Raw genomic sequence first — 121,896 nt, 5'->3', positions numbered from 1 at the left:
TTTGAAATGTATACTAGGGAAATAAGAGCTGTCACAGGAATAGATATATACACCCCCATGTTCATTGCAGCACTGTCCACAATAGCAAAAAGATAGAAACAGCCTCGGTGCCCATCAACAGATGAACGGATAAACAAATTATGGTATATTCACACAATGGAATACTATGCAACAATAAAGAACAAGGATGAATCTGCAAAACATCTCATAACATGGATGAATCTGGAAAGCATTATGCTGAGTGAAAGTAGTCAATCACAAAAGGACAAATACTGTATAAGACCACTATTGTAAGAACTCAAGAAAAGGTTTAAACACAGAAGAAAACATTCTTTGATGGTTATGAGGGTAGGGAGGGAGGGATAGGGGAATTTGCTAACTAGATAAAAAAAAAAAAAGATAGTGGACAAGAATTATCTTAGGTGAAAGGAAAGACAACAGACAATACAGGGGAAGTCAGCACCACTGGACTAAACCAAAAGCTAAGAAGTTTCCATAACACAACGAAACAATTCAAGGGACAGTGTAGCAGAGCCAGGGGTCTAAGCACCAGGGTTTCAGGGGACATCCAGGTCAATTAGCATAACAAAGTTTTTTAAGAAAATGTTCTGCATCCTACTTTGGCGAGTGGCGCCTAGGGTGTTAAAAGATAGTGAGCAGCCATCTAAGATGCATCAATTGGTCCCAACCCACCTGGAGCAAAGAAGAATGAAGAACACCAAAGGCACAAGGAAAATAAGAGCCCAAGAGACAAAAGGGCCACATAATCCGGAGATTCCGTCAGCCTGAGACCAGAAGAACTAGATGGTGCCCACCTACCACCAATGACCTCCCTGACAAGGAACACAACAGAGAGTCCCTGATGGAGCAGAAGAAAAGTGGGGTGCAGAACTCAAATTCTAGTGAAAAGACCAGACTTAATAGTCTGACTGAGACTAGAGAAATCCCAGAAGACATGGTCCCTGGACTGTCTGTTAACCCAGAACTAAAACCATTCCTGAAGCCAACTCTTCAGACAAAGAATAGACTGGACTATAAGACATAAAATGATACTTGTGATGAGAGTGCTTGTTAGTTCAAGTAGATTAAAAAAAAAAAAATTTTTTTTTTTTCAAGTAGATATACAAGCCTAAATGAGCAGCTCCTGTCCGGAGGCGAGATGTGAAGGCAGAAAGGGATAGTAGCTAGTTGAATGGACACAGGAAACTTGGGGTGGAGAGGAGGAATATACAGCTACATTATAGGGATAGGAACTAGAGTCATGTAAGAGTGTGTGCGTAAATTTTTGAATGAGAAACTAACTTGAGTTGTAAACTTTCACCTAAAGCACAATTAAAAAACAAAAAAAGAGAGAAATGGATGGCCAATTGTTTTATCACTAATGACTAACTCACTCATTTGACGTAAATAAAATATATCTGCTTTTGAATCTATTGATTTGTCTATTTTATACCATTCTCGTACTTTTAAAATTACTATAACTTATAGAACATTTTCATATCTGATAGAGAAAATCTCTCCTCATTGTTCTTCTTTCAACATTTTCTTAGCTATTTTGATGTTTTTTATTCTAGGTGAACTTGAGAATTAGCTTGCCAAGTTTCATAAAAATTCTTCTGGGATTTTTATTTGGATTCCTTTTGAGTATCTGGATTAATTTAGGGAAAATTGGAAGAGTTATAATATGTGGTCTGTTCAATCAGATATGTAGTGTTTTTCTTCATTTATTTAGGTTTTCTTTAATTATTTTTAGGCATTTACACACATACACATCTTTTTGTGATAAGTCTTGAAAATTTTTTGTTAAATTTATTTCCAGTTAATTTACAAGTTTATTATTATGCACTAGACTGTTCCACCACTCATCTGTCAGTTTGTCCTACTGTGGCGGCTTACATATTGCTATGCCACTGTTATTTTGAATACCAGCAGGGTCACCCATGGTGGGCAGGTTTCAGGAGAGCTGCCAGTCTAAGACAGACTAGGAAGAAGGACTTGGTGGTCTACTTCTGAATAAACTGGTCAGTGAAAATCTTATGGATAGCAGTGGAACACAGTCTGATATAGTGCTGGAAGATGAGCCCCTCAGGTTGGAAGGCATTCAAAATATGACTGAGGAAGAGCTGCCTCCTCAAAGTAGAGTCGATCTTAATGATATGGATGGACTCGAGCTTTCGGGACCTTCATCTGCTGATGTGGCATGATTCTAAATGAGAAGAAACAGCTGCAAACATCCATTAATATTCAGAACATGGAATGTATGAAGTATGAATCTAGGAAAATTGGAAGTCATCAAAAAAGAAATGGGATGCATAAGTATCGATATTTTAGGCATTAGTGAGCTGAAATGAACTGGCATTGACCATTGTGAATCAGACGATCACATAGTCTAAAAAAAAAAAAAGTCTACTATGCCAGAAATGACAAATTGAAGAGGAATGGCATCACATTCATCATGAAAAAGAACACAAGACTGTCAATTTTAGGATAATATCCATATGCCTACACGGAAGACCAGTTAATATGATTATTATGCAAATTTATACACCAACCACTAATGCCAAAGATTAGGAAACTGAAGATTTTTACCAACTTCTGCAGTCTGAAATCGATCAAACATGCAATCAAGGTGCATTGATAATTACTAGTGATTGGAATGTGAAAGTTGGAAACAAAGAAGGAGGATCTGTGGTTGAAAAATATGGTCTTGGTGATAGAAAGGACGCTGGAGATCGTGTGATAGAATTTTGCAAGACCAATAACTTATTCATTGCAAATACTTTTTTCCAACAACATAAATGGAAACTATAGGGTTGGTATGAGTCTGAATTGACTTGACAGCAACAGGTATACATGTGGACCTCACCAGATGGAAAAACACAGTAATTAAATCAATGATATCAGTAGAAAGAGGTGATGGAAAAGCTTACTGTCATCAGTCAGAACAAGTCCAGGGGCTGACTGTGAAACAGACCATCAATTGCTCACACACAAGATTAAGCTGAAGCTGAAGAAAACTAAAACATGTCCTCCAGAACCAAAATAAGACCTTAAGCATATCTCACCTGAGTTTGGAGACCATATGAAGAATAGATTTCATGCATTGAACATTAATGACAACAGATCAGACAAGTTGTAGAATGACATCAAGGACATTATACATGAAGAAAGCAAAAGGTCATTAAAAAGACAGGAAAGGAAAAAAAGATCAAAATGGAAGTCAGAAGAGACTTTGAAACTTGCTCTTGAATGCAGAGTAGCTAAAGCAAAAGGAAGAAATGATGAAGTAAAGGAGCTGAACAGAAGATTTCAAAGGGGGACTTGAGAAGACAAAATAAATATTATGACATGTGCAAAGACCTGGAGTTAGAAAACCATAAGGGAAGAACACAGTCAGCATTTCTCAAGCTGAAAGAACTGAGTAGAAAATTCAAGCCTCAAGTTGCAAGTCTGAAGCATTCTATGGACAAAATATTGAACAATGCAGGACGCATAGCATCAAAAAGAGAAGGAAGGAATACACAGAGTCACTATACCAAAAAGAACTGGTTGATATTCAACCATTTCAGGAGAGAGTATATGATCAGGAACCAGTAGTATTGAAGGAAGAAGTCCAAGCTGCACTGAAGGCATTGGTGAGAAACAAGGTTTCAGGAATTGACGGAATGCCAATTGAGATGTTTCATCAAAAGGATGTAGTGTTGGAGGTACTCACTCATGCACTGTTTCCTTCTGCTGTACATAGGGTTGATATGAGTTGGAAGGGACTCAACGAGACCATTTTCCCCTGACATTTCCTAATTGGTTATTGTGGTATAAGGAAAGCTAATCACTTTTTGTAAGTTGACTTTATATCTCAAATAAGCTCTCATTCATTCTAATATTTTTCCACTTGATTTTCTTGGATTCTCCAAGCAGATGTTTCTATCACCTTTAAGAGCCCAATCTGTTAGCTCCTGTTCTATACTGCCTCTGCTATGCCAAGGGATTTGAAAGACGGCTACCTGGCCAACCGCCTGGAAGAGATCCGTATTTGTGCCCATTCCAAAGACAGGTGATCAAACGGAATGGGGAGATTATCTAACAGTATCATTGATATCACTCTTTCAGTTGCCTAGTGCTGCTATAACAGAAATACCATACGTGGATGGCTTCAACAAACAGAAATTTATTCTCTCACAGTCTAGTAGGCTAGAAGTCCAAATTCAGGGTGCCAGTTCCTAAGACTTTCTCTCTGTGTCAGCTCTGGGGGAAGGTCCTTGTCATCAATCCTCCCCTGGTCTATGAGCTTCTCAAGAGCAGGGATACCCCCCTCCCCCGGGTCCAAAGGATGCATTCTGCTCCCGGCACTGCTTTCTTGGTGGTATGAGGTCCCCCTGTCTCTGTTAGCTTCTCTCTTTTATATCTCAAAAGAGATTGACTTAAGACAAAACATAATCTCATAGGGTGTGTCTTGCCTCATTAGCATAATTGCCACTAATCCTGCCTCATTAACATCATAGAGGTAGGATTTACCACACATATGAAAATCACATCAGATAACAAAATGGTGGATAATCATACAACACTAGGAATTATGGCCTAGACAAGTTGACACACATTTTTGGGAGACACAATTCAATCCATAAAATCATACACAAGTAAAATTTTGCTGTAGATTATTCAAAAACAGTTGCAGCAGTACATTGACGAGGAACTGCCAGAAATTCAAGTCAGATTCAGAAGAGGACATGGAATGAGGAATATTATTGCTGATGTCAGATGAATCATGGCTGAAAGCAGAGAATAAAAGAGAGAGGTTTACCTGTGTTTTAATGGCTATGCAAGGGCATTCGACCATGTGGATCATACAAATTATGGATAAAGTTGTAAAGAATGAGAATTCTAGAACACTTAATCATCGTCATGTGGAACCTGTACACAGACCAAGAGGCAGTTGTTTGAACAGAACAGGGGGATACTGCATGGTTTAAAATCAGGAAAGGTGTGTTTCAGGGTCGTATCCTTTCGCTAGACTTATTCAATCTGTAGGCTGAGCAAATAATCCCAGAACTGAACTTTATGAAGAAGATTGTGGCATCTGGATTGGTGGAAGACTCATTAACAACATGCATTGTGCGTGACATAACCTTGCTTGCTGAAAAGTGAAGAGGACTTGAAGCACTTATTGACGAAGAACGAAGACTACATCTTCAGTATGGGTTATACCTCAACATAAAGAAAACAAAAATCCTCACAACTGGACCAGTAAGCAACATATAAACAGATGAAAGATTGAGGTTTTCAATGATTTCATCTTACTTGGATTCGCAATCAATGCCCATGGAAGCAGCAGCCAAGAAACCAAATGACATCTTGCATTGGGCTGCGAAAGACCTCTTTAAAGTGTTGAAAAGCAAAGACGTCACTTTGAAGACAAAGGTGTGCCTACCTAATCCATGATAATTTCATTCACCTCATAGGCATTTAAAAGCTGGACAAGGAATAAGGAAGATTGAAGAAGAATTGATGCCTTTGAATTATGGCGTTGGCGAAGAATATCGAATATACCATGGACTGCCAGAAAAACGAACAACCTGGACTTGGATGAAGTATAGCCAGAGTGCCCCTTGGAAGCGGGGATGGTGAGGCTTCCTTTCACTTACTTTGGACGTGTTATCAGGAGGCATCATTTCCTGGAGAAGGACATCATGCTTGGTAAAGTAGAGGGTCAGTAAAAAAGAGGAAGACCCTCAATAAGATGGATTGACACAGTGGCAGCAACAGTGTGCTGAAGCATAACAACGATCGTGGGGATGGCGCAGGACCGGGCAGTGTCTCGTTCTGTTATATGTAGGGTTGCTATAAGTCAGAACCAACTCTGTGGCACCTAACAACAACAACAACGAGACCATTTTCCCCTGACATTTCCTAATTGGTTATTGTGGTATAAGGAAAGCTGATCATTTTTTGTAAGTTGACTTTATATCTCAAATAAGCTCTCATTCATTCTAACATATTTCCACTTGATTTTCTTGGATCTTCCAAGCAGATGTTTCTATCATCTGTAAGAGCCCAATCTGTTAGCTCCTATTCTATACTGCCTCTGCTGAGTGTTAAATTTGGGGATTAAAGTATTAACATGGAAATTTAAGGGGGCTAAGGAAAAGTTGTAATTTGAAGTATAATATAAATTGCAATAAATAAACTGAGAGATTTCAAGGCATATTTTTTCCATTACATGTATTTTTTATTTTACCCTAGTATTAGAATAGTATTTACTTAAAATTCTTTTTAAAATAAGCCATTGTTAAATGGAATTGTGCACTAAGCTTAACATTCACTAGAAAATATTAGATTTTGTTCTTAGCTAAAATTAAAAAGGACATTAATAATTCCTCCAATGCTTCTTTAACACGTTACCTAGAGTTGTCTAGGAATGATCCATCAAAGGCTACAACTTCAGCTCCTGAGAAGGTTAGATATTTAAACAGGGGATTAACCAGCTTTTTTAATGTGATTTCATTTTTCAGATGGAAAATACAGACCAAATCAAAGTTACATACGATTTTTTGAGCCCAATGCTTGAACTTCGATCACTTCCAGGGACTGCTTGTGTTACATGGAGAGAACCTGTAAGACTCTACTTGCAAATGAACAATGAACAGTCTGAGAGAGAGATAACGAGAATTAAAAAAAAAGTGTATATATAATGCTAAAATACTGTATGTTGTACAGTAAAACCTGTGAAAGCTGGGACCTGTATAAGGCAGAAACCTATCAGAGAAGGAAAACTCAAATATTTTCCACTAAAACTTGTAATAGAAAAGTGTTAAGCTGCACCGTCAAAGGCAGAAAACTTGCATGACCTCGAAAACAAGGCAGTCCCGTTGTGTTCTGCCTATCACTGTACATATTTATATAAAAACAAGTTTTAAAGTATTTTATGTTTTTTCCTCCAAAGGAAAAAAATGGGTTACTGTCAATCATGTTCAACAAATCTTTATTTTTAAAAATGACTTTTACCTTATTTCATGTCTTCTGATCTTTCTCAATAATATTTTGAAACAAAAGCGATGAAGAAGATCAGACAAAGTAAGCAAATCCGTGGTCTCTCCTGTTTTCCTAGCACAGAAAGCCAATGCCAGGAGGCACTCATCCAGCTTTGAAAGCTGTGTTGGTTCGCCCTTCCTGCATCCAGGGCTTAACAGCTGGAGACTTACAAAGTATCTATTGAATCTCCCAGTATGAAGTTTTGGCTTTGTGGGAACATACCATAGTGATCTTGTAGCAAAGAGAAAGGAGGAAACCATGTTCTCCTGCCACCTCCTTTTTTTCCATTACAATTACCATTGGAACCAGAGCTTTGGAAAGTAGAAAGAAGAGAGGAGTAATTCCCATGATGAGGGAGTGGATACAATCCTGCTGTCTGTTCAACTATGAAGCCTGACAGGGAAGACATTGGGGAACAAAAATAGAATATTCCTTACAGGAAAAAAAAAAAAAAATACATATATATATATATATATATATAGGCATGAGAATGAATGTAAGAAAAGGGATTGGGAAGAATTTATTATTATTATTATATTAAATATATCAACCCAAGTTTCATGGACTGAATTGTGTCCCCCCAAAATATGTGATAATGTGGCTAGGCCATGATTCCCAGTATTGTGTGATTGTCCATTGTTTTGTTATCTGGTGTGATTTTCCTATGCGTTGTAAATCCTACCTGTATGATATTAATGAGGCAGGATTAGAGGCAGTTATGTTCATGAGGCAGGACTCATTCTATAAGATCAGGTTCTGTCTTAAGCCGGTCTCTCTTCAGATGTAAAAGAGAGAAGTGAGCAGAGAGGCATGAGGACTTCATACCTCTAAGAAAGCAGCTCAGGGAGTAGAGTGCATCCTTTGGACCTGGGGTCCCTGTGCTGACAAGCTCCTGGTCCAGGGGAAGGTTGATGACAAGAACCGTCCCCCAGAGTCAACAGAGAGAGGAAGCCTTCCCCTGGAGCTGATGCCCTGAATTTGGACTTCTAGCCTACTAGACTGTGAGAGAATAAATTTCTGTTTAGCCATCCACATGTGGTATTTCTGTTATCGCAGCGCTAGGTAACTAAGATACCAAGTTAAGCATTTTTTTTTTTCATACCATATTAAAAGGATAACTACTGACAAACGACGAGGGGTCACATCCCCTCCTCCCCCAAGTTAAGGGTCCTGGAATTTAGTTGGTGAAATCATTAAAATACTCCCTACATTTATCCTTTCCCCCATTTTTTATTACTATTATTCTTTGCTTTCCCATTTCAATACTATAAGTCATACCTACACAGATAATTGAAATAGTTCAGAAAATCAAGCAGCTTTTTAACTTTTCCTTCCAAGTGAAATCATATTCTTTTTTTTTTAATTTATATTGTGCTTTAAGTGAGAGTTTACAAATCAAATCAGTCTCTCACACAAAAACTTACACACACCTTGCTACATACTCCCAATTGCTCTCCCCCTAATGAGACAACACGCTCCCTCCCTCCATTCTCTCTTTTCATGTCCCTTTCACCACCTTCTAACCCCCTCTACCCTCCCATCTCCCCTCCGTGGGGGAGATGCCAACGTAGTCTCAAGTGTCCACCTAATCCAAGAAGCTCACTCCTCACCAGCATCCCTCTCCAGCCCATTGTCCAGTCCAATCCCTGTCTCAAGAGTTGGCTTCAGGAATGGTTCCTGTCCTGGGACAACAGAAGGTCTGGGGGCTATGACCACCGGGGTCCTTCTAGTCTCAACAGACCATTAAGTCTGGTCTTTTTACGAGAATTTGGGGTCTGCATCCCACTGCTCTTCTGCTCCCTCAGGGGTTCTCTGTCGTGTTGATGACTCAGGGCAGTCATCGGTTGTAGCCGGGCACCATCTAGCTCTTCTGGTCTCAGGCCAATGTAGCCTCTAGTTTATGTGGCCCTTTCAGTCTCTTGGGCTCGTAATTACCTTGTGTCCTTGGTGTTCTTCATTCTCCTTTGATCCAGGTGGGTTGAGACGAATTGATGCATTTTAGATGACCGCTTGCTAGTGTTTAAGACCCCAGACGCCTCTCTCCAAGGTGGGATGCACGATGTTTTCTTAATAGATTTTATTATGCCAATTGGCTTAGATGTCCCCAGAAACCATGGTCCCCACCCCTGCTATGCTGGCCTTCGAAGCATTCAGTTTATTCCCGAAACTTCTTTGCTTTTCATTTAGTCCAATTGTGCTGACCTTGCCGGTATTGTGTGTTGTCTTTCTTGTCACCTAAAGTAGTTCTTATTTGCTATCTAATTAGTGAATGCCTCTCTCCCACCCTCCCCTCCCCCTTCTTGTAACCATCAACGAATATTTTCTTCTCTGTTTAAACTATTTCTTGAGTTCGTATAATAGTGGTCTTATACAATATTTGTCCTTTTGCAACTGACTAATTTTACTCTGAAATCATATTCTTCAGTGGTTACATTTTATAACCTGACTTGGGGGAAAATCTGGCAAAATTGTTCTATTGAGTTTATTATGTACAAGCAGCAGGAAAATCCATGACTATTCTATCACTCTTAAAAGCTAAATAATCCGAGAAACTACAAGAATTAGGAAAAATTACATCTACTTTTAATAATCCAATTTTGATATATTTTTCCTGCCATTGTCAAGAATTCCTCTTAGAAATAAACTTATTGATTATCAGGACAGAACCAAGTGAAATGATATTTGTATGTCCAGAAAGCATTGCATTTTGTGTTGAGGCCTGGAACTACAATGGGCCAAGGGCAATATCTGGACAAGTAGGTGGGATTCAACAATTTTGACTTCTCTTTTTTCCCTTTACCCAGACTTCCCTATTTTTCTTCATTTTTAGCTTAACAGGGTCTGGGCAGGCAGGGCCTATGTGATGTCCCAAAAACACAGTTTCCCATACAAACAATTGTTTTTGGCAATTCAGGGGTTTTGTGGCAGGACTGCATCTTTTTTTTTATTTTTTATTTTCCTGAAAGTCAAATGTTTAGTCCAAAGTTAGAAGTGCATGAGAATTTTTATGAGCCGGCATAGTCAAGCATTACCATTATATGCTTCAAAAGGGAATTCGATCTTCTTTGCTGTTTATTCTTTGTGCCTACACCTTTTTCCACTTCCACTGTTTTCCCTTTTACAGTCCATTTTCATATCTTGCTGTATCTCTTCAGCATCTGTTTTCCCTCAATCATAATTTTCATGCAAGAATAACAGTTCCTTGGTCCCTTTGGTCATGTTTGTATTTTGCCCCCACTGATGAACTTCACGAGGGTGTATTGAAGGTTAACAGATCCATTTCTGGAATTCTCTTGGATCCTTTTTTGAGAAAAGTGCCAAAGAATATAAGCAAGGCTCAAATGTATCTGAATTCTGCCAAGTCCTTGGAAGAGGGCTCCCACGTAGCTGCACCTTCTGCCAGCTCCTTTCTCTTCTCGTTGTGCCCTACTTCTCCAGGATTCCACAGAGCAGCTCCCGTGGTGCAAGGAGCTATTGCATTCATAGACACGCCAGAATATTTGTTTACCTAACAAGACTCTACCTGGTCCATTAACAGCTGGAAAAATTGCTTCTTACCTCAGAGTTCTCTATCCCCTCCCCTTTCCCACCTCACTTCCCACAGGGTCATAAATGTTTTCATTGCTTTTTTTTTTTTTAAATCAATTCTATTGTGGTAAAATATATGTAATAAAAAGTTCACCATTTTAATCATTTTCAAGTGTACCTTTCAGTGTCATTCATTACTTTCACCATGCAGTGCTACCATCACCACTCTGCAGTTCTCAGGTTTTCTATCACTCCAGACAGAAACACAGTAACTCCTATTTCCCACGCACCAGCCCTGGGAACCTTAATAAACTTTGTCCTTAACGCATTTGCCTATTCTTGATGTTTCATATCGGTGGTGTCATATAGTATTCATCTTTTTGAGTCTGACTTATTTCACTCAGTATCATGTTGTCAAGGTTCATCCATGTGGTTCTGATGCCGCATTTTATCCGCTCGTCTGCTGGTGGACCCTTGATTTGTTTCCACCTTGTACCTATTGTGAATAGGGCTACAATGAACATCATGTACGCGTATCTGTTCCAGTCCCTGCTTTCAAGTCCCCTGTGTATATACCTAGGAGTGAAATGGTTGGCTCACATAGTAATTCTACTTTTAATTTTGAGGAATCACCAAACAGTTTTCCACAGCAGTTGTGCCATTTTACTACCCTACCAGCCGCGCAGGAGGGTTCTAATTTCTCCACATCCTTGCCAACACTTGTTAGTTTTCATTTTTCTCATAATAGCCATCTGAGTTGGTGTGAGGACTTTGCCCTTTAAAAAAATTGATACAATTTATTTTTTAGAGAAGTTTTAGGTTTACAGAGAAACTGTACAAAAATCGCAGAGAGTTGCCAGGTTCCCTGCCTCCTGCCTGCCCAGTTTCTCCTGTGATTAACATCCTGTGTTTCTGCAGCACATTCGTTACCACTGATGACCCAATACTGATTCTTCACTATTAACTTAAATTCTTAGGTTGCATTAGGATTCGCTCTTCTTGTTGTACATTGTCCATATTTTAATGCTGTCATCAGTTGTCAGGAATGACTGGAGTCATGGGGAGAGCTTTCCCCACCAGTTTTTGAAATGGTAGAAAGGTTTGGTAAATTGCAAAAAAGCGTTTCTGGAAATAGGTGGTTGGAAGGAACTTTCAGCAATGTTTTTCTAAGGGCAACTGGGTCACAGGGTCACTCCATAACATCGTATCATTCCTATAATATATGCCACACTGATCGCTTCAGCTGTTATGCCTTCTGTGGCAAGAGGCAGTGAATTCAACTCAAAGTGGCTCAAGCGGAAGAGAATTTACTAGCTTGTGTAACTGAAAAGCCACCACCTGTCTGTCAGTTTGTCATAGTGTGCTGGTCTTCATGCTTCTATGATGCTAGAAGCTAGGCCACTGGGATTTCAAATACCAGCAGGGTCACCCGTGTTGGGTAGGTTTCAGCAGAGCTTCCAGGCTAGACAGGCTAGGAAGAAAGGTCTGGCAATATACATAAAAAATTAGCCAGTGAAATCCTATGAATCACAACAGAACATTGTCCAATGTAGTGCTGGAAGGTGAGCCTCTTAAGTTGAAAGGCATTAAATATGCCACTCAATAGCTGCAAAAGTGGGATCGCCACGAGAGGATGTCGACTTGATGGCAGCTGGCAACAACAGCAAAACTGAGAAGTTCAGAGACGGGGCTGTTCTGGTGCAGCTAAATATGGGGCACACATGGTGCTACAAGGCAATTCGTTTCTCTCCATGGAGCTCTTGGCTTTTCTCTCTTCAGCGTTGGCTCAGTCCTACGCAGGGTCTGCCCCTCAAGCCCACAAGATAACTGCAAAGGCTCCAGAACTTATATCTTCTCGTGCACTGCATGCGCTGCAGTCGGCCTTCTGGTAGCGGAAAGGATTTCTGGTGTATCTGAAGGAGGAGCACCCCTGAAGATCTGACACGCTCTTCACCCAGAAGCACCAGCAGAAACTTCCAGGTGCGCTCTCGCCATCGCTGTGGCTTGCTAACAAAACCTTGATTTGCCTCAAGTATCTTCCATCCTCTGTGCAGTCATATGCTTCAGGGGAGGCTAAGCCCGGCCTTAGCCCCTGGATTGAATTCTGGTTGGTCCAAGACTCTCACGGTGGCTCTATTCCTCTTGACCATGACTGATTGGAGCAAGGGCGTGTGAACAATTCTGGACCAAGAAGTGTGAGAGGAAGTCATCAGGGGGCTTCTGGGAAATGTCACCTTGCCCTTGAGAAGGGACATACAAGAAGAGATGGTCTGTTCTAGAGGGCGTTTTCTGTAAAGGAGGCTACTGCAGTTGTCTAGTACCTGCAGGGGAACTAAGCCAGGACAAAGCTGACATGCTGGGGATAACATGGCGGAAAGATAGAAGGAATCAAGGACTTCAATGACTCTGTTGAGCTGATGTTAAGCAAACTTGGAGCCACCTTACTTTGGACTTCTTGTGATATGAGTCAACAAATTATTCTTATTGATTAAAATATTTTAAGCTGAGTTTTCTTATAAATGGGACTTTGATCTTTTTTTCTGTTTCTTCCTTGGGCCTACATCTTCTCCTAGTTCCACTGTTTTCTCATTTACGGTTCATTTTCACCCAAAAGGATTCTAAATGATTATCTCATTGGCTCTAATTGGGCTGTATGTCCATTCCTGATCATTCACTGTGCAAATGTGATGTGTGACCGGCCTCAGGCTAGATGACCAGTTACCTCTGGGGTAGTATGTGTTCATCCCACCTGACCCAACTTGAACGCAGGGTGGAGAAGGAGAAATATCCAGTGGGAAATCAGGGTATGGTTTCTGAAAAATGGTGAGATAGATGCTATGAAGCAAAAAATATCAGCTGTTCATTGCATTGTCCTTTTGAAGGTGACTTTTATTACACAGTGGCCTCAAAGTATGAATACGGTGCATTGGGATTGCATGATTCATTGCCTGGTCTGGTAGCCCAGTATCCATAACTTGGAAGGTGTTTTAAACTAAAAGTAGATCAGCCATGCTATTGATTCACCTCAATAGCGTGTGAATACTTGTCTGTTAGCACGTCATATCTCTAGTTTTGAAACATAAGCAATTTCAAGTTCATTGCAAAGGCACGGGAGTACCTGAGTGATAAAAAAAAAAAAAAAAGTGATGCCAAGTGTTAAAGTTCTCAACTACTAGCCCAAAGGCTTGTGGTTATAGCCCACCCAGAGGCACCTTGGAAGACAGACCTAGTGATCTGCTTCCTACACGTCACAGCCTTGAAAACCCTAGGGAGCACAATGCTACTCTGTGCACATGGGATCTAACAAAAACTGCAAAAGACAGCGTGACCCCTGGCCAAGACAGACAAAGCAGAGTTGCTGGATGACTCAGTGCTCCCTATAGGATATCGAAAACACCAGGCAGCTATTCAGGCAGCATGCACCACCCCACCACCCCATGGGTTTCTGGAGCCTTTCTCTCAGATCCCCTAAGGCTCACTAAGGCTCAGTTGGTCTCAGGGCTCTCAGAGTCAGCTGGCATGTAGAACAGTAGGGCCTTGGGTCAGGCTGCGTCTAGTGATTTCAGTTCTGCTGTTGGCTGGAATTCCATCTGTCAAGAAGGTTTTGCAGTCAGCCATTTGATAGTGGAAAGGTTAGCCATGAAACTGGATTTCCTGCGTATCTGGAAAGAGGAGCACCCCTGGAGATCTGACATGCTCTGTGAAAATTAGGGGTTAGTTTTTGCTATTCTCAGTTAGTCTCTGCTGAACCTAACGCACTTCAACATTTGAGGATTGAAAAAAAAAATAGAGAAGAATTTCTCTTTCTATTTTTTTTATTATGAATTTAAGTAATTTTATGGCAAGACAATCTAATCAACATTAAACTATTTACTTCCCTCCAAAGTAACTTCTGCTCCATCAAAGCAGAGACATGAATTTTTGTTTAGTTATAATTAGTGTGAACATACTCATTTTTGTTTAAGAAAGGTTTTCTTTACTTTGGCATCCAGATTTGTTTTTATAGGTGAAGAAAACTGAGAACAAGAAGGAGCCTTCGATTGCGAGCTGTGATGACTATTTGGGGTCATACTATCCCAGAGCTAAAGAAACCTTGTTGTTGTTGTTAGGTACCGTCGAGTCAGTTCCGACTCATAGTGACCCTATGCACAACAGAACGAAACCCGGCCTGGTCCTGAGCCATCCTTACAATCGTTGTTATGCTTGAGCCCATTGTTGCAGCCACTGTGTCCATCTACCTCATTGAGGGTCTTCCTCTTTTCCGCTGACCCTGTACTCTGCCAAGCATGATGTCCTTCTCCAGGGACTGATCCCTCCTGACAACATGTCCAAAGTATGTAATACGCAGTCTCACCATCCTTGCTTCTAAGGAGCATTTGGGTTGTACTTCTTCCAAGGCAGACTTGTTTGTTCTTTTGGCCAACACCACAATTCAAAGGCCTCAATTCTTCTTCAGTCTTCCTTATTCGTTGTCCAGCTTTCACATGCATATGATGTGATTGAAAATACCATGGCTTGGGTCAGGCACACCTTAGTCTTCAAGGTGACATGTTTGCTTTTCAACACTTTAAAGAGATCCTTTCTAGCAGATTTGCCAACTGCAATATGTCTTTTGATTTCTTGACTGCTGCTTCCATGGCTGTTGATTGTGGATTCAAGTAAAATGAAATCCTTGACAACTTCAACTTTTTTCTCCATTTATCATGATGTTGCTTATTGGTCCAATTGTGAGGATTTTTGTTTTCTTTATGTTGAGGTGCAATCCATACTGAAGACTGAGGTCTTTGATCTTCATCAGTAAGTGCTTCAAGTTTTCTTCACTTTCAGCAAGCAAGGTTGTGTCATCTGAATAACACAGGTTGTTAATGAGTCTTCCTCCAAACCTGATGCCCCGTTCTCCTTCACATAGTCCAGCTTCTCGGATTATTTGCTCAGCATACAGATTGAATAGGTACAGTGAGAGGATACAACCCTGATGCACACCTTTCCTGACTACTCAGTATCCCCTTGTTCTATCTGAACAACTGCCTCTTGATCTATGTAAAGGTTCCTCATGAGCACAATTAAGTGTTCTGGAATTCCCATATCCCTCCCATATCTAGATTAATAGACTCATAGGACAGCTTTGTCACTCAAGCTCCGCTCTAGATCTTACCCCCAGCACCAAGAGTGGACTCTTCCTTCTAAAACGAACAAAAAAATCAGCAGCCAACAAGTGGATTCCAACTCATGGCGACCCCATGTGTGTCAGAGTAGAACTGTGCTTCATAGGGTTTTTAGTGGCTGATTTTATGGAAGTAGACCATCAGGTCTTTCTTCCCAGGTTCCTCTGGGTGGATTCAAACCTCCAACCTTTCTATTAGCAGCCAAGGCATTAGCTGTTTGCACCAGCCAGTGACTCCTCTCGCTTCTAAAGGAGGAACAAAATCCCATCCTCCAGGTCTTCCAGGGTCCACCTGTCTGTTGTGGACCTATACTTTCGCCCCTGCTTTCCAGTGCTTTGGGGCTGTCTAAGGTGGTGCGAACAGTCAATGCCCTTGGCTGCTAACGAGCTCCACTGTTATCCTGCTAACTGAAAAGCTGGAGGTTCAAGTCTACCCAGGGGTGCTTCGGGAAGAAGGCCTGGCAACCTACTTTTGAAAAACCAGCCATTGAAAACACTGTGGAGCACAGTTCTACTCTGACACATATGGGGCAGCCATGAGTCAGTAGAGACTGGAAGGCAAGTGGCAATTGATGAAGAAGTTATCTCAATGGTTTCCCTGACAGGAAGAAAGCAGACATGATGCTGTTGTGGGACCAGGGCTGAATTAAGGCCTGTGAGGACCCTAAACATGGATAATCTGTGGTGCTCCCTTCTCTGTCTACTCACGCATTCCAATGGGGTATGTGAGTTATATATATACATGTAAAAAAGAAAACCAAACTTGTTGCCGTCAAGTTGATTCCGACTCATACATATAGTAAAAAAACAAAAAACAAGCCCATTGCCGTGGAGCCAATTCAGACTCATAGTGACCCCATTGAACAGAGTAGAACTGCCCTATAGAGTTTCCAAGGTTTTGAACTCCTGACCTTTTGGCTAGCAGCCATAGCTCTTAACTACTGCATCACCAGGGCTCCAATATGTGTGTGTGTCTTAGCAGTCCAAATTGTTTTCAGATGTGGCTATAATGATGAATGAATGCAAAACTGGCGTGTGTCATTTTAGTAAACCAGATGAACGGCATTGTAACATGTTTAGTGGATGCAGGGTACTAAAATTTTTACTTAGGACATAACTCTGTGCATAAACGCTATACAGCTAAAAAGTAACTTGACTGAATTCATTGCAACGATCCACTCGTTCGAGTTCCCTCGCTATTGTGTATCATCTGGGACTGGAGTTCCCACTGGTTGTTGACCAGGACGTGCACGAGAGCATACCTTTGTGTTTGTATCATGGCAAAAAGCATTGCTGGCCCTCCTGGCTGGAGTGGCTGGATCTGCAGACATGGCTGTACAAGCTGGTTCTCTCAAAATGGATCGGTAATCCATGTTTGCCAAGAAACCACTCATGTTGGATCCAGTTGCATGTTGGGTGAACATAGCAAGAGTTAGTTAGACTTCACAGCCCACCCCCACCTCTTGTTTATTAGAAAGAATTATTACACTCCAAGTGAGCTGCTGAGATAAGGAGTTTTAATTACATGGGAGGGGACTGTAGGAGACAGGTGTCAATGAAAGTGTTAAAGTGGTAGGGCCTCATTGCTTAAACAACATTGCTGTGAGCACCCTCATGACCCTGGGTGAACTTTATTTCTGGCCAGCACATTCTCAGCACTGGAGCTGGTGTCGATTGCATTTAGTGCCCTGCCAGTTCCCTTGCACTGCGGTGCTGGCTTTTCCTTGTGTCCTGTCTGCTTGGCATCTATGGGTCTTTGCTTTGGACACCCGGTGCCCCTGTTTTGTCGATGCCCTAAGCATGTGCTTATCTTGCTCATTGGGTAATCTGTCCCTATCTGGGAGAGTCTTCCATAGTATTCCCCTCAAATGCCTTTTTTTGTTTGGTTTTTAAAGTGTAATTACACACCAACGGTTTTCCAACCATAGAAGCATAAAATTGCCAGTCTTTATTCCTAACCTAAGTCAAGGAAGTAGCAATGTTAGGTTTAATTAAGAGCAGCAAATATTTGTACAGCTGTCCCTGTTCACGGCTCATAAAAGGATTTAGCTTCAAACCTTGCTGTCTTAAATCCTTTGGGAGCTTCACACAGAGCTATGAAAGTTCCCAAGGGGGCAGTGCCGGAGAGTCAGTTCCGGAGCAGACTGCACCCCTTGCACCCTGATGCCACCTCAGCTGCCAGGCTCTTCGTTGCAAATGTGCCATGGACAAGCAGAACTTGGAGACACACAAACCCACCCTCTTCTGTGCAATGTGAGGCCTTAAAGGAGAGTCCAAGAAGTTCCCGAAAATTCCCCTCAGCTGGGGGTTGGGGGGAAGAGCAGGCACAATCTAATTTTGTGTTTGTCTGTGTGTGTCTTCACACTTTCCCTCTCAGGGGTACCCCACCCGTAGCGTAAGTGGTTTCTGAAAGCACCCTTCAGAGGCAATGGGGGCGGGGTGTCCACATTGAAGCAGGCATTCTCACAAAGCGGCTCCTTCCCCATCAAAGCCCTAGAGAGGAGAAAGAAGCAGCGCTCAGCATCTGGCTGATTTTCGAGTGCACACGAGCAGCGCTTCAGGCAGTCTTGGGTCCCCACAAGCCAATTCGGACTGGAAGCCAAAGCAGGGGCCAGCACGGGTCACCGACCGCCGGCCGGGGGCGGGGCCGGCCACCCACAAGTAAAGACGCGATGGCCAAGGAGCCGCGGGTCGGGAAATGTGACCCCGGCGACCCCAGCGCCCCCGCCTCCCCCGCCCACAGCTCCACCTGCACGCTGAGCCGCTGGCTAGGGTCATGGCCAGCCCCGCGCCCTTGGTGGCCTCCATTAGCCCCCAAATGGTGGCTCTGCAGACCCTGCAGCTGTTGCAGCAGGAGTGGGGTTGGGGGGACGGTCCGGGCGCCTCTGGGAGCCCGCGCGACCCGGACCACGCGTCCGCCGCCCCGGCCCGTCGCTCAGGCCAGAGCCGGCCTGGGCGGGGTCCGGGCGCCGGGAGGGGGCGGCGGGGGCCGGGATTGGGGGCGCCGCGGCGCCGGCCAGCTCCCCAGAGATGGAGGCGGTGCGAGGCGCCGAGGGAGGCGCGGAGCTGCTGCCCTTCCCCCGGGCCCGCGGGCCCTGCGCCCCGGCCCGGATGGCGATGCGCAGCGCGCTGGCCAGCGTGGTGGACTCGACCTCGGAGCTGGTCAGCGTGGAGCAGACGCTGCTGGGCCCCCTGCTGCAGGAGCGCGCCTTTCCCATTTACCTGAAGGTAAGTCCACCCGGTTAGGCACCCTGGGGCACAGGGTCCCCCTCAGGGCGGGGCTGGATCCGGGATGGAGGCTGGGTGGGGCTGTGGGGCCGACGCGGGCTGCCCACCTGGATTCAGCCCCGGAAAGGGGAGAGGTGGGAGGTCACAGTCAGGCGACTTGGCATTTAGGCGGGGAACTAGGGGCTTAACTGGGGCTCACCTGGGGCCCACCAGACTGCGGAACAGAGAGGTGGGGAGGCCTTGCCAAAACCTTCTTCTGCAACTCCTCCTTTCTGCACAGAAATCCTGCTTCAGCTAAAGGCCCCTCCCACGTGTGCAGCTCTAGGGAGGAGGACAGTCCCCCCCTCCCCGCCCCAGCCAGCCTCCTTCCAAATTAATAACTCCCCGGAGCCTTAAATGCACTTATTAAGTCCCCTCTGCCTTTTGTTTAGGAAACTAGCTACATTTATTTAAAGTTCCCTTACAGTCATGAATCACAATTATTTTTGCATAAATCCAATTCCCCACAGAGCTCAGGGGCCTTATAGAGTCAACCTAAATTCTTACAAAATGGGGTGAGAGTGGGCTTGGGCCCGGGTGTTGAAGCGCGAATACACATACTAAACTACTGCTAAGTCACACAGCTCATATTTGCAGGGCACACTTTCCTCTTAAGGCACCAAATTGTTTTACCCAATTTAACTAGCCGTTAGAGCAGCTCCCTCCCAGGCGGAGTGGGATGTGAACAACATGGGGGTCTGGCTTCTAGTCCTGATTTTGCCACTAGCTAGCCTTTTTTTTAGCCTAACGGGTTTAAGATCACAAATATCTTTGAAATCTTCTAGCTTCCAAAGCTTGACCTGGAGTATTGCTTCATTCTTACCTTCTAGGAGTATTTTTTTTTTTTTTTTAGGAGTCTAGCACATACCAGCTGCCGTGGAGTTGATTCCAACTCATGGTGCCGTGTGTGTGTGTGTGTGTGTGTGTGTGGGTGGGTGTGTGTGGGTGGGTGTGGGTGTGGGTGTGGGTGTGGGTGTGGGTGTGGGTGTGGGTGTATAAAACTGTGCTCCACAGGGTTTTCAGTGGCAGATTTTTTTGTAAGTAGATTGCCGGGCTATGCTTCCAAGGTACCCCTGTGTGGATTCTAACTTCTAGCCTTTCCGTTAACAGGTGAACTGAGTAACTGCACTAGAGTGCATAGACTTGTGAAAACCTCTTGTGAAGGATGTGGAGTAGCGGGTGGTGAGGAAAGCTTAGAATGCTTCTCAAAAATTGCTCTTCTTGCTCTAGAAGCCAAGGTTTGGGAAAAGTGGCTTAGTGTTAGGTTGCACAATACACTGTGAAAGATTTATTTAAAATCCAACACAATAAAGCATATTTACACCCAAATAAATTTTGTTACCCCACTCCAAGGTCTCTTTTACACCAAGGTTCTCTCAGCCTTCGCACTGCTGACAGTTTGAGGCGGATGATTCTTCGTTCTGAGTCTGTCCTGTGCATCACAGGAGGTTTAGTCACATCCCTGGCCTCTACCTGCTAAATGCCAGTAGCACCTCGCCCCAACTGAGACAACCGAAAGTGTTTCTAGGCCTTGCTAAATGTCCACCATGGGGGAGGGTGGGGAAGGAAGACCACCTTCAGTTGGGAACCGCTTCTGCACTCACCTTGGGAGGTCAAAGACACAAATGTAACATGTGCCTTTTTATTTGTAATAGGAAGAAATAAGAAATCCTGTCAATTAAAGTATGACACTCTGTTGATTATAAAATACATCCTAATTTCAGAGATCTTAAAATGTGAAAAAATATGCATCTTAGAAATGATGAATATCAAGTGCTATCGGAATCGACTTGACGGTACTGGGTTTGGTTTGATTTGGATATATATGAAATATATATGGGTTGGCATGAGAGAATGAGAGATCAGTTTTACCTAAGGTGATCATGGAAAGCTTCTTGGAGGAGGTAACCTTAAAAAATGAATGTTTGCTCTCCAGGCATTAGAGAGAAAAGAATTTCAGGGAAACCTTGTGAGTTCCTGGGTGGTGTTAACGCACTCAGCTGCTAATTGAAAGGTTGGCAGTTCAGGTTCACCTGGAGGTGCTTTGGAAGAAAGACCTGGCAATCTACTTCTGAAAAATCAGCCATTGAAAACCCTATGGAGCACAGTTCTACTCTGACACACTTGGGGTCACCATAAGTCAGAACTGACTCAAAGGCAACTGGTTGGTTTTGGTGTGAACCAATGCCCAGAAGCATTGAAAGGGCCTAGGGCTTTGGGAGGACTGCAATTAGCTCATGAGGGCAAAAGGCAACAAATGATGCTGGAGAAATGAAACCCATAGCGACCCTATTGGACAGAGTAGAACTGTCCCATAGAGTTTCCAAGGAGCGCCTGGTGGATTTGAACTGCCGACCCTTTGGTTAGCAGCCATAGCACTTAACCACTACACCACCAGGGGAGAAATAAGTGGAGGCCAAATGGTGAAAGGCCTGTGTGTCAGGCTGAGGATCTTGGGTTATCTTGCAGGCAAATGGTGGTCGTTCACATGACTGGAGCCTAGATAAATCATGGGAAGCTAAGGTGCAGTTTGGGAATCAAATCAGAAGACGGTTGTCTGAATTTCTGACACAGGCCAGTGGCAATGGGGTAAATCCCACCCTCTGCTCAGGGACAGTCCCCTGCCAAAAAAAAAAAAAACAACCCATTGCCATCAAGTCGTTTCTGACTCAAAGCCACTCTGGGGGCAGAGTAGAGCTGCCCCACAGGGTTTCCAAGGTTATAATCATTCTGGAAGCAGACTGCCACATCCTTCTCCTGTGAAACGGCTGGTGGGTTACAACTGCCGACCTTTCAGTTAGCAGCTGAGCGCGTAACCACTGTGCCACTGGGGCTCCTTCTGTTCGCTACAAATAATGCCATTTCAGTTCAGTGCAGCCCCACTTCTACATGGTAATCCTTTTAAGACCTTTCAAATTGACTTTCCCCCATGTTGCATTCAAAATTTGTCCTGAAATTTTCTACCCTCCTCAAGCCTTCTTCAGGAGCCCTGCTGGCACCGTGGTTAAATTCTGGGCTGCTAACCAGAAGGTCGGTGGCTTGAACCTACCAGCTGTTCCATGGGTAAAAGATGTGGCAGTCAGCTTCCGTAAGGTTTACAGCCGTGGAAATCCTATGGGGCGGTTTTACTCTGATGGCAACGGGTTTGGTTTTCTGGTTTTCAAGCCTTCTTCAGTAAACTCCAGCCCCCTCACTCCATCTCTGAGAAAGTTGAGGCCTTCCTCTCGACCTAAAAGATCTCATTTCACTGATCATCTCCTTTCTTGTCTTTAATAAAGAAATGTTGTTGTTGGGTGCCGTCGAGTCAGTTCCGACTCATAGCAACCCTGTGTACAACCGAACAAGACACTGCCTGGTCCTGCGCCATCCTCACAATCATTGCCATGTTTGAGTCCATTGTTGCAGCCACTGTGTTAATCCATCTCATTGATTGGTTATTTTCCCCAATGTAAATTCTTATTCTTGGGCATTGGAACCCTTTCACCTGCCCCTAGATCTGTTCTTATTAATTCCATTCTCTCTCCTGATCTTTTCTACTGAATTCTTTCTGCCACTTCCTCTCAGTCTCTAAACACGCTCAAAGCTTCCTTCACCCTTCCTTCCCCTTGAGTCATGAGTCCTTCCTTGTCATGAGCAAACCTCGCAGATATAGGGATGTGTTGTTCCCACTTTTGGAAATATCCGGAGTGCTCCTTAGAAACAGGGATCTTAAATTTTCTTACTGCTTTCCAGGTGCCCTTGAGTCTACTCTGACTAAAGGCAACTCTGTGTGTTGCAGAGTAGAACTGTGCTCCATAGGGTTCTCAAAGCTGTGACCTTTCAGAAGCAGATCTCCAGGCCTTTTTTCTGAGGCACCTCTGGATGGGTTTGAACTGCCAACCTCTCGGTTAGTAGTCCAGCACGTCACTGTTTGCAGCACCCAGGGACTCCTTTCTTACTGCTGGAGTCTGCTCTTCACCTGCCTGGGCATGATGAGTCTCTAGGGCCCCTGAGCAGCCGGTACTTACAGAAGTGAGTGAGGTAGGAGCAGTTTCTCCAGAAGCTGTGCCTCCTGGCCAGGGTCCTGGAATTTCGCTTGGTTAGCTGTTTGGAGAAAAGGTTAAGATCTCCTTTAGCTTGTAGAGTAATGATTACAAAGCACTTAGACTTGAGACAGCATTCTGTCTTTCCAGGGGTCTGGTTATGCATACTTGGCTTCGTTCATACTAGTGTTAATGCAAACAACTTGGAAGAGTGTTTTTCATATTTTTTTAATTAAAAACGTGCAGATTGGTTTTATACACCAGAATGGTTTTAGGAAGATTTTTGCTAATGGAAAAAACACTTGTGTTACTTGAAGTATGTGTACACCTCCCTGACATCAGGGATCCTGAGGGGTGTTACTTGCCACTGCTGGTGGGAGGGGGTATCACGTGAACTAGACCCAGCCGCCCAGGTGACAGGCATTAAAGACCTTGAAGTGGACAGCACAGACCAGAAGTCTAGCGCTCTGCCACCTCCTGCTGTGTGGCCTGAGCAGCTTGGTTAGCCTTCCTGTGCCTCTGTTTCCTGACCTGTGAAGTGGGCAAGTAGGACCTGACCCTGTAGAGTTGTTGTGAGGGTTCAGAGGATGCACATCAAGCCTTAGTCAGAGGCTGCCCATAGTAAGTCTCAGTACATTTTAGCTGTCATTATTATTACTATTCACAGGTTGGTGCCTCATGAATTATTAATGACTGCTATTATTGTGAATACCATTTCTTGAAATTAATGGATCCGATCCATGAACTCTGTGCTTATCTTCCTGGACCTTTGACAAAAGCAGGGTTAGGATGCCCCAAAGAGATGTCTAGGAATGACTCAGCTCTTCAGAGGTCAGCTGTAGCACCACCCAATGAGCGACTTAGAGGTGTCGCCATTGAGTGGCTCACCCGTCAAACTATTAGGGTTATTGTTGGCTGCTCCTCAGAGACCCATGTGCAACGGATCAGTTTTTTTGAAAGTATATCATCAGGCATTTCTTCCTACTCCATCTTAGCCTGGAAGCTCTGCTAAAATCTGTTCATCATCATAGCAACATGCAAGCCACTGGTGACCTACAAGTGGTGGCCACACATGAGATGCACTGGCCGAGAATTGAGCCTGGGTCTCCCTCACGGAAGGTGAGAACTCTACTGATGAACCAGCAATGTGCCCTAAGGGTTAAGAAAGTGAAGTTTTCAGACTGAAGGCAGAGTAACACTCATCGTAATCATAACAACATTTGGTGGTATTTTACCCTTTCCTCAAAGAAACCAATACTTAATATTCCCTTTGAACATTTAGAGATTATGGAACAAAACACATGGGAAAAAAGTGAACTTTTTCATAGTGGATGCAAAAGGTTTAAGAGCACTAAATCTTGTTAAATTAGATCGATAGAGAGAATGGAGCTACTTGGCCTGACAAACATTTATCACAGGAGGAAAATGAGGCTCAGAGGAATTAATGATGCTGATCAATATCTCACAGCAAGTAAGTGCTGGACCCATGATTGAAACACGGTTTTATCTGACTCTTTTTTCTGCATCACAGTGCCAGCTCCTAGGGATGTTACGAGCATCACACTGGCATAATGTCTGTGAGAGTGCGCTATAGATGGGCCGCTGTGCACATGGTCGCACTACACACTGCTAGCTCACTGGAAGTTGTGCACCTCCTTGTGTGGTGGCCGCCTTACATGGTGACTTTAAAGCATCAAGTACACTTAAGAAATCATTACCAAAAATTGGAACCCTTATCCGTTGCTGATAGGAATGCAAAATGGTACAGTTGGTATGGAAAACATTTTGGCAGTTCCTCAAAAAGTTAAACATAGAACTACTGTATGACCCAGCAATTCCGCTCATAGGTGGATACCCAGAAGCTTGAAAGCAGAGAGTTGTACACCTCTGTTCATTGCAGCACTAATCATAATAGCCAAAAGATGGAAGCAATCTACATGTCCGTCAACAGATGAGTGGACAAACAAAATGTGGTACATACATACAATGCGATACCACTCAGCCATGAAGAGAAATAAAGTCTTGATACATGCTACGACATGGATGAACCTTGAAAACATCATGCTAAGTGAAATAAGTCAGAGACAAAAGGACAAATCTTCTATGATCTCACTTAGAGGAAATGACAAGAATCGACAGATGTCAAGAGACCAAAACTTATTAGTGGTTCCCAGTGGCAGGAGGGAGGGCAAGGGGGAGTGCCATTGTTTAGGAGGCAGGGAGATTTTGTTCATGGTGATAGGTAATTTGACAGCAATTATGGGTAATGGTTGTAAAACACAATTAATGGCATTGATGTCACCAAATCGTACACCTGAAAAATGTTGAATTGGCAAATGTTACGTATATTTTTACAGCAATAAAAAGAAATAAATTGTTACCAAACTAATAATACCAGCAAGAATTCATTAGACATTTGCCACCCAAAGGGAACATAGAAATGTGTAGGGCCCCAGAAGAAAGTCAGCCTAGTATTTTAAAAACTGCTGAAAATGACCGATTGACAATGGGACCTTTACCGAAGCCAATTATGAAGTCACTCTGATTGAGTTTTGTCTGTCTGTCTTTGAGAGTTCAGAAAATTTATAGTTTCCAAGAGTTGTGTTCTGAAGCGAGTTGCATGGAAACTGTCTGGCTGATGGCAGCTTCGGGAGGCAGGCGAGCTCTCCTGGCTTTGCAGATTAAGCTGCTCTGTGAGCTTACTCATTTCACTTAGCTAATTCTGTTACCAATTATTCCGTCCCGTTCCGTGGCTTCGCTGCTTTTCTCGTTCCACTCCACAAGAGCAGCAGTCAGAAACTGCCAGCTTTGGCTTCCCTGTCGTTCTTAATGCTCTTTGCAAACTGCATGTGTGAATATTGGGCGGCTCGGAGGCAGACGTCAATGCTGAGCGCTTTTTCCCCTTTTGCGATTGGTATGGAAGCCAGTTTCTGCAAACTTGGGAACTGTGTCTTCAAAAATTATTAATGCACTATTGGAGAAAAAGAGCGTTTATGTTATCAATAGCTATCAATTGGGCATTGCTCTGTATTTAGGACACAATTGTGCTTTTAGAAAAAGGCACAGTGATAGCCACGGCATTTCTGTTCCTTTTGGTTTTCCCATGGATGAGGCTCATTTGTAGCTTCTGTAATTCCTTCTAACATGAATGTTAGGTGAAGAGCAGGACATTTAAGCTTTCTAAAATGAGAAATCTGAGAAAGATACTCCAGGGAGTCCCTAAAATAAAACTATTTATGTTTGACATCTCCATGGAAATGCTGCCATGTTTTATTTTCTCACTTTTTGGTTTGCCTTGTGAGCACCCCGGAATCAAGGACTGCTACCCATCACAAAGTGCTTTTCACTGGACTTTTCAAATAAAAATGGTATCATCCTCAAGGCAAATACCTGAGGAACCTGGAACCTTAGTTACTTGTGGGCGTTTTCACTGGGTACACTGCAAATAAAAATGGTTAATTTCCTGTGGATGGTAGGCTTTTCATGATGACTGGCAGATATTTTGGTTCTTCATTGGGTGTTTTATTAATAAACAATTGCATATCTATTTGAGACTGACCTTGGGTTCCAGCAACTGGTGAATTTGTAGTTCATAGCCAGATTTTAAAGCACCAAATGAAGTTGGGGCAATTTGTAGTATACTATGGTTTTCACTCCATCCCTCTAAAACTGAGAGACATCATTCTCATTTTATGTACACAGCCTCTGTGGAGGATCGTGATGGGTCTGGGGAAGGGGTTTATATTCATTTGCAGGACCCAGCATTGGGCTGCTCTAAGGGAGAGTGGTCTGCTGGGCAGCCTGGGCGCAAAAAACTGGGGGAAAGATCTTTCTTTCTTTAGTGCTCTCCGTAGAGGATGTCCCTGCATGGTGCAAACGGTGAACCTGCTTGGCTGCTAACCACAAGGTTGACAGTTCAAGTCCACCCAGAGGCACCTCAGAAGAAAAGCCTGGTGATGTACTTCAGAAAAATCAGCCGCTAAAAGCCCTACAGAGCACAGTTCTACTCTGACACACTTGAGGCCTCCATGAGTCAGGGTCAGCTGGACGTCAGCTGTGGTAGAGGATGTCAGGTATTTGGACAGCGAGAGGGGAAAGCGTGAGGAGAAAGAAGCTTGTGGAGGCCACCGTAAGAGAAAGTAGCTCAAGATGTGACTGTTTTGAAAAGAGCCAGCTTATTTTAAAGTCAGATATTGAGAGGATGAACTAATTTATCGTTATAAAACAAAAGCCTTGTGAATTGTTTAGAAGTTATCTACGTTTGTAAAGCCTACAAGGCCATATTGTACTTTTGACTTTATTACCCTTTGGTGTTGGTTTCAGAAAACAAGCTTTGAAACTGACTTCTGCTGCCACGTTCCTTTTGCCTTCAAACCTTCAGTTTTGACGGGACTGTTCATTTTTAGAAAGTCGCTAAAAAAAAGGGCTTATCTTTTCTTTCTTTTTTTGGACCTTGCAGGAGCATTTTCGATTGTCCAGGCTTCCAGACATGCAGATTCCTAGTAAACACAATGTACGGTGCAGAAAAGTGTGAGCACAGCGGTATTTCTAAGAAGGCCACCTTCTGGGTAGAAGAGAACAGAGCTGAGGAAGGGAGAATTCTAACTGGGAGGTCTCTGATAAGCTAGCGGCTGGTTTCATATGGAGGCTTCATAGAAGGTTCCATGTCTTGAGTATCTTCAAAATAGCAAAGCCCTTTCAATTATGCTGCAAGGAAAAGTGTTGGGCCAATAGGCCAGTCTTCAATTTGGATATGATCGTTGCCAATCTGAGCTTCATAATACAACAGTAAGTTAACCTTATAATACCTTGAATATGGCCAAGGAAGAAATAGGAAACAGTTCACTTGCAGATATTTTTGCTCCTTCCCAGAGAGCCAGTTTAGTTCTTCTCCTGCGTGCTTTGTCGTTCCTGGTCACTGGTCTCTCCCACACCAGATGGTGAGCTCTGTGAATCTCTACCATTCCTGCAGCTGAGCTGCTGGCCCAGTTTCTGATTTTGGGTGGATGTTTGAGGAACCTTTGAGTTCTGACAGTGAGAAGTTAATTCCAGCTCTGACTCTCACTTGCTCTGTGACTTAGTAAGTCAGTTAATCTCTCCAAACCTTGTTTCTTGTCACCTGTCATGAGTTGTGAGCATTGAGTGAGGATGTGTATAAGGAGCCCAGGTTGGAGCCTACTAGGTGCTCAGGGTCATAGGCCAGACCAGTATTCTTAAAAAACCCATGCTTGGAAGTTTCCTGTGACCTTGATGTGACGTCCAAGGCCTTCTGCACAAACTTACATCCTGGTGTACAACACAAACCTCTGTTCATTTCAGGCTGGTCCCTCAAGGTGCCAGTCCCTTCTTGACTCCAGGCTTTTGCTTATGCACCTGGGGGGTGCAAATAGTAAACATGCTTGCTGTTAACCAAAAGGTTGAAGGTTTGAGTCCACTCAGAGGTGCCTCAGAAGAAAGGCCTGGCAATCTGATGAAAAATCTGCCACTGAATTGTATGGAGTACAGTTCTATTCTGACACACATGGCATTGCCATGAGTTAGAGCTGTCTTGGTAGCAACCAGTTTGGTTTTTGGTTTATTCATCCTGTACTGCAGGGGCCATTTCCTTTCCTGATGACAAGCCAAATACTGCCTTCCCCAAATCTTAAAAAGTCTAGTTCAGTCCTTTCTAGCTACCGCTACTCTGATGCTTTTTCCAAGCCTCAATCCCTTGCAAAGGTCAGCCGTATTCTGATGGCCTGGGCCACTTTCTCGGAGCCTTAATCTTACTCTGTGTGACATCTCTGCTGAATACTTTCCAGTACCTTTCATCTCACCAATTATATTCTGAGCTTCTACAGAGCACATTTCTCTTGTCTTTTTTCCCTCCCTCTCAGTTCTTACCTCCCAGCATCTAGCAAATTTCTGTATTCATAACCTTAGATTGATCGAATGCTTTACAAATACAAAGAACTTTCATATCCGTGAGCTAATGTGATCTTCGCGGCCTCTCCATGTGGTTGCTGTTGTTTCCATTTTGCAGATGAGAAAACTGAGTATTCCATGGGTAAAATAGCCTGTCCAAGGATGATCTATCAAAGGGGCAGAACCAGGGCTCTGCTGGCAAGTCCGATGTTTTTGAAAGAATGAACTCTGTGTACCTGCCCGGAAGGCTGCCTGTCTCTAAATTGGGCTTATCAGTGACTCGGGTCTTAACTAAATCATGCTGTCATAGGCCTTGCCCTTGTCAACAGTTTAGCCTTTTAAACATTGGCTTGCAGATTATTAAATAACATAAAGGGAAGGGAACATTTTATTAGTTACCTGCTGTATGCTCCTGAGAAACCTGTATATAGTACAAGAGGCAGTTGTTTGAACAGAACAACGGGATGCTGCATGGTTTAAAGTTCGGAAAGGTGTGCGTCAGGGTTGTATCCTTTCACCATACTTAATCTGTGTGCTGAGCAAATCTGAGAAATTGGACTATATAAAGAAGAACGGGGCATCAGGATTGGAGGAAGACTCATTAACAACCTGCATTATGCAGATGACACAACCTTGATTGCTGAAAGTGAAGAGGACTTGAAGCTCTTGTTGATGGAGATCAAAGACTACAGCCTTCAGTATGGATTACACCTCAACATAAAGAAAACAAAAATCTGTCACAACTGAACCGGTAAGCAACATCATGATAAATGGAGAAAAGATTAAAAGTTGTCAACAATTTCATTGTACCTGGATCCATGATCAACGCCCATTGAAGCAACAGTCAAGAAATCAAACAACACATTGCATTGGGGGAATCTGCTGCAAAAGACCCCTTTAAAGTGTTAAAAAGCAAATATGTCACTTTAAGGACTAAGGTACCTCTGACCCAAGCCATTGTGTTTTCAGTCACCTCATATGCATACAAAAGCTGGACAATGAATAATGAAGACCAAAGAAGAATTAACGCCTTTGAATTATGGTACTGGTGAAGAATATTGAATATACTATGGACCACCAGAAGAACAAAACAAGTTTGTCTTGGAAAAAGTACAGCCAGAATGCTCCTTAGAAGTAGGGATGGTGAGTCTTTGTCTCACATACTTTGTACATGTTATCAGGAGGGACCAGTCCCTGGAGAAGGACGTCATCTGTGGTAAAGTAGAGGGTCAGCAAAAAAGAGGAAGACCCTCAATGAGATGGGTTGACACGGTGGCTGCGACAATGAACTCAAGCATAACAGCAATTGTGAGGATGGCACAGGACTGGGCAGTGTTCCGTTCTGGGGTACATAGGGTCGCTATGAGTCAGAACCGACTTGACAGCACCTAACAACAACAACTGTATGCCAGCTACTGTCATACTGTGTGTACCTTTCTCATTTGATTCTCACCATTATTGTCGTTAGGTGCCATGGAGTTGGTTACAACTCACGGTGACCCCATGTATAACAGAACAAAATGTTACCTGGTTCTGCACCACCTTCATGATCATTGCTATGTCTGAGTCCGTTGTTGCGGCAAGTGTATCAGTCCATCTCACTGAGGGCTTCCCTTACTTTCACTGACTCTGTACTTGTCCTTTTTTTTAACCATTGGCCTTTCCTGATGATGTGTCCAAAGTAAGCATAATTCTCACCCATAGCCTTATAAAATAGGTGCTGTGATTCCCATTTTTTACATGTACAGACCAAGTGCAATTAAATTATTTTTTCCAAGGTGATGCATAATGAGATTCAAATCAGGCATATATATACCCTCCCCCAATACTAAATACAGGCAGCTCCGGGGTTATGAACATCTGACTTACGCACAACCCATAGTTATGAACCAATGCCCATAAAGGCTGTTACATTAAAAGTCTGAGGCACATACAATAGTTTATGATAACAAATAGGCAGTACTTTGCAATGCATGTCAAGACATTATTATCATTACTGTATTATTAAAAATGTTTTAGTGTATTTGAAAGTGTTTCTTTAATGCTTTTTATGCATAGAAAGGTACACTATATACTAAGACAGATAACTTGACTAACTGGTGTATACGAACTATACTTAACTTTTCAGACTTACGTACAAATTCGACTTAAAGACAGACTTAGAAATGGAGCTCATTTGTGATCCAGGGACTGCCTGTAGTAGCATCAGGACTCCTGAAAACCATGACATTCTGCAATGATATGCTTAATCAAATAAAATGCAACTTCCTAGAGGTGAATTCACAGAGAGATGCTGGAGGGTATTATGTCTTAAGAGTACACATGTAGAAGAGTTGGAGGTTTTAGATGATAACAGCCTCAAGGAGACCTGACTTAACTCGGAATGAAGGAATTCCTGAAAAAGTTATGCTTTGAGCCTCAGGGATCAAGGACCATTTTGTTCTTGTTCACAGGCTTATTTACCGAATGTTGAAAAAGCTAATGTTATCTCAGGAATGTGCCTCTAGGACTTCAATGTCCAGAACAAAGTCAGGTCGGAATCCCACCCTTCTCTCTACTGGTCAGGGTTGACCTGAAATTTTGAATTTAGTTCCCAACACCATGAGATTTATAGTCATGGGGGTTTGTGGTGAGACAATTCCAGATCATACATGGAAGTAAATGATAATCTTTAGCCTAGAAAAGAGAAGATCTGAAAGTATGAGCTTGGATTTCTGGTTCTGAAGCTGTGCTTCTCAGCTTGCTTGGGCACGATGGGATGCCTCGAATGGTTAGATATTGGTTCCTTAGCCCCCTCGGTGGGCTGGCCCTCGAGCAGCTGGAATCTCTGGTTTTTCCTTTTACTTCTGAGTGTCAAAGAAATATAAGCATTTTCTATGTGTGCCATGTCACAGAAGAGACTAGAAGGGAATACTGTAGAGGGTAGAAGGAGAAACAATAGGGACTATATTAGTTTTCTATCACTGCCATAACGAATTGCCACCAACTTAGTGGCTTGAACAATACAAATTTATTATCTTACAGTTCTGGAGGGCAGAAGTCTCAAATAAATCTCACTGGGCTAAAGTCAAAGTATCGGCAAGGCTGTGTTCTGTGTTCTGTGTTCTGGAGACTCCAGGGGAGAATTCATTTCCTTGCCTTTTCCAGTTTCTAGAAGCCATCCACATATATCTCTTGACTTGTGCCCCTTTCATCTTCAAAGTCAGTGACACTGCATCCCTCTGGCCATTTTTGCAAAGTCACATCCCCTTCTGATAGCCAGGGAAGTGCCCTGATTCTCAGCACCCATGTGACTAGTTTGGGTCCTTTCTGATAATCCAGGACAATCACTCCAACCTCGAGGTCCTTAATTTAATCGCATGTGCAAGAATCCTTTAGCCATGTGGGTAACATATTCACAACTTCTGGGAACTAGGACACAAACATCTTTGGAGGGCCTATTCTGCCTACTTCCGGGCAGAGTTCAGCTAAAAACTAGGAAGAATGTTGTGAGGAGTAAAGGAGTAGAGCTCTTTCTTCTAATGGATTGCCTCCTAAACACAATATCTCTTGAGTTTCTCTAGCATATCCAAGTAAGTTTTGGAAAGCCACACATCACGTATGCTGTAGAAAGGATCTGCACATCAAAAAAAGCTTTGTACAAACCCTGTGCAATGCTTACACTAGGAGTCTGTAAACGTCTTCCACAGGAGTGGGTTTTTACCATAGCCCTCATCACATTTCATTGGATATTTGGATATTGTCTTAGTCATCTAGTGCTGCTATAACAGAAATACCACAAGTGGATGGCTTTAACAAAGCAGAATTTATTTCCTCACAGTAAAGTAGGTTTAAAGTCCAAACTCAGGGCATCAGCTCTAGGGAGGTCTTTCTCTCTCTGTTGGCTCTGGAGGAAGGTCCTTGTCCTCAATCTTTCCCTAGTTGAGGAGCTTCTCTGCTCAGGGACCCCGGGTCCAAAGGAAACGCTGTGCTTTCTTGGTGGTGTGAGGTCCCCAACTCTCTGCTTGCTTCCCTTTCCTTTTATTTCTTGAGAGATAAAAGGTGGTGCAGGAAACACCCCATGGGAACTCCCTTTACATTGGTCAGGGATGTGACCTGGTAAGGGTGTTACACTCCCACCCTAATCCTCTCTAACATAAAATTGCAGTTGCAAAATGGAGGACAACCACAGAATACTGGGAATTATGCCCTAGTCCCGTTAATACACACATTTTTGGAGGAACATAATTCAATCCATGACAGATATATACACTATGTAGCTCATTCGCCCTAATAAGTTGTAAGATCTTTAGAGATTAAGTACATGTTTTATTGCCTTTTAACCAGTGCAGTCAATCATGTAGTGGGGGCTTGATACACGTTTAAAATGAATTTAACTGATTCATTCACTGAGTCAAACAGGCTGATGTCATTGTCCCAGTATATTAGTTGAGTCGCAAAAGAGTATCTCAACTCACTTTAAAATGTAAATGCAGGCCATCAGTTTGGACCACTGTAGCAATACATTTCATATTCAGAGTCTAAAATTACACAAGCCTTTGAAAGTTCCAAAACCTGCTTTTGAAGTGCTCAGCCATACCATTCATAGAGTTCTTATTCTGGCAAAGTGCTCAAAGTTACATCATTCCTGGGAGCATCTGGGACTGGCTAAATAAACGTGCTGGGAGGATATGCTCTGTCATTAAATGGAAAACATCACAAGTGAAATCATTGCCAATATCGATCACACGAGTTTCCACTAAAAACCCCTGAGCCATTTAATATACTGCTCCCTTCATGCTGTGACTGGTGGTTTGATTGGAGGTCATGACTCTTGGATCCACGGCTGGCCTTCAGACCTTCCAGAAAGAAAGAGAAACGATCATCTGTTTTATTTTTCCCTTCCCTGGCTTAAGAGTTCCATGAAAGCCTATTTCTATTACTTTGTTTTCTTTGACTGTTATTATATTTGAGAAAGGATTAAAAGGAAATTAAGTACTAAAATAGTAAAATAAAGAAACTTTGCTAAGCTCGCCAGAGATCTAAAGTTTAGCCAGGTCCTCAGGGACCAGTACAACCCAGCAGTTGGATTTTATTGCATGTATCATTTCCCCAAACGATGCCTTCTTTGATTCTTTACAGTAAACTGGAATTGACTTTAGAGTTAAGGCCCACAGAAATATTTTTAAAGGCATTTTCGTTTTCTTTGGGTGATGAATGCCTTTGCAGACCGGCTAATAGGCACATGTCAGCACAAATTTCAGTGATTCCTCCTATTTTGAATTTCCCTTTGCACGTTGTCTTTGCTCCTTCCACTTTGTACTGAGAATTGGGTTACTTCTATAATGCAAGCAGACAATTTCCCTTGATGTGGGTCTTGGGGAAGTAGTCCAGAGTGATTTAACCCCCTGCTTTCCAATTTCCAAGCAATACAGATTATCCTATAAACTATGGAACAGATGATCCAAAAAGCCTGTGATACCTTCTGAGCATAAATGAGGAACACTAGAAGAATGCTTTAGAGCAAAAAAAAAAAGCCAAGAAACATGGTAGTCTGGGAGTACCTGAGTCCAGGGACTATAGCATGTTCATCTTTTCCGTCCCAGCACCTAGCTCACACAGCAGTCCTGATGTCCTTGTTTGTTAAGTTGAAATAAATGGGTGTTTTTTTGTTTTCTGGGGGTGGGTTCTGGTTTTGTGAGAAGCCCAGTTCCTTCTCATCCAGGTGGAAGGGCTTTGCCTCAGAGAACAATAGCTTCTCCTTCTATATAGAATATGAGCTGGGCTGCTAACTGAAAGGTTGGAGGTTCGCATCCACCCAGAGAGGCATTGGAAGAAAGGCCTGGTGATCTACTTCTGAAAAATCAGCCACTGAAAATGCTATGGAGCACAGTTCTACTCTGACACACTCGGAGTCTCCATGAGTCGAAATTCACTCATCAGTAACTTTTTTTTCTCCCTATGCAGAGCTAGTTAGGAAAAAAACTCTAGTCCTTGATCAGACTTTGATTCAACTTTTAGTTCTTCCTTCAATTTTCTTTTGCGTTATCTATTTTTATTTTCCCAATTTATTTAGGTGAATTCTTAGCTCATGGATTTTTAATGATTATTCTTTCCTAATATAAGCATTTTAAGTATACACATTTCTCACTTAACTACACCACACAATTTGTTGTATAGTGTTTCTGTAATTGTTCAGTATATTTTAAAATTTTAATTACTTTTTCACCGAACCATGAATTGTTTAAAAGTGGATTTTTTTTGGGGGGGGGGGCAGGTTATCTTGCATTAATTTCTCATTTATTTGCATCATGGTGTATGTGATACTGACTTTTTGATATTTGTTGAGTTTTCCTTTTTGGCATTGTAAATAGTCAGCTTTCCATATGTGTTTGAGAAGGCTGTGTATTCACATATTCCCGGTAAGCCAAGCTTATGATCACTGGTTTTCAATCTTCTCTTCTTTATCTACTGCTTTGCTGCGTGAGATGTCAGTTCCTGAGAAAGCCAGCTGAAAATCACCTTTAGGGTGGTGGATTAATTGTGTTTTGAGGTTACAATGTTAGGCACACACAAGTACCAAATTGTTATCTCTTCTTGAGGAATAGGTGTTTTCATTAATTGCAGTTGATTTTATCCTGAAGAAAAATTTCGTCAGCTTTATTTTGGCTTTTCTTTGCCTAGCATATCATTTAGTATTTGTTTATCTCCAGTATGTACGTGCTTTTGGTTTTAAATGTGTTGCTTGTAAATAGCACATAACTAGAGTTTTAAAAATCTAGTCTGGTAACCACTGTCTTTTAAAAGTTTATCTGATTGCATTTATTGTGCCCTCTGAAAATACCTAGATTTATTTCTACCACCTTATTTGGTGCTTTCTGTTTACCATGCTTTATGTTTGTATCTTTTTTTCTCCATCCCTGCCTTCTATAGACAGGATCAGTAAAGCTTTAACACCCCTTTTCCCTCTGCTGGTTTTCATGCATTATATCTCTACTTTAACAATAACCCTTACATTTCCCAATAGTATAGTTAACAAGTCTAAAGCTTATCAGTTTTGCAACCCTTCTCTTAAGTAATACGGTACCTTAGAGTACCGCTTTACCTTAACTGTTACTGCTAGTATTTTAGAATCACCTTGCTTTTGTAAATCCCAACTTAGTTGTTATAACTTTTGTCTTAAACAATCAGTTATTTATAACCACGTAAACTTTGTTGACTGTGCCTTCTTGCATCTCCTTTTTTCCTTCTGAGATGAATTTCCTCTTTCTGAATTATGCCTTTAGAAAGTTCTAACAGTGAAGCTGTCTTAGTGGTGAACACCTGTCCTTTTAAATGAAATTGTCTTTATTTTGCCTTCAGATTTGAGTAACAGTTTAGTTGGGTAAAACAAAAGTCTAGGCTGATAATTACCAGAGGAGATTATTCCATTCTCTTCTATCTTCACATGTTGTGGTTGGGAAGTTTTCTGTCTGTCTTGCCATTCTATGAATGCCATCTTTCTTCTTCTCTCTGGTTGCTTATAAGAGTTTTGCTTCAGTGAGTTTAGATTTGGATCTTGTTTAATTTAGTCATGTCAAGACTTGTTTCAGGAGCCCTGGTGGTGTAGTGGTTAAGAGCTTGGCTGCTAACCAGAAGGCCGGCAGTTCGAATCCACCAGGTGCTCCTTGGAAACCCTATGGGGCAGTTCTACTCTGTCCTGTAGGGTAGCTGTGAGTTGGAACCAACTTGATGGCACCTAACAACGAGACTGGTTTCACTTCTGAATCAATCCAGCGATTCATACCTTTGATCAATCCTGGATGATTCTCATACATTATTCTCTTTGAATATTGTTTCTCTTCCATTATCTCTTTCTTTCCTGAAAATGTGTTTGTTTGACTTTGCTGTTCTGCTGCCCATGTTGCTTAGCCTCTCATTTGTATTTCCCATGTCTTTGTCTTTTTATCTTGTATTCTGAGTAATTTCCACATATTTACCATTCGGTTTATTATTCCTGGTTTCGGATACATTAAGCTACCCACTACATTTTTAATTTGTCACAATAGTTGTCATTTCTAGAAGTTGTATATGGTTTTTTTTCAAACCTGTCTGTTTTTTCTTAAAGATTTTTTCTTTTATATCTTCAATAGCTTTAAACATAACTACTTTGTAGTCTTTATCCTAAATTCTGGATCCCTGATAGCACAGTGGTTAAGAGCTCGGCTTCTAAGCAAAAGGTCAGCAGTTCAAATCCACCATCTGCTCCTTGGAAACCCACAGGGCAGTTCTACTCTGTCCTATAGAATTTCTATGAGTCAGAATTGACTCAATGGCAGAAGGCAGGTGAAAATGTTTTTTTTTTTATCATAAATTCTTGGAGGTTAATTCTGCCCTGCATTGCATCTACTGTATCATGGTAGATTGTATTTTATATTTAGTATTTTGAGTTCATCTTTGATGGATCTTTGTGAGATTACTGCAGGCTTGGGTTGAGGACATATTCTCCTAGAATAAATCTTATTTGCTTTTCCCATGCACCCATGGGTATCTCCAGCTCATTTCCAGTTTTTAAGTTAATATCTAGTATAGGTGTTTCCAGAGCATGTATATGGCGTAGAGGGAAACTCCTGTGGGTGCAGTTCCACAGCTGCACATTTTCAGGGGCAGCTTTATTCACCTCAAACCTAGCTCAAGAGAGACCAACTTTCCTTTCTTGCTTCTGATGGCAGCTAAAGTAATCCTTCTCTTTCCTTTCTGTCCCTTGAGGCCTTCTCTTACTTTCTTGCAAGCTCAGAAAGAATGTTTGTTCTATTTTGTTAGTGTTTCTATGAATTTAATAGCAAGACGTTTTCAGATCACTGAGTGTGCCAAGTTGCTAGAACCAGATGTTTGAGAGAAGTGATTTTGTTGTCAGGTGGGACCCCCAGGTTCTGGTTGGCATGACTCATATTGGCCAATAAAGAAGAGACCAAGGTGGGGGAGCAGAAAAGACAACTTTATTTCATTGTGCAAGAAGAAGGAGTCAGTCAGAGCTGTTGCCACCAAGACTGCTCCACAAGGGTGAGGGGAAAGGTTACTTTTTTTTTTTTTAAATAATTTTTATTGTGCTTTAAGTGAAAGTTTACCAATCAAGTCAGTCTCTCATACAAAAATTTATATACACCTTGCTATATACTCCTAGTTGCTCTCCCCCTAATGAGACAGCACACTCATTCTCTCCACCCACTATTTTTGTGTCCATTCGGCCAGCTTCTGACCCCTTCTGCCCTTTACCATCCAGACAGGAGCTGCCCACATAGTCTCATGTGTCTGCTTGATCCAAGAAGCTCACTCTTCACCAGCATCATTTTCTATCCCATACCCACCAAACCCACTGCCGGCCATAGTCCGCTCCAATCCCTGTCTGAACAGTTGGCTTTGGGAATGGTTTCTGTCTTGGGCTAACTGAAGGTCTGGGGACCGTGACCTCTGGGGTCCTTCTAGTCTCAGGCAGACCATTAAGTCTGGTCTTTTTAAGAGAATTTGAGGTCTGCATCCCACTGCTCTCCTGCTGAAAGCTTACTTTTAAGGGGTTTATAAGTAGGGAGTTCATACAAGTTATGTCAGTAACATTCTTAATCATACTACACAAGAACAGTGGGATTTACATATAACTTCATGCATCACTAGGATTTTAATGTAAAATTACGGGGTATGCCAAGCAAAGAAAGCAGAATTCTAATGCAAAGCTGTGGGGAAGGAAGCCAAGAAAAGGAAACAGAATTTTAATGCAAAGCTTTGGGGCATGCAAAATGAAAGAAGGATTCTGATGCAAAGCTGCTTGAGGTAATGGAATTTTCCACAGCCTGGGGCTTTCTATCTTATTCCCTTATTTTCTTTTTCGGCATTGGTCATTCAGGACCAGTGTCCATTTTGAACTATAGCCCAGCTCGGAATTGCCTGGCATGTTCTTGGGGAGTGGGCAAATATTGGACCTTGGGATTGTACCACTTCTTCTTTTACCTAGTAAGTTGAAGAGGTACAGTGATTATGAGTAATTCCTGCTTATGCAGTATGGTTTACAACTATTCACTAAATGCTAAAGAAAAAGATAAGAATGGCTTTTATGCCCTGTTTATGTGAATGTTTCCCTAAGAGATGTTTCCCAAGATGGTCCTAGCTATATTGTCTTTATATCTCAGGCCCAGTTGATGTGTCTTTATGAGTCCTTGTGAGTCCAGCTCCAGCTAGGTCACATTCTTTATGCTAAAGTACAGGGAATAATGGCTCCAATATTATCTCCTAAATCATTCTTTTCACCTGATCAGAGATTAAAGATAACACACTGATGACTAATACCTAGACTTAGTCGTGCCCCTAGATGGTGGCCACAGCAGGCTGTTTAAACCCACGGTACTGTTTTTCCACCAGATGCTATCTAGCTCTGTCTTAGGCTGGGTTCTCTAGAGAAGCAAAACCAGTACAGTGTATAAATATATAATAGATTTGTAGCAAGGAAACAGTTCATGTGATTGTAGAGGCTGAAACGTCCCAAGTCTGTGTATCAGGATAGAGGCTTCTTTCAATTCATGTAGCTGCAGGGGCTGGCAAACCCAAGATTGGCAGGTCGGTGAGCAGGGCTCCCGCCCTCAGGCTGTAAAAATCGATGAATTCCAAGATCTGCAGATTAGCTGATAGCTGAAGTCCCAAGAGCCAGAGGTCAGATGAACGGGAGGTAGCCGCAGGATCCAGAGTAAGCAAAAAACCCAGAACGTTTGATTATATTTGGATGCAGGCCATACCCCCAAGGAAACTCTTTTCAACTGATTGGCTATTCACAGCAGATTCAGTCATGGGAGTGATCACATATACTCAGTGAGAATCATGGCCCAGCCAAGCTGACACATAATCTTAACCATCACTGGTTCTTCACCAGGATCTTAAGTAAGAGCAGCGTTCCCATCAATTGCATTGTCGAAGTGAGCAGACTCAATGTATATCAACATTTTAGCCTGAGGTTTTCTTAAGTGTGTAAGATAATAGAAGATAAGTTTTGTTATGCTGAATATGATCAGGATGCAGACTAAGAATATTACAATTTCTTGCAATAGTGATTTAGCTCATGTACTTATTCTTGATGGTGATTAACCAAATAAATTTGGTGTTTGTAAGTGTATTACGGAAACCCTGGTGGTGTAGTGGTTAAGTGGTGGGGCTGCTAACCAAAGGGTCAACAGTTCAAATCCTCCAGGCGCTCCTTGGAAACTCTATGGGGCAGTTCTACTCTGTGCTATAGGGCCACTATGAGTCAGAATCGACTCGATGGCACTGGGTTTTTTTTTTTTTTAAGTGTTTTACAGTATGTAACCAAGTCGCTTGCTGTCTAATTCTGTGTATATCCTGTTTTACTTCTCCTGTGTTATTTATCTGAATACAACAAGCGGTATTTGCTACAGTGCAGATTACAGTTTCTTGCACTAATAAAAAAAAATCTAATGCTATTTTGTTATCTCATGTCACCTTGGCTAATGAGGTCAGAGACTGCTGTTGTGCTTCTGTACCATTAGCAACTCCATCTGCTATTTGTCCCATAATGATTGATAAATTTCTTAAATATTTCTCCAATTCAACTCTACCATAATAGGGATAAAAGCTACCAATCCCACCCTGAGTATTGGACCAGTGGGTTTCCTTTTGACTCTCATGTTACAATGTGTAACAATTTAACATTACCTGTTCAGTATTTACTAGCATTATTACTATTTTTTTTTTTATATTTAATGGTAATCCTAAAACCCCCAAAGTGCATTGCCCAAGAATCTAAACAAGAGATTGTTCACATAAACTCACTGTTAGTTGGAAAGGGATAAGCTAAACTAGTATAGTTGGATCTTCTACACAAAAACATATGTCCATAAGGAGCACACAAAGTTTGTCTAGAGGGAACAGAAGGTATAGAAAAATGTACATGTGAAAACCGAGTTTCCATTAGAGAATACATGATTAGCAAGATAATACAGGATGGACCTCGTCTGTTGGAGGTCTTCAGTTAATCTATTTAAAACATACTAATGTTCTTTCCAAGGGCAAGCTGCCCCTCTGTGGTTTATCTATTAACAGTCATAAGTCACTTTCTCAGAAGCAGAAGTGGAGTCTAAGACAAAACAGAATCTGAGCCATGAGGTCCACCTCCTCTCAGAACCTGGTTTCTTTGAGGTATATAATTTTCTGCATGGTAAGGGGGTGAAAGTTTGATTACAAACATCAGACAGGTATTTCATACAACACTGTGTTGAAGATGGATTAAACTAATTACTGATTTTCCCTAAACATAGCTCTCAGTCTAATCTTTGGAGTCCATTTCCCAAAACAGACTGAATTCTTCAAAAAAAAGCACAATGCCCAGAGCAAAATGGCCTTATTATTTTATCTGGACCATTGTTTGATTTAAAAGTGGCTTCAGGAACCAGTTTTTTCCCTCAAAACTCGAGGTTCCAAAGGACACCCAAAGATGATGGGCTGTGTGAGTTACCGCAGCCTCCAGGAAAGCCAGAAATCTAGATACCAGGAGAATTACAACTCTTCCATGGTTCCCTCCTTTCAATTATGATCTTGCTATAGAATCTTTGACCAAAAATATCCAATAATAGTAGCTGGGTACAATCTGGTTTTTAAGATCCTAGGCACCCTATAGCAAACTAGGAAGTAGAGCAGAAACACTTGCAATAGTATTAGACCAATTGTCAGGAATAACCACTGAAACCATGACCCTAAGGTCTTTGAACCGAGGAAACAAATCGCATGAGGTATTTGTAACTACTTTTCAGTTACAACAGTTAGTAGCTGCTTTTCACTTCAATAGCTTTTTGCCTCAACGGCAACTACATTCTGCAAACCCACAGATTGCATATTAATATAAACACAGCAACATTTATCTGTTAAGGCACAAAACTAATAGGAAATCTAGTGCTATTGGCTGGGTAGTGCTATTCTATTTTGTAAAATCATAGTTAGAACAAATTTCAGACACTTCTCTGTTTATGATATTTACAGCTTTGCCAAGTTTACCAATAAGAACTTCTAATTCAGAGCTATAATATCTAACCCTATTAGTTAGATAATTTAGGAGAAAAGAAAATGTTTTCTTATATCCAGAAAGTAGGACCTTAAAACATCAGCAATATTCCCACATAAAACCCATAATATTCCTTTACTCAGTCTTATGTAGTTAATTTCTGTTCCATGTGATTCTGAATCAGCCACAGTCTGTGAACTGATCAGCTTCTATGTAAGAGTTCTGGAAATCTTGATTCAGTCTAGTCGCAGTCCTTTTCATAAGTCCAATATAGCACATCTTTTTGTTGAGATATTTTGGTCAAACGTTTTCAGCAAATCAGCAGGGTAAAAACTTATCTGCAGATGACAAATCTTAATATGGCTTAATCAAAGCAGAATACAGTAAGTTTAAAAAAAAAACTTTAGACAAAAAATTTTTAAATATAATGATTAAACTTAATTTCAAAGAGCTTCAGATATAATATATTGCATAATAATTTCGAGACATAATACCATATAGTCAGGATATACCAAGATTATCAAGTCTCTAAATACTTGAATAGTAATAAAAAAAAGACTTCATAGGTAAATGATGTGAATTCCCCAGTCAAATCATTGGCTTTGATGCTAGATTCAAAAAAATAAAGTTGCAACCAAGTTAACAATAAAGAAATAATAATAAAATTATGGCATGATATTATGTGTTTGCTGTCTAATATTAGGTCAAAACCTAAGAGGAAATACTAACAAAGAAATTTTGACCCAAAGAGAATCAGGGGTTTCTCTTGATCTTGACAACACATTCCATGTAACTTATATTAAATAAACCTTTCCTTTATATATATATAAAATTTGTGGCTTTCCGTAAAGTTTCAAAGTTGTCAGAAGTATATTATAGGTCACCATAAAACAATATCTAAGTTATTTAACCAAAGATCTTAAAGGTAAAAACTTTAGGTTTTTTTTTCCTTAAAGCCATGCAACTTGGTTTTCAACTCAGAAATCTTATTCTAATGAAAACATCAAACCTTTGTCTTCGAAGCAGCTTACACAAACAATAAATTAACTCTTTAACTGAGAAATCAGAGAAAATTTTGCTATTTTAACAGCAAAAAACCCAGTTCTTTGTTTTATATGCTTGTCTTAGGCTGGATTCTTTAGACAAGCAAAACCAGTAAAGTGTGTGTGTGTGTGTGTGTGTGTGTGTGTGTGTGTGTATACATATATAGAGAGAGAACGAGAAGGAGAGATTTATATCAAGGAAATGGTTCATATGGTTTTTAGAGGCTGTATGTTCCAAGTCTATAGGGAAGGAAAGAGGATTCTCTTGATTCACATAGCCGCAGGGGCCGGCAAACCCAAGATCGGCATGTCAGAGAGCAGCGCTGTTGCAGGCTGTGAAGATCGATGAATCTCAAGATTGGCAGGCAAGACTGCAGGTAAGCTGTTAGCCCAAGTCCCAAGTATTGGAGGTCAGATGAATAGGAGCCAACTGCAGGATCTGGAACAAGCAAAACCCTGGCAAGGTGAGCAGGAAGGATGTAGGTGGAGCAGGGAAGAGAGATGAAGGCTGATGGGGTGGTGAGCTGCCACAGGCCCCGCCTCTGTCGGTACCCAGTAAATTCCATCATGGGGGTGATCACGCATCAAATTTCAAGAGGAAAGTGATTACAACATTATGCGACTGCCATAACACTGAGAATCATGCTCAGCCAAGTTGACACACAATCTTAAATATCACAATGCTATTTAACTTTTTTTTATTTAACATTAGCCCTCCTAAAAAATCTCATAAATTAAACCATTAAAGTTCAGTCAGACATAAAACTTTTGACCATTACCAAATAAATTTCTTTTTAATAAACCTCTTAAATGTTGTCTTTGTTGCACATCTCTTATAGTGCATCCTTTAAAATGGCAAAAATGAACATACTCATTAGCAGACTTAAGTCTTTTCTCTTGTGGCATGAAAAGAACAAGTATATAAACTTAAATTATGATGACTATTAACTCAGTTTAATATCAGTAAGTTACCTAAAAGGTATGGAAATTATTTTAAGCCTTTATATCATAAAAAAAAAAAAAATTTTATCATAAAACATAACTGCTGATATAAAGTTTATTTAATATTCTGTTTTTATTCAACTTTTACCATTTTTCATATTTTTCCCAATCTAATTTTAACTCTTAACAATTTTATCAACTGGCTTGTGGAAATCACAAAGTCTTTGCTCAACTGACCAATTCATTGACATGAATATAACCTAAATCTCAGTTTCCAGGTACTTTCAGATGTGTCTCATCGTGATTTCTATTTTTTTGGCTTCTTGAAGTTCTCCTCTTAGCGAGAACTTGTTTATAGTTCTTTTATGATTGGGACCCACCCAGTTTATGATAACTATAGTTAGACAGTAATTGTTTCTTGTTTCCTTTTGTCTTAAAAAGTCTCCACCTAGTTGGAAACTTCCCTGGAGCTACATGACTTCAGAGGCTGGGGGCTGGGGAAGCCTGAATCTGCCCTGCCCTCACTCTCTTCACTCATGGAAGACAAGATTGGGTCATCCCAATTCATTTACATATGCTTAAGTTGACCTAGATTTTGAAGGGCTATCTATCTAGTAAATACCAAAGCTCTTAAGCAGTTTTGTAAATAATATGTCAATTCTTCCCTATGTTCTCATCTGCCCCCCACCCAGGTTTGTCCTATGCCTCCTTTTTCCTATTCTGGAACTGCTAGCTTTACTTTAAGACCAAATTATCACTTTTCTTTAAATAAAACACATTTCATATAATATGTAGCTTAAGTTCCGTAAAAAGGTTTTGCTTTTAAGATTGACATACAGAACATAGTTTTTCAAAGTAGCTACTAAAAGTCTAAATCATAAGACAGATGCAAGACACAGTTTTTCTTTGGACTAGGAAAGAACTGAGGTTGTAAGACAGCCTTACAAAATACAGCAATTCTCAGCCAAAGCCTCCAATCCGACACAAGACAGAAACTCAGACAACACTCTTGACCAGAAGTAAACTGTCATGGCAGAAGGAGACAGAAAAAAAAGGATCACATAAACTCACTGAACAATACTGCACAAAACAAGGATATGGGAATCCTAGTTTCCTGGAGTATATAAATCAATTTTTGGTAAAATGACTCAATTCAACAGAAAAAACAGGTTCTAGATAAAACTTACTAACTTGGCAGAGCCTCAGATGGAGGAGCAATAGACCTTTTGACAAAATCTGAGCATCAAGCAAAAGTTCCCCAAAAAGGAAAAGACAGGACATACAAATGGAAGCTCATTTTCCCAAAGTGGCCACTGAAATTCCAAACTACTTCTAGTATATTCAGCTTAGAGTGTTTTTAAATATGAGCCCCAAACCAGTGTCTCAGTAGCTGGGGGGTGGGGGGGGGGCGGGGGGGAGGGCAGAAGGAAATCCAGCCTCATTTATCAAAAATGTTAAGCTCTAAGGTTTAAGCTTTTGGTTTTCCTCCTTCTGAACTTAATTCATTTTGCTGGCAAGAGGCCTAGTCTCTTATTTTAAACCTTAAATATACTAGTTCCTTCAATTGGAAAGTATTTTAAAGTAGCTACTGATGATTTTCTCCCATGTGTCTGTCAGTTTGTCCTACTGTGGGGGCTTGTGTGTTGCTGTGATGCTGGAAGCTATGCTACAGGTGCTCAGATACCAGCAGAGTCACCCATGGTGACAGGTTTCAGCACAGCTTCCAGACTAAGAAAAAGGATCTGACAGACTACTTCCGAAAAGAATTAGCCAGTGAAAACCCTATGAATAGCAGTGGAACACTGTCTGATACAGTGTCGGAAGATGAGCCCTCCAGGTTGGAAGGCACTCAAAAGACGACTGGGGAAGACCTGCCTCCTGAAAGTAGAGTCGACCTTAATGATGTGGATGGAGTTAAGCTTTCAGGACCTTCATTTGCTGATATGGCAGGACTCAAAATGAGAGAAACTGTTGCAAACATCCATTAATAATCAGAACGTGGAATGTATGAAGTATGAATCTAGGAGAATGAGAAATCATCAAAAATAAAATGGAATGCATAAACACCGATATGCTAGGCATTAGTGAGCTGAAATGGACTGGTATTGGTCATTTTGAATCAGACAATCATATGGCCTACTAGGCCGGGAATGGCAACTTGAAGAGGAATGGCGTTGCATTCATTGTCAAAAAGAACATTTCAAGATCTATCCTGAAGTACAGTGCTGTCAGTGATAGGATAATATCCATACACCTACAAGGAAGACCAGTCAATACAACTATTATTCAAATTTACGCACCAACCACTAAAGCCAAAGATGAAGAAATTGAAGATTTTTACCAGCTTCTGCAGTCTGAAATTGATTAAACATGCAATCAGGATGCATTGATAACTCCTGGTGATTGGAACGTGAAAGTTGGAAACAAAGAAGTAGTTGGAAAATATGGCCTTGGTGATAGAAACAATATGGGAGATTGCATGATAGAATTTTTGCAATACCAACTACTTCTTCATTGCAAATACCTTTTTTTTCACTGACATAAACAGCAACTATACACATGGACCTCACCAGGTGGAATACACAGGAATTAAATCGACTACATCTGTGGAAAGAGGCCATGAAAAAGCTTAATATCATCAGTCAGAACAAGGCCAGGGGCCTACTGCAGAACATACCATCAGTTGCTCATATGCAAGTTCAAGCTGAAACTTGAAAATTAGAACAAGTAGATGAGATCCAAAGTACGACCTTGAGTATATCCTACCTGAATTTAGAGACTATCTCAAGAATAGATTTGACGAAGTTGAAAACTAATGACCGAAGACCAGGTGAGTCATGGAATGACATCGAGTATAATATACATGAAGAAAGCAAGAGGTCATTAAAAAGACAGAAAAGCAGAGAATACCAGAAATATGTTTATCTGTGTTTTATTGACTATGCAAAGGCATTCACCTGTGTGAGTCATAACAGATTATGGATAACATTTCAAACAATGGAAATTCCAGAGCACTTAATTGTGCTTATGAGGAACTTCTACATAGATCAAGAGGCAGTTGTTGGCACAGAACAAGAAGATACTGTGTGGTTCAAAGTCAGGAAAGGTGTGGGTCAGGGTTGTATTCTTTCACCCTACCGATTCAATCTGTATGCTGAGCAAATAATCAGAGAAGCTGGACTATATGAAGAGGAATGAGGCATCGGGATTGGAGAAAGACTCATTAACAACCTGCGTTATTCAGATGACACAACCTTGCTTGCTGAAGGTGAAGAGGACTTGAAGCACTTATTCATGAAGATCAGAGGCCACAGCCCTCAGTATGGATTGCACCTCAACATAAAGAAAACATAGGAGGTGGAGCCAAGATGGTGGAATAGACAGATGCTTCCGTCGAGCCATCTTTACAACAAAGACCCAAAAAAACAAGTGAAGTGAGTATATTTGTGACAAGCTGGGAGACCTGAGCATCAAAGGCAAGCTTAGACAATGAACTGAGGGGTAGGGGGGTGGGGGGTGGGGGGGCAGTGGGGAATAGGCTGTTCAGAAATGGAGAGGAGTTACTGAGCCTTCAGGCACCATTCCCGGAAAGCGGCAGCAGTGGTCTGGCCCTAGCATTCAGTCACAGTTTCCTGAGGGAGAAGCAGCCAGCCACATAGCCCACTCACACCTCAGGAACCTGATAAGGACGGTCTCGGCAAAAGCTAAGTACTTGCGTATATTTTACTGCATCCCCCCCACCCCCAAGCCAGCTTCAGCAGCTGAATTCCTGGGCCTGAGATAGACCCTGGTAAGGACCTAGAGCCATCCTCCTGGCCTTGGGGAAGTAAAAAATTTGCAACAGGGGGAAAAAGATAATTTGCTAGCTCCATTAACTGGGGGAGCTCAGGACAGAAGCGGCTCCTGTCCAGGCATAAACCATCCACGGACCTTGAGCACCTTTCCCTTCTGTGTGGACCTGTGTGGGCCTATTTCAGGAGAATAGACCCTTGTTGGCAAACTTTAACCATTTCAGCTGTGCGGTGGAGAGGTGGCTGTTTGACGTTTGACATTGCTTTGCCTATTAAACAAGGTCCTCACCTACCCACAACAGGGACCTAAGGACTGGTAGCTCCACTTAGGTCACCCAGCCACCTGCGACAGGGGTCCAAAGATAACTGTTACCTCCCAGTCCTTACAACCAAAAACTTTGGGTGCCCATGGTCCCTCTGCAGAACCCACCCACCAGCACACTCCAGGGAACAGAGATGCGTTTTCTTCAGAGACACTTGGGGGTCAGTTCTCATCCCCCTGCCTTGTTCAGAGCATGACCCCCTGCTGCAATCAGATACCGGTATATATGCCAATCACCCCTGCCCCTCTAAGACTGTAGGACAGAGCCTGTACCACACACTTGATATCAGCTACCTGGAAACATGAGCTGAATTCATACAAGAAAACTGAATGGACTCCTAGACTGATAATACCTGATAACAGCTCTAGCCAGCTGGGGACAGGACACCAGAGCTCCAAAGGCAAAAATAATCAAGCTAGCTCACTCAAGGAGCCCATAGGGGTGTACCAAAACAAAACAGAGCAAGCAGCTGCGACACAGTAAGCAAGCATAAACTAATACAATAACCTATAGATGGCTTGGAGACAACAGTCAATATCAAGTCACATAAAGACACAGGCCATGATCACCTCAACAGGCTCTCAAAACAAAGAATCAAGGGATCTTCTAGATGAAAGTGCATTCCTGGAATTACCAGATGCAGAATACAAAAGTTTAATATACAGAACCCCTCAAGACATCAGGAAGAAAATGAGGCAATACGCAGAACAAGCCAAGGAACACACAGATAAAGCAACTGAAGAAATCAGAAAGATTATCAGGAACATAATGAAAAGTTTAATAAGCTTTAAAAATCCATAGACAGACAGCAATCAGAAATTCAGAAGATTAACAATAAAATTACAGAATTAGATAACTCAATAGAAAGAGGAGCAGAATTGAGCAAGTAGAAGCTAGAATTTCTGAACTCGAAGATAAATCACTTGGCACTAATATATTTGAAGAAAAATCAGATAAAAGAATTTTAAAAAATGAAGAAAACTTAAGAATCGTTTGGGACTCTATCAAGAGAAATAACCTATGAGTGATTGGAGTACCAGAGCAGGGAGGGATAACAAAAAATACAGAGAAAATTGTTGAAGATTTGTTGGCAGAAAACTTCCCTGATATTGTGAAAGATGAGAAGATATCTATCCAAGATGCTCATCGAACTCCACATAAGGTAGATCTTAAAAGAAAGTCACCAAGACATATTATAATCAAGCTTGCCAAAACCAAAGATAAAGAGAGAATTATAAGAGCAGCGAGGGATAAATGAAAAGTCACCTACAAAGGAGAGCCAATAAGAATAAGCTCGGAGTACTCAGCAGAAACCATGCAGGCAAGAAGGCAACGGGGTGACATATTTAAAAAACTGAAGGAAAAAAACTGCCTGCCAAGAATCATATATCCATCAAAACTGACTCTTAAATATTAAGGTGAAATTAAGACATTTCCAGATAAACACAAGTTGAGGGAATTTGTAAAAGCCAAACCAAAAGTATAAGAAATACTAAAGGGAGTTCTTTGGTTAGAAAATCAATAATATCAGGTATCAACCCAAGACTAGAACACTGGGCAGAGCAACCAGAAGGCAACCCAGACAGGGAAATCCAAAAAAAAAAAAGCCCAACACAGGGTAATGGCGATGTTATCATATAATAGAAGACAACATTAAAATAATAAAGAGGGACTAAGAAATGCAATCATGTACCTTCCATATGTAGGGGAAGATAGATGATACAAAGAAATAAAAGTTAGGTTTAAATTTAGAAAAATAGGGGTAAATAATAAGGTAATCACAAAGGAGACAAGCTATCCTACTGATCAAAATAAAATACAAGGGAAAAATACAGACTCAGCAGAAACAAAAACAACAACAACAAATATGAAGAAAGAACAATATATAAAGAAAATCTACTCAGCACATAAAATCAAGTGGGAAAAAGAACTGTCAACACACAAAAAAAGACATCAGAATGATAGCACTAAATTCATACCTATCCATAATTACCCTGAATGTAAATGGACTAAATGCACCAATAAAGAAACAGAGAGTGGCAGAATGGATTAAAACCAAGATCCATCTATATGCTGCCTACAAGAGACACATCTTAGACTTAGAGACACAAACAAACTAAAACTCAAAGTATGGAAAAAATATATCAAGCAAACAACAATCAAAAAAGAGCAGGAGTAGCAATATTCATTTCTGATAAAACAGACTTTAAAGTTAAATCCATCATAATGGATAAGGAAGGACATTATATAATGATTAAAGGGACAATACACCAAGAAGATATAACCATATTAAATATTTATGCACCCAATGATAGGGCTGCAGGATACATAAAACAAACTCTATCAGCATTGAAAAGTGAAATAGACAGCTCCACAATAATAGTAGGAGACTTCAACACACCACTTTCAGTGAAGGACAGGACATCCAGAAAGAAGCTCAATAAAGACACAGAAGATCTAAATGCCACAATCAACCAGCTTGACCTCATAGACATATACAGAACACTCCACCCAACAGCAACCAAGTATACCTTCTTTTCTAGTGCACATGGAACATTCTCTAGAATAGACCACATATTAGGTCATAAAGCAAGCCTTAGCAGAATCCGAAACAATGAAATATTACAAAGCATATTCTCTGACCGTAAGGCCATAAAAGTGGAAATCAATAACAGGAAAAGCAGGGAAAAGAAATCAAACACTTGGAAACTCAACAATACCCTGCTCAAAAAAAGACTGGATTATAGAAGACATTAAGGATGGAATAAAGAAATTCAGAGAATCCAATAAGAATGAAAACACTTCCTATCAGAAAGTTTGGGACACAGCAAAAGCGGTGCTCAGAGGCCAATTTATAACAATAAATGCACACATCCAAAAAGAGGAAAGGGCCAATATCAAAGAATTATCCCTACAACTCAAACAAATAGAAAGAGAGTAACAAAAGAAACCCTCAGGCACCAGAAGAAAACAAGTAATAAAAATTAGAGCTGAACTAAATGAAATAGAAAACAGAAAAACAATTGAAAGAATTAACAAGACCAAAAGCTGGTTTTTTGAAAACTCAACAAAATTGATAAACCACTGGCCAAACTGACAAAAGAAAAACGGGAGAAGAAGCAAATAACCTGAATAAGAAATGAGATGGGCGATATTACAACAGACCCAACTGAAATTAAAAGAATCGTATCAGATTACTATGAAAAACTGTACACAAATTTGAAAACCTAAAAGAAATGGATGAAATCCTAGAAACACACTACTTACCTAAACTAACACAAACAGAGGTAGAACAACTAAATAGACCCATAACAAAAGAAGAGATTGAAAAGGTAATCAAAAAACTCCGAGCAAAAAAAAGCCCTGGTCTGGTGGCTTCATTGCAGAGCTCTACCAAACTTTCAGAGAAGAGTTAACACCACTACTACTAAAGGTATTTCAGAGCATAGAAAAGGATGGAGTACTACCAAACTCATTCTATGAAGCCACTATATCCTTGATACCAAAACCAGGTAAAGACACCACAAGAAAAAAAAATTATACACCTATATCCCTCATGAACATAGATGCAAAAATCCTCAACAAAATCCTAGCCAATATAATTCAACAACATATCAAAAAAATAATTCACCATGACCAAGTGGGATTCATACCACGTATGCAGGAATGGTTCAACATTAGAAAAACAATTAATGTAATCCATCATATAAATTTAAAAAAAGACAAGAATAACATGATTTTATCAATTGATGCAGAAAAGGCATTTGACAAATTTCAACACCCACTCATGATAAAAACTGTCAGCAAAATAGGAATAGAAGGAAAATTTCTCAACATAATAAAGGGCATTTATACGAAGCCAACAGCCAACATCACCCTAAATGGAGAGAGCCTGAAAATATTCCCATTGAGACCGGGAACCAGAAAAGGACGCCCTTTATCACCACTCTTATTCAACATTGTGCTGGAGGTCCTAGCCAGAGCAATTAGGCTAGATAAAGAAATAAAGGGCATCCAGATTGGCAAGGAAGAAGTAAAAGTATCTCCATTTGCAGATGACATGATCTTATACACAGAAAACCCTAAGGAATCCTCCAGAAAACTACTGAAACTAATAGAAGAGTTCAGCAGAGTATCAGGATACAAGATAAACATACAAAAATCAGTTGGATTCCTCTACACCAACAAAAAGAACATCAAAGAGGAAATCACCAAATCAATGCCATTTACAGTAGCCCCCAAGAAGATAAAATACTTAGGAAGAAATCTTACCAGAGATGTAAAAGACTTACACAAAGAAAACTGCAGTACACTTCTGCAAGAAACCAAAAGAGACTTACATAAGTGGAAGAACATACCTTGCTCGTGGATAGGAAGACTTAACATTATAAAAATGTCTATTCTACCAAAAGCAATCTATACATTTAATTCAATTCTGATCCAGATCCCAAGGACATTCTTTAATGAGATGAAGAAACAAATCACCAATTTCATATGGAAGGAAAAGAGTCCCCGGATAAATATGGCATTACTGAAAAAGAAGAACAAAGTGGGAGGCCTTACTTTACCTGATTTTAGAACCTATTATATTGCCACAGTAGTCGAAACAGCCTGGTACTGGTACAACAACAGATACATGGACCAATGGAACAGAATTGAGAATCCAGACATAAAGCCATCCACATATAAGTAGTTGATATTTGACAAAGGCCCCAAAACAGTTAAATGGGGAAAAGACAGTCTTTTTAACAAATGGTGCTAGCATAACTGGATATCCATCTGCAAAAAAATGAAACAAGACCCTTACCTCACTCCACGCACAAAAAGTAACTCAAAATGGATCAAAGACCTAAATATAAAATCTAAAAAAATGAAGATCATGGAAGAAAAAATAGGGACAATGTTAGGAGCCCTAATACATGGCATAAACAGTATACAAACCATTATAAAGTATGTAGAAGAAAAATTAGATGAGTGGGAGCTCCTAAAAATCAAACACCTATGCTCATCCAAAGACTTCACCAAAAGAGTAAGGCTACCTGCAGACTGGGAAAAAGCTTTTAGCTATGACATTTCTGATCAGCACCTGATCTCTAAAATCTGCATGATACTGCAAAAACTCAACTGCAAAAAGACAAATAACCCAGTTAAAAAATGGGCAAAAGATATGAATAGACACTTCTCTAAAGAAGACATTCAGGTAGCTAACAGATATATAAGGAAATGTTCACGATCATTAGCCATTAGAGAAATGCAGATCAAAACTACAATGAGTTTTCATCTCACTCCAATAAGGCTGGCATTAATCCAAAAAACACGAAAGAATAAATGTTGGAGAGGCTGTGGAGAGATTGGAACACTGATACACTGCTGGTGGGAATGTAAAATGGTACAACCACTTTGGAAATCGATTTGGCGCTTCCTTAAAAAGCTAGAAATAGAACTACCATACGATCCAGCAATCTCACCCCTTGGAATATATCCTAGAGAAATAAGAGCTTTTACACGAACAGATATATGCACACCCATGTTTATTGCTGCACTGTTTACAATAGCAAAAAGATGGAAGCAACCAAGGTACCCATCGATGGATGAATGGATAAATAAATTATGGTATATTCACACAATGGAATACTACGCATCGATAAAGAACAGTGAGGAATCTGTGAAACATTTCATAACATGGAGGAACCTGGAAGGCATTATGCTGAGTGAAATTAGTCAGATGCAAAAGTACAAATATTGTATAAGACCATTATAAGAACTTGAGAAATCGTTTAAACTGAGAAGAAAACATTCTTTCATGGTTACGAGAGGGGGGAGGGAGGGAGGGTGGGGAGAGGGACACTCACTAATTAGATAGTAGATAAGAACTACTTTAGGTGAAGGGAAAGACAGCCCACAATACAGGGGAGGTCAGCACAATTGGATTAAACCAAAAGCAAAGAAGTTTCCTGAATAAACTGAATGCTTTGAAGGCCATCGTAGGAGGGGCAGGGGTCTGGGGACCATGGTTTCAGGGGACATCTAAGTCAATTGGCATAATGAAATCTATTAAGAAAACATTCTGCATCCCACTTTGAAGAGTGGTGTCTGGGGTCTTAAACGCTAGCAAGCAGCCATCTAAGATGCATCAATTGTTCTTAACCCACCTGGATCAAAGGAGAATGAAGAACACCTAGGACACAAGGCAATCACGAGCCCAAGAGACAGAAAGGGCCAAATGAACCAGAGGCTACATCATCTTGAGACCAGAAGAACTAGATGGTGCTTGACTACAACCGATGACTGCCCTGACAGGGGACACAACAGAGAACCCCTGAGGGAGGAGGAGAGCAGTAGGTTGCAGACCCCAAATTCTCATAAGACCAGACTTAACGGTCTGACTGAGACTAGAAGAACCCCGGTGGTCATGGCCCCCAGACCTTCTGTTGGCCCAGGACAGGGACCATTCCTAAGGACGGCTCTTCAGACATGGATTGGACTGGACGGTGGGTTGGAGAGGGATGCTGGTGAGGAGTGAGCTACTCGGATCAAGCGGACACTTGAGACTGTGTTGGCATCTCCTGCCTGGAGGGGAGATGAGAGGGTAGAGGGGGTTAGAAACTGACAAAATGGACACGAAAATGGAGAGTGGAGGGAGAGACCCAGCTGTCTCATTAGGGGGAGAGTAATTGGGAGTGTGTAGCAAGGTGTATATGGGTTTTTGTGTGAGAGACTGACTTGATTTATGAACTTTCACTTAAAGCACAATAAAAATTACTTAAAAAAAAATAGAAAGAAAACAAAAATCCTCACAACTGGACCAATAAGCAACATCATGATAAATGGAGAAAAGATTGAAGTTGTCAAAGATTTCGTTTTCCTTGGATCCACAATCAACATTGCATTCGGCAAGTCTGCTGCAAAAGACCTCTTTAAAGTGTTGAAAAGCAAAGATGTCACCTTGAAGACTAAAGTGCACCTAACCCAAGCCAAGGTATTTTCAGTCACATCATGTGCATGTTAAAGCTGGACAATGAATAAGGAAGACAGAAGAAGAATTGATGCCTTCGAATTGTGGTGTTGGCAAAGAATATTGAATATATCATGGACTGCCAAAAGAATGAACAAATCTGTCTTGGAGGAAGTACAACCAGAATGCTCCTTGGAAGCAAGGATGGTGAGACTACATCTTACATACTTTCAACATGTTGTCAGGAGAGATCAGTCCCTGGAGAAGGACATCAAGCTTGGTAAAGTAGAGGGTCAGCAAAAAAGAGGAAGACCCTCAAGGAGATGGATTGACACAGAGGTTGTAACGATGGGCTCAAGAGTAACAATGATTGTGAGCATGGCACTGTACTGGGCACTGTTTCACTCTGTAGTACATAGGGTTGCTGTGAGTCAAAACCAAATCGATGGAACCTAACAACAACAATGACAACAACAACTGATGATTTTAATTTTAACATTGTGATTCTTTATTGAGTAATGCTATCATAAGAAGTCTGGAACTACCTCTTCTTCCTGTGAATTTCATGAAACAGGTCAGGAGCTATTATTTTCCCCTACAAATTTGGCAGAACAGTGCACTATTTCCCAGGTTTTCTCTGAGTCACAAAAAGAACCCTAACAAGGAACGCCACGGGGTTTGGACAGTGTTTCACTTGGACCAATGTGTACCTCCATTGCATGAGTTTGCTTGCGGGTGGCAGGCAGCCTAGTGCTCTAGCCTGTCTCTCCACCACCTTATACTGTCACAGGAATCTTTAATGCTCGTGATGGGCACTGGCAATTGCCCTAATGGCTTTTACTGGTCAGCCCATGCCCAAATTTTGCAGCTTATAGTGACAGCTCTTTGGAAATAGAATTATCTCTTTAATGTTTCAAGTGCCTGACTGCATTTCACCAAAAGATTAAATGTCACTCTTAACCAGTCAAGCAAAAATTAAGATACTCCTTCATCAAATAACTGGTTTTCAAAACAAATATGCCAAACAAAACTTAAGAAAACATGAGAAAGAGAACAAAAAAAAAATAAGCAAAGCCTCGTTTTCCGAGAGCACTTACCCCCTCAGTATTGAAGGGACACAGAGTCCAGAAGGGACACTTGGGTGCAGAAGATAGGACCTCTCTCTTGGCCAGCTTCTGCTCCACAGTCAAGGTCTCCTTGAGGTTGACTGGATTCATGGTTCTAGGATCCCTGCAACTACTACGCCATTAACTGTGTAGGGTGAAAACACTACCAAGCTTAGTAAAAAAAAAGCAGAAAGGTTTTATTTAGCATATATTTAAAGAGGTAAAAGTAGGAAACGGACAGGCATGTTGCCACAGCCATGCCTGTCTGAATCTCTGTTCCCAGTTCTTAAGGGTGCATCCCAACGGGCTAAATTCAGGGATCCCTTGAAAGTTCCACATTCTCCAGATACACACTATTACACAGTCACACAACCTAATGCGGTATACCAACCTAACAGGTATGTAGAGTGAGTGTTCTCCACCCTCACAGGTCAATTCTTCCCACTTCTTGGGACTCTTCTAAGGCCTTACCTAGAATTTACCCTGTTATGTACCAAATAACCTCGGATACCTAATGCGCTCAATGGTCAGTTCCTCCCGCTTTTTGGGACTCTCGTAACGCGTTACCTAGGTATTGCCAAATAATCCCTGTGCATTTTGTGTCTCCCACAGAGGAGCCACCATCCATCCAAGGTGGATCAGCTTCCAGAGCTGCTGCAAGGTCTCCTAGTGGCACCAGACGTTGCGGCTGGCCTGCTGTCCCACCCACCTCAGGAACTGAGTGGATGCCTCCTGGCTGGCTTGCCAGACATGTTACTGGGTGGAAACCCCAGGTTCTGCTCGGCGTGACTCGTATTGGCCAATAAACAAGAGACTGAGATGGGACAGCAGAAAATGCCCCTTTATTTCATTGCACAAGGAAGAGGAGTCAGTTGGAGCTGCTAATAAGACAGAGATCCCCAGGCTGTGGAAAATTCCACTACCTCAAGCAACTTCGCATCAGAATCCTGCTTTTTTTGCTTGGCGTGCCCCGTAATTTTACATTAAAATTCTGGTGATGCATGAAGTTATATGTAAACCCCATTGTGCCTGCATAGCCTGATTAAGAATGTTGCTGACATAACTTGTATGAGCTTCATACTTGTAAACCCCTTAAAAGTAACCTTCCCCCTCGCCCTCATGGAACGGTCTTGTCCCCAGCAGCTCCGACTGACCCCTTTTCTTCAGGCAACGAAATAAAGATGCCTTTTCTGCTCTCCCACCTTGGTCCCTCATTTAGTGGCCAATATGAGTCCTGCTGAGCAGAGCCTGGGGTTTCCACCCAGTAACAATTTCTGTGTATTTAAAAGAGATCATATATTCACCATTATCTCTAATGGGGAAGAGTTTCTGTGTATTATTTACTTCCAGTGGATTTTAGAATATGAAACATTCAGGGACTGAAAATATATTGGGGAAAAAAAAGGTAAGCAACTCAACTGAACACTGGGAAAAGAGCTTGACTAGACACGTTTCTCCAAAGAAGATATACAGATGGCCTATAAGCACATGAAAAGATGCTGAGGTGTGATGGATCGCTTGTGTGTGACCTTTCTTGCCATGGTCTTGTAACTCCCACCCAAGTGATTGGGCAGGACTGTGTGATAGCATAATTGTGGCCCACCGAAGGGATTGATCAGTTTTGCCATCCTGCTGGGTTTGAAATGAGCCATCCCAGAGGTAGGAAACAGAGAATCCCACCACCACCAAGGAAGAAGAGTCAGAAGACTCTTTGGACCCAGAAGAGAAGACAGTGAGCTGTAACCCTGAAGATGGTGAGAAGTGGTGGCAGAAGAGACCTGGCAGCAGAGACCCAGCAGCAGGAGATGGCATGGTGGGCTTCCCAGCCCATGGAGAGAGAAAGCAAGTGCTTCTGGGCAGAAGCCTAGGGCTAGGGAGAGGCATGCCTGTGAGAAGCTGTCCTGGTGGAAGAACTCTTTCCTTGGGTGTTCCTGAGCCTTAATTGTAACCCGTTACTTCCCTAATAAACCCCATAATCATGAGTATGGTCTGTGTGCTCTGTATGGCCATTGTGATGAATTATTGAACCCAGCAGAGAAATAGAGAGTGCTGGGAGGGATGGTTGGTGTCAGAATTGGTAAAGATGGTGGAGAGAGGAGCCTTGTCTGGCCTTCGCCTCATGGGAGCCAGCCTTGCGCTATTGATCTTTGTTCCCCTTCTCCCTTGTGACGTGAGAGGTGGTAAGATGCTGCCCGCCCTCCCATGCCATTTTTACAGTTAGCATCAGAAGTGGGATTCTTTGTAATGGCTCCAGACTCATGGAAGGATGGGACTTTGTATGAGAAAGAACGAACGGGCTTGGAAAGTGAAACTTTTGATTCTTAGATGGTTGCTTTGGTTGTTGTTACCTGTAATGGCTGAGGAAACCCTGGTGGCGTAGTGGTTAAGTGCTACGGCTGCTCACCAAAGGGTCGGCAGTTTGAATCCACCAGGCGCTCCTTGGAAACTCTGTGGGGCAGTTCTACTCTGTCCTACAGGATTCTATGAGTTAGAATCGACTAGACGGCACTGGGTTTGGTTTTGGTTTTTTTTTGGTAATGGCTGAAAAGCAGCACTTGGAGTGGCCTGGGGCAAAAGCCAGTCCAGCTAAGCGGGATGACTGATATGAGGCCAGGGTCTTCTGGTTCCACCCAGCCAGAGGCCCAAGGCCATATGCATATGAATGGAAAGATAGTTAATGTGTGGAGAAGAGAATATGCAACCGGAATGTTTTAAAAAGGGTTATGCGTTCAGAGCTATGTGTTTATCTGAATGTAATATGGGTATTGAATGTTTCTCCTACCTACTCTCGTAAAGTAGACCTAAATGTATGGTAAAAATGAATACTGGGTACTATAGATTACACGGGGAAACCCTGATGGAGTAGTGATTAAGAGCTTCAGCTGCTAACCAAAAGGTCGGCAGTTCGACTCCACCAGGCGCTCCTTGGAAATGCTACGGGGCAGTTCTACTCTGTCCTATAGGGTCATTACGAGTCCGAATCGACTGGAAGGCAATGTTTTGTTTTTTTTTTTTAATGAGTTTATAGATTACAGACAGCATGGAACTTGATTGGTTATGCTGAAAGGGGAATTAAGATTTGCACCAGGGAAACACAGGCTGTTTGAATGCGATAGTCCTGTATATAGAGGTGGGCTTAGATGGAAACATGAGCCCCACCCAGATTTTACGTTTGAAAAGACATGTGGAACTACCCAGACCTGCTGAGAGAACTGGAGATTTGCATTTGAAGCAAGCATCTGTGGAGAAAAAGTGACTGTTTTGCTTTTTGAATTTCAAGCAAGCTGTTTGCTATTGGATGCATTGAGGTAGGAGAAGTCACTGTCCATCAGAAAAAGCCCCTTTCCAGGACTGGAAGTTAAAGGGAGCTGGTGACTAGACAGCTTGGTCTGCTCATTTGTGGTGACCACCTTGTCCACTTGATGAGTGGAAGTGGGGACAGTGCATCAATGATCCATTGGTACCTATTGACCTAGCCCGTGGGGGCTAGAGATTAGAGTGAGAGGAAGGGCTGGCTGTTCAGAAGTAAAAGGAGTTGTGTGGACTCTTGTGTTTACAGGTGGAACCCATTGACCTAGCTCAAGGTGGTTAGGGATGAGAGAGTGTGTGGAGGGGCTGTCTGAAGTGCCAGGAAGTGGGTGTGAACTTTCAAGCCTGAGGCTACTACCCATTGTGACCTCACTTGGATGGCTAAGGATGAGCTGACTAGAACCCAGCTGTCTTAGACTGGGTTCTCTAGAGAAGAAAACCAGCAAAGCGTATAAATATCCATATAAAGAGATTTGTATCCACGAAATGGCTCACGCGATTGCAGAGGCTGGAATGTCCCAAGTCCGTGGGTCAGGATAGGGGCTTCTCCTGATTCATGTAGCCGCAGGTGCTGTCGAACCCAAGATTGGCAGGTCGGACAACAAGGCTCTTGCTCACAGGCTGCAAAGATCGACAAATCCCAATATTGGCAGGCAAGATGGCAGGTAAGCTGCTAGCTCAAGTCCGAAGAATCAGAGGTCAGACGAACGGGAGCGAGCTGCAGGATCCAGCGCAAGCAAAAAGCCCCCAAGCCCTGCCAGAATATATTTGATGCAGGCCACATGCTCAAGGAAACAGCCTTTCAATCGATTGGCTACTCACAGCAGCTCCCATAATGGAGGTGATCACATTACATCAGATCTCATCATGGAAGTGATCACATCATCATATGATTGCCAAACTGCATCACAACTGCCAAACCACTAAGAATCATGACCCAGCCATGTTGACACATAACTGTGATGATCACACCGACCGAATGAAGAGAAAGATGTTTGACACCATGACTGGTGTAGATCGCTACAATCTGGTGGTTGCTCTGGACTGAACTTTGCTTATGGATGCAGATGCTTTGAGTTCCAACTGGAACAGAAGATTCTTCAAGACCAAGGAACATTCTTGTCTCCTCAGAGTACTGGTTTGATAGGGACGGGCAATTTAAACACTGGCTATCTAAAACAGGGGGCAGATATAGGCATGAGATGGCTGCCTTACATGCCGCCTTACACGCCTTCATAGGTGTGCTTACATTCAATGAGGGGACAGGGGAGGATCCCCATTAAATGAGGGGACAGGGGAGGATCCCCATTAAATAGTTTCCTCTTTTCCTGATGGGTCTGGGGAAGAGAGGGTGGGAGAAGATGCTGATTAGATTGTATGATTCAGTTGTGAGTGTTGATTGTTAACAGGGTTAGCTGTGATTGTAAAATTTGTAATTCTAGAAGCTGTAACTGTGAAAGAATGGACTAAGGGGGAGGCACTGCTGGACTGGAGTACAGTGGCGAAACCCAAAGTCCCTTAAAGGTTTTGCTATGCTGATACCTCGTGAGGCTCAGAGCAAGGGAATAATCTTCTCAGTTAAATTTTGTCAGAATCCAGAAAGAGTGAAGACGAGGTGACTTTTGGAGAACCTAACCAGATCAGATGGAACCTGCAGCAGACCTGAGTGGCTGGTGCCTGAGTAGCCTCACCCTTGAGGACTCTTTGTCCTATTGAAGGACTAATGGTTTATGATTGTTTCAGATTGGTAAAATGATTGGGAGGGGAAAGTTATCCTCCAAGTATAAAAGAACCATGGCTAGAAAAGCCAGGGGGTGGCCTGCATCGTGATGGATCACTTTTGTGTTGCCTTTCTCGCTATGGTCTTTTAACTCCCTCCCCAAGTGATTGGGCAGGACTGTGTGATAGGGTAATTATGGCCCACCAAAGGGACTGGTCAGTTTTGCCATCCTGCTAGGTTTGAAATGAGCCACCCCAGAGGCGGGAAACAGAATCCCACCACCACCAAGGAAGAAGAAACCAGAAGAGCCTATGGACCCAGAAGATAGTGAGCTATAACCCTGAAGATGGGGAGAAGTCGTGGCAGGAGAGACCTGGCAGGAGAGTCCCAGCAGCAGAGACTCAGCAGCAGGAGATGGCATGGTGGGCTTCCCGGCCCGTGGAGAGAGAAAGTGAGTGCCTTTGGGCAGAGGCCTAGGGCCAGGGAGAGGCGTGCCTGTGAGCACAGCTGAGAAGAGGCCGCCCTGGTGGAACAACTGTATCCGTGAGTGTTCCTGAGCCTGAATTATAACCTGTTACTTCCCTAATAAACCCCGTAACGGTGAGTATGGTCTGTGTGTTCTGGGTAGCCATTGCGGTGAATTATTGAACCCAGCAGAGAAGTGGAGAGTGCTGTGGGGGGGACAGTTGGTGTCAGAATTGGTAAAGATGGCAGAGAGAGGAGGCAGGTCTGACCCTTGCCTCATAGGAATCAGCCTTGGCTGTTGGCCTTGATTCTCCTTCCTCCTCGTGAAGTTAAACGAGGTCAGATGCCGCCTCTGTGCCGTTTTTACAGATGCTGAAAACCTTTCATCATGCGAATTGAAGCCTCAATGAGTTACCACTTAACACCCATTAAGATTACTATAATACTAATAAAAACCAACCAACCAAACAAAAAACCCAGAAAATAGCAAGTGTTGACAAGGATGTGAATAAATTGGAGCCCTCTTTCCTTGCTGGTGAGATTATAAAATGGTGTAGCCACTGTGGAAAGCAGTTTGGCAGTTTCTCATAAAGCTAAACAAAATTGCTGTACAATTCAGCAATCCACTCCTAGGTATATAACCAAGAAAACTGAAAACATATATTCAGACAAAAACTTGGTGTATGAACGTTCGTAACAGTGTCATTCACGATATGCAAAGGGTGGCAACGGATGCCCATCGGCTGAAGAGTGGATAAACAAAATTTGATATATTCGTACAATGGAATATTATTCAACCATGAACAGGAGTGAAGTACTGACCCATGCCACGACATGGATGAACCTTGAAAACATTATGCTAAGTGAAGGAGGTCAGACACAGGAAGGTCACATACATTGTATGGTTCCATTTTGTGAAATGTCCATAATAGGCAAAGCCATGGAGACATAAAGCAAGTTAGTGGTTGCTAGGAGGCCTGGGGAGCAGGGAATAAGGAATGCTTCATGAGTACAGGGTTCGTTTGTTTTGGTAGTGAAAACGTTCTGGAATTAAATAATGGTGGTGGTTGTACAACATTGTAAGTGTACCCAACCAGTTGTTGAGTCAGTTCCAACTTAGAGCACCCCAGGCGTGTCTATGCTCCAGAGGGTTTTCAGTGTCTGATTTTTTGGACGTAGATCACCAGGCCTTTCTTCTGAGGCGCTTCTGAGTGTACGTCAACTGACAGCCTTTCAGTTAGCAGCTAAGCACGTTAACCGTTTGCATCACCCAGGAACGTGAATGTACTTAAAGCCACTGAACTGTACATTTTAAAATGCTTAAAAGGGTGAAATGTTATGTGGATTTTACCTCAATTAAAAAAATCTATCGAATTATTTAATTCTTTTAAACCAACTGGGTAGTATTCTTTCTAAATTTGCATTGAGAATTTCTTGAGAGCATGTTCATAGAGTGTCAAATTTTGTATTAGAATCTTGGCTGCGGTGAGTGTGGCATCATGGGAGCAGAGGTTATTTTTGTATTTGTCGGCTCTTTTAGGAATAAGTAACAGGAATTCAACTCAAACTGGTTTATGGAAAAAGGGATGTTTATTGACTCCTATAGCCAAAAGATCTTGAGTTTTACTGTTCAAGCCCAGCTGGATTCACATGCTCAGAAGGTGTAATTGGAATCAGGCTCTTTTCATCTGTTGGAGCTGCTTTTTTCTGTGTTGGCTTCATTCTCATTCTTATTCTCTCCTCACAAAAAACCAAAAACCAAACCCACTGCCATTGAGTTGATTCTGACTCATAGTGGCAAGATATTTTCCAACAGCCAGTTTCAGGTAGGCCTGTGAGGTTTAATATGGTTATTTACATGATTTAAACTGCATGATTCTTAACATTATCTTGAATAAATGGTATTTGTATGATAATTTATTTATTTTTTTCTTCTTTTTCCCAATGGTTCTAGTAGATATCCTGGCTTAGTTCACCTGTCCCTCCTTGATGGATGAGTATGGCTGGAGGTTATATGCTCCAATTGGCTCCTGGTTTTGTGGAGCCAGTTGGAGTTGTGGGGTGGGGTAATGTTGGTCAATCCCTGTGGACTGAAAGTGGGGAAGGGTAGTTCCCTGAGAAGGAGTCTGGTGGTGCAAACGCTTGGCTGCTAACAGGAAAGGCCGGCTGTTTAAACCCACCAGCTACTCTGCAGGAGAAAAGACCTGGCTATCTGCTCCCATAAAGATTTCAGCCTAGGAAACCCTGCCCTACAGGGTCTTTGTGAGTTGGATCGACTGGATTGCACACAACACTAGTTCCCTGAGAGAAAAATTGGGGTGGCATTACCAAAAGGGAAGAAAGACCTGGCGATCTACTTCCTAAAATCATCCAGCGAAAACCCTGTGGATCACACAGTCCAATCATGTGAATGGCACCGGACTGACAGCATTTTGTACTATTGTGCTTGGGGCTGCACGAGTCAGGGCCTACTCCTTGGCAAACCAAAAAACCAAACCCACTGCCGTCGAGTCGATTCCGACTCATAGCGACCCTACTCTCCGGCAGCTAACAACAACTAGCAGAAGAGAAGGAATTAGAGGCCGGGTAAGCAAAACACACCGAATGTCCCCCTTAATCTATCTAATTTCTTGCTTGTGTTTGTTGTTTACTTCAGGATAGTGTTGAGTTTAGAAACATCTGCAGTCCTCTGGCTCTACAGATTGAAGGACAGCAGTTTGACAGAGACTTGACTGCTGCCCACCAGTGTTTGAAGACAATAGTCAAGAAGCTGATTCAGTCGCTTCCTTCGGATTCGCACGTGGAGCTTGTGCTTCCTTGAGACAGATCTTACAGAATCACCCAGGTGCATGAGTGTTAAAGACACCAGGGTTAAAACCACGCCTAGCGCTACTAAAAGAACTATGGACTTGGCCTTTCTAATTAAATCAGCAGACAATGGGTGTTTCGTCACCAGTAAGGAGAGCCGTGAGAGCATCTGTAGCTGTGTGACCAGTGGCATCTGCGGCCTTCAGAATTCTAGCATGTCGGTGAAGTTTTTAAAAACAGTATTTCACATTTTCAAGTATGTTGACATCTTTGCTGACTTTTTGATGGAAATATATTCTACTTTATGCAGCTGAATGGATTATATATATATTTATTTTTAAAATTCATATTAAGTATTAGTTTTAATTGAACAATACCTTAATCTATATTCATCTAGGCCTATGAAGTTTAATATGGTTATTTCTATGATCCATGGTTCTTAAAGCTATCTTGAATAAATGGTATTCGATAGTTGATATGTTCTGTTTACTGAGCATTCTGTTTTATGTTATGGGAATGGTCTTTAGACGTTGTAAGACCACGTGTGGCAGTTAGTATGAATTCTCTTCCAGGCATTAATGACTTTCTGTTAGGCAGCAGAAAAGTTGCTTCTAAAGCTTCTGCTTTCATATACTGATTTAGAAATTTAAAATGATAATGACCTGTGAAGTGCGAAGGATACGTCACATGTCAATACAAAGTGCATCACTAAAAGCTGACGGGAAAAACGGCTAGGTCTTCATACTCTTTCTAAATGTTCCAACTGAAGTAGGAAATTCTCGTGAAAAAAAGGAGGGAGTGGATATACTAGCAGTTTTACCTACACATTTACAACTTGCAAAAGAGAAAATAATTTTTCATCTTTATTTTGTGGCACTAACCTGCACACAATTAGGAAAAATTGTATCTCTTGTTTTTCAGTGAAGACTGTGTCCAGAACCAAAGTAAATTGAAATATTTCCTGTCCCCTAAAATTTTCAGAGAAACAGTATCAGATATAGGAAAAACCAGAAGAGTACAATGTACACATGTGGCTCGTTTTCTGAAAAAGTTGTAAACTGGGTCTGTGCGGTAAGAGAAGACTATCTACTATTAAAAATGTGTCACAGTAATTCCACAGAGTCTGTTTTTCTGCTCTGTAAGCTAAGAGAAGTCATTTATCATTTAATTACTCGGTTCCAAATATTTTCTTCCAGAGTCTGAGGGTGAAAGGTAACTATGTTGCATCTGTTTGTATGTAACAGCATGTCCATAGAAGAGAAGTAAGTATGTGAGACTGAACTCTAAGAGAAAGATGGCAGGGGTGTGTGGGGGGGGGGGGCGGGTGATGTAGAGTAGCCCTGGAAGGAAGAGTATTTTGGGGTACAGTCCTTGCCACCTAGTCCTCCTACACCTAGGAGACATTGTCTTTGGGGGAATCCCTTTATTTTATGGTGAGGCCTTTCTGCCTCAGGGAAATTATCCCAGATCCTTCTCTAAAGACCTATCTTTACTTATAGGCTGCCTCCCCCATTGTGATTAATGGTTCTCTCAATAAATATTAAGTTTTTTTTTATTCCTACCATAAGAAATATCAAAATTTTTTTTTTGCTTTTGTATCTGTGCTTGTGCTTTCTGCTCACTTCTCTCTTCCATAGACTGATTAAAATCCCATTCATCCTTCAAGGCCCAGTTTACCAACCATCCACTCCGTCCATGAATTTTTTGGATCATCTCGGTAGGAGGTGAGCCCTTCCTCCTCTGAAATCATATAGAGCACTTCTTGTGCTACTGACCTGGCATTTATCATGTAATATCTTATGGAACATTTACAGGTATACCTGCCATCAAGATCAGCTTGCCGAAGGCGGGGATTACTCTAGACATCTTTGTATGTTGCACGGCATCTACAATTCTAAAAGTTCTTTGATCCTACTAGAACCTCCTTTGATCCTACCACCTTTTTGCTTCCTCTCCCTCCCCCCTCCCCCCGCCCCAGCACCAAGCCTTACTTCCGTGGCTTGTGTTCTATAGTAAAGATGTATAATCATTCTGTTGTGCGTGTCACTCATTCCTTTCCTCTTTTTTTCCTTTGGTGAATGCTGTTGGCAAAACTTCATTCCTGGCTAAGATAATTCTCCATCTACTCCACATCTGAAGTAGCTGAATGTAGCTGGACAAAAACACACAACCATGCCAATCTCACTTAGTTTCATGACTCCCAGTCTCAAGGAGGTCCTCAGTATTGTCCATTAGCCCTACTTCATTTCCTGTGCTGTCCAATATGGCAGCCACTAGCCATATGTGGCTCCTGAGCACTTGAATGTGGCTAGCCTGAACTGAGATGTGCTGAAAGTGTAAAATATACCCTGGCTTTTGAAAGCTTAGCACTGTAAAACAGGAATGTAATCTACCCCATTAATAGTTTTTATACTGATTCCATGTTGAAATGACAATATTTTGGATATGTTGGGTTAAATGAAATATATTATAAAAACTAATTTTATCTGTTTCTTTTTATTTTTAGAATGTGTCTACTTGACAGTTTAAAATCACATATGTGGCTTTCATTATATTTCTATTGGATACTGCTACCCTAGAAAACTCACTAGACGATTCAATGCTGAGCAGGCCTTTGCACACCTCAAATTTTATTCTTCTCCACCCTCCTCATTCTCCACTGATGACCTTGCTTCTGATTCACTGGGAAAATAAAAGCTGTCAGAAGAGCGTGCACACCTGTCCCCTAGCAGATCTACTAACCTTGCATCTGCACTGTGTATGGTGACTTTCTTCTTTTTTGGTGAAAATATACACAGCAAATAATGCACCATTTCAACAAGTTATACAGGTACAATTCAGTGAGGTTGTTTACAGTCTTCAAGTTGTGTGACCATTATTGATATCCTTTTCAAAATTATTGCAGAGATGGGCCAAGATGGTGGAATAGACAGATGCTTCCAGTGGGCCCTCTTACAACAAAGACCTGGAAAAACAAGTGAAACGAGTATATTTGTGACATGCTAGAAGCCCTGAACATCAAAGGCAAAGTTAGAAAATGAACTGAGGGGCAGGGGGAAGAAGAGACAGTTCAGGAAAAAAAAAAAAAAAAGAAGCAGAGAGGAATTACTGGACCTGAATCACTGGAGCCCTTAGGCACCATCCCCGGGAGTGGCTGGCAGGCCGATACTAGTTTTGGGCTGCAGTTCCCTGAGGGAGAAACATCCAGCCAGACAACCTACTCAAACATCCAGAACCAGAGAAGAACAGCACTCTTGGCAAAAGCTAAGTACTTGTGTGTATTTTACCCCGCCCCCCCACCCCCAAGCCAGCTTCAGTGGCTGTTGATTTCCCTGGGCCTGAGATAGGCCCTGTAGAGCACCTAGAGCCATTCTTCCGGCCTTGGAGAAGGAAAAAATTTGCAGTTGGGGGAAAAGATAATTTGCCAGCTCCACTAACCGGAGGAGCTCAGGACAGAAGCAGCTCCTGTCCAGGCATAAACGGTCCATGGACTTTGAGTAACTTTCCCCTCTGCATGGACTTTTGTGGGCCTATTTCAGGAGGATAGGCCCTTGTTGGCAGACTACAACTGTTTCAGCTGTGTGGTGGAGAGGTGGGTGTTTGATGTTTGACAACACTCTGCCTATTAAACAGGGTCCTCGCCTACCCACATCAGGGGCCTAAAGACTGGTGGCTCCACTCAGATCACCCAACCACCCACGATGGAGGTCCAAGGATAATTGGTACCTCCCAGTCCTTACAACCAAAAACATTCGGCGACCATGGTCTGTCTGCACAACCGACTCACATGTACACTCTAGGGAAGAGGAACACGCTTTCCTCCGAGACACTTGGGGGATGATTCCCAGCCCCCTGCCTTGTTCAGAGCATGACCCCCTGCTGCAACCAGATACTGGTACCTACACCAATCACCCCTGCCACAGTAAGGCTGTAGGACACAGCCTATACCACACACTTGATGATCAGCTACTTGGACACCTGGGCTGAATTCATACAAGAAAAGTGAATGGACTCCTAGACTGATATACCTGATAACAGCTCTAGCCATCTGGGGACAGGACATCCGAGCTCCAAAGGTGAAAATAATCAAGCTAGTTCACTCAAGCAACCCATTTGGGCATATCAAAACAGAACAAAGCAATAAGCTATGACACAGTAAGCAAACATAAACTAATACGATAACTTATAGGTGGCTCAGAGACAACAGTCCATATCAAGTTACATAAAGAAACAGCATGATCACCTCAACAAGCTCTCAAAACAAAGAATCAAGGGATGTTCTAGATGAAAGTGCCTTCCTGGAATTGCCAGAGGCAGAATACAAAAGATTAATATACAGAACCCTTCAAGACATCAGGAAGGAAATCAGGCAATACGCAGAACAAGCCAAGGAGCACACAGATAAAGCAATTAAAGAAATTAGAAAGATTATTCAGGAACGTAATGAAAAATTTAATAAGCTGGAAAAGTCCTTAGACAGCCATCAGAAATTCAGAAGATTAGCAATAAAATGACAGAAATAGACAATTCAATAGAAAGTCAGAGAAGCAGAATTGAGCAAATGGAAGGCACAATTTGTGAACTTGAAGATAAATCACTTGGCACCAATATATTTGAAGAAAAATCAGATAAAAGAATTAAAAAAAAAAAAAACAAAGAAACCTTAAGAATCATGTGAGACTCTATCAAGAGAAATAACCTACAAGTGATTGGAGTTCCAGAATGGGGAGGGATAGTAGAAAATAGAGAGAATTGTTGAAGATTTGTTGGCAGAAAATGATCATTAGCCATTAGAGAAATGCAAATCAAAACTACAAGGAGATTCCATCTCCAACGAGGCTGGCAATAATCCAAAAAACAAAATAATAAGCTTTGGAAAGGTTGTAGAGAGACTGGAACACTTACACACTGCTGGTGGGAATGTAAAATGTTACAACCACTTTGGAAATCAATTTGGCACTTCCTTTAAAAGGTAGAAATAGAACTATCATATGATCCAGCAATCCCACTCCTTGGAATATATCCTAGAGAAATAAGAGCCTTTACACGAACAGATACATGCACAGTCATGTTCATTGCAGCACTGTTTACAATAGCAAAAAGATGGAAGCAACCAAGGTGCCCATCAATGGATGAGCAGATAAATAAATTATGGTATATTCACACAATGGAATACTATGCATTGATAAAGAACAGTGAGGAACCTGTGAAACATTTCATAACATAGAGGAATCTGGGAGGCATTATGCTGAGTGAAATTAGTTGCAAAAGGACAAATATTGTATAAGACCACTATTATAAGAACCCAGGAAATAGTTTAAAATAGAAAAGAAAATATTCTTTAATGGTTACAAGAGGGGGGAGGGAGGGTGGGAGAGGGGTATTCACTAATTAGATAGTAGATAAGAACTAATTTAGGTGAAGGGAAAGACAACACACAATACAGGAGAGGTCAGCACAACTTGACTAAACCAAAAGCAAAGAAGTTTCATGAATAAACTGAATTCTTCAAAGGCCATCATTGGAGGGGCAGGGGTCTGGGGACCATGGTTTCAGGGGACATCTAAGTCAACTGGCATAATAAAATCTATTAAGAAAACATTCTGCATCTCACTTTGGAGAGTGGCATCTGAAATCTTAAACGCTGGAAAGTGGCTATCTAAGATGCATCAATTGGTCTCAACCCACCGGGAGCAAAGGAGAATGAAGAACACCAAAGACACAAGGTAATTATGAGCCCAAGAGACAGAAAGGGCAACATAAACCAGAGACTCCATTAGCCTGAGACCAGAAGAACTAGATGGTGCCCGGCTACAACTGATAACTGCCCTGACAGGGAACACAACAGAGAACCCCTGAGGGAGCAGGATAGCAGTGGGATGCAGACCCCAATTTCCCATAAAAACACCAGACTTAATGGTCTGACTGAGTGAGACTAGAAGGACCTGGGTGGTCATGGCCCCCAGACCTTCTGTTAGCCCAAGACAGGAACCATTACCAAAGCCAGCCCTTCGGACAGGGATTGGACTGGACAATGGGATAGTAAAAGATGCTGTTGAAGAATGAGCTTCTTGGATCAGGTAGACACTTGAGACTATGTTGGCATCTCCTATCTGGAGGCGAGATGAGAGGGCAGAGGGGGTCAGAAGCTGGCAAAGTGGACACAAAAAGAGAGTGTAGGGAAGGAGCGGGCTGTCTCATTAGGGGGAGAGCAATTAGGACTATATAGCAAGGAGTATGTAAATTTTTGTATGAGAGACTGACTTGATTTGTAATCTTTAACTTAAAGCACAATAAAAATTACAAAAAAAAAAAAAACAAACTATTCCACCACCATTAGCATAAACCCTCTCTCTGCCCTTCAGGTAATATTTGAGGTTCTATTTTGTTACTTTGGTTCATGCAGATATAGCTTTGAAAGACCTCAATGCTCAAGGCAGACATAATTAAGCTAAACTGTTGTTTGGTTCAAAGTAGACTTCTGGGGAAAGTTTTTGTTTGAGGTTTCAGGTTTGAAGATTATTTTGGGTGTTTGTTCGGCCTCCATGGCTCCAGGTCTGGCTTCTATTGAGAACGGGAAATTCTTTTTTCATTTTCCCCCTTTTGATCAGGATTCTTTGATAGAATCTTAGATCAAAACATTAAGTAATGATAGCTGGGCATCATCCATCTCTTCTCATCTCATGGCATAGGAGGCAGATGTTCATTGTGGTGACATTTCCTGCTCCAATTCCTCTTTACCTTCCTACACTGCTCCAGGTGAGTGGAGACCTATTGTAGCTGGGATGGCTGCTTGCAAGCCTTAAGACCCCAGGCTCTGCATTTCTTCTTGTTATAAGGTGGTCTGCCCCACTGCCATCTGTGGCTGCTTGGCCACTCATGCACTGGACTCCATCCTCTCTCACTTACTCCTGGGCTTCCCTCCTGTACCCTTGCCTGCATTACCAGCTATTTACCTCTCAATGGGATCATTTCCCTCAGCATGATATTATGTTATCTCCAATCTTTACGAAAGAAAATTTTCCAGCTACTACCTTATTTCTCTGCTCCCCTTAATGGCAAAACTCATTGCGATAATTCCAAATGGACTTTTGCACCCACAACTCCACCCAAACTGCTCTTGTCAAGACCCCTAATGACTGCTCCACTGATAAATTCCATAGTAAATTCTCAATCCTCATCTTACTGGATCTACCAGCAGCTTTCGACACAGTTGATGACTCCCTCTTTGACTCACTTTCTTATTCTGATTTCCAGGTCAGCATGCTTTCATGGTTTTACTTCTTCACTGACTCACATCACAGATTCCTTTCCTGGTTCCTCCAAATCTGCATGACTTCATAAATTTGGCATCCCTTGGGCCTCAGTCTTTGGACTTTTTCTCTATCCACACTTACTCCTTGGGAATTTTAAATACTGGCTATGCATCAGTGACTCCCAGATATGTCTTTCACCCTGAACTTCAGGTTCCTGTAGTCAACTGACTACAGAACATTTCTACTTGGATGTCTAAAAGGCATCTCAAATGTAACACCCAAAATGGAGTTCTCGATCCCCCAAATCTGCTTCTCCCCATCCTCTAAATCTCAGTACATGGTGACTCATATCCTTCCAGTGACACAGGCAAAAAACACTTGAGTCATCATTGACTGCTACTGTCACCTCCTCTGTTTACTCAATCAGCAAATCCTGTAGGCTCTACCTCCAAAATATACCTCAAACCTGATCACTTCTCATCATTCACTACTCTAGCCCTAAAAAAAAAAAGCTGCTGTTGAGTCAATTCCGACCTGTAGGGACCCTCTAGGACAGAGTAGAACTGCCCCATAGGATTTCCAAAACTGTAATCTCTATGGAAGACCTTTCTGTTGGCAGCCAAGCTCTTAACCACTGTGCCACCAGGGCTCCTTACTCTAGTCCAACCCCTGTCATCTCATGCCTGGAATTTTGTGGTATCTTCCCTCTTCAAGCAGTAGTCACAGTGATCCTTTCAAAGCCTAAGTCAGATCATGCTACTCTGCTGCTCTAAACCAACCCCTGCTTCCTTTTGTTCTCAGAACAAAGTATGAGTTCTTACCTTGCCCGGTATCGTTGCTGTTAGTTGCCGTCCGGTCGGCTCTGACTCATGGCAACCGTACGCGTAACAGGACAGAACGTCGCCCAGTCCCGTGTCATCTTCGTGACCGCTGGTACGTGTGAGTCCATTGTGGTGGCTGTTGTGTCATCCATCTCACTGAGGGTCTCACTTGTTTTTGCTGGCTCTCCACTTTATCAACCATGATGTCCTCTTACAGAGATTGGTCTTTCCTGATTACATATCCAAAGTAAGAGAGTCAAAATTTTGCCATCCTCGTTTCTTCTGAAAATTACCAAAACCAAAAACCAAACCCAGTGCCATCAAGTTGATTCCGACTCATAGTGACCCTGTAGGACAGAGTATAACTGCCCCATAGAGTTTTCAAGGAGCGCCTGGTGGATTCGAACTGCCGACCCTTTGGTTGGCAGCTGTAGCACTTAACCATTACACCACCAGGGTTTCCCTTGGCTAGTGAAAACTCTATGATCACAACCTTGCCCAATAAGACTCACAGATCTGGCCTCCAGCGGCCTTGCTGACCCATCTCTTACCACCCTCTGTTCTAACGACACTGGCCTCTTTGCCACTGTCACCTCTTTAAACACAACAGCTAGTCGTAGGGCCTTTGCACTTGCTCTTCCCTTTGGTTGGAAGACCTCTCTCATCTATGAGACTCACTCCCTCACTTCAAGTAGGTCTTTGTTCAAATGCCACCTCATTAGAGAGGGCTTCTCTAACACCTTAATAAAAATAGCATCTGCTGTCACCTTCTCCCTACTTTGTTTTCCTCAGAGCTCTTACAAAGTCCTAAAGGGCTGCTAACCAAACAATCAATCGGCAGTTCGAATCCACCAGCAGCTCCTTGGAAACGATATGGGGGCAGTTCGACTCTGTCCTATAGGGTCACTATGAGTCAAATTGACTTGTGGGCAACGGTTTTTTTTTTTTTTTCTTTTAAATATATGCATGTGTTTATTGCCTCTTGTAATGGATTGAATTACGGCCCCTCAAAAGATATGTCCATGTCTTAATCCCCAGAACCTATGGATATTACTTGATGTAGCAAAAGAGTAACAGATAAATGATTAAGGGTCTTAGGCAAAGAGATTTTCTGGGATTATCTGGGTAGGCCCTAAATGCCATTACAAGTGTTCATATGAAAAAGAGGCAAAAGAGACAAAGGCAGAAGAGAGGGAGGCAATATGACTTTGGAGGGAGAGATTGGAGTTATATGGCCACAAACCAAGGACTGCCAGCAGCCACCAGAACTGAAGGTACAAAGAATAGGTGGCCCCTAGAACCTTCAGAAAGCACATGGCCCTACCAGCACCTTGATTTCAGACTTCTGGCCTGCAGAGCTGGGAGAGAATACATTTTTGTTGTTTTAAGCCACCAAGTTCAAGCCAGGTACTACAATCCCAAACACGTAGAAAGCAGTGGGCTAATTTGTCCTTGGGGCTCTCCACAGACTCACCTTAAAAGAGCTCACCAAATGAGTTTAGTTGGTATGTTGATTTGATCAAATGAAAAATACAGTGCTTCCTGCACATGCGATGAGTAAGCAGTGCTGATGTCATAATATAGTTACATTACACGCACCTCATTCAGTTCTTAAAGTGCCTTGAATACCTTACCTTCTCTTTTTCTTCATACTTCATCTCACAGCCCCTTTCTGTGTGTTTGATTATCTTTTCACATAATTTGCAGGCAAGGGCGTTTGTAAGAGTATTAATATGGTTCTTGTGTCAATATTCTTTTAAACACAAAGTTAATAGATGTTAGTTTCTGATTCTTTTCCATCAATTTTTCATATATTCCCTTGCCTTTCTTACAGTAAGTCTCAGAATACACGGTATTTGTCAGACACCTATTTCCTGTGTAACTCAGAATTGTACTCTCTAGAGATATACAAAGAATGTTATTTCCACTCATGTTGGATGAACAGTCAGACCTAGAGGGAAAATGAATAAAGCTCTTCCATCCTCTTTCCTGACTTATGACAATTTTGACTGAAGACATAAAAGAAGAGAATGGAGACAACCTTGTTGATGTAATTACTCTCACACTTTCGCTTAATTAAATTGAACTGGTTACTATGATACCTATGTTAGCCTATATTATGAAATTCTGAATTATTTGGTAGTCATCTCAGGAATACCATCTGTTCTCTATATCAAGTTTTGGAAATTTTTGTAAACAAATGTGGGTAGTTTTGCTATTTAGTAGTATCATGAGCTCTAGAATAAATAAGCTGGAATTGCTGCTGTGAGGCTACGGCGAATGCTTTTTTGCTCTTGTTCGCAGAGACTTGCTTCTTCTGAAGGAAATATAGCAACCTCAGGTCACAAAACATTCACAAGTCCAAGTGTAGCCTAAGTGGGCCCATGGGACAGTCTACTTCAAGTTCACCCAGAACACCTATAAACTCACCTTCCTACCTTGCTTGGGCCTAACTCTAATGCAAATCTCTATCTATCCTAGATATAAAATACCGTTGGTCCATTGTTTCTGGGGGTTTTATTCAATAGCTGATCCACTTGGCATGGAAAAAGAGTTGACGATAAATCCGATTAATTCAGTAAGGGGGTCTGTGTGCGTGAGTGTGTGCGTGTATATGTGTGTGTATGGGGGTGTGTGGGTGTGTGTGTGTCTGAGTGATTTCTTATATTAATAAAACATGATTTCCAGTTATCGCCTCCCACTTTCTAGCACCCATTTCAATGGACTGAAATACAGACTGAGAGATTTCTCTATTAAAAAAGGTGCCCATAGAAATGGGAAATTCCGGAATGACTTGCAGTTCCAAGCAATGATTGCAAGCCTAACATGCTCCCAAATGGCTCTTCTGAGCACTGACTAATTATTATTCCATCACACTTTCCAAGAGGTCTTTTAGCTACAGGTTTTAAAAACTGTTTGTTACAAATAAAATGAATCCCTGGGAAAAGAAAGGAGGCCTTTAGCAAATCAGTATCATGAGTGAGGAATAGAATTTGCCAAATAAGTAACTCAGACTATTACATAATTATAACTACTATATTTATCCAGAGAACTCTTTATCTGTACATCTATTTATCTTTTAACCTTTTATTTTGAAATAATTATAGATCCATAGATTATATACTATATATTCACAAGAAGATGTAAAATATAGTACATAGAGTCCTGTGAGCTTGTCACCCCACTTTCCCCAATGGTGACATCATTTACATGACTCTTTTTTTTTTTTTTTAGTACAATAGCAACACCCGGAAATGGAAATTGGCATAATACTTTTAACTAGATTATAGACCTTACCATGTACAGTTTTTAACATGTACTCATTTGTGTGCATGTGTGTGCATGTATGTGTGTAGCTCTATGTAATTTGATTCCACGTATAGATCTGTGGACCCACCACCACATTCAAGATACAGAGCTGCTCCATCTCTCCAAGGAACTTCCTCCTACTATCCTTTTATAATTGAATACTATGCCCCACCCTGTCCCAGACAACCACTAATCAGTATGTTCTCCATCTCTATAGCTGTGTCGTTTCAAGAATGTTATGTAAATAGACTCAGACAGTATGTAACTTTTTGAGATTGGCTTTCGTTACTAAGCATAATGCCCTTGAGATCTATCCAAGAGATTTGTTCCTTTTACTTGCTAGTCATATTCCACATCAATTTATGTTGAAAATCTATTTTTGTTACACTACACTCCTAAAAAGTGATTTAAGGGGGCTTGTAAAAATAGATATAGTAATGCAGGCCTGGGCAATATTTTGTTCTGTTATACATAAGGTCACCGTGAGTCAGAGCAGGCTGGATGGCAGCTAACGACCACCACCACCACCACAAAATAAGAACAGGTAAGTAAGAAAATCAGAATCTGGCATAAGAAAATTAAAATTAAGGCAGGAGTAAGGTGAACACACAAAATGCATGTAATAAGATGCTAGAAGATTGACTTTCAGCTTTCTGACAGTCACTGCAAAGAGAGAAAAAAGGGTCAGTTCTGTAGCTTATAGAGTCTGAAGATCCAGGTGAACAAGGTGCTCAAGGGCAGCTCAGCCACTTCAGTGCTGGGGCCTGAAAGAAGATTCTCCCAGAGGGCCCATCAGGAGACAGTGATCAGCTAATACTTAATTCAGAACTAAACCAAGAGGCTCAGCGAAAGGACAAGGGTTAGTGGCACAAGGAGTGCCCTTTTAGAACAATTATTTAGTAAAATTCAAGATTCTGATCACCCATCTTCCTCACTCTGTTACCTTAGGACGATAAGGATGTTGATGTTTTGTTTTATTTTCAGAGACAGTCATTCATGTGATTGGATATGAAATAATAGATGAGCAGAAGGACAAAGGGATGGGAAGTGAAAAGCCATTGTGCTTTCTTTCATGGTTGAGTGAGTTTCTTCCCCTACCTGGAGGTGTGCAATGGAGTCACTAATGGTGGTCTGTGGGCCCAAGTGGGCTGTGGATGCGTGTGTGTGGTTTTTTTTTGGGGGGGGGTGACACAGTGAGTGTGCTTTTGTTGTCCACATTTAAACATTGTGAGATTTCACGTAAGAGTCTGGATTTCCCGTTTTTCTTGAAGCGTTAAGCTGAAAACATTTCCCCTGCATTCCAGTCAACTCCCCACCCCCTTAAATGGGGCATCAAGTCTCCTGGAACTCAGTGGCAGCTGCCACTTTTGAGAGGATGCTTGGTTTTCATTCCCTCCATGGTCAAAACCCAGCCTGATTTTCACATTTATGTGCCCACAGTTTGCAATCTCCAGTCTAGACAGTCTTGAGGTTCACGTTGGATTTCTGGGGCCATGCTATGGGCATTACATGCTGTGGGCCCTTGATTGAGTTGACGGATAGTAGTTACTGTCAGCTGTAGTGTTACCAAAGGCTTCTGGTTAACAACAGGGCTGAGATTCATAGAAGCTCAATAGATCACTTAGAGGCAAGCAAACCAGGGTTCTGTTACTTCAGTGTTTACAGTATAACAATGTTTATTCTACGGTTTGAAGTCGACTCAATCTTCCCTTTTATTAATAAAAAATGTTTCCCATTTATTGACTTGTTTGTCATGTGCCCATCACTGTGTATTTGTTATAAGCACCTAACTTAACTAGCAGAACAAACCTATGAAAAGAATATTAATATTCTTGTTTTGTAGATAAGGAAACTGAGGCTCAGAGAAGTGAACAAATTTGCCCAAAATTCACATAGAAAATAGTGTTAACAACAAGATAGAAACTCCTTTCTACCTGGTTCCAGTGCTTGTGTTCTTCCTAATATGTCATGTTGTTTTCCCATTATGTCTCCTTGGTTTTCCTCCCTTCTTTACAGGAGGGGGTGGGAGAAATGGTATGGCTTCTTTTGTCTCCCTGAAGTGAAGAGGGGACTAGGGAATTGAAGTAGAAAGTACACACAGTCAGGAGTTAGGAAACTTGAGTTCTAGCTTTGGTGCTCCCGTTAAAAACCCGTTGCCGTCGAGTCGATTCCGACTCATAGCCACCCTACAGGACAGAGTAGAACAACCCCATAGAGTTTCCTAGGAGCTCCTGGTAGATTCAAACTGCTGACCTTTTGTTTAGCAGCATAGTGTGACTGTAAATATTCCCTTAACCTCTGTTTTTCAAATTTATCGTCTGCACAAGGAGATAATTCCTATACTCTAGATCTCACAAAGCCCAAGCATGGATCGACTGAGATAAGAGACATGAAATCACTTTGAGAAGTTGTGATTCCTTGGTACATTTTAGGCATTACTATGTTTATTATTACTAGTTTGTTGTAGGAATGCCCCTCATGTAAGTTAAAAGTCAGTTCAGTCTCAGGAACTATCTTTGTCCTCCTCCCAAAATATGAGTGTGTAAATGGACAGATGGATGGTCTGAGTTGACCAGGACTCCATCAACATTGGTCCTGGTGTCGCCTGGACTGAGACTGGATTGGGTTGTGGAGGAGAGCTAAGGACTCAAAGAGCCAACCTCTATTTGTTTCACTTCTTTTCAGAGTTCATTTCCTAAATAAAGGACTTTTTGTAAAACCTATTGGCAATTTCCATGTCTGGATAATTCAGCTAAATTGATGAGTTCTGGGTGACAACAACAGCTACCATCAATATCTTCACTGAAATCATCAAAGTGAAGGCACTGTCTTATCTCGGGCTGAGAGAATGGATTTCCACATGTACACTCCTCTTTCCCAAACCCACAACACAAAAATCATGAGCTGAATATTTCCAAGCGTGGCTCTGTCCTTCTAAGTGATTTTCAATATTTTCACTTCACAAGAGGCACCTTAGAATATTATAGTGGTGGCGGAGACCTCACTCAAATAGATGCAGAGCCAGACTTTTCCATTTCTAATGCATTTTTCTGAGGTTTGTAACTACACTATAAAATATCATCTATTTGATCTCCTACCAGGTGTTGCTGGTAATACTTCACTAATTTAAAAAATGTTGAAGTTCAACCCAATTAAAAAAAATACATATTGCTTAAAATGTGGTTTTTGTGTTTTATTTTTGCTATTCAAGACACGAAATATGGGTGTTCAGCCTCTTTAATACAAAGATCAAAATATGGCATTCAAAGGCAGGGCTAAGATGGCAGAATAGCCAAATGGTTCCTACTGTCCCTTTTACAAGAACAACAAAAACGAAAAAACAAGAGAGTTGGATATATAAGACAATCTAGGAACCCTAAGCATCAAAGACATAGCTGAAGAATTGGACCGAGCGACAGGTGGAAAGAGAAACAATTCAAAAACAGTGGAAAAGGGGAGCTATAGATTGCTGGATGGCTGGTGTCCTGCTAGCTGAACCTGCACAGTGCAGACATATTGAGGCAAGCAGCAGCCTCCCAACCCGAAACCTGCCCCATTTGGTGCAGCTAAGCAGGGGTGACTCTGCACGCACTTCCAGAATCAAACAGGAATGATACAAGGCCTGAGAAAGTTAGGTGCATGCTCCCAACTCACAATGCATACCACACCCCAGCCCCCCTGCCAGAGCTCCACAGGCGGAGGCACACTCCCCCCTCCTCATACATTCCCCTCCCTGCTCTGATACCAATCCTGCAGCATTCAACACCACCTTGCCTCCTAAGCTGGGAACTCACTGCCCAGTCCAGAGGCATCTGCCCTTTTGCCCAGCCACTGGCAAGGAGGTCAACGGGCTTGCGGCACCCTCCATACCCTTTGATCATCTGCACCAGTGCCTTGCTGGCTGAGTCAGCACAGCATGTACACATTGGCATAAGGTAGGCAGAGTTCCCAGCTGAAGCCAATTTTTACCTGCAGCAGCCAAGTGGGAGCTGCAGATCTGTGGCATTCAACATGTCCCTGCCCCCCAAAGCCTGTAACTCTTGAACCAGTCTGAGGCAACAGCCCCTTAGCCCAGCTTCTGGTGGAGGGGGTCCACAGAGTTGCAGTGCCCTTCACCCCTGCTGATCACCTGCATTAGTGCCTTGCTGGCTGACCCAGCACTGCAAGCCCTTTTTAGGACAAAGTGGGCAGCGTTCCCAGCTGAAGCCCATTTTCACCTGCAGCAGCCAAGTGGCATTTAGCTCAGCCCCGCCCCCCCAAGAAGAAGCATCAAACAACACACGGGGCGGGGAGGGCTGAGAGCCAGCAGTACCACCCACTCCATCCAGCTGCCCATGATGGAGAACTGAGAATAAGTGGCACCTCCAAATTCTTCCAGCCAATGGCACTGGTTTAAACTTAGAAAAATAAAGATAAATTTCAAGGTAACTTCAAAGGAAGCTAACAAACCTACCCATCAAAATAAAATAGAAGAAAAACATGAAGACTCAGAAAACACAAAATCAACAATAATGAAATAACTGAAAAGAAAATCCACAAACAAAGAGAACTCAGCACAGAAAATTAAGCAGAACAAAACAAGAAAACCATCAACACCACAAAATAAAAACAAAATGACAACAGTGACCTCATACCTATCGATAAGTACACTGATTGTAAATGGCCTAAATGCACCAGTAAAGAGACAGAGAGTGGTGGAATGGATTAAAAAATATTATCCGTCTACATGCTATCTACAAGAGACCCATCTAAGGCACAAAGACACAAACAAACTAAAACCGAAAGAATGGAAAAAAGATATCAAACAAACAATAACCAAAAAATAGCAGGAGTGGCAATATTAATCTTAGATAAAATAAACTGTAAAGCAAAATCCACCATAGTGGAAAAGGAAGGGCACTATATAATGATTAAAAGGGTCAATACACCTGGAAGGCATAACCATAATAAACATAGGCACCCCATGACAGGGCTCCAAAATACATAAAACAAACTCTAACAGCATTGAAAAGAGACATAGTCACATCCACAATAGTAGGAGATCTAAACACATCACTTTCAGTGAAGGACAGGACATCTAGAAAGGAACTCAATAAAGATACAGAAGATCTAAATGCCACAATCTGCCAACTTGACATCATAGACATATACAGTACACTCCACCCAACAGCAGCAAAGTATATACTCTTTTCCATCACATACAGAACATTCTCTAAAATAGGCCACAAAACAAGCCTCAAAAAAATCCAAAACATTAAAATAATACAAAGTATCTTCTGTGGTCATACTGCCATAAAAGTAGAAATCTATAACAGAAATAGCAAGGGAAAAAAAAAAATCAAATACATGGAAACTAAACAACACCTTGCTTAAAAACTACTGGGTAATAGAAGAAATCAAGGATGGAATAAAAGAATTCATAGAATCAAATGAGAATGAAAACACATCTTACAACAACTTTTGGGACACAGCAAAAGCAGTGCAAAGAGGTCCATTTATAGCAATAAACACACAGTCAAAAAAGAAGAAATGGCCAAAATTAAAAAAACCTTAACAGTACAACTCAAAGAAATAGAGAGAGCAGCAAAAGAAGCCCACAGTCACCAGAAGAAAGGAAATAATAAAGATTAAAAAACAAGCAAAAAAAAAAGAGCAGAAATAAATGAAATAGAGAAAAGAAAAACAACAGAAAGACTCAAGACCAAAAGTTGGTTTTGAAAATGTCAATGAGCCGTTGGCCAGGCTGACAAAAAAAAAAAAAAAAGACAGGAGAGGAAGCAAATAACCTGAATAAGAAATGAGATGGGTGATATCACAACACATCCATTTGAAAAAAAAAGGATCATAAGAGAATACTACGAAAAATTGTACTTCAGCAAATCTGAAAATCTAGAGGAAATGGACAAATTTCTAGAAACACGCTACCTACCTAAACTAACACAAACAAAGGTAGAACAACTAAACAGACCCATAACAAAAGAAGAGATTGAAGAGGTAATAAAAAAAAATTCCCAACAAAAAACAGCCTTGGTTCAACATCATAAAACCAATCAATGTAATCCACCACATAAATAAAACAAAAGAACCACATGATCATCTTGACCAATGCAGAAAAGACATCTGACAAAGTCCAACACCTATTCATAATAAAAACTCATAGTAAAATAGGAAAATAAAGGCAATTCCTAGATATAATAAAGGGCATTTATACAAAATAGCAAACATTATTCTAAATGAGGGGGACTGAAAGCACTTCCCCTGAGAATGGGAACCAGACAAGGATGCCCTTTATCACCGCTCTTATTCAACAATGTACTGGAAGTCTTAGCTAGAGCAATAAGACAAGAAAAAGAAATAAAGGCATCCATATTTGTAAGAAAGAGGTAGAACTATCCCTATGTGCAGATGATATGATCTTACACACAGAAATCCTCAAAGAATTCACAGGAAAGTTACTGAAACTAATAGAAAATTTCAGCAAAGTTGATGGATACAAGATTAACATACAAAAATTAGTTGGATTTCTCTACAACCAACAAAGAGAATGTCAAAGAGGAAATCAGCAAATCAATACCATTTACAATAGCCCCCAAGAAGATAGAATGCTTAGGAAAAAAATCTAACTAGGGACATAAAGCAGTGGGTGGTGGGTAGGGACATAAAAGACTTATACAAATAAAACTACAAAACACTACTGTAAGAAACCAAAAGGAACTTAACAGCAGTAGAAAAACATACCCACGCTCACAGATAGTGTCTTAGTCATCTAGTGCTGCCATAACAGAAATACCACAAGTGGATGGCTTTAACAAAGAGAAATTTATTTTCTCACAGTGTAGTAGGTTACAAGTCCAAATTCAAGGCGTTAGCTCCAGGGGAAGGCTTTCACTGTCCCCTCTGGAGGAAAGTCCTTGTCCTCAATCTTCCCCTGGTCGAGGAGCTTCTCAGGTGCAAGGACCCCATGTCCAAAGGATACACTCTGCCCCTGGTGCTGCTTTCTTGGTGGTATGGGGTCTCCAACTCTCTGCTTGCTTCCCTTTCCTTTTATCTCTTGAGAGATAAAAGGTGGTGCAGGAAACACCCCAGGGAAGCTCCCTTTACCTTCAACCACAGAGGTGACCTGAGTAAGGGTGGTGTTACAATCCCACCCTGTTTTTCTCAATGTAAAATTACAATCACAAAATGGAGGACAACCACGCAATACTGGGAATCATGGCCTAACCAAGTTAACACACATTTTTGGGGGGACACAATTCAATCCATGACAATATGATTATGAGGGTGGCGAGAGAGAGTGGGAGGGGAAATCACTAATTAGATAGTAGACAAGTGTCAACTTTGGTGAAGGGAAAGACAGCACATGATACAGGGGGAGTCAGCCTGACTTGACTAAAGCAAAGGTATAGAAGTTTCCCAGACACATCCAAACACTTTGAGGGACTGAGTTACTGGGGCTGGGGACTGGGGACCATAGTCTCAGGGAACACCTAGTTCATAAAGAAAATGTTCTACATGCTACTTTGGTTAGTAGCATCTGGGGTCTTAAAAGCTTTCAAGTGGCCATCTAGGATACATCTATCTGTCCCCTCCAGTCCAGAGCAAAGGAGACTAAAGAAAACCAAACCAAACCCTATAGACAAAAGACACAAGGAAAATATTAGCCTAAAGGGCTAAAGGACCACATGAACAAAAGCCTCCACCATCCTGAGGTCAGAAGAACTAGATGGTGCCCGATTCCTGGACAGAGTGGGAGAAAAATGTAGAACGAAATTCAAATTCACACACAAAAAGACCAGTTAGTGGTTTGACAGAAACTTGAGTCTACGGCCCTCAGACATTCTGCTAACTCTGAACTGAAACCATCCTTGAAGGCCGCTTTTCAGACAAAGATCAGATAGGCCTACAAAACAAACAATAACGTATGTGAGGAACATGTTTCTTAATTCAATCAAATGTACAAGAGAAAATGGACAATTCCTGAGCAAGCCTTGAAGGCAGGAAGAAACAGGAACTGGACGAATGGACACAGGGAACCTGCAGCGGAAAGGGGAGAACGCTATCACAGTGTGGGGATAGCAACCAATGTCACAAAACAGTATGTGTATAAATTTTTGAGTGAAAAACTAACTTGAACTGTAAACTTTCACCTAAAGCACAATTAAAAAAAAAAAATTGCTGTATAGTTTTCCCTCAATGAGAAAAAAAACAAAAAAAATGGCATTTACTATTTTATTTCAAAATAGATTTTATTTTATATTCAATATTTTAGAATATATTTTATATTATTTTTATATATTAAATATACTTAGAAATTATTTAGTGTTTATATTTATGTTTAAATTAAAATATAATATTTATAATATTGAAATATATTACAATAATGCCTTTTTAGAGGAGACATATTCTAGAATTCCACTTCAATATAATCGGAGAGAAATTTGGTGCAATTTATATACAACAAATATATCATGGAAAATAATTAGAACTTATGCCAGATAATAATAAATTTTGTCTCCCAAGATGCCATTTAACATGAAACATACTATTGCCCACTTGCCGTCTAATTCTGATTCATGGTAACCCCGTGTGTGTCAGAGTAGAAATGTGCTCCACAGAGTTTTCAGGGGCCATGATTTTCAGAAGAAGGTTGCCTTTCTTCTGAGGCACCTCTGGGTGGATTCAAACCACCAGCCTTCGTGTTAGTAGCCAAGCGCTTAACCATTTGTGCCAGCAGGGGCTCCTAACATAGCACTTGTTTATTTTAAAACCAATCAGTTGGCCAAGCAAAAACACGAATTTTCACTGACTTTGTTCATTTTGCAGATTTTTAAATGAGGCTGCAGAGTTTAGGTGTTTTTTCCAAGATTACAGAGACAGGTCTAGTTCTCCTAACTCCTGATCTAGCCTATGGTCTGTTAGGCCCTAAAACTGGAACACTTTAAGCTTTTGGGGTAGGTAGTCTTTCACAGGAGTTCCTGGGTGGTACGAACAGTTAATGGGCTCAGCTGCTAATCAAAAGTTTGGAGATTTGAGTCTACGCTAGCAATCTTTTCTGAAAAATCAGCCAGTTCTACTCTGACACACGTGGAGTCTCCATGAGTCAGAGTCAAGTCCACAACAACTGGTTTTAGTCTTTCCCTACTTGGTTCAGTATTCCCAGGTCATGTGGCCAGGGATGGAAGGGCTGGGATGGTTGGAAGGGAACATTCATGACAAACTCACTGGAAGCGGCCCATTCTATTCCTGAGCCTAACCACAAAAGCCCCTGCAAGTAAATTCTGTCAGGGCAGCAGATCATCAAAATAATTTCTGGGACAGAGTGTTCCAGCCCATATAACCATTTCAGTTAAACGGATAGAAGTGCTATGTATAGGAGAAAGCCCAGTGTAGCTGGGAGGCGCGCGGGGAGGTGTGCTGGGAGAGGGGGCGCTGTCTATGCAGGTCTGAGAACTCATTTTAGTAAGTCTGGCTTATATAGGCACCATTTTCCCTCATTGTTCTTCCTCCTTCACCTCTCTGGTTTCTTCCCATTCTGAGTGCTTTCTTTGGGCCCTTCACATTCAGTTTCTGCCTCAACTCTTCCAAACTCCTCTCCTTCTCTGTTTGGATGTTCCTATAAAAGTCCAAAACTGTGGAGTTTGCGTATTAAGGGCAGAGCAACAAGTGGCAGCAGGCTTCTCCCGGGCAGGTGCTTCAGGCTGCCCCCCTCCCCACACCTTCCTACATATGACCACTAGATCATCTGTGTACTTTCACCGATACTGCAAGTTATCCTGAAAAGTCACAGAACCCTTTCTTCAATAACATTACTTCAAAAAATGAATTTCAGGGGTCAAGGCCATTAAAAAGAAAATATCATTAAGCTCTTTGAAATTCCACTGGGCTTTAAAGATTTAAGACTCTTGGGTTGTTTGATATACATTTTGCCAAACTTTTAAATAAACTAAAGAATCCACAGCAGTTGATTCCTCCAAAAAAAAAAAAAGGCCCCTTTAAAACACAGATTGCGTAGATACGGGTACTGTGGATGGCTGCCAGAGGGCTGCGCTGCACAGCAGGCAGCCAAACGGCTCCTTCTGCAGTCCTTGGCACAAGAGCTTCTCTGTGGGCTTTCTCCTAACGCAGCGATTCCCAAACGCCAGTCCGTCGACCAGGGCCAGTTGCTGACATGGTCTTCAACAGTCCATAGTAAAATGAGAAGGATGGGGAAAATGAAGTAAGTTGTCCCGTAGTGACTGTCCAACCCTGTCCATTATTTTGAGATTTTTATCCCTGCTTTTCTTCCATTTTTCCTTTGGTATTCAAATGTTCATTGTTTTAGAAAGTATGGACTGTGGTAGATGGTAGAAATATTTTCTTTTATTTAGATGTCTTTTCTTTATCAAATTAAAAGGTGGGGGTTTTGTATTGGTTTTAAAACCAATTTGAATTCTCCCTGAAATTTAAAGTCTGGAAAATATTACTTGAAGGCTGGGCCAAATCCCAAGACCTAGAGGAGAAGGTCCCTGGGTAGTGCGGTTTGTGCTCAGCTACTGCCATAAAGGTTTGTAGTTCGAACTCACCCAATGGTGCCACAGAAGAAAGTCCTGGCAATCTGCATCCATAAAGATGGTTGTTGTTGTTCGTCATTATTGCTGTTGCTATGGAGTTGACTCTGACTCAGAGTGACCCCGTGTGTGCAGAGAAGAACTGCTTCATAGAGTTTTCAAGACTGTGACCTTTTGGAAGCAGATCTCCAGGCCTGCCTTCTGGGGCACCTCTGGGTGGGTTCGAACAGCCAACCTTTCGGCTAGTAGTTGAATGCTTAACCGTTTGTGCCACCCAAGGACTTCAGCCAAGAAAACTCTATGGAGCACTTTTACTCTGTCACACATGGGTCACCATGAATTGAAACCAACTTGATGGTAATTGGTGTTTTTTAATTAATTAATTTTCTTTTAGGGGGAATAGCTTCAGGAGAGAACGCCTACAATCACAGAAATTCTTCAGAGATTTTAGCTTCCTTCTTAGGAGAACTTTTTGTCTTCCAGAGAATATTAGAGAGAATGAAGATGGCGAAGGATCCTTCACTCTGGTTTAATCCCTTTTCCCAACATCTGTAGAAGTAGCAACGGTCTGAATGTGAAAAAGTCCTCTTAAAATGACAAACAGAAAATGGTTAAGGTAAAAAAAAAAAAAAGTGCTGCCCCCAAACATGGTGAGAAAGCTGTTTCCATTATTCATCTGTTTATGTGTCTGCTGGTTCAGAGGCTCATGAAGTGTGACATTGTGTCACTAACAGAGCCCCAACGTGTTTACTTTTTCCTGACAAATACTATAAATTTTCTTCTTGTAACGAACGAACACTGTTTATGCAGCTGTGATTTCTTAAATGAATGCTGACTTTCTGCCCCAATGTATCTTTGTTTCAAAGACATTAAAGCAGAGCTCTCTCTTGGCTCTTGGGAAGGTTTTTCAAGCAAGACCGCCTAATTAGGAGCAATCACTGTGCATTAGATGCACCAAAAATGAGAGCTGTTCTGGTTAAGTGCTTCCACCTTGGGTTGTAGTCTTCATCTAAAGTGGCATCTCCCCTAGCCTGCGTCGGCTTTCCTGTGGAGACTCAAGATTGAATGCTTGCCGGCTCAACATAGATCTAGAACAAACTCTCAGGAAATCTAAACCCCTTAGGCACTTGAATTTAGGCCAGCTGAGATTATTTTCTTACTCCGTTTGACTGGCCAGGTGATAGGTTGACTGATGGGGTCATTATGTCCAGTGTAAAGTCATTTTAGAATGAAAATTACGTGACAGAAGACACGGCACCTCAATTTTTTGTTATCACCCCAAATGAATGTTAGGTTAGGTGCCCTTGAGTCAGTTCTGACTTTCAGCGACTGTACGTACAAAAGGATCAGCCTCACAATCATTGCTATGTTTGAGCTCATTGTTGCAACCACTGTGTCAATCCATCTCATCTAATTGTCCAAGTGAATACGATGTCCCTAATGCGGCTGTCTTTGGGCTAACACTGAAAGAAATGTTCAGTCCCAAGGTGGCTGTGTTTTCTAGGATAGAGTGAGCAAAACCTCTCTGTTATGGATTGAATTGCATCTCTCCAAAATATGTGTCAGCTTGATTGGGCCGTGATTCCTAGTATTGTGTGGCTGTCCTCTGTTTTAGAAACCCTGGTGGGGTAGTGGTTAAGTGCTACGGCTGTTAACCTAAGGGTCAGCAGTTCGAATCCACTAGGTGCTCCTTGGAAAGTCTATGGGGCAGTTTACTCTGTCCTACAGGGTTGCTATGAGTCGGAGTCCACTCGATGGCACTGGGTTTTGGTTTTCTTTTTTGGGTCTTCTATTTCATGATGTTAAAGAGGATTAGGGTGGGACTGTAACACCCTTACTAAGGTCACATCCCTGTTGCAATGTAAAGGGAGTTCTTTCTCCTGGGGTGTGGCCTGCACTACCTTTTATCTTACAAGAGACAAAAGGAAAGGGAAGCAAGCAGAGAGGGGGCACCATATACCACCAAGAAAGCAGCGCCGGGTGCAGAGTGTATCCTTTGGACCTGGGGTTCCCGTGCAGAGAAGATTCTAGTCTAGGGGAAGATTGATGACAAGGACCTTCCTCCAGAGCCAACAGGGGAAGCCTTGCCCTGCAGCTGATGCCCTGAGTTTAGACTCCTAGCCTACTAGACTGTGAGAGGATAAACTTCTGTTTGTTAAAGCCATCCACTTGTGGTATTTCTGTTATAGCAGCATAAGGTGATTAAGATACGCTCTCTCTCTCTCTCTCTTTTTTTTTGGCCTAAACACATGGAAATAAATTTCTTAGATTTTGTTTTTTAAATATCTGGTACAAAACCCTGGTGGCATAGCAGTTAAGTGCTACAGCTGCTAAACAAAGGGTTAGCAGTTTGAGTCCACCAGGAGCTCCTTGGAAACTCTGTGGGGCAGTTCTACTCTGTCCTATAGCGTCACTATGAGTCAGAATAGACTCGACAGCAGTGGGTTTGGTTTGGTTTTTGGTACAAGGTAAATATCTCCTGTGGAGCTTGACATTGGTGAGAAAAAGTCACCAAACTTTGACTGACTACCCAATTTACTAGTATCCTTTTCATGCTGGGGCAAATCAAGTAGACAGACTAGCTTCTTTAGGTGTGGAATTGACTTAGAAACTGACACTTGATCCAATTAATAATAAAAAAAAAGCCCTGAACTCGAAGATTTTGCTTAAGCAACTTCTAATTTAAAAAGTACCCCAGGATTCCATTCTGTTTGTGGCTTTTGTTTATATTCCTTTTTATCCCTATTGACTTTTCTATTTTCTTCTTAAAAGAGTGAAGGAAGAATTTTAAACTTACCTTATAGAAAAGCTCGGTTTGCTAGAGCTTTTAGCAAATTCTCATTTGAGAGCTTTATGTTACAACCAATTGCTAGACTTTAACTTTTGACTCCTAAGCCCAGTTTATGAATCAGCCATCCTTTTCACTGTCCACCTCAAGTGGACTCTTTTTCTGGAATTTTTATCTCCTTTACTGATCCCTGACTACTCAAATGCCCGTTACTTACTCACTGAGGGCAGCGGTGGTTCAGTGGTAGAATTCTTGCCTTCCCTGCAGGAGGCCTGGGTTTAATTCCAGGCCAATGCACTTCACACACAGCCACCATCCATCTGTTATGGGGACTCGCGTAATGCTATGATGCTGAACAGGTTCAATGGAGCCTCCAGACAGAAACAGACTAGGAAAGCCTGATGATCAACTTCTGAAAATCAGCCTATGAAAACCCCATGGATCACCACAGTTCAGTCCACAACTGATCGTGGGGACGATGCAAGGTTTTGTTCTATGAGTTGGGGGCCAACTGGATGACAGCCAAGAACAACAACCTACTCAACAGCAGAAGCTTGAAACCCTGTGGTCAGAGAGCCTCTCATTCATTCATTCATTCACTCCATACATATACTTTGGGTGCCTGCTATGTGCCAGATATTGTTCTAGGTACTGGGAATGAAGGTGTGTACAAGATGGGTATGAACCGCTGCTCTCAGGGATGACATTGAAGCCCATTTCATCCAGAAACACTCTCTTCAACCTCATATAAATGTATCTATTTCAATATGTATAATATATTTTGATATGTTATATGTTTAACATATATATATTTTGTGTTTCCACAAAATGGAAATACATTCTTAAGGAATGACCCAATTCCTTTCAGTTGCCACAGATACCCATTGGATCGAAGTGGATATGCTGAATTCGATATGGGCTAGTAGTGCTTATGGCCCCATGAGAGAAGGTCTGATGCTTGGAAGCTGCTTCTTTCTGATTTAGCTGAGGAATGTACAATCAAACACCCCTAGCCCTCTTCACCTTGGTGCACAGGTGAGAGCTAGCTGACTGGCACGAAGGTTCAGTCTGGGACTATGGAAAAATGGCTTTCCTTGTTTCTCACCAGGCCCTGTTTGATGTTTGACCTTGCCTTCTTGATTTCCTGAGTTCCTAATAAGTCTGCAAAGTTACACCACTCACAGTTTGATCCATAATCTTCTCTTGGAGGTCAGCAATACACTTCTAATTGCCAAATGGAGTGATCCATGTTTCAGTCTCTTCATACCTCCTGGCCTTCACACATGCTTATTCCTTTTCTTGGAAAGGAAGCGCCAACATCTCCCTTAGGAAGCCTTCACTGAAATCCCTGGGCTGGGGTGGATATTGTTTTCTCTCCATTACAGTAGTTATCACCCCTACCCCCTCAAACTGGAGAACTGTAAGATGCAGGGTAAATATCTGATTAACTAACGTGATGTCCAGTCTGGCCTTAAACGTCTGTGGTGAGAAAGCACCCTGCGGAAATGGTGTTTCTTCTTTCTCCCCCTTACTTTAGCCTTTCAAAGTTCCTGAAATGTCTGTCAAAGAAGAGCAGTGATACTTTTTTTTTTTTTTTTAATGTATTTGATTTCAAGATTTCCCAGTCGAAATGTCAGTACTCTTGAGAAGGATAAAAAACCCATTGCTGTTGAGCCAGTTCCAACTCATAGCAACCCTATAGGACAGAGTAGAACTGCCCCATAGAGTTTCCAAGGAGCGCTTGGTGGGTTTGAACTGCTGACCTCTTGGTTAGCAGCCATAGCACTTAACCACTAAGCCACCAGGGTTTCCTGAGAAGGATAATACGTTAAATTAAAAAAAAAAAATTACTCAACACTCAAAAGAGAAATTTGCTTCTGGGTAAAAAGCTTTGTAGGTAGTGGCTTGGTAGCTGGTTCTCAGGAGGAGTGAATGGAAGGAGATAAGATGGCAAATCCCGTCACTTTGTTTCTTTTCTTTGGTATTCGTTTTGTTTTGGGCAGCCATTTTCAAAAGTTTGTAAATGTTATGCAAGAATTCAAAAAAGAGACTGAAGTATGATTCCAAGAAGTAGTAGAAATTTCTTTTTTTAAAAAAAGTGTATTGTGGTGGAAATATATGTACCAAAACATACGTCATCTCAACAATTTCTACATGTACAATTCAGTGACATTGATTACATTCTTCAAGTTGTAGAACCATTCTAAATATCCTTTTCCAAATCATTCCACCACTATTGACTTAAACTCAATGCCCCCTAAGGTAGAATGCTTCTTGAAGAAGTTTGTATAGTATAATTTTATATCTTTGACATTTCTGTTCATCTACCAAAGTTCACAGAAATCTGTTAACAATTAAAGAATATATACATTTTTGAAAATTTACAGAATTAACATTTTGTCTTAAGACAGCAGTCTAACCTACAAATTACTTTTAACATTTATCTTAACACTATTTAGTATTGCATTAAATTTTGCAGAAGCAGACAACTCTTAAAAAGTAGGACAAAAAAAAGAGAAGTAGACAGTAATGAAATATTGAGTAATAGAATTACAATTAGAAGATCACTTCATTTTTAAAATTACACCTTTAAGTAAAAATGTAATTAAACTTTGCAAAGATATTTGGAAACTATGGTTTTGATAAATATAAAAAGTTATTAAAGTTCTAATAGAGTTTAATTTTAAATTCAGTTTAATTTTAAAATAAACCCAATATGTGTGTTATAGATTGAATTGTGCCCCTCCAAAATGTGTGTCAACTTGGCTAGGCCATGATTCCCAGTACTGTGTGATTGTCCACCATTTTGTCATCTGATGTGATTTTCCTATGTGTTGTAAATCTTACCTCTATGATGTTTATGAGGCAGGATTAAAGGCAGTTATGTTAATGGGCAGAGCTCAATCTACAAGATTAGGTTGTATCTTGAGTCAATCTCTTTTGTAATATAAAGGAGAGAAGTGAGCAGAGAGACAGGGGTACCTCCTATCATCAAGAAAACAGCTGAGAGTGGAGCACTTCTTTTAGACTCCGGGTCCCTGAGCTGAGATGCTCCTGGATCAGGGGAAGATTGATGACAAGGACCTTTCCCCAGAGCCAACAAAGAGAGAAAGGCTTCCCCTGGAGCTGGCACCCTGAGTTTGGACTTCTAGCCTCCTAAACTGTGAGTGAACAAATTTCTCATTGTTGAAGCCATCCACTTGTGGTATTTCTGTTATAGTAGTATTAGACAACTAAGACAATGTGCTAAACAAAATTTAGATAGCATAAGAACTTAAAGGTAAAGTTGTTGTGGTTAGGTGCCATCAAGTCAATTGTGACTCATAGCAACCCTGTGTACAACAGAATGAAACTCTGCCCCGTCCTACAGCATCCTCCCAATCTTTGTTATGCTTGAGCCCATTGTTGCAGCCACTGTGTCAACCCATCTCTTTGAGGGTCTTCTTTTTTTCGCTGACCCTCTACTTTACCAAGCATGATGACCTTTTCCAGGGACTGGTCCCTCCTGATTACATGTCCAAAGTGTGTGAGACGAAGTCCCACCATCCTTCCTTCTAAGCAGCATTCTGGCTGTAATTTCTCCAAGACAGATTTGTTTGTTTTTCTGGAAAAGTTGGGGGGTGTTTAAAAGTAGGTCATTCTTATCTATTTTTGAATATTTACAGCACACATTTTGTTTATTTATCCTTACTCGTGAAGGTGTAAGTGCTAAATACCACTCTGATCTTTCTACTTTAATATGAGTCGGTTAGGGCAATAGAAAAAATAAAGCTAGAATTTTCTCCTACTGGTTCGTATATATTTTTTTAATTTTGTGCTTATATTCCTTTTGAGAACTAAATCACACCCAAGATATTTATAAAAATTATCCAGTAAAGGAGGAAACAATCTACATATATCTAGGACAAGGATATTTAGTAGGCTAGGGTTTCTTCTCAATGACCAAAAGACAACCAACCAAAGAAGCAAACGAAAACCAAACAATTTCTCGCAATATCATCTAAAGGCTTCCAATTTTACTATGCAGAATAAAGTCAGCATTTTGTCATTCAGGTTTCAGAAAAAAAGGTTAAAAGCAACAAGGGAAACAGTGATGCAAGGCCTATACTCAGTGAAATTTTAAACAACTGAGACCCTAAAGCCCAAAAAATACGAGAAAAGACTTCCAAAATTGGTGACAGTCAAACATGGGCATGGGGAGCTCCAGAGTGAAGATGTCCATGGCTGCCCAGCTCAGAAAAAGTGGCAGGAGCATGGTTGCTAGTGATATACGCTGAAATGTGAACGCATTTTTTTTTTTTTTTTTAATAGCAGAGGTCAGCAAACTTTTTGTTAAACAGCCAAGAGGAAATATTTTAGACTTTGTGGGTCATATGGTCTCTGTTGTGACAACCACTTAACTCTGCCATTTAACGCAAAAGCAACCACAGACAAATGGACATGGCTGTGTTCCAATACATTTTTATTAACAAAAACAGGCAGCTGACTTGTGGACTGTAGTTCACTAACCCCTGATCTATAGCAATAAGGGTATACCAGCTTGAGTGAGAAAGTCCCTGGACCTGAAAATGAAGAGGTTTCTAGAAAAAGGAGAGGAGGTAAGGCTGAATGATAACTTGTACAAGCAAATCATATTTGTTGGAAGTAGCCTGTTGGTGAGGCAGTGAAGAGGAAAGTGGCTTTGCCTTATGAAAGGCCCAAAGCTGCTGAGGTCAGTTGCCTGGGGAAAAGTAAAGGATAAAATAATCCAATTCTAAATCCAAACTGTTTTCATGAGAAAAACTTCTGATAGCTGGAACATGGTCCATACCCTCTCCCACAGAAGACTTTTAAAAATATCTGGTTCAGGAAGAACTTAATCTCACTCAAAGGCGATGATTACAGTGGAGATCGGCTCAGGATTGACACAAAGATATTAAAACAAGGAGAAAGCGAAGGAGAAAAGAAAGACGAAGCCTAAATGGTAGTCAAGAAACAGTCATCAGAAAAATGTTCTCATTAAGCAAATGAAAATTGTGACCAAATATATTCCTTGAAATTTTTTAAATGATTGAAGTAATCATTTATGCGCAATTTCAAAAAGAATGACAGAATAACAGAAGTAGATTAAACATGAAATGGCAAGATTAAAGGAGGAGATGGAAAAAAAAGTGTCACAGAAATGAAGGTTCAATTGCAAGCTGCGCAAGGGAGACAAGGCACTGCTGAAAGCAGAGCCAGTGATGTGAGAGACAGGACTGTAAAAATGTGAGGAAAAAACAGTCAAGAAGTTTAAGAGGATTGGAAGAAGCATGATAGATATGGAGTACAGGCAAAATAAATTAAACATATGCGTAATTCGTGTCCCTGAAAAAGAAAACCAAAATAATGTAACACTCTCCCTTAGGAATATTACACAACATTATTTTTAACTTTTATTGTGCTTCAAGTGAAAGTTTACAGACCAAGTCAGTCTCTCATACAAAAACTTACATATACCTTGCTCTCCCTCTGATAAGACAGCACAATCCCTCCCTCTACTCTCCATGTTCATGTCCTTTCCACCAGTTTCTAACCCCCTCTGCCTTTTCATCTCCCCTCCAGACAGGAGCTGGCCACATAGTCTCATGTGTCGACTTGATCCAAGGAGCTCACTCTTCACCAGTATCATTTTTTTATCCCATAGTCCAGTCTGATCCCTGTCTGAAGGGTTGGCTTTGGGCATGGTTCCTGTCCTGGGCCAACAGGTCGGTGGACCATGACCACCCAGGTCCTTCTAGTCTCAGTTGGACCACTAAGTCTGGTCTTTTTACAAGAATTTGGGGTCTGCATCCCACTGCTCTCCAGCTCCCTCAGGGGTTCTCTCTTGTGTCCCCTGTCAGGGCAGTCATCGGTTGTAGCTGGGCACCATCTAGTTCTTGTGGTCTCAGGCTGATGGAGTCTCTGGTTTCTGTGGCCCTTTCTGTCACTTGGGGTCATAATTACCTTGTGTCTTTGGTGTTCTTCATTCTTCTTTGTTCCGGGTGGGTTGAGACCAATTGATGCATCTTAGATGGCCACTTACTAGCATTTAAGACCCCAGGCACCACTCTCCAAAGTGGCATGCAGGATGTCTTCTTAATAGATTTTATCATGCCAATTAACTTAGATGTCCCGTGAAACCATGGTCCCTAGGCCCCTGCCCCTGCTACCCTGGCCTTCAAAGTATTCAGTTTATTCAGGTAACTTCTTTGCTTTTGGTTTAGTCCAGTTGTGCTGATCTCCCCTGTATTGTGTGTTGTCTTTCCCTTCACCTAAAATAGTTATTATCTACTATCTATTTAGTGAAAACCCCTCTTCCTTCCTCCCCACTCTTGTAACCATCAAAGAATATTTTCTTCTCTTTTTAAACGATTTTTCGAGTTCTTATGATAGTGGTCTTATATGATATTTGTCATTTTGCAACTGACTAATTTCACTCAGCATAATGCTTTCCAGATTCCTCCATATTATGAAATGTTTTACGGATTCATCATTGTTTATTATTGATGTGTAGTATTCCACTGTGTGAATATACCATAATTTATTTATCCATTCATCCACTGACAGACACCTGCTTCCATCTTTTTGCTATTGTAAACAGTGCTGCAATGGACATGGCTGTGCATGTATCTGTTCATGTAAAGGCTCTTATTTCTCTAGGATATATTCCAAGGAGTGGGATTCCTGGATCGTATGGCAGTTCTATTTCTAGCTTTTTAAGGAAGTGCCAAATCAATTTCCAAAGTGGTTGTACCATTTTACATTCCCTACACAACATTTTTAAATATAAAATATTAATAAACAAATACCAGTAGCAAATTAAATGACTAACACGCCCTGACAAGGTGGGATTTATTTCAGGAATGCAAAGATGGTTCAATATTAGGAAATCGATTAATACATTTTTATCGCACTAATAGATTGTCATGTTCCCAGATGCTGAGAGAAATTTGATAAAATCTAATACCTATTCTTATTTTTAGCCTCTAAACAAATCAGTGTTAGTTACTCACTGCAATGAAGGAGTTCCTGGGTGGTGCAAATGGCTAATGCACTCGGCTGCTAACCAAAAGGTTGGAAGTTCGAGTCTACCCAGAAGCACCTCAAAAAAACAAAAAACAAAAAAAAAGTCCTGGTGATCTACTTCCGAAAAATCAGCCGTTGAAAACACTATGGAGCACAGTTCTACTCTGACACACATGGGGCTACCATGTACAGAATCAATTTGATGGCAACTGGTGGTTTTAACGTAATGATATGTATTTATCTCAATCTAAAATTCAGCATGATGTTTAATGGGGAATGCCAGAAATATTCATACTAAAGTCAGGAACAATACGAAGTTATCCACTATCACCATTATAAATAAACTATGTTCTAGCCATCTTAACCAATGCAGTTATGCAATAGCAAGAAATAAAAAGTATAAAAATTGGAAAAGAAAAAGACATATCAAAATTGCCTGGAGATGATAAGGTTTAATAAAATAAAAATGATACAATTGAAAAATTATTACAAGTAATATTAGATTTTAGTTAGGTCCTTGGTTCTAAAACTAATATATAAAATCATTACCCTTCATAAATTAAAATAGTAAAAGCTCTAGTGAAATAAAAGACTTTAATTGTAATAACAATAAAACCAGAAAATTTTTAGAAATAAATTTGTCAGATGTGCAAGATCCCTATGAAGAAATCTTTACAATGCTACTGCTGGACACAAAAGAACACTTGAACAAATGTAAAGGTGTATTATATTGGCAAGAGAAGCTCAGTATTGCACACCTTCCGATTGTCTCTAAAAAAAAAAAAAGTCTCTACATTAATGTAAACATTAAATACAATCTGCAAAAAATATCAACAGAATGTTGGGCACTATATATGATTCTAAAGTTCATATGGAAAATTAAATAAACCAGGTAACCAGAAATATTCAGGGAAGAAAAAAGAAAGTATGTGGTATCAGCCTTACCAGGTATTAAAATATTTAGTATATGATAAACGTGTCATTTCAAATCAATGGGGAAAAATGATGAAATTAAATATAAATGCTAAGGTAACTGGGTTGCCCTCAGGGGGCCAGGGAAGGAATATTGGATTCCAACTTCACATCTTACATCAAAATAATTTCCTGATGAGTGAAAGATTCCTATATAAATAATAAAAAACAAAACAAAACAAAAACAGTAGGACTCAATACGGGAAACTTAGAAAATACTAAAAAATATTGTAATGAGGAAGGCCTTTCTAAATATATCACAGAACTCAGAAACCACAAAAAAAAAAAAAGAGGGGCCAAAATGGCAGGGTAGTCAGATGCTTCCAGTGATCCCTTTTACAACAAAGACCTCCCCCCAAAATAAATGAATCAATTATATATATGACAATCTAGAAGCCATGAACATCAAAAGCAAAGTTAAGAAATCAGACTTAGCAGGGGGAGGGAGAGATGGTTCAGAAGTGATGAGGAGTTGCCAGACCTGACTCGGCAGGAACCAGGGTCCCTCAGGCATGGTCCTCCGGCACAACCGTGGTGGGGCTGGCGATAGAGGTCGGGATGCAGCTTCCTCAGGAAGAGAGAGCAAGCTGCGCAGAGTCTACTCATGCCTCCAGAATCAGCGAAGAATAGCGTTCTTGGCAAAAGATAAGTCCTTGCCTGTAATTTACCACGCAGATCAAATAGCACCCTTTGTGAAAGAACACTCTCCCATTGATCTGATCCTTCCACCCTCTGCCCCAGGCCCCAAGCTGGCTTCAGTGGCAATTGATTCCTCTGGGCCTGAGATAGGTCCTGCTGCATGTCCTGAGCCATTATCCCAGCCTTGGAGAAGGAACAAATTAACAAATGGGGAAAAAAAATCTGCCAGCTTCCCTAAACTGGGAGCAGGGAATAAGCAGCTCCTATCCGGGCACAAATGATCTACGGACTTTGAATGCCTTTCACCCCTGCATGGACCTGTGTGGGCCCATTTCAGGATCTTAGGCCCTTGTTGACAGACTGCAACGGTCTATGTGCCCGAGATCTGACTTTAACTGTTTCAGCTGTGCAGTGAAGAGGAGGGATTTTGACATTTGACACCACTCGCCTATTAAGCAGAGTCCTTACCCACCCACATCAGGGGCTGAGGACTGGTGACTTCACCCAAGACACCTAGCCACCCATGACAGGGGTCCAAAGATAAGTGGTACCTCAGTCCTTACAGCCAAAAGCTCCCACCTGTGCACTCTAGGAAACAGGGACGTGCTTTCCTCACAGACATGAGAGGACAGTTGTCAGCCCCCTGCCTTGTTCAGAGCATGACCCCTGGCTGCAACCAGATACCTGTGCCTACACCAATTACCCCTGCTCCTCTAAGACTGTAGGAGAGAGCCTGCACCACACACTTGGTGATTAACTACTTGGACACCTGAGCTGAATCCATACAAGAAAAGCGAATGGACTCCTAGGCTTATATACCTGGTAACAGCTCTAGCCATCTGGTGACAGGATGTTAGAGCTTCAAAGGCAAAAATAATCAAGCTAGCTCACTCAAGTAACCTATTTGGCCATATCAAAACAAAACAAAGCAAGAAGCTAGGACATAGTAAGCAAACATAAAATAAATTAATACAATAACTTATAGATGGCTCAGAGACAATGGTCAATATCAAATCACATAAAGAAGCAGATCATGATCACTTCAACAAGTTCCCAAAGCAAAGAAACAAGGAATCTTCTGGACAAAAATATATTCCTGGAATTACCAGAGGTAGAATACAAAAGATTAATATACAGAACGCTTCAAGAGGTCAGGAAGGAGATCAGGCAAAGCACAGAACAAGCCAAGGAACACACAGATAAAGCAACTGAGGAAATGAAGAAGGTTATTCAAGACCACAATGACAAATTTAAAAGGCTGCAAGAATCCATAGAGAGATTGTAATCAGAAATTCAGAAGATTAATGATAAAATTACAGAATTAGACAACTCAATAGAAAGTCAGAGGAGCAGAATTGAGGAGCTAAAAGTCAGAATTAGTGAGATTGAAGATAAAACACTTGGCACCAATATATTCGAAGAAAAATTGGATAAAAGAATTTTAAAAATGCAGAAACTCTGAGAATCATGTGGGACTCTATCAAGAGAAATAACCTACAAGTGGCTGGAGTACCAGAACAGGGAGGGAGAGGAGAAAATAGAAAGAGAATTGTTGAAGATTTGTTGGTAGAAAATTTCCCTAAAATTGTGAAAGACGAGAAGATGTCTATCCAAGATGCTCGTTGAACCCACACGAGGTAGATCCCAAAAGAAAGTCACCAAGACATATTGTAATCAAAGTTGCCAAAACCAAAGATAAAGAGAGAATTTTAAGAGTGACTATGGATAAATGAAAAGTCACCTACAAAGGAGAGTCAAAAAGAATAAGCTCGGACTACTCAGCAGAAAGCATGCAGTCAAGAAGGCAATGGGAGGGCATATATAAAGCATTGAAGGAAAAAAAATGGCAGCCAGAAATCACATATCTAGCAAAACAGTCTCAAGTATGAAGATAAAATTAGAACATTTCCAGATAAACAGAAGTTTACGGAATTTGCAAAAACCAAACTAAAACTACAAGAAATACTAAAGAGAGTTCTCTGGTTAGAAAATCAGTAACATCAGATATCAACCCAAGACTAGCACACAGGACAGGGAAACCAGTTATCAACCCAGATAGGGAAATCACACACACACACAAAAAATGAAGATAAAAAAACCTGTCAAAACAGGAAAACAGCAATGTCATTATGTAAGAGATGACAACATTAAATCGGTAAAGACAAACCAAAAAATGAAGTCATAGTTCTTTCATATGGAGAGGAAGTCAAGGTAATATAAAGAAATAAAAGTTTGGTTTAAACTTAGAGAAATAGAGGTAAATATTAAGGTAACCACAAAGGAATCTAACAATCCTACACATCAAAATAAAATACAAGAAAAATATATATAAAAATGTTTTTTTAAAGGACTGATTAATTTGACAATATAATTGTTGGGTGCCATCGAGTCAAATCCAACTCCTAGCAACTCCATGTAACAGAATAGAACTGCCCCATTGGGTTTTCTAGCCTTTAATCCTTATGGAAGCAGATCATGAGGTCTTTCACAGAGCCGCTGGATGGGTTTGAACCACTAACCTTTCAGTTAGCAGCCAAGGGCTGTTGTGACACGAGGGCTCCTTAGTGTAACACTGGGCAGAAAATTTGCAAATCATATTATAGACTAGTGCTATCCGGTAGAAATACAATGCAAGAGACGTGAGTAACTTTAAATTTTCTAGTACTCACACAGCACGCCACACATTAAAAAGGTACAAATAAATGTTGTTAGGTGCTGTCGACTAGGTTCTGACTCACAGCAACACTATAGGACAGAGTAGAACTGCCCCACAGGGTTTTCAAGGAGCAGCTGGTGGATTTGAGCTGCTGACTTTTCAGTAGCAGCCTGAGTTCTTAACCACTGCGCCACTAGGACTCCAAAAATAAATGGGTAAAATTAATTATACTAATATATTTTGTTTAATTCTGCGTATCTGAAAGATTTTCATTTGAACAAGTAATTATTATAGTAAAAATTATTACAAATGAGATACTTTCCTTTTTTTTTTGGTATTAAGAAATCTGTTGCATATTTTATGCTTACCATACATCTCAATGTGGACTAGTCACATCTGATGTGCTCAAGAGCCACATGTGGCTGTAGTTGTTATATTCTATAGCACTTCAGTGGGTTAACTTCCTTAATATACAGAATGTCCTAATATAGAAAGAGTTTTCATAAATCAATATGAAAAAGTCTAACAACCTGTGATGCAGTTTTTCATAAACATCATGTCCCTCTGGTCAGGCCCAGAACACACAAGACATTTCCAGAGCGTTGGCACATGGAAAGCAGATAGCAAACAATACATAGAAATTGGTATTCACCCTTAAACAACAGTTTCATGGTGAGGAATCAGTATTTACTCTTACCACTGGGCTGGCACATCTCTTGGCTCTGCCCCCTTTGCTGCTGATGCAGCTCTCATCCAGCATCCTGGGGACAGCTGTGGGCTGGCATCTCTTGAAGCAGAACTGCTCTGAGGGCAACCTTTCCACAGGGTATACCCAGGCTCTGTGCCCCCCGCCCGGGCCTCTGACATTCCCCCTGCACCTAAGAAAGGCCTCCCAGCACCCGGCACAGGGCCCCAGCTCCCAGGAGAGGACCCCCCCTCCCCAGCCTCTGACAGGCCGCCTGGCCCCTCAGACAGGCTCCCCAGCCCCTCAGACAGGTCTCCTGCACCTTGGACAGGCCTCCCAGTGCCTGGAACAGGTCTCCTAGTGCCTGAGACAGGCTCCCCTAGCACCTGGGACAGGCACCCCCCCCACCTTGGAAAGACACCCTGTGCCTGGGCAGGCTCCTGAGCACCAGAAACAGATCCCCCACCGCCTGGGACAGGCCTCTGTACTGCCTTTGGGCCTCTCGCTGTCAGCCACGGTTTCTGCTGCTGCTTGGGCCCACTTGTGGCTGCCCAGGTCTGCTCGTGGCCTCATCTGCCTCTGGTGCTGCCGCAGCCCCGAGCTGTTACTGTTCTCTGCGCATTGCTCTCAGACTGCTCCGCTGCCACTTCTCTGCTCAGCAGATGCTGTTTCTGCTTCCCTTGGGTTTTGCTGCTGTTTCTCCTGGCTCTGCCTTCTACTAGATCCAGAGTCTCTGCTATTTCTGGTGCCAGATGCTTCTGCTGAATCTTCCAGTCTCTAATCCCTTGGGCTGACATCTCCACCCTGGGACAAGGATGGGCTGAGGGGGTGTTCTTCAGCACAGAGCTTCCGTGTCCCCAGGGGATGTGCTCACTCCTCCTTTGAGGGCAGGGATGGACTATCCAATAGGCAAGGTAAGCACAGTGCTTACCTTGCTTTCCAGATCATCTGTAGTGAACAATTTCACATGGGTTTCACTACGTTAAAAACAAAAAACAAAAAACCTGTTGCCGTCGAGTCAATGTTGACTCGTAGTGACCCTGCAGGACAGAGTAGAACTGTCCCATACGGTTTCCAAGGAGTGGCTGGTGGATTGGAACTGCTGACCTTTTGATTAGCAGCCGAGCTCTTAACCACTGCACCACCAGAGCCCAAGCGACCCTATAGGACTGAGTAAAACTGTCCCACAGGGTTTCCAAGGAGTGGCTGGTGGATTCAAACTGCCAACCTTTTGGTTAGCAGCTGAGTTCTTAACTCGCTGCACCGCCAGTATGAAATTGTTTCCTATAGATTAGTAACTAAGTACGAGGACGCTTGTGCTTACCTCGCTAAGTGGGTCATTTGCCCCACCAGGAATTGTAAATTTGAAAAAAGGCTTTGATTCTGTAGGAAGGTGCTGTTGGGTTGGGAGAGAGACAGAGGCCAGCCACACCTAGAAGCAAAATCTTTGATTTGGTGAAAAAATGTGAAATTTTTCAGTACAGATGATCTGGTAAACAAGGTAAGCACCATGTTTACCTTGCCTATTGGATAATCTGCCTCTCTCTGAGAGGAGACTGTTCACACACTCCAGCCCTGGATGCTCCAGTGAGCCTCCAACTTCCCAGTCTTTCATTGGCCTCACCACGGCCCTCCTGAAGCTCAGGCAGCACCGGGTCCCCACTGGTCCCTCTTAGCCAGGTGGGCCTTCATTCACTGGCCTCAGGTTGTGGCCCTCCTCTCAGAAACAGGACCAAGGCCAAATCGTTCACTGCAAAGGGGTTCCATACCTCACAAACCTAATGAAAAAAAAGAGTAAAACATTATTAATATACTAAACATGAGAAAATTTCAAGTTAAACTATAAGAAAATACCATTTCACCTCAGATTTGCAAAGATCGATTAGTTTTATAACACCCTGGATCTCTGTGGGATCCCTGAGGAAGAGGAGGGTCATACATGTCAGACACTGATGGTAACAGTGTAAATTGGTACGATCTCAGTGCAGAGAAATGTAGCAACACTATCAAAGTGACCAATGCACACATCTTTGACCTAGCAACTCCAAATCCAGGAATTATTTCTGCAGACACACTTTCAAATGTGTAAAATGATTTATGTACAAATAACATTGAGGCATTACATGTAGATGCAAACACTTGAAACTACCTAAATGTTTATCAATAGGGCACTGGGTAAATAAATTAGAGAACACCACACAATGGAATGGAAACCCTGGTGGCGAAGTGGTTAAGAGCTACAGCTGCTAACCAAAAAGGTCTGCAGTTCGAATCCACCAGGTGCTCTCGGAAACCCTATGCAGCAGCTCTACCCTGTCCTATAGGGTCGCTATGAGTCAACATTGACTCAACAGCAACAGGTTTGGTTTTTCTGGTTTTATACAATGGACAGCTACTGCAATAAAACTAACAAGGAAATAGTTATGTAATGATATAGAAGGCTATTCATCTGTATTGTTAAGTGGCAAAAAAAAAAAAAAGCAAGATACAGACATGGATGGTATGCATATACACTATACTTAAGTATGGATATATACTATATTGTCATTATAGTGTTGTTAAGTGCTGTCCAGTCGATTTTTCACTCATAGTGACCCCATGTGACAGGGTGGAACTGCCCCATAGGATTTTCTTGGCTGTAGTCTTTATGGAAGCATATTGCCAGGTCTTTCTCCCACGGAGCCACTGGGTGGGTTTAAACTATCAACCTTTCGGTTAGCATCTATGGCTTAACTGTTGAGCTTCCAGGGCTCCTATATCCTGTATACAGTTATACATACACACTATATAAAAATATATAGTGTAATACACACTGACACACTGACTGTGTCTGGAAGGGTCCATTTAGTCATTAGTAAGAGAAGTTGCCTACTAGGAATGGAACCGGGTGACTCTAGGACAGGGTCATTGGTTTTTGTGCCATTTGCAGTTAGTAGCAGGAGTATGTTAGCTATTCAAAAACTAAATAAAATACTTTAATGTATTTCAAAACGCATTGAAGCAATGAGAATATCTATTGAGACCATCTCACTCAATTTTTGGTATGTACGGCAAATACAGGGGCCCTGGTGGCACAGTGGCTAAGCATTAGGCTGCTAACCAAAAGGTTTGCAGTTCAATTCCAGCAGCTGCTTCTTGGGAACCAAATGGGGCAGTTCTTCTCTGTCCTATGTGGTCAGTATGAATTGGAATAGACTCCACAGCAAAGGGTTTGGCTGAATTTTTTTGTGGCAAATATATATTTTTAATTTCTGTTTAAAATTCACTGCCAAATAGCCCTATGAAGGCAATGTCCTGTTTTTAGCTCCAGTTTTCTCAACAGAGTCAGGAGCACCTGTTAAATTGTTTTGCTTAGACCTTTCTGACCTACTCTGCTAAATGAGACCAAATGACAGGTCTTTCCAAATCATAATCTCTTCTCCCAATTGCTCCCTTAACCTCACTGTGAGCTCTTGGGCAGGGAGGCCCCAGCGAGGCTTCTATCATAATCAACAAATGCCAGAAATCCTGAGGGGCCTCTCTGTACTTAAATGCTTTGGGCCATTTCCAGAAAGTAATGAATTTGTATTTTTTCAGGCTGGAGAGGCTCCCTTATTGACTTTACCTTCCACCTCTCCAGAACACCCTGGCTGGCTTCAGATCCAGACAACTCCTGCGAGGTGGCAGGGTCCAGGCGGATCGGCATTGCTTGCCTCTTGGTGGACAGGAAAGGCATTGGCAACATGGCACCTGGTACAAGATGGGATTTTAGGTGGGATTATTGTGTTGCTGTTGCTGCTAGCTGCTGTGGAGTAGGCCCCCAACTCATCTGACCCCAGGAGATTGGACCATTGGGATTCATAGGGTTTTCACTGGCTGATTTTTGAGAGCAGATTGCCAGAACTTTCTTCCTAATCCATGTTAGTCTGAAAGCTCTACTGAAACCTGTTCAGAATCAGAGCAACAGGCAAGCCTCACTAGCAGACAGGTAGTGCCTGCATTTGAGGTGCATTGATAGGATATAAGCTAGGGTGGAAGACGAGAATTCTATTACTGAACCACCAATGCCCCCGGAGGTTATTATATTAACTGAAAATGGAGCTCCAATTGCCAATGCACGTTTGAGGAATTTAAAAGAATACAATAATTCAACTGACAATTGAGTTGTCATTAATAACAACACCAAGAGAACGAACAGATCTAGATTTCTCAGATCTACATGAATTGTTCCTTGAACTTCCAAACTTCACGTTAGCAAAATGGCGCCACATCCTGTTCTGGATTGTGGCAGTGCAGCCCTGAAGTACTCCAAGGTCTGTAGTTCCAGAGCTCAATGTTGGATCAAAGTTTTCCAGAATCTTCGTATGTATTCCTGAAGGTGAACATACAATCATTTTTAATTTTAATCAACAGTGAAATACCAGTGACCCCATGCAAGGTCCTGATGGGCTGTCTGCCCACTTTGAAAATGTCCACATTTGGGATAGGCATTTCTACACCCAACCACTACGGTGGCTTGTGTGTTTCTGTGATGCTGGAAGCTATGCCACTGGAATTTCAAATACTAGCAGTGTCACTCATGGTGGACAATTTTCAGCAGAGCTTACAGACTAAGACAGGCAAGGAAGACAGGTGGTCTACTTCAAAAAATTAGCCCTTATGAAAAAATTAGCCTCTATGAAAAGTGAAAATATTTCATATTCTATGAAAACAGAATATTATCTGATACAGTCCTGAAAGATCGGCTTCTTAGGTTGGAAGCTGCTCAAAATACACAGTGGCTGCAACAATGGAAGAAGCCCTCCTAGTGCAGTGGTTAAGCGCCCAACTGCTAACCAAAAGGTCAGCGGTTCGAACCCACCAGCCGCTCCACAGGAGGAAGCTGTGGCAATCTCCTTCAGTAAAGATTACAACCTTGGAAATCCCATGGGGGCAGTTCTACTCTGTCCTATAGAGTCGCTATGAGTCAGAATTGACTCGATGGCAATGAGTTTGGTTTGGTTGGCAACAATGGACTCCAGCATACTAACAATTGTAAAGATGGCACCTTGCAACCATTGTACTCTGGGTGGCCATGAGTTGAAGCTGACTCAATGACAACTAACAACAACAATTTCTACGGCAACCAGTGGAGGGTAGTGTTGAGTCACTGATCTGTTGTTTTAACCAGACATAGAACCTAACATGGTCTACAGGTTCTTGCTCATAAAAGAGACAGAAAGGGCACTTAAAGGTGAAATATGCAGGGTTATGACACACTTCAAAGTGTAAACAGCAATTCCATGCTGCTGAAGAATGATCTCCGGGAGCAACTGATAACATTTGTGGCATCCTTATGAAGGAAGGGTTGCTGTACAGTGAGAAGGTGGATGGGGGTGACGGTGTGTGCGTGTGGCTTCAGCTACCAAGGCTGGCCCACTGACCACTTCATCACATTCCTTCCGACTGACAGACTCTGGGACACAAAAGGTGCTTGCTGTGCTCCTCATTATCTGTGTGAGTTTTCAAAAGCAAGAAGAGTCGAACTTGCTTCCCAAGAGAAAAGCGGGCTGTCACCCAAGCAACATCTTTCTCAGGGACATTTCTTTGAAGTTTCAAGCCTCGTCGAACTTCCATTTCATGCTGAGAGCCATCCTCATTGCTGGCTCAGTAGTGGTCACCTTCCTTGTGAATCTCTGGGTGCCTGCCAAAGTGGGGAAATTGAAAATTTAAAAAGTGGATGAATCTTGAAAACACTGTATTGAGCAAAATAAGTCAGTCACAAAAGGACAAATACTGTATGACCTCACTTACATGAAATGAGCAAATATACAGAAACCAGAGCTTATTAGTGGTCACCCAGGGTGGGAGGCAGGGGAAAGGAGGAGTTTCCTTGAGGGGCACTGAGCTTACATGAATGGCAGTAGAATAATTAGGAACATGAAATCTGTTGAATTGGAGAATGTGTCGTTGTGTATATTTGCTCCAGAATTAAAAAAATAAGTGTGGTGGTGGGGGGAGGGAGGAGCCTAAGGGTGTGCCTCCAAAACAACTCAAATCAGCAGAATATCAGGAAAGAGAAAACTACAGAGGGCTGATAGCTCTCCACCTCCTCACCTCAACTAGCCTCTCTCCTGTCTTTCTTGCCTACCTCTTTCCGCAAGTTGCCCTTTCCACCGTCTGAGAATTTGAGGGTATAAATAACTGAGTGGGGGCTTTGGCCAAGTCAAATACTGAAGCCCTTTGAGGCTCACCCAGTGCTATTTGTTGTTCTTCATTATCAAAGGCTGGAGGGGAGAATGGGCAGAAATTTTAGCCTGCAGGAAAGCCCTGCTTTGTCCGCTTTTGACGTCCGTGTTGATAGTAGTTATATTTTTAGATGCTCATGTTCTTTATCAAAGGGTGGCTAAGGAGGAGAGCCAGCAGCCCTCAGTGTTTATTTAATGCGTCTGGGTGGAGGTAGCAGTTAGTAATTTAAAATTATACTTCATGGAGTGCTCTTTATTCCTCTGAGTTTGAGTGTGGTTCAAAACTCTTATAAGCAAAGGACACTTTTTTTTTTTAAGTTCCTATATTCATTCATTTTTTTAAAATAATTTTTATTGTGGTTTGAGTGGAAGTTTACAAATCAATTCAGTCTCTCACACAAAAACCCATATACACCGTGATACACACTCCCAATTACTCTCCCCCTAATGAGACAGCCCCCTCTCTCCCTCTCAAAGGACACTTTTTGAAACCAAAGGTGAAGGAATACTTTCTTGGTTTCTGAATTTGCTATTTTTCACATTTTTGTGAATATTTTTGGAAGATTTTAAGCTTCTTTTTTGCCTTGATTAATCAAGGCTGAGCATTGGCCATAGATGTTGCTGTTGTTAGCTGCAGCTGAATCGGCTCTGACTCATGGTGACCCCGTGCACAACACGACAACATGCTGCCCCGTCCTACACCATCTTTACAATCATTGGTCTGAGGCCACTGTGTACTTTGAGGGCCTTCCAACCTAGCAGAGGAGCCCTGGTGGCTCAGTGGTTAAGAGATTGGCTGCTAACCAAACGGTCAATAGTTTGATTCCACCAGCCATTCCCTGGAAACCCTATGGGGTTTGATTCCACCAGCCATTCCCTGGAAACCCTATGGGGTTTGATTCCACCAGCCATTCCCTGGAAACCCTATGGGGTTTGATTCCACCAGCCATTCCCTGGAAACCCTATGGGGCTGTTCTACTCTGTCCTGTAGGGTTGCTATGAGTTGAAGTCAACTTGAAGGCAATGGGTTCAGCCTAGCAGGCTCGTCTTCCAGCACTATATCAGACAATATTCTGTTGTGATCCATAGCATTTTCATTGGCTGATAGCCAGACCTTTCTTCTTAGTCTGTCTGAGTCTGGAAGCTCTGCTGAAACCTACCCACCATGGATGACCCTGTTGGTATTTGAAATACTGGTAAACATAGCTTCCAGATCACAGAAACACACAAGCTACCACAGTACAACAAACTGACAGATGGGTGGTGGCGACCATAGATGACACATTTTCTATAAGTACCAGGTACTTCAGCCGCACCAGATACTGCCTGTGCTCTTTCCAGACCAAACTTTTCCTGCCCTGTGCCTCGGCTCATGCTGCTTTCTATCTGCAGGACTCCTTTCCTTGTGCTTTTGACAAGCTCCCATCCTCAGGATAGGCGTCTCCCTTGAATGATGCAACTCTATTCATCATTCATACCTAGTGCACATGTCACTTCCTTCACGAAGACTCAAATGCCCCTTGTCAATCCTTTTTTCACAGGCAAAACTAATCATTCCTTTCTCTGTTTCCCAGAGGACTGTGTACTTTTTCATAGTGTATATATCCATATGTGGACATCAAATAGTCGAACAGCAAAACTTCAGGAACCCCTGTTGTTGCCATTGGAAGAATAAAGATAATGCAATATAGGCAGTAATCATAAAGCAAAAGACTTCCAAGTACGTGAAGGAAGGAGGAGAAAGTTTTTCTAGATCTTATCTAAAAAAGACAGGGTTCGACTGCTGCCCCAAGTCAGAGGGGCCTATACTACGGCTTCCCTCCGTTCTCCCTGTAATAGCGCAGACAGGACAGGACATTCTGCAGCAGTTATTTTAGCAGTCTGAAGAGGAGAGCCAGACTTCCTAAAGTGCCTATATTTGCTTGGCTCTGTGCAGCAGCAACTATGAATGGCGGTAGCTAGTGCTACAAAAATATAATTGTTAAAAAATATAAAGCTTAGCATCTAAACTATCGTGTCAGAACTTTGTATACTTGCAGAAGACAGAATCCTCTGTAGTTAATAACACAGCTCTGATATAAAGTAGTAACTAATCTGACCAGTCTAGTGGTGTTAAGCTGGGATGCAGACCAAAGTGAGGTAGAGAATAGGATCAGCAAATGACACAAACCAACAAAACAAAATGAAAGAATCCAGACAGGGCCAAGGCAAAAATGTTTTTACATGGCCGTTTCTGCTGTAGATTTTATCAGCACATTCGTGAGGAGGAAGGTTGTGTTAATCCACACAGCAGCTATCTTGATGTTGTTTGGAGGGACGTGTGTGTATGTGTACACCTGTGTGTACTAAGATAATATTGCTACTTCTTTACTGATTCTCCTTACTACCTCCAATCAGGCAATGCTCATTGAGTGTTTGGGGTTACTGCTTTGGGGAAAGTGTGTGTTAACCAAAGGAGAGAAAAAAGTGCCCCTCCTGGCTTCTGAGTTTCAAAAACCAAAGCCCAGATAGAGCAGAGAAAATTAGGATCAAGGCTTCCCATCCCCACGAGAAAGATAAAGCTTCTCCTGCTTGGATGAAAGAGAAGGGTCGCTGGGAGCACGAAAACTGGGGTTGTCTTCTCTGCAGGTGGGGTAAGGATTGGAGGATGTCCACACAAGTGTGTGGGATCCAATTGCAAGGGGATGCAAGATCTGAGAATGCAGGAAGACCCCAGAGAAGCAATGGCTGTTTGGCAAGAGTCCTTCGACAACCTCAAAGAGCCCCGACACTCCAGCGTAGGGAGTGAGCAGCAGACTGTCCTTCTCATAAGCTCCAGCATAGCCTAGGAGTGAAAATGGGATCTGGACAGCCTCAGAGAGTTTCTCATGCAGTGCAGCTTGGGAACAGCTGAATGCTTTTCATGAGACCAAGCATGACCCCGTCAGAGCACAGAGTCCCCAGGCTGGACAAGGACCCTACACATGGGATTGTGGGCTTGTGGGCTGTGAACCAGACAGAATGGTGGCCATCTCAGTGGAAGCCAGCACCGTCAGATGATGATGAAGAGCTAAACGTTCTGTGCAAAGCCCTGACATCACATTGGATGTCCCCCACCCCACTTCCAATGCTATCCTGAAATTCTGTGGAATCAAGAATTGACTAGGGTTCAATCCATGCTCCACTAGATTGCATGTTACTATGATGTTGAATAGGTTTCAGCAGAGCTTGTGGGCCAAGACCAGGAGGAAAGGCCTGACAATCTTCTTCTGGAAATCAGCCACAATGAAAACACCATAGATCACCATGGTCCAATATGCAACTAATCTCAGTGATGGCATGCAGGACCAGACATCATTTTGTTCCATTGTGCATGGAGTCCTCATCAGTCGGGGGCCAACTTGATGTCAGCTAACAACAACAACAAAGCCTGATGAAGATTCAAAAATATAAAAAGTCTTATTTTTATAATTGTTGAGATTGTGGGCAGATTTGTGCCCATATATGACTTATTTATTTTGAATGAGGTATAATTTATTTAATGTGGATTAGGTTTTTTTCAATGATTGCCTTTGTTAACATTTTGTTAGTACTAATGAGAGATTCTAGACCCAGGTAAACTCAACAGACAATTGTTATTAAGATGTTGGGGCCCGAAATGGGCACATCACTTACAGAGTGGCATCTGAACTGGGCCTATTTGGTGGTGCCACCTATTATAATGGCACTCTGAAATGTGTTTTGTACAATTGCTTAATTCTTCATCTACCCATCTGTCAGACTGTGAACCCCTCATTCATCGTTGTTTCCCTAAGCCAGAACAGTGTGGCCCAGAAGGCGGCTTAGCAAACATTTGCTAAATGAATTGAAGAATGTTCTTAATGGTAGGGGCAGTAATTCATTCTCGCAGTTCTTTTGTGTACCTCTCAGCTTCTGGCAGGTTTTGGGCCACAGAATCGGGGCTCAGTAATCATCTGTTGAGTGAACAAACAAACTAAAAAAAAAAAAGATAAAACACACAAAAAAAGTGACAGCGAAGGGCTGTTCAGTGTCCTCAGCATTTTCCTGTGGAAAGTGAACCTGCATCTCTGTCCATTTTCCTCAGCCATATGCCTGAAGATCCAAGCAGGACCACTCTCTTGATCTTGTTTTATCTTTTCTTGCCCTGAGAGTCAACAACTGCTATTGAATTCAAGACCTAAGAGGACATAATAATTTCTTTTTAGTACTACAAAACAAAACAAAATTAACATCTATTCTTTTTCCATCCCCCATTCCTATTTCAAAAATCTTTCTGATTCTTCATTTTAAAAGTAAGAGCTTGCAAAGAAAAGCCACTTCTGTGAGTGTGGCTCCATGACTGAAGCCCTTACAGTGTGACACAAGCTCCTGGATCTGGAACCCTCATTATATTACAGTGCTGCAGAGAAAGATGAGATTTCTCTCATGACTGACTTTGCTGAGTCTTCTTCTTCATTCCCACTTCCCCATGACTGAGCTTTGGACCTTGGACTCTAGGCTGGGATTCTCACTACTGAGCCCCAATTTCCTGGAAACTGAATCCCAGCACTCTTTTCAATGCCAGCTGCTTCCCTTGAGTTGAATCCAGGTTCTAGAACTACTATCTGGACTCACATTCCTACCCTGATTGTCTTAGGACAACTGACTCCACCCAACATGCTCCATGTTGAGGCCTTACGCCCTCATCCAACCTGATCATGTACCAAGTGTATTTCAGCACCTACACTGGATCCCCATTTTCAATTAAAAATTTTCCTTCCACTTTCTGTAGCACATTTTGTTCGATGTGTTAGTCAGGGTAGATTACCTGCTTTAACAAGTATGTAGTGGCTTAATTCAAAAAACGTTCAATTCTTGCTCACACACAGTTCGATGAAGGTCAGAAGGAGAGTTGGGGCCCTGTTCCAGGCGGTCTCTCAGGGACCCAGTTTTCTTCCATCTGGTGGGTCTGTCCTGCTCTAGGTCTTCATAGACCTCTCCATTCAGCAGGAGGGTGAGGAAGAGAGAAGAATAGACATAGGAGGTGTGTTTTAGTCATCTTGTGCTGCTGTAACAGAAATACCACAAGTGGACGGCTTTAACAGACAGAAATTTATTCTCTAACAATTTAGGAAACCAGAAGTCCAAATTCAGGGCACCAGCTCCAGGGAAAGGCTTTCTCTCTCTGTCAGCTCTGGGGGAAGGTACTTGTCATCAATCTTCCCCCGGCCTAGGAACTTCTCCGTGCAGGGACCCCAGGTCCAAAGGATGTGCTCCACTCCCAGGGCTTCTTTCTTGGTGGTATGAGGTCCCCTTTCTCTCTGCTTGATTCTCTCTTTTATATCTCAGAAGAGATTGACTCAGGATACAACCTAACCCTGTAGATTGAGTCCTGCTTCATTAACACAACTGTCTCTAATCCTGCCTCATTAACACCATAGAGGTTAGGATTTACAACAGGTGAAATAATCATATCAGATCACAAAACGGAGGATGACCACACAACACTGGGAATCATGGCCTAGCCAAGTTGATACGCATTTTGGGGGGGACACAATTCAATTCATAACAAGGGATTCATGAGCAGGCCTGCAAGTGGCACACCTCACTTCCACTCACATTCCATTAGCCAGAACTCAGTCACATGACCACTCCCAACTGGAATATGTAATCTGGTAGTGGGCAGAGGAAGAATAGGAGAACATGGGTGTTGGTGAGCACTAGCAAACTGAGTCACAATAGCATAAATTTCAGTACTGAAGGTACTTGGGTCCTAAAATCTTTAGATTGAAAGTATCTCTTGATGCATAAGACAAATTGCGTCCCAACTCAGTCTAGTCACAGTGATCTAGTCTAACTCGTATCTGTAGTTACAGGTTTCTTTAATGCTAAAGTTAGAAACATGAGTGACTAGAAATCAATAACAATCAAACTAATGATCATCAATTTCCAGTCCATGTACCTGATCTCAATTCTATAGCTTGCTTTAAAAGTAATCTCAACGTGAGTTAACATTTTAGACCAGGTATTTTTTTTATGAAGGAATATTTAAATACTATTTGTTGTTTATTGATGAATTTAATAGAAGCACAAATATGTATAGCATACACCTGTTACTTAATGGTTTGAATGGAGAATTTTAATATTTTAAAGCATAAATTCCGTACTCCTAGCACAGCATACAATGCCTTCACAATTCAGCCTCAGGCACCTCTTCAGCATCATAGCCACCATTCTCCTCCAAGGAACAGAGCTGTCAGCTGGGACAAGAGCAAAGGTGAGGACCACCATGTCTACTCTCTTCCCCTTTACTGTCAAGCTGCATTTGTTGACTGATAGAGTGGACATGTGCCCGGCTGCGGGGCAGGGACCCTAGCGGCATGTATAGGAGTGCAGTGTGAGTTTGCGTCTTTCCTCTGACTGTACTTCCAGTCTCACAGCCTTAGGCTCTGTGGGGAGGACTGCGGGAACACAAGAGCATCTGTTCAGCAAATAAACCAGCTTGTTTCAAATACCTAGGAAAAGTTTTAAAACCAAGTGATGTAAAGAAAGTGAGCAGGAAGAAAAGGGCTGGTTTAAATTGATTAAAGGCTAAGGAAGACCTTTTAAAAAGGTGGCTTTTGAGCTGAGATCCAAAGGACATGGATTTTAGTTACATTTGGTTGACCAATACCTGGTTTGGAACTGGGTGGAGAAGCAGGGTGGGACAGTGAAAGGAAGAAATGGCCCAGGGGAAGGACGCAGGAGGGTACCAAGGAGGACTTTGTCACTTCATGATTTGTCTCTCTATTGCCTGGTCATGTTTTAGTAAAATTTGAAAAAGAAAGATATTTTACACTGCAATCAGTTAAGACTGCTTCTCCTTCTAAGCTGTGTTTCCATTCACCACACCTCTCCTTGTGCTGAACGGTGCTGGAGTGGCTGTTGCCGTTTGCGGGAGTAACTAAAAGGAAGTTGGATTTGGAATGCATTTAGTTTGAGTTTAATGAGGTATATCTACGTGGTTCATAGCCACTTCTCTGTGCAGTGATTAATCTACTACATTTCCTTTGGAGAAAATATCTTCCAAGGTGAATTTCGAACAGAAGTAATGGTAGGTTCTTAGATTAGTCAATAATTTAATTACCAAAGAGGAGCAAATCACTCAAATGCATTGGGGAAAGCTTTAATTTCCTGCTGATTTGACACAAAATATTGACAATGATGAAGAAAACAGAAAACGTCACCACTCTGGCAGGATATATGATGTACTGGTTACTGAGTGCTATAAATTTAAAGAATGTTTAGAATTAGTCACTATTCAAGAACACTTGAACTGCCCTTCAGCCCTACAGTTCATCTATGAAAAAAACTTGATAGAAGCTTTCTCAAATATGACAATAATCCTTAAAAATATATAAAGTATTGCCAATAAAAAGTTTTGAGCCCGAAAATTTTAGCTAAAAAGGAAAGACAAACTTATCTTTCTGTTCTCTGCACAGAGAATTCTATTACGATACCAAGGTCATAGGAAACCAAATCAGTTATTTTCAAGGCAACTTCGACTCATGGTGACCCCACGTGTGTCAGAGTAGAACTGCACTCCATAGGGTTTTCAATGGCTGACTTTTCAGAAGTAGATTGCCAGGGTTTTCTTCCAACTCATCTCTGGGTAGATTCAAACTGCTAACCTTTTGGTTAGGAGCTGAGTGTGCTGTTTCCACCACCCAGAGAAGAGGTGATCAAAGAGAAGCTAAAAAAGAAAAAAGGTGGAAAAACATAAGGATGTCAGACCCTTAACTAATAAAAATATGTTCTAAAATATACAGGCAGAATTTTGTGATGTTTTTGGTATCTGTCAGATCTTCAAAATTGCTGGAAACCCAGGTGGAGCAGTGGTTAAGAGCTATGGCTGCTAACCAAAAGTTCGGCAGTTGGAATCCACCAGGTGCTCCTTGGAAACTCTATGGGGCAGTTCTACTTTGTCCTATAGGGTCATTATGTGTCGGAATTCACTTGGCTGCAATGGGTTTTGGTTTGGTTAAAATTATCATCTGTGATGGTTTCTTTTTTCATTTTAAATAAATGTTTATTTTCATACCAATATGTTGTCAGAATTTTCTTTTCTTAAATAGGGCCCTTTTTTATTGTATAAGCTTCAGGCAGCCTGAAACCTGGATCTGTAGCGGCCCTGCAGGCAGGTAAGGGGAGATTCCTAGGTGAGTCCTTTGTGACGTTCCTAGTGAGAGGATTCTAGGTGTTCCGAGAGTGGCTGAGAGCAAGTAAACACACTCACTGACACACACATGCGTCTCCTGCTGCTCTGCCCTGTTCTGGCTGCTCCCCAGTTGTGCTTCTCTTGCCCAACTGTAGCTCTTGGACGCCCTAGTCCTACCCCTACATCCTTTGAATCCTACAAAGTTATCTCCTCTGTAGAGGTATGGAGTGTGGTGGGAAGCACTGGGTGGGCTCCGGATGTATGAGTGGGAGAGAGCTTAGGGGTGCTGGGTGGGCACACGGCCCTGTCTAACCCCAGAAACTGCTCAGAAAAGGGCCGGCCAGGCCCAGGGTTGCATCTATGTAGCACTATTGTCTCCTGAATCCTAATGGGACTCATATGCTAATTTCATAGGAAATGTGATTCATGGAACCACAGGCTGGGTATATTTATGGTGGCTTTGGCCACTGAAACCCCAGAGTGAGAGCTCCCTTGACTCTTGGTTCGTATCCTCACTCTCCTCCCATATCCCCACTTCTCCCACTAATTCAGCTCAGATAGTGGGTAGCCATGGCCATCTCTCCTATCATTTTTCTGGCTTTGCGCTGGACACAGCCCAAGTGAGTTTTTTCAAGTTGGTCATACTAAACTTTTTAATTTTGTTTTTAATTTGAAGAGAGGGCACTTTGCACAAGGGCTCAGTGGAATGTTCCAGAATGCATTGAAATGAAGAAACAGCATCCATGGCTACTGTCTACAGGTGGCCTCTCTGGTTTCCATTGCCTCATCTTAAAATGGAATTGATGATAGGATATAACTCATGGGGCTGAACAGCCAGGAGGAACAGAATTTTCTTCCTACCTTAGCTAGCAACTGTCTACGCCCCCTCCCCACTGAGCCTCACCACCATGCCCTGGCCACCCACAGTCCCTGCTGTTCAGCATTTCTCCCAAACATGCTTCCTCCCCACTGGCTTGTGAGGGACCTGGAACTTCTCAGAGCTGCCCCTGAGCAAGGATGTCTGTCAGACTCCATGGCAAATACCTCAAGAATAGCAAGAAAGAGCACCAGGAGTCTCCTTAAACAGGGACACTATTTGGGTTCACATGAGTTCCTTAAGGGACTAAGAGGGAACATCAAAGTTCACATTTTATCACGAAAAGAATATGAGATATCTGAAACAAGAGAAACAAACTTCCCTCCCACACAACTCCCACTCCCTCCGCCCTTCAGATATTGTCATTTTCTTCATCAAGAGAAAGAGATATTAATGGTAATGGGCACACGCAGACTCGGGTGAATAGATGACTCGGAGAAACAAAGACTTGTGGAAATGCTTGTTATTCAGTTCTGACATGTTTCAATGTACCTGGTCAGCACTTTAACTAATGTGAAGTTTCTATGCAGGAACAGCATTTTCAAATACAGGTAGTGCCTGACTTACCACATATTCTAGTTGCAATGAACAGTTGTTACGACTTTTTTTTTTTTTTTTTTTTTTTTGTACATCTTAACCTTAGTAATATGTACTACATACAGTGTTGCTGTACGTAATTCACTGATGTTATTCTCAGGTGTTACTTACAGATGTTCAGTTTTATGATTTACTGTTCAAAATACTGTCCTATAAATTTAGTTTTCTAAACTAAACCTGGGGCTTCAGTTATTTGCAAACATGGACCCAAATGTCGATTGCTTTGCTAAGCCCATAGGCAGATTTGGGAAACACTGAGGTGTCACCTGGAGATACATGAAGAAAAAAAGAAAAGAGCCATATAGACAGCTCTGACTAATTTTCTCGCTAGAATGACATTGCAACTCCCAGGGATAACCAGATGATCCAGAACCTTCCACAAGTTATTACCTCAGTGACAGAAAGTCAATGTTGTCCAACTCTTCTTCATTATCAGAGTAAATTTTTATGATTTATGCATTTTTTAGTCCCTCTTTAATGATTAAATGTTATCATCTTGTACATAATGACATTGCCTTTTCCCTACTTTGAGAATTTTTTTTATCTTGATTTATTTTTGTGATTTCCTTAACTGGGTTGATACCTGGTTGCTCTGTCCTGTGTTCTAGTCTTGGGTTGTTACCTGATATTATTGATTTTCTAACCAGAGAACTCCCTTTAGTATTTCTTGTAGTTTTGACTTGGTTTTTGCAAATTCCCTAAACTTCTGTTTATCTGCAAATGTCCTAATTTTGCCTTCATATTTGAGAGACAGTTTTGCTGGACATATGATTCTTGGCTGCCAATTTTTTTCCTTCAAGGCTTTTCATAATTCATCTCATTGCCTTCTTGCCTGCATGGTTTCTGCTGAATAGTCTGAGTTTATTCTTATTGACTCTCCTTTGGTGACTTTTCATTTATCTCTAGCCACTCTTAAAATTCTTTTTCTTTGGTTTTGGCAAGTTTGATTATAATATGTCTTGTTGATTTTCTTTTGGGATCTACCTTGTGTGGGGTTCAATGAGCATCTTGGATAGATAACCTTCTCATCTTTCACAATATCAGGGAAGTTTTCTTCCAACAAATCTTCAACAATTCTCTTTATTTTCTGTTATCCCTCCCTATTCTGGTGCTCCAGTCACTCGCAGGTTATTTCTCTTGATAGAGTCCCACATGATTCTTAGAGTTTCTGCATTTTTTAAAGTCCTTTTATCCTATTTTTCTTTGATTATATTGGTGCCAAGTGTTTTATCTTCAATCTCACTAATTCTGACTTCCAGTTCCTCAACTCTGCTCCTCTGACTTTCTGTTGAGTTGTCTAGTTCTGCAATTTTGTTGTTAATCTTCTGAATTTCTGATCGCTGTCTCTATGGATTCTTGCAGCCTTTTAAATTTGCCGTTATGCTTTTAAAGAGCCTTCTTAACTTCCTCTACTGCTTCATCTGTGTGTTCCTTGGCTTGTTCTGCATTTTGCTTGATCTCCTTGCTGATCTCTGGAAGATTTCTGTATATTAATCTTTTGTATTCTACCTCTGGTAATTCCAGGAATATATCTTCATCTGGAAGATTCCTTGATTCTTTGTTTTGAGAGCTTGTTGAAGTGATCATGGTCTGCTTTATGTGATTTGATATTGACTGTTGTGTCCAAGCCATCTATAAGTTATTGTATTAATTTATTTTATGTTTTCTTACTGTGTCCTAGCTTCTTGCTTCATTTTGTTTTGATATGCCCAGATAGGCTGCTTGAGTGAGCTAGCTTGATTATTTTCACCTTTGAAGCTCTAACGTCCTGTCACCAGATGGTTAGAGCTGTTACCAGGTATATGAGCCTAGGAGTCCATTCTCTTTTCTTGTATGGATTCAGCTCAGGTGTCCGGGTAGTCGCCAAGTGTGTGGTATGGACTATCTCCTACAGCCTTAGAGGGGGTAGGGTGATTGGCGTAGGCTCACGTACCTGGTTGCAGCAGGGGGTCATGCTCTGAGCAAGGCAGGGGGCTGACAACTGTCCCCAGAGTGTCTGTGAGGAGAGCACATCCCTGTTCCCTAGAGCACACAGGTGGGTGGGTTCTGCAACTGGACCATGGGCACCCAATGTTCTTGGCTCTTAGGACTGGAGGCACCACTTAGCCTTGGACCCCTGTCTCAGGTGGCTAGGTGGCATGTGTGGAGCCACCAGTCCTCAGACCCCTGACGTGGGTAGGTGAAGACCCTGCTTAATAGGCAGAGCAGTGTCAAATATCAAAAATCCGACTCTCCACCACACAGCTGAAACAGTTGAAGTCAGATCTCAGGCACGTGTACCATTGTAGTCTGCCATCAAGGGCCTATGCTGCTGAAATGGGCCCAGAAAGGTCCATGCAGGAGTGAAAGGCATTCAAAGTCCGTGGACTGTTTGTGTCTAGACAGGAGCTGCTTCTCCCCTGAGTTCCCAGTTTAGGGGAGCCAGCAGGTTATTTTTTCCCCACGTTTGTTAATTTTTTCCTTTGCCAAGGCCAGGAAAATGGCTCAGGGCATGTAACAGGACCTATCTCAGGCCCAGAGAAATCAACAGGTATTGAAGCCTGCTTCGGGACCACAGTAGAGGGAGGAAGGATCAGATAAATGGGAGAGTGTTCTTTTGCAAGGGGTGCTATTTGATCCGTGGGGTATATTAGACACAAGCACTTATCTCTTGCCGAGAGGGCTGTTCTTCACTGATTTTGGAGGCGTGAGTAGACTCTGCGTGGCTCACTCTCTCTCCCTGAGGAAACCACACCCTGAACACTACCACCAGCCCTGCCGTGGTTGTGGCAGGGGATCGTGCCTGAGGGGCACCTGTTCCTGTTGAATCACATCCAGCAACTCCTTGTCGCTTCTAAACTGCATCTCCCTCCCCCTGCTGCTCAGTTTGATTTCCTAACTTTGCCTTTGAATTTCAGGGCCCCTAACTTGTTGTACACGTAATTGATTCACTTGTTTTTTCAGGTTTTTTGTTGTAAGAGGGATCACCAGAAGCATCTGACTACTCCACCATCTTGGCCCCACCTTCTGATTTATGTATTTTTTATGTACGTATGTTTGTATTAAAATATATTTGTAAGTTTATATATAATGTTTCCAACCCCCAGAGACAAATAAAGATCAAACTTATAAAGATACTGATAAAAAAAATGACAATAATAATGAAAGAAAAAAAATGAGATATTTGACTTATGTCAGAACCGACTTTGTAAGTCAGGGGCTACCTGTGTTAGATATGGTTAGTAATTTGCCTCACTGGGCTTTAGTTTCCTTTTTAGTTTTAGTTTTCTCATCTGCCATATGAAGACTTAGAATGAAATGATTTCCAGTGTCCTTTTTAGGGTTAACATTCTATGATTTGGTAATAATGATGTGTTCTATTTAGTTGACATTTTTTCCTGTGAACTAACATTGCATATAAGAAACAATTGTGTTCCTGAAAATGTGATTAAATATATATATTTTAAAGGAATCAAAGTCTATTTTAAATAAGCTGTGGGGTTCTCTGCTTTCAAGAATCCCATGATGAAGCTTTTTGAAAAGCTTATTTGTCTACTGTGTGTCAAGTTCAATTTATGTTAGTTGTGCTTTCTTAAAGAGAACAAACAAAAACCCAAATTGGTTGCCATCAAGTGTACTCTGACCCATGGTGATCCCACGTATGTCAGAGTAGAACTGCACTCCATAGGGTTTTCGGTGGCTAATTTTTTAGAAGTAGATCACCAGGGCCTTCTTCCAAGGCCCCTCTGGGTAGACACGCACTTCCATCCTTTTGGTTAATAGCCAAATTTTTAGCCATTTGGGCCACCCAGTGATTCCTTCTTAAAGAAGGCACTACATTAATACCTGGTGCTTGTACTACCCTGAATCTTATTTCCCAGAGGGTGACATTGAGGCACTGAGAGGCTAAATGGGGTTGCTGAGAAACAAGAGCAACAGAAGAACCAAGAAAAGAACAACTGAAACTGTAGATCTAACTCTGACCGCAGTGTCACACGTGTCCTTCCATGGTTCCACCCCAAGAAGTAACATGTTAATATGTACATGTGACTTACATCCATTGAACACACTGAGCTTTAGGCAACATTTCATGAAAACCAGATGCCCTTCTGGATGCTGTTGTCATGTCATAATGAAGCTCTGGCTGCTCGGCAACACAACGACAGTCTGGGTGAGTGTTTTCCAAAACCAAAACTGTTCATCGACAGACAAACAAAGGAAGAGCAAGCCCCGCTCTGCTGTAGCCTTCGGAGTCGCTACCCTCTCTTCTGCTGTCACCCAGGCTCTCCTCTCTGAGTTTGTGGTTGGAAATGAGGCGCAGTTGCTGCAGTGCTCCCTCCGCTGTCCCTCGGAGAGAGGGTGGGAGAGCGTCAGTGAGAACAGCAGCTGTGTTGCCTCTGTTCACCCTGTGCTTCCACCCTGGCATGGAGCCTGAAGAAGTAGCTGAAATAAATTAGCCCTCAGAGCTCTCACAGTAGGGGCAGAGTAGGCGTCTTAGCCTGACATCCGTTATCATCCTGGGTGCGGCATTTTCCTGTGTATCGCTTTCACATCTGAAAATCCCGGGCTACAGTCCTTAACGTGATTTTCCTCTGCGGATATATTTCCCCCTTATAACAGTTTCACTTCCTGGCCTCTTAAAGGGTGATGTAATTTCACTCTGCCTAAGTGAGAACCGCATAGTGGTTTGCATAGTGGTTCTGTGTTCAAAGTGAGGCATTGGAGCCCAAAAGGTGGAAAACTGGTTGATGGTGGAGCTAAATATATAAGGAGTATATTTGACAATAAGATTTTTTCTAGTATATGCTATTATATCATATACTGTTGCTGTCGACTCCATTCAAACTCATGGCGATCACATGTGTTTCAGAGTAGAACTGAGCTCTATAGGGTTTTCGGTGGCTGATTTTTTGGAAGTAGATCACAGGGATTTCTTCCAAGGCGCCTCTGGGTGGCCTTGAACCTACA

The 121,896-nt window shown here is 41.7% G+C and overlaps 1 protein-coding gene across 1 annotated transcript; it reads left to right on the top strand.

Annotated features, from left to right (window-relative positions):
• The first annotated feature begins 18,500 nt into the window (after positions 1-18,500).
• On the top strand, positions 18,501-64,715 carry DLEU7 (deleted in lymphocytic leukemia 7). Its single transcript, XM_064269909.1, has 3 exons — positions 18,501-18,712; positions 18,745-18,952; positions 64,243-64,715. The coding sequence occupies exons 1-3, from the start codon at positions 18,501-18,503 to the stop codon at positions 64,405-64,407; spliced, it is 585 nt and encodes a 194-aa protein (XP_064125979.1). The 3' UTR covers positions 64,408-64,715.
• Positions 64,716-121,896: the final 57,181 nt, after the last annotated feature.

Source organism: Loxodonta africana, chromosome 17, assembly GCF_030014295.1.
Source record: "Loxodonta africana isolate mLoxAfr1 chromosome 17, mLoxAfr1.hap2, whole genome shotgun sequence".
In the NCBI taxonomy this organism is placed as follows: domain Eukaryota; kingdom Metazoa; phylum Chordata; class Mammalia; order Proboscidea; family Elephantidae; genus Loxodonta; species Loxodonta africana.
The sequence above is the reverse complement of the archived record's forward strand: the minus strand, read 5'-3'. Positions and strand labels throughout refer to the sequence as shown.

Coding starts and splice junctions, on each gene's coding strand:
- DLEU7 (XM_064269909.1), top strand. CDS start 18,501: ATGGCCAGCCCCGCGCCCTTGGTGGCCTCCATTAGCCCCCAAATGGTG. Junction 18,713..18,744: donor GCCGGGAGGGGGCGGCGGGG/GCCGGGATTGGG, acceptor GGCGCCGGCCAG/CTCCCCAGAGATGGAGGCGG. Junction 18,953..64,242: donor CCTTTCCCATTTACCTGAAG/GTAAGTCCACCC, acceptor TGTTTACTTCAG/GATAGTGTTGAGTTTAGAAA.